Source organism: Simochromis diagramma, unplaced genomic scaffold (assembly GCF_900408965.1).
Source record: "Simochromis diagramma unplaced genomic scaffold, fSimDia1.1 OVJJ01000293.1, whole genome shotgun sequence".
In the NCBI taxonomy this organism is placed as follows: domain Eukaryota; kingdom Metazoa; phylum Chordata; class Actinopteri; order Cichliformes; family Cichlidae; genus Simochromis; species Simochromis diagramma.
In genome coordinates, this window is record NW_024386801.1 from 13,395,516 (window position 1) to 13,507,328 (window position 111,813).

General features: G+C 40.0%; 11 protein-coding genes and 1 long non-coding RNA gene across 15 annotated transcripts; 8 read left to right on the forward strand and 4 right to left on the reverse strand.

The window, feature by feature from the left end:
• The first annotated feature begins 421 nt into the window (after positions 1-421).
• On the forward strand, positions 422-8,504 carry LOC120729956 (protein mono-ADP-ribosyltransferase PARP6-like). Its single transcript, XM_040025987.1, has 22 exons — positions 422-531; positions 1,221-1,292; positions 1,798-1,904; positions 2,009-2,069; positions 2,746-2,836; positions 2,923-2,989; positions 3,100-3,249; positions 3,333-3,474; positions 5,305-5,436; positions 5,884-5,979; positions 6,080-6,172; positions 6,254-6,379; positions 6,473-6,538; positions 6,688-6,755; positions 7,012-7,060; positions 7,215-7,327; positions 7,438-7,510; positions 7,638-7,707; positions 7,786-7,865; positions 7,969-8,032; positions 8,110-8,194; positions 8,324-8,504. The coding sequence occupies exons 1-22, from the start codon at positions 490-492 to the stop codon at positions 8,418-8,420; spliced, it is 1,944 nt and encodes a 647-aa protein (XP_039881921.1). The 5' UTR covers positions 422-489; the 3' UTR covers positions 8,421-8,504.
• Positions 8,505-10,898: 2,394 nt separating this feature from the next.
• LOC120729958 (ribonuclease P protein subunit p25-like protein) lies at positions 10,899-14,894 on the forward strand. The gene is made up of 2 exons (XM_040025989.1): positions 10,899-13,692; positions 14,784-14,894. Exon 1 carries the CDS (start codon positions 11,247-11,249, stop codon positions 11,865-11,867), a length of 621 nt encoding a protein of 206 aa, XP_039881923.1. The 5' UTR covers positions 10,899-11,246; the 3' UTR covers positions 11,868-13,692; positions 14,784-14,894.
• On the forward strand, positions 13,581-16,963 carry LOC120729959 (cytochrome c oxidase subunit 5A, mitochondrial-like). The gene is made up of 5 exons (XM_040025991.1): positions 13,581-13,692; positions 14,784-14,900; positions 16,121-16,242; positions 16,335-16,456; positions 16,552-16,963. Exons 1-4 carry the CDS (start codon positions 13,620-13,622, stop codon positions 16,446-16,448), a joined length of 426 nt encoding a protein of 141 aa, XP_039881925.1. The 5' UTR covers positions 13,581-13,619; the 3' UTR covers positions 16,449-16,456; positions 16,552-16,963.
• A 3,239-nt stretch (positions 16,964-20,202) lies between these two features.
• Positions 20,203-30,953, forward strand: LOC120729957 (AT-rich interactive domain-containing protein 3B-like). The gene is made up of 9 exons (XM_040025988.1): positions 20,203-20,536; positions 21,195-21,827; positions 25,649-25,723; positions 25,839-25,911; positions 26,759-26,942; positions 27,754-28,004; positions 28,221-28,478; positions 28,579-28,668; positions 29,738-30,953. The coding sequence occupies exons 1-9, from the start codon at positions 20,510-20,512 to the stop codon at positions 29,875-29,877; spliced, it is 1,731 nt and encodes a 576-aa protein (XP_039881922.1). The 5' UTR covers positions 20,203-20,509; the 3' UTR covers positions 29,878-30,953.
• Positions 30,954-38,202: 7,249 nt separating this feature from the next.
• On the reverse strand, positions 38,203-45,108 carry LOC120729960 (cingulin-like). Its single transcript, XM_040025992.1, has 20 exons — positions 44,902-45,108; positions 44,727-44,835; positions 44,468-44,593; positions 43,617-43,742; positions 43,232-43,336; positions 43,031-43,138; positions 42,720-42,937; positions 42,380-42,629; positions 41,696-41,795; positions 41,533-41,572; positions 41,362-41,419; positions 41,182-41,255; positions 41,005-41,089; positions 40,841-40,916; positions 40,697-40,764; positions 40,521-40,619; positions 39,944-40,048; positions 39,707-39,871; positions 39,056-39,116; positions 38,203-38,761 (listed from the first exon to the last, which is right to left on the reverse strand). Exons 1-20 carry the CDS (start codon positions 44,985-44,987, stop codon positions 38,574-38,576), a joined length of 2,247 nt encoding a protein of 748 aa, XP_039881926.1. The 5' UTR covers positions 44,988-45,108; the 3' UTR covers positions 38,203-38,573.
• Positions 45,109-45,651: 543 nt separating this feature from the next.
• Positions 45,652-48,767, reverse strand: LOC120729965. Its single transcript, XR_005695027.1, has 5 exons — positions 48,664-48,767; positions 46,325-46,419; positions 46,115-46,236; positions 45,892-46,003; positions 45,652-45,794 (listed from the first exon to the last, which is right to left on the reverse strand). It is a non-coding gene; the product is annotated as an uncharacterized LOC120729965 (long non-coding RNA).
• Positions 48,768-48,840: 73 nt separating this feature from the next.
• Positions 48,841-54,268, forward strand: edc3 (enhancer of mRNA decapping 3 homolog (S. cerevisiae)). Its single transcript, XM_040025996.1, has 7 exons — positions 48,841-48,978; positions 49,207-49,372; positions 49,467-49,693; positions 49,767-50,105; positions 50,191-50,344; positions 50,746-50,963; positions 51,081-54,268. Exons 2-7 carry the CDS (start codon positions 49,209-49,211, stop codon positions 51,413-51,415), a joined length of 1,437 nt encoding a protein of 478 aa, XP_039881930.1. The 5' UTR covers positions 48,841-48,978; positions 49,207-49,208; the 3' UTR covers positions 51,416-54,268.
• Positions 54,269-54,771: 503 nt separating this feature from the next.
• LOC120729963 (tyrosine-protein kinase CSK-like) lies at positions 54,772-68,414 on the forward strand. The gene is made up of 13 exons (XM_040025997.1): positions 54,772-55,223; positions 61,591-61,690; positions 61,783-61,896; positions 61,991-62,103; positions 64,168-64,387; positions 65,178-65,271; positions 65,421-65,486; positions 65,900-65,999; positions 66,084-66,174; positions 66,259-66,332; positions 66,795-66,990; positions 67,102-67,188; positions 67,390-68,414. Exons 2-13 carry the CDS (start codon positions 61,676-61,678, stop codon positions 67,573-67,575), a joined length of 1,356 nt encoding a protein of 451 aa, XP_039881931.1. The 5' UTR covers positions 54,772-55,223; positions 61,591-61,675; the 3' UTR covers positions 67,576-68,414.
• A 147-nt stretch (positions 68,415-68,561) lies between these two features.
• adal (adenosine deaminase-like) lies at positions 68,562-75,107 on the forward strand. Its single transcript, XM_040025999.1, has 10 exons — positions 68,562-69,185; positions 69,332-69,462; positions 69,667-69,727; positions 69,821-69,908; positions 71,912-71,993; positions 72,098-72,224; positions 72,949-73,029; positions 73,122-73,260; positions 73,912-74,012; positions 74,638-75,107. The coding sequence occupies exons 1-10, from the start codon at positions 69,147-69,149 to the stop codon at positions 74,827-74,829; spliced, it is 1,041 nt and encodes a 346-aa protein (XP_039881933.1). The 5' UTR covers positions 68,562-69,146; the 3' UTR covers positions 74,830-75,107.
• nat10 (N-acetyltransferase 10) lies at positions 74,856-86,744 on the reverse strand. 3 transcript variants are annotated; one of them, XM_040025994.1, is made up of 29 exons: positions 86,607-86,744; positions 86,264-86,390; positions 86,035-86,126; positions 85,748-85,919; positions 84,973-85,095; positions 84,809-84,870; positions 84,588-84,702; positions 84,000-84,107; positions 83,734-83,867; positions 83,537-83,630; positions 83,356-83,454; positions 83,124-83,260; positions 82,041-82,165; positions 81,805-81,955; positions 81,401-81,497; positions 81,160-81,276; positions 79,496-79,597; positions 79,326-79,400; positions 78,099-78,215; positions 77,872-78,005; positions 77,744-77,792; positions 77,550-77,646; positions 77,356-77,463; positions 77,098-77,270; positions 76,881-77,000; positions 76,659-76,757; positions 75,620-75,693; positions 75,453-75,533; positions 74,856-75,365 (listed from the first exon to the last, which is right to left on the reverse strand). In XM_040025994.1, the coding sequence occupies exons 2-29, from the start codon at positions 86,375-86,377 to the stop codon at positions 75,227-75,229; spliced, it is 3,108 nt and encodes a 1,035-aa protein (XP_039881928.1). In that variant the 5' UTR covers positions 86,378-86,390; positions 86,607-86,744; the 3' UTR covers positions 74,856-75,226. The 3 variants fall into 3 exon arrangements, with proteins under 3 accessions (XP_039881928.1, XP_039881927.1, XP_039881929.1); XM_040025993.1 differs by having other exon boundaries at positions 86,264-86,406; positions 86,607-86,741; XM_040025995.1 differs by lacking the exon at positions 86,607-86,744 and having other exon boundaries at positions 86,264-86,599.
• Positions 86,745-88,920: 2,176 nt separating this feature from the next.
• On the reverse strand, positions 88,921-98,895 carry caprin1b (cell cycle associated protein 1b). Of its 2 annotated transcripts, none has more exons than XM_040026001.1 (18): positions 98,752-98,895; positions 97,156-97,320; positions 96,970-97,032; positions 96,807-96,893; positions 96,468-96,706; positions 96,279-96,361; positions 93,605-93,781; positions 93,449-93,501; positions 93,278-93,361; positions 91,881-92,072; positions 91,698-91,806; positions 91,553-91,614; positions 91,380-91,472; positions 91,078-91,221; positions 90,243-90,396; positions 89,868-90,044; positions 89,584-89,690; positions 88,921-89,488 (listed from the first exon to the last, which is right to left on the reverse strand). In XM_040026001.1, the coding sequence occupies exons 2-18, from the start codon at positions 97,318-97,320 to the stop codon at positions 89,402-89,404; spliced, it is 2,076 nt and encodes a 691-aa protein (XP_039881935.1). In that variant the 5' UTR covers positions 98,752-98,895; the 3' UTR covers positions 88,921-89,401. The 2 variants fall into 2 exon arrangements, with proteins under 2 accessions (XP_039881935.1, XP_039881934.1); XM_040026000.1 differs by having other exon boundaries at positions 89,868-90,047; positions 98,752-98,894.
• A 7,156-nt stretch (positions 98,896-106,051) lies between these two features.
• lmo2 (LIM domain only 2 (rhombotin-like 1)) lies at positions 106,052-109,957 on the forward strand. Its single transcript, XM_040026002.1, has 3 exons — positions 106,052-106,596; positions 107,321-107,536; positions 108,541-109,957. The coding sequence occupies exons 1-3, from the start codon at positions 106,556-106,558 to the stop codon at positions 108,764-108,766; spliced, it is 483 nt and encodes a 160-aa protein (XP_039881936.1). The 5' UTR covers positions 106,052-106,555; the 3' UTR covers positions 108,767-109,957.
• The last annotated feature ends 1,856 nt before the right edge of the window (positions 109,958-111,813 follow it).

Consider the following 111,813-nt stretch of genomic DNA (forward strand, 5'->3'; position numbering starts at 1 on the left):
GTAAATATACAGGGGACACTTAGACATTCATGTCTAAGTGGATTACCCCAAGAAAAGCACTTGTTTATTGAAGGTGTGCACAGATGTATGCAGTCCTATAAGTGTCTAATCTGACCAGATTGTGGAGCAGCGGGTGACTGCTAACAAGGGTAACTGCAGATTAAGGTCAGTTTGCGACACAGCAGACAGAAAACAAGGCTAATAAATGCCAAACATCACCTGTTTACCCATCTTCCATCTGAGGGAGCTTTGTTCTCATCACTCCAGGCACTGATTAATGCGCCTGGCTTTTAGGTTACTACCTGTGCCACATAAGATACTTAAAGAGATATAGGAACAGATCCACATCTACAGTCTTTCATCTCACTGCACTAAGTGATCAGGCTGCCAGTGTCTGGAGTCAGTCATGTGACCAAGAAGTCAGGCTGGGCATGTGGGACTTCCTGCTATTGAAAAGAGAAGGCACCGCCAGCAGAGTCTTCAACAGAAATGGAGTATCCTTTTTTCTTGCTACATTCTCCTGAAGGAAAGGTAAGATTGTAACCTCGTAACCAGCTGTATCATTAACATTAGCAAACACATGCTCTACTCTTATGAGCAAAATATGTTGATGTGTTGTTTTATTTACTTTTCCACTTAATGTCCGTGCACGGACTAAAACCAGGGAAACAGCAATTATCTCGACATAGTTCAAGATACTCAGAGCAACCTGCTCATTCATACATCACAGAAGTAACTGAACTAATTAAGCCACAAATGTTTTTCCCAATAGTGTTTCAGTCACACAGGAATGGACACTTTGTTGATTGTTGCTAAAAAAGATATAAGGACACGATGAGTCTACAAGCTCCAGATATCCACCCCCACCACCACCACACTTTTATATACATGTAGAGGGAGTTATCCTTTTGTAGGGCAGAAGATTGCACCAGCCTTTGCAGTGGGTAACCGACAAGAAAATCAATTAAAAACATAGTTAGCAGATCAACTGACAAAAAAGAAGTAAATAGCTGAAGCCCTCTCTTGCTGGTCTCTTGCTGAAATTGCATCACATTGTGGTATATATTCTGTTTTTGCATTTTCATCAAGCAAATGGCTTAAATGAGGCGCAAGTCTTAGCAGCAGGGCCAGCTGATTTTGTTTGGGTTAATAGAAGGTTTAAATGAACTCTGTAAATTAGAGGATCTTTTGATTGCCAGCTTTTCCCGTCAACCCAACAGGAGTGCCAGGAGTGGGAGGAGCGCCACAGTGACGACGACGCTGATGCAGACGAGATCCTGTGTGGAATCCAAGTAAACATCAGTTTCAGTGTCTTCCTATTACAACCTTGTAGCATTTTTAAAACCATTCAAGGATAAAATATTGTTGCATATAAAAGATAATTAAAAACAAACAAAGCATTGCATGGTCATTCAAGAGCTTGATAAAAGTATTTGTCAGGAACAATGATTTCTCCTTTTAATGATTTCACACTAATGCAAACAAAATTGTCTACATTGTAAACACACTTCTTGAAATCCACTTTTGTTCACATACTTGACTCATTTAAATTTTTTTCTTAATCTTTCTGTTGCAGTGAGTTTGTGTGTATTTAAGCAAAGCCAACAAATGATATGTTACTCTGAGGAACATGTTTAGTTTATTTTTTAAAAAATCTCAAACAAATCTTTAGAGAGTAAAAATACACAATAACTGGCTTGTTCAGATCACACATAATCAGCGTTAAACTGTATCAATACATGTCATCTCATACACTGGAGTTATAACGGTGTAACTTCCTTTCATCATGCTTCATAGGGGGAGTTGTGGAGTCAGTATCCCGCTGACTTCTGTCGCCACCCCTGGCTGGACAGGGACATCGAGGCAGTCAGGACTCTGTATTCAGTCTCTGCAGTCTCTGTCAGGTGAACTTCTGAACATCCCTCCTTGTTCATGGCTTTTAATAGAAGTGACCCATGGTCCTTTTTAAACTACATTTTCACAATTTCCCTTCTTTTTTTTCTCCTAGGGAGTACGGGTCAATTGATGATGTGGATGTGGACTTAAAAATTAATGCTAACTTTTTAGATGTGAGTTGATTTACATCAATTTACAAGTGAATTACATTTTTATCTTCTATTCACCAATTTATCTAAGTAATTAATTATTATTTTTAAATAGACAGAGACTTGAAGGTACTATCTCTATGTGAAGTGCAGCTAATATGTGAGCCCATGTTCTCGATTTGATCAGCTCTCTTTGGATCTATAAGTTAACCTAATTTTATCTTGAATTAACCGTCTCAAAACCACTTCCGATCTATGTTTAGGATCATTATCCTGCTGGATCATATAGTCACCACAGAAATGTGACTTTCTGACTTATAGTTTGATGTCCTAAAAAATGTCTTCACTGTCATATCAGCACTATCATTACTGTTGGTGTGCCCAGAATAACTCATATTTTCAAGCACAGAGAGGCAAATCCTAATCAAATGAAAAGAAGTTAAAGAGTCTTGTGAATTTAAAACATGAACCATGTTCCAATTATGCATTCTGGGAACAGTATGCATTAAGCTTTTCCATTAGTTAGATGTTTTATGTTATCACATTTATATCTATAGAAGAGACCACGTTTTTCTTTTGTGACTGTGCCTCTGTGACAAATGGATGTCTGGAACCTTCTGACTACAACTGCACATGCATTGGTTAAAGTGACATATTCGCATGACACCTGAAAGCGTTGAAATCTTTTTGGTGTCCACAGGAGGTGGCAGCCCAAGCCTGGAGGATTAATCTATCGGAGCCTGTCGTTATCCGTCTGCAGTTTTCTATGTCTCAGTATCTGGATGGACCTGGTGAGCAGCAACAATACATCCACATGCAGAATTCACTTCAGTCTAAATCAATGTGACACTTGATCAAGTGATGTTTCTCACTGCAGCACCTTCAGTTGAGGTCTTCCAGCTGTCTAATAATAATAACTTCAGTCTTGAGAAACAGTTGCAGAAGTGAGTGTTCATAGATTAACTGCTCCAACGGGACACATCCACCCTTTTTATCTCAGTCATAACTCATCTGAAGATTGTGTAAAAGCCAACCTTTCATTTTTGTTCTCCAGTATTCTCACAGTTTTCATATCTCGGGTGTGGAAACACCTTGCAAACGACAACATTGTAACTGGGCAGAAGAGGAGTCACAGCTGGTTCAGGCCAAGTGGAACCATCAAGAAATTTTGTGCAAGACTTAGCACCAGGCTGCCACTATCAAAGTATGAAAGAGTTAAATGACACAGCTGTTTTACTGGCTGAATCCATTAGTGCATGGATCTATTCACTCCTGTCTAACAATCAGCAGGCTAAAGGAGCTCCAGGAGCCGGCTGCAAGACGCCGGATCATTTTACCAGCAATGAAGCTGAACCGTCTCACAAATCATACAACTTCCTACACCATCAAGAATCCCGGAGAGCTCTTCACCTCCACGCCCAGCGGAAAGGTGAAGGAAAATATACTTCAAAATACATCGATGTGGAAAATTGGTGTGTGTGTACATATTTTCTATCTGCAACTGTGTTTCAGGTTCAGGTTCAGATTCTTTTATTGATAGCCTTAGGTAGATTTGTTTTGACGCTAATTGACCTGACATCAAAAACTATATTCACATATACATGGTAAAAAAGGAGAAAAGACAGAGTGCTCCAGGCTTCACTAAAACAACAACTTCAATCCCTGAGGCTATAAATAGCACAAAAAGGCTACAAAACTAAAAAATCTAAATTAATCGATTCCAATTAAAATGAATTAATAGGTGGAATAGATGTGTGCACAATTTGATGTTCTGTCATCTTCCAAAATACAAAGACTAAAAGTAAAAAAAATTAAAACTAACTCAATAACAGATCCATCAAACAGCATCTTAATGATGTGAAAGGTGAACAGTTTCCACAAGCAAAACAAACTATCAAAATTCAGTCTTGCATCAGTAATAATCCCTGTGCACACATTACACAGTATGACCCTTAATGTTTGTGGCATCAAGTGTGCTGGACTTTTTTCATTTGGTCTTTAATGTGTTGAGCTGGAGATCAGACTCTTCAAACCACCTGTTCAATAACCGATCTGTGGCTGGTGTGCAAAAGACTAATAATGGCATTTAATCTGCATATGTTAAAGTGTTTGTCCTTTCAAACATCCTCTGACACATGTTCGTGCATCGTATAAACAGCAAGGAGGACAGGACACACCCTTGTGAACCAGCAGATGACCTGACTTGGCCAAACAGAAGCCCATTCACTGTCTGCGTTCTGTTAGAAAGTCCAGATTATGACTTAACTCAAATGGACTTAAAAGCCTACAAATTAAAACATGACTGAATGGTGTTAAATGCAGAAGATAAATCAGTAAACAGTAAAGAGTCTGACATGATATCCGTCTCCTTCCAAGGGTTTAAGGAGCAAATTAAGAAGAGTTAGTGTGGAGTCTTAGACTCCTCTGTGAAGGTTATACGCAAACAGTCTTTCAAAGATATTACTAAGACTGAGGTCAAAGCCTCTGGTTGAAAATCACTGCGGGCTTTGGGGTGATTGGAATTTGGTAACAGGGACAATTTCAGCATTCTTCCACACACTGAGGACATGTATAACTTTAGGAACTGAATAAAAGATGTAGTGAAAAACCAGGCCCAGCTTGTTTGCAGTGTTTAAGCAGCCTTCCACATTTACTTGCCTGATCCCTGACTCTTGTTTACCGTAATATGAAGAAATTCCTTTACAACTTCACTAATATTAAAATGCTGTCCCTTAATGTGTGGCTCAGTTCCTGAAAGTCTTTGCTGAAATCATATATGTCAAACGGATAATCAAAGCATAAGAGCATTGGCAAATTCTCTGTCTGAATGGTAAAACCCTCTAAAATGCCATGCGTACTGGTCTTTGCTTTTCAGCTCTTTGGTGGCTGCCTGCAGCTCTGATGCTTCTCCCTATTGAAAAGCATATCTCTTTCTTTGAATTGTGGACTTAACTACTTTCGTAACCCATGGCTTATTATTTGAGTACTTTAAACCCTCTTACATGGAATAATCATATCTCTGCAAAAAGAAATATATGAGCATTATATGTCCACAAAATTGTCCAGATCACCTCCACAGGATTGCTCGAAAACATCCCAATTAGTGCATTCAAAGCATTCCTGCAGGCAGAGCACTCCTTCCTCAAATCTGTCTTTGATGTCACCAATCTGGACTTTATTTCGGTCTTTCCAGAGTTGTTACCATTTTTTTTAAAGTTCTGAATATAGAGTGATATTGTTTGTGACCCTTCTTCCACAGAGGGTGATGGTCTCAGCAGTGAAATCATCAGCACAGCTTAACACTAAACAGCTGATGGAGCTACTCTTCACATCCCAGGCAATCGGGCACTGTAAGACCACACCAACTCTGCAGCACGGCTTCTTGGTGCAGGTGAAAGCTTACTCTAATCTGATGGTTTGTGTTCTGCTGGAGTTCTCTTGCTCATAGGGGATTGTCTGAGTTCTCTTAAATAAATAATTTAGGGTCTTAACTTTGCAATATAAAAGGCTTTGAGTCATTTATTGTGAATTGGTGCTACTTAAAAAAAATTGAATTGCTTGTTAAAACTTGCGTTTGCTAGGGGACAACCAATCACAAGATAGTTGGCTTGAAGAGAGGGAAGCTACTGAAGGGCTGGTGCAAGGCCTGGGATAAGATAAATAATGATTAGTTTGAACTGTGAATCATGGAAAGCGACACTATTAAGAGTCCAGTTACAAAATATGGAGCTGGAAAGCAGGAAAATTGACTTTAAGCATGACATTTGAGCAGGTTTGTGTTGATTTTGAATTATTTTCTTAGAAAGCTACTTTGCCTCTGTTTTCATTGTGTGCACAGATAATGAGGTATGCTGAGCAGAGGATCCCAACACTGAATGAATATTGTGTTGTTTGCGATGAGCGGCACGTGTTTCAAAATGGGCCCATGCTTAAGGTGCGAGCTCTCGATAAATAATTAACTGTTGGTTGAGCAGCTATTCAGTAAAACTGAGCCTTAATTCTTCGACAGTATTCTCTACGTTGTGTGTTTGTAGCCAGCGGTTTGCACCAGGGAGCTGTGTGTGTTTTCCTTTCACATGCTGGGGGTTATGTCTGGAGCGACAGAAGAGGTTGCCACCGGTGCAGAGGTCGGTAAGCTTTTAAATATTTTATAGCAGGAGTTATTACAGTATGGGACATGAGTGAGGCAATAATCTTTGCTGTTGCAGGTGATCGACTTGTTGGTAGCCATGTGCAGAGCTGCCCTTCAGTCTTCACGCAAGAGCCTTATTTTTGAACCGTACCCTTCTATTGTCGATCCACACAACCCCAAAACTCTCGCCTTTAGTCCAAAGGTATCAGCTGAATCAAAGTTGCCACTGGCGTGATCTGTCGTGCACTATTCAGTGTGTCATTTTACTGATTTGTTTTCGCTTTTGTTGTAACAGAGCAGAAGCTATGACAGGCTGCAGAAAGCTCTGGACAATGTCTTGTTGGTCAGGAGGATGGCACAGGTGAGGTCTTTTAAAGTAAAATCTACACTCTCATTTTCAACAATTACACATCGGTCTGCTGACTGAGCACAAACTCAAAGCAGGTAAATGATTTCCTGAACTGGATTTATTAGATTATAATGATTAAATTGTCTTTAAATCATACTCAGGGTCCATATTCTGAGATTAAGAAGCAGCTGGACAAGATAGACCCTCTCGCACACCCATTACTGCAGTGGTGAGAGACTAAATCTGGATGTGTTTTTAGTTATTATTTAGTAGATCGCTGCATATCTGTCCTTTTGTTACTCACTCGCCTCAGTAGCCATTCATCGAGTCTAGTTCAAACTTGGCAAGCGCATTGTTTTGGGCTAAGTAATTGCAGCGTTGCGTCTGAAGTCGTTTAAATGAAAGTGTTAGAAAAGAGTAACTTGAGTGAAATCCAGTTATATTTAGGTTAACATCTGGATTTGCTTTTGTGTGTTTTACAACAGGATTTTAGCAAGCAACAGATCGCACATTGTGAAGCTTCCGCTGAGCAGGGTATGCCCAAGCAGTCAGATTTATTAGCAGTCTAGCCGCAAGCTTTAAAGCAGTTGTAGACTAGTTAATAATTAGCAGCCACATATCAAATTTCATACTGTGCTTTCTATAATTTAATGTTTTTTGTTGTTTTCAATCAATTGTTATTTAACAGCAACTGACGTTTATGCACACACCCCATCAGTTCCTGTTGATCAGCAGCCCTCCATGTAAGGAGGCTCAATTTCAAACTGCCAAAAAGCTTTATGGCAGCACCTTTGCTTTCCAGTAAGTGAAGTCAAAGATTTTTTTTTCATGAAATTTTCACATCATCACTTACTGTATACAGTATATAGAGCACGATCCATGCTTAGTAGATCATATTTCTCTTCTTTCAGTGGTTCCCACATTGAAAACTGGCACTCTATTTTGAGAAACGGGCTGGTTAACGCATCTTACACAAAGTTACAGGTAGAATATATAAATTCTAAATTCAAATTGTCTTTGATCACCGTCTGAAGTTACAGACAATTTCAACATAGGAAATTTTTATGTGGATGTTCAGACCACTGAAACCTCTCCCTTCTTTCTATTTTAGCTCCATGGTGCTGCGTATGGGAAAGGCATCTATTTGAGTCCCATTTCAAGCATATCATTTGGATATTCTGGTAAGAACTCTGTTTCTTGTCTGTCGATTACGAGTTCTTTTTGCATGTTTTTAAGAGTATTCTTCCATTTTTCTTTAGAGATGGGGAAAGGTCAGTACAAAATTCCTACCAGAGAAGAACTCTTGCAGAAATACAACCGAATAAACCAAATCAAGCAGGTCGGGTTGTTCACATTTATCTAAATGCTGCAAACATTCACTCTGGAGTACAATATCATTTTTTTGCTTTCAGTATCTCATCTTGTATTTCTATATGTTTTAGGAACAAGTGGGGGAAGGCAGGTTTTTGCAAAGCACGAACCTAAACTGCGTTGCACTCTGTGAAGGTAAATACGGAAGACCCCACAAAGCAACAAAGATGTATTTAATTGCATGTGATGTGATTTTGTCTATCTGTTAACAGTGATAACTTCTAAAAACCTGCAAAAACATGGCAACATTTGGGTGTGTCCGGTTTCTGACCACGTGTGCACGCGGTTCCTCTTTATGTGAGTAAGACAAAAAGCAGAAAGCAAAAGCAAACAATGAGAAACAGTTCCAACATTTTTTTTCTTCAGAAAGTTAGAACTCTGGACTTTATTTGAGCTTCCTAAAAAGGCTGCTTTCTTCTTCCACAGCTATGAAAACGGGCAGGTGGGAGATATCGACATAAACACCCAAGAGGACAAAATCCAGCAGGAAATTTCACGAGTAATTGCTTCAAAGCCATGCTGAGAAAACCAGGATACATACACACATATGTCATTTCTGTTCTTTATAATAAAAACAAAAACTGTGAGAATGAATATTGATTGTCTGTGGCTTTTTCTGGTTTAAGACATTAACATGAAACACGGAGCGCCTTGAGGTAAAAATTTACGTCTAGCATAAGTGAAAAACATTCACATGATTTAAACAAAAACCTCAAAACTGAATATGAGAAAAGCATACACACCCAGTGTATGCTGATGTTTATTGTGGCTAGCACAGTGGTTAGCACTGTTGCCTCATGCAAGAAGCCCCTGAGTTTGAATCCACTGGCCAGGGTTTTTCTGTGTGGAGTTTGCATGTTTTCTCTGGGTACCTGCAGTTAGTAGGATTAGGTTAATTATTCTAATTTAGCTATAGGTGAATGTGAGTGTGAACAGTTGTCGAGTGGTAACCTGTCCAGGGTTAGCCCTACCTCTCGACCTATGACAGGAATAGACCCGGATGAGGACAAGTGGAAAAGGATTTATGGAGTGACAGCTATGTCCTAAATCCATTAAATTGGAGGAAAAAACAATGTGCATGACAAGTTTTATGCTAACCAGACTCTGACTTAGTTGAACACTCCAAAAAATAACTCTTTAAATTAACTTAAAATAATCATGAATAGGATTTCCACCTTACTAAATGTCTTTCAGTACTTTTGTTGGACTGATGTAATTTGCCTGGATTGGATCAACTCAATTAAATTAAGTTGGGCTCAACTGCAGTAAATAAGCTGAGTCATCATTATTTAATTAAGCTGGTCCAACTAAAGTACATGAAGTTGAAAGAATTGAATAATGCTAAAATAAACCAATTTAATCAGGTGGAAATCCTTTCCATGGTTTTTTATGACCATTCAAATTGTTTTTTGTTTGAGTGCACAAACACATATTCACGTGTATATGTACATATACATACATGCACACATGTGCACAATCAAAGTCAACAAAATCTATGTGATATGAAATAAACAGTCAATCATCAAGTCCTAAATGGAGTATAAAAAAGTATGTACATACATGTTGATCCCTATTACATGCTCAACACTTTCAGATTTATCACATTCATCACCCCCACTTCCCCTCAGCATTTGTATATAATCACCCTACAAAAACAGAGAGAACAGAACAGGTATGATCCATCCATATTGTATGTATCTAGCAGTTCATCTATAGATGCATTCATCAGACATTAATTTCATATTCTTCCAAAAGCATGTTTTTAGAACAAACTAATGCTTGAACATTCCTGTAATGCAGGTTCACTTTAACCCACGGTGATATTAGTTTTGCAATATGTACTTTCTTCCACAAGATGGGGGTGTGACCATTAACTCTAAGGACCTTTTCGATATAAATACAGCGAATCAAACCCCATAACTGTTATGTTATGAAAAACATAAACTGGAGACTGAAGGATGTTTAAACTGGGTACGCAGCTGGGCGCTGGAGCTTCTGTTCATTTTCCAGCAACACTAAACATGTCAGATAAAAATAAACACTTGGGGAGATTCTGGAGCGTGCGCAAGGCCTCCACTGAACCACCTTCAAATATTTAATGAGTATTCTCGGGATGGGAATGCTGCTGTTAACTGGTGTTTATGAAAAGCAGATAATTCTTCTGTAAAGTAACTTAATTTGAACAATGCATTTCATGCTTCTGCTGATTGTTTAACATGGGGTGCATACCATCCTGCGAGGCAGAAATGCACCATTATAACAGCATGCTGATTCCATATGAGCCCTCCAGCTGCCTCCTCACCTCCTCCCTTGGATCAGCTTCTCTAAAGAGAGCTGCAACCAATGCACCTCTGTTCCCATCTGGATACTGATTTTCTGTCTTTCTATTTAATGTACTTATGGTCTGACAATAAAAAGTAGCAGCTCCAAGATGTGATTGTCCTTGTACATGTCATTTCTTAAAAAGAAGCACAACTTTTGTAGCAAGGATTATTTTGGGGTCAGCCCAGCAGGCGATGCACTGAAAGGAGGAGAGCTGTGAAGCTGCTGTAATAGCCCAAAGGAAGACATTTCTCTTGGACCATATGGCTCTCTGATGATAGCGCACTGGGAAAATAATCTTGAAAAACCACACTCCATTATATACTACAATGACTAGCATTGCTCCACATCTTGAGTGAGATTGGTTGTTTGGTGTCATATCTGCAAAACCGCACATTAAGAATGTCAGCAAAGTGGCACAATTGAGTCGAGTTCAGTTAAAACAAAGATTTATTTCAGCTGCGTGCCTTGATCTCATTAACTCGTGTTCATTCGTCTGTATAATTCAAGCAACCACACAGACAAAACCATTCCCAGATCCCTTAAGCCTTTTAACAAGAAACCCAACTAGCTGAAATATACAGACATTATTAAATGAGGCAAAATGTTGCATGTGCCTTTAAGAGCACTATGTCCCACTCTACATGTCTCTCTCTGAGCCTCATATGTGTCTGTTGGCATCAGCTGTCCTCAGTGCTGAAAAGAGCAAGGACATCTTTTCCTTCACTTCAGTGGGATTAGTGGAAGAAGTGCCCTCTTTATTCTGCTGGCTGCCATCTCAGCGCTCATAAAGGCAAAATGAAAAAGAAGCTTGGACGGAGAAGAGAGAGGATCAAGATAAGTGACAAGTTTAGATTACAGAGCCATTCAGCTTTTACTTTCTTAGAGTAAAGGAACAAGAACAATGTTTTAGATCCCAAAGGAGACATACAAATAGTCTGTTACTGCAGCTTCCCGCACTGTTATTTTGCTGCTTTCTAAGTAATGACTTAACCCAGGGGTCAGATGAACAGTGCTATATGTGGCAATGGAACAGCAGCCTACTTCATTCAGTCCCTCTGTCCAGATCTCGTTGCCACTTCCAAAAACTGCTGGTGAGAACAACTTCAGGAGAATCAGCCGCACAGAGGACAGCATTCCCTATCCGATCCCAGGCTTGGCCGCAGACATCCTGCACATGCGAGTAAAAGGAGGAAGCAAGATTCGCAGCTTACTGCAGTTTGCAGCAGCTCGCATGCAAGGGGAAGTAAGAAACCCAAATGGGATGTCACTAAGACAGGTGGTCTTCACTGGCTCAGGCAGAGGAGTCACAAAAACTATCACCTGTGTGGAGATCCTGAAACGTAAAGTTGAAGGTCTGCACCAGGTGTCCAAACTCTACTATAACACAGTGAAGGAGGTTTGGAAGAGTCCACAGCCTGGAGCACCAGGTATAACCATGGAGCGGAGAGTTCCTGCCATCTGCATCTATCTATCTAAAGATCCTCTGGACCCCCAGGAGCCTGGATATCAGCCACCACAAATCATCAGTGTTCCCACAGAGGATGCTGAGAGACGGAAGGGTCTGCTCAGGACGGTTCATGCTCACTCATCCCCACACACAGCCAAGAGACTCTGTCTGGATGATTCGAGTGCATGTCCTCCCTAAACCTCTGATTACTTCATGAGAAATAAGAAATTTTGCATTTGCATAGATTTAATAGATTGTTGTGTGCTCCGTTTTACAGCATGAAGCTTTCTTGAAGAAAATAATACCTCTGCATTTCTGGGGGTTTATCATGATGCTTATGTAAGGCATTTTGCTACAAAAGTAAACAGTTGTGTCTATAATGCTTCTTTGCAATACTTTGTCACTTTGTTGTGAAATGTAACAGGTTAACATATGACTATAACTATTATTAGCAACAATATCAGTAATAGAATTGTAGTCATAGAGGGGGAAATATTTTAATCCTGCTGAATTTCTATGTTGCCTCACTTACAAAGAAATGAACAGTCTCGGATTTTTATGAGAATTTAAAGAGCTAGTGGCTAAAATGCCTCCTGAGATGTCTTACTGCTGTGCTTACCGACAGTGATTTCTCCACCAAGTACTAAGTCATGTTTTGCTTGGGGATTAAATACTGATTTCAGTCAATGTCAGGCATTCAACTTTGATTTTTGATTTTGATTTTTGGTTAGTATTCTGTCTCTCTCCATTAACATGAAACTACCTTAAAAATCAAGAACTGATCATTTCTTTGTAAACTTCTGCAGGGGATCAAATGATTATTTGCCCCACTTTATAAGCTGATGATGGTGTTTTAGTGTAGTTATATTAATATTTAGTTTACTTGCAAATGAACAAGCAAACTCCACTGTGCCCAGCTGGGAAAACAGCTGGGGAAAGAAGCATACACAACAACCCATGCTAGACACTAATGACCACTGTCCGGGGTCATTCTGATGCAAAAAATCAACCAGTAGTCATGGATTTGGTCATAGTCATTTTAAATATAAAGAACATGTTTTGCATCAGTTGTCTATATTCTGTTTTCTGCCTGTGGAAATAATTCATGTGCACAATAATGGCTCACAAGAGCATACGTTTTTGGTTTGTTTGACTGACTTTGATAATGATGGTACTCTTTTGTAGTAGAGTCACATCAATGAAAATGAATCATAAAGTGACACAGTGGTCAAGTGGTCACCTCACTAACCTCCAGGTTAGTTGGGACTTCTTTGTGTAAAAGCTGCATGTTCCACCTGTGTGTGCTTTCTCCCTCACAAGAGATTGTTATTTTTAGGTTAACTTTGAACTGGCAATCGGTGTAGTTGTTTATATCTGTGGTAGACCGGTGACCTGCATAGGTTATGTGTAATGCTCTAGTTCGCCTTTGACCCAGGCTGAATAAATAGTAAAGAACATGAATTTAATTGTATGCATCTTATTTTTGAGGTTTTAGTGTCTGATGACATGAAATAAAAGCAGTTTAAATGTCCAACATTGAAGTTTTGCACACACACCTTTTTCATGCACATCACCACTTATATCTAACTAAAATGATCATAAATCTAAAATGTTCTGCTTTAAGAAAGCTCTGTGTCTTACAGTTTCAACTTGTGTGCAATTCTATCATCAAGAACCTTTGAAACATCTATGTTGTATCGTTCGCATTAAAAAGAAAGAAAGAAAAGATATCCCATAAAAAAATACTTCTCTGTGAGAATGACATTGCAAATATTAACATGTTTTCCCAGTTCTCAATCCTGCAATTTCTTTCTAGGGAAGTCAAGGGTAAATATGAACTGCAGTTTGCGCGTGCGCAACAGGAGATTGCGTACGTGCCAGGCTAACACAGTTAGCACTAGCTTCCTTCGGACAGACCGCACCGGTCCGTGTAGCTTGCAGTCTCGCATCATGTTCAGAGCCGCCGTCCGACTGTCAGTCTCCGGTGTCCGAAGTTTAACTCGGACGCAACCAGGGAGCCGAGGTAATTCCTAATTCAGTCACCCATTGTAAATATATTAATCTGTAATTGATATAGTTGCTTAGAAACTGTCAGGGAGACAATGTAACGGAAATCAAGTGTGACTGTCGGCATTTGCGGTTCCTTTACGGCTAAGCTAGCTAGCTTTTATTCAAGAAAAATCGTACTGGCGCTATTTAATAAACATTACGAAACTGCATTATAATGATTCAGCCATGATATCCACATTTTCATTCAGTCCAGCTTCTTCCCACGTAAACTGTGGGTGTTGTTCTTCTTGGCGGAGTTTATGTCCTTGTCATGACCCGGCTAGAAGGCTTCGTCTCGGGCCCTGTGATTGTGACTGCTGACGCTAGTTGCTAAGTAGGTTAGGTGACTGCAGGAGAGTTCAGCCAACTAGAATTCAACATCAAAACGGAGTTTGGCATAGATTTTTATGAAAAACAAACAGAATACTTTTCTGCATAGTTTTGTATTGTCTTGGTGTTTCTTTAGGGGCCAAGAAGTCTAAATGAGAAATGTTCTTTGGGTTGCAGGTTAATTAGTATTAACATGATACCTGAGCACATGCCTAAGTCATATTGTTTCATTTAAATTGCTATTAAATATAACCTGAGGACCATGTGACAGAAATTTCCGGTATGTCACGTCCTAGTGTGTCAGTCTGCTACGTGCAGACTGATACACAAGGTAGGTCATATCAGGACGGTGGCAGCGATCCAACTGCATCACATTACAAGGAAGAATTTGTCCTTTTTACATCGCAGATACAATTCCCGGCCTCTTTATTAGATACACCTATGAAATTTAATACTGGCGAGTGCAACAACACTGATGCCATCAAATCTACTTTAGGAATGATTGCATTTTCAGTTTTAGTTGGTTTGAAGAAAAAGTTGCTTTTATTATTATCATTATTATTATTGAAGTTAGAGTTGGGGTGGTAGTGTAAGTGTCCCTAATATTTCGCCCTTCATGTATGAAAATTTTAAAATAAGATGTAGCCCAGTCCTTCCGCATTTATTTAATAGGCACTGTAGGTTTATTTTATTAGACACAAATCACTGAAAAAAAAATTCTGTCTTATCATGCAGCTCTTCTGGCCTCAAGGTGTTATTCACATGGGAAGCAGGAGACAGACGAGGAGTTCGATGCCCGCTGGGTCACCTACTTTAACAAGCCAGATATTGACGCATGGGAACTGAGAAAAGGTACGTTTCTGGAATATAATAATGTTGAATCAATGTCATCACTGGAATTGAGAAACTGGAATTGTTATTCATTGCTGAGGTATGATTGTCTTGAGTCAACAGAGGTTATTATTAAAAAAAATTGGTCTTGTACAATTTTGCATTAAGAGGCTTAGTGAGATTAAGATTTAAGTAAACAGTCATAGTTTGCAATATAATGATTAAAATTGCATGTTTGCGTTGCATAGTTAACAAAAATGGTTGAATCTGTTGGTCAGAATCTGTTTACATTTGTTTCGATTCATTTCCTATTGTAAAACCCATATCATAACAATGTAAAAACTGAGCTTATTATAAGAAAATCAGTTTTCCTGATGAGACATTCACCCCTGATATTGTTTTAGTTATATAGACTGATAAAACTCATCTATATTGTTAACAGCTGCTAAACACTGATAGAGGCTGTGTGTAGCTTATAAATAAGCACTAGACAACAGTGGTTTGTCTAAATCAGTGGTCCCCAACCTTTTTTGCGCCACGGACCGGTTTATGCCTGACAATATTTTCACGGACCGGCCTTTAAGGTGTCGCGGATAAATACAACAAAATAAAACTAGTACCGGTACCGAAAAAAAGAAGATTTATTCACAACACACGTGAAAAGACCCAGGAAAACAGAGTTAACGATAAAAACGATAACAAAATAACGCTGAAAACCGATAAAAACCCTGAAAACCATACATTTCACACCTGAGCCTCAACTCTCGCGGCCCGGTACCAAACGACTCATGGACCGGTCCGAGGCCCGGGGGTTGGGGACCGCTGGTCTACAGTATGCAGGTTTATGTCACAGCTGATTTATCGAATATAACAGCCTACCTATGTCCATTAAATCTGTCAAACGTGACAAAAGCAAATAAAACCTTTTTGTTTTTGAGTCTTGGATTAATACAAATTTGATCCATTAGTAAGTAATTTTGGCAGCAGGGTGGTGTGTATGGAACCAGCTCAAAATAGACTCCTCTGATGATAATTGAAACGGGGGCATGTGCCCATTAAGTGTTCGCTTCATTTATAGAGTGCTTTGGTAAAGAGGGATTTAAAATACTGTTTCAAGCTACACCGAAAATAATTTGATGAGAATGGTTAGTCGTTTTATTTATTTGTTGTTTGCGTTCAGATCCTTTAGAAGTCTTTTTCTCTGATCTCCGGTTTAAATGTGTTGTGACTGTTTGTTTCAGGGATGAACACATTGATTGGGTACGATTTGGTACCTGAGCCAAAGATTCTCGAGGCTGCACTGAGAGCCTGTCGGAGGTTAAACGACTTGGCCAGCGCTATCCGAATTTTGGAAGCTGTGAAGGTGAGAGAAAAGGCACATGAGAGAAAATTGCCAGCCAGAGCCTTTGTAGTCAGATAATGGTGATTAATGGGTTTTATTGTTTATTTCCTCAGGACAAAGCCGGACCCCATAAAGATATCTACCCGTACGTGATCCAGGAGCTGCGGCCTACTTTAAATGAGCTTGGCATCTCTACACCTGAAGAGCTCGGCATTGACAAAATTTAGCAGAGCAGGTAGTAAAACCATCTATTCAGTCATGTTTATTCTCTTCCATGTTTGTTATAAGATGGCTGTTTAACAGATGTCTATATATGTTTGTTTGTTTCAGATCAAAAAACATACCCTGGACTCAAAACCCTTTTACTTCAATGTTTGCCTCATAAAACGCGTGCGATATTTAATTTGGCCTTTATTAAGTTCTGTTGCTTGTAAAATATTGTTGAACATAATAAAGGAAACTGTATCTTTGAGTGTCACAAGGATATGGAATATTTTTCAATAGTCTGAGTAATTGTTGGAGCAATATTTCATTACACGTTGCTTTAATAGAGAACAAAGTGTCACCAAATGGTACATGTTGTCCGAGTGTGTGTCTTGTAAGATTCACATTTTACCACCAGGGAGCAGCATTTCCATATGAATGTAAAATCATTCTACTGTACTCAATCTACATCTGTTTTCTTTTTTTTATTTCAGGGAAAATTTATGTGCGGGTAAAATAAACTTGTTCAAAGGAAAAATTGTGTGATGTTATTATGAGCAGATGTCTGAAGTAAAATGTATTTTTCCTGATAAATATCTTTTTATGGTTGTTTGTCCCTGTGTGTTGGCCCTGCGACAGACAGACAGACCTGTCCAGGGTGAACCCCGCCTCTCGCCCTATGACAGCTGGGATAGGCTCCAGCGCCCCCCGCGACCCTGAAAAGGATAAGCGGAAGCGAATGGATGGATGGAAATATCTTTTTAAGAATTTATATTTTTCTAAGTTACATTTTGTATTGCGAGTATAATTGTCATTTTAAAATTACTCAGTTTGTGTAGTCTGCCCCCCCCCCCCCCCCCCCCCCCTCAAAAAAAAAAACAAACAAACATGACTTTGAGTATTAAGCGGTTCCTCCATAGATTTTAAAAATCTGATTCATCATTTGGAAATGTGTCTTTAGATGTAGGAACTAAAAGTCAAAGTTGGCAAAACTATTTCAGTACAAAAATGTAGCTTTTGATTTCCAAATATGCCTCAAAAATTTAGTGCAGTAGAATCACATTAACAAATGACTTGTTCTTTAGGCTTCTAGACTATGTTGTTTTTTTTAGGTATATTTTAAGGAAGCTTGGTTTGAAGTGATACTTTTGTGTAATGGAATGGGACATTTTTAAAATGAGTACAGGATCATTTCTGTGCTTTCTACACCGGTAAAACTAAAACCTTAAAAGTATCTAGTATAAAATTAAAACCCCTTTAATAGATCTTCAGCTGCTTATTATTTTTATCTGTATGAACTTATTTCTGAGAAGCTAAGACACTTGATAGTATTATCTTATTGGTAGCCTACTAGAATATTTTTAGAGGTGCAGGAAATGGCGGTTATCTACTCTGTGCCACAATGGGCTAGTTATTATTGTCCGTGATCTAAATACCACAAAACATCCTGCAGAGCATTTTAATTTCGATTTCTCTTGCTGGGTTTAAAATTAAAAAAATAAATAAATATATATATTTAGATATAGTTGGTCTGGCTTGTGATTACCTACAGGTCTACAAAAGCTTTATTCGATGGCTGAATCTAAGAGTTCTGCTCACATCAACAGCGTCAGCCAATAGCTTTATTTAGACTGGTGGGAGAAACTATAGACACTGATTCCCCCGAGCAAGCAGAGTAATCACATGTAGTATTTTGCTGCTCAGAATAGCAGAGCATCAAATGTTCACCAAGGCGCCGAGATTACAGTTATAGTTAGGTTTTCTTAGCAGGCAACTATAGAAAGGAGACATTTCTCCTGCTGGCACTGCTTGAAGAGTTTAGTTACTTCAGAGTTCCTTCATAAATAAATGTGTTGAATGGTTATTGGAAAACAGCAGGGGTGTGGCACCAGCTGGGGACAGGGGTGGCACTGCTATCTCAAATTTGAATGGCCCTTTTTAATGCCCCGCCAACGGGAGAAAAAGGATATGATTCACTGGGAATAATAGCTCTTAATGTTTCAGTGCTTTTATGCACATCTTACTGCTCCCTAGCTCCTGTACTTTCTAAATGTGAACATAAAACAAAGGACGTGTAAGACGTTATTTTTGCCCTACCAAACACCACTGGTTAAAAACAATGGAATTATTCCCCAAAACCACACCATAAAAAGACACATTGTTTCCATGTACAACAGAGTCAGAGCGTCTCTTACAGACCAGGAAATATCACAGAAGAAAGCAAATGCACACATCTTTGTTTTTGCAATACTGCCACACTGGACTGACAGCTTATCTGGTTAAGAAATGTTTGTGAACAGACTGACAAACAACAAGCACAAACTAGCCATTAAACACCTTTAAGCTGTGTATTATTTGTTGCATGGTGAGCCTGATGTATGTAAGCTGTGCAAAATTGCCCCACTGCCTCACTTGCCACTAAAACATTGGATTAGTGACTGGATGGGTTACCTCAGTAACATAAAGCATCTCCCGAGGGAGAGGTCAGGAGGTCATCCTCGTTTACTTTGAAAGGTATTTCTTTCTTTTACTCTTGTCTTGATCAAGAAAGTAGTGGGTTTTTTTCTCATGCTTCTTTTGTTCCAATTGAACAATATATATATATATATATACACACACATATATATATGCTCATCTCTTTTCACTCTCTGTGTTTATACACCACTCTGTATTTAATCATTAGTATTCTTAATCTCTGGCTCCCTCTCCCACAGTGTGTCTTCTGTCCTGTCTCCCTCCCCTCACCCACAGCCAGTTGTGGCAGATGGCTGACCCTCCTTAAACCTAATTCTGCTGAGGTTTCTTCCTGTTAAGAGGGAGATTTTCCTTCCCACTTTTGCCAAGTGCTTGCTCATAGTGGGCTGTCTGATTGTCGGTGTTTTCTCTGTACTGTTGTAGAGACAACTTGAGTTTACTGTTACTGTGATTTGTGTCATATAAATAAAATGTAATTGAATATTAAATACGAACTTTCACTTTGCTAGAAAGTCCAACAAGGACATCCGACAGGAGAAAGGCTGTTCCAACATTTAGGAGCGACAACCTCAACAGACCCTGATCAGAAAATCAGAGAGGTCGGTGGCAGATATAAGGTCTCAGTAGCTCTAATATATATGCAGCAGGCTGTCCATGTAGCTGTTTATATGTAATTAATACCATTTTAAGATGATTTGTTAATTTGACTGGAAGCCAATAAAGAGAAGGAAGAATAGGGGTGATGTGCTTGTTAGTAATCTATCTGCTGCTTTCTCGACCAATTACAGATGGGCTTATGGGCTCACGGGTTGTGGAGGCAGGAGCTCTGTACACAATTATATTTTTCAACCAGTTTCCAAGTGGTTGGTTTTGCATTTACTTCTGATAGAACTGGACCCACAGACTGGTTCTTGATCTGTTCATGTGCCAGCCTACTGAAACAACCCTGTTATTGGCCCTGGAAACAGAAGTGAGTGTTTACATGATAGTGGTGCACTGAGTACAGGAAGAATTCACTGGAGATATCTGATCAGAATAAAAACACACACTTTGCGTTTCACGCTTTGTCATGAGGTTCTCCCAAAATGATTTAATTCGGCCCTAATGCAAACACTATTAATAAAGGAAAGACGGCTTCACTAGTTTGACGTGTTGTTTTATCTTATTGATTTATTTCTACGGTAAAGGTCACATCACCTTTGTAAGAATCAGCAATGGATTCTGCTTTGGGTGGGATTTCCTTGAGAAGTGGGTGGGAAGATACACATAGCTGGAAGCGATAAAGCACTTTACGATCTTTGCGCACGGGGCGGGCTTTCCATTCATCCAAGTTGGGGGTGTGCGCCACTCACTCGCAGACAATCGAAGATATTTTAGTTTGTGTGCTCCGCGAGTGACCGCAGGGAGGTGAAGCACAGCAGTATTTACCCCTCCTCCAGCTCCCATTACTCCAGCCTTCACACAGCGAGGGGCTTTAAACCACATTTGATCGACAGGAGGGGTTTTTGTTTTGTGTTTCTCTACTTTAAAAAAAAGGAGAAAGTGGTCATGAGATGCGATTAACTTCTGGCGAAGGAAAAAAGCAAGAACTTCACGAGACCTGTTGGCGATGATGAATTATTCAAAGGCGCAAATGGTGAGTAAGCCTATCGACGACTCTTTCGTAGCTCACCCACTCGTGTTCGTTACAGTAACAAAGCAAAATGGGACAAAAGTGGACTTTACTATGATAATTTACGCTTTTTAAAGCTCCCCCTGTCATTCCCCTCAAGGGCAACAAGTTTGAAGCACTAAAGTGAGCTTTATGTGAAGTTAAATTTCATCCATGTGTCCAATAAAAACGACGAAACCCGTTGTGAAATAACCTACTCCGAGGACCCTTAAGCAAATTGCGACTATTGAACTTATAAATGAGAGATATTTGGCCCCATGTAAAAATGTGTTTTAATAGAAATTTACGCTTTTTGTGTTTGTTTATTCAACTGTTTATTCAACTTTATCGCCCTTTTAATGAGCTCTCTGATGTCCACTCTTCGCGATTACCAAAGGTAGTCTACCTTAACTTGAAGAAGAAAAAAAAAACATGATTAATATCTGGTATTTAATTATGTTTAATTTGCCTCTGCAAGCATTTTTCACCATGTTTATTGTGGAGTAGGCCACCTAATTGCTGCTGGGTATTAAAACATGTTAATCACATCATACACAGTTTTTTTTATCTTGTTTTTTTTTTTAAGATATTAAAATTTCTCATTAAAGTTCTGCCATTAGTGATTTGTGTTTTTTCTCCTCAGTCCAACCTATCAGAGGTTGGAAGTTCAGCTGGGTGTTCACAGTCCTGTCCAGCTGGCGTGAAGCTGGAGGTGGTGATGGAGCATCTGCAGAAACAACAAGAAGCAAAGCTGGAGATGAGCCTGCAGGAGAAGCAGCTTCTTCACGCTCAGCTCCTGTTTGCTCAACAAGCTGCCGCAGCAAGAGCCTCGTTTTCAAGACCAGACTCTACATTGTTTGAAAGAGTAGATGGACAGAGCAATCCAGCACTCCAGCAGGCCTTGAATAATCATCTGAGCGGAGTGGATCCAGAGGCAGAGGAGGATGGAAACTCAGAAGATGAGGAACAGGAGATGTTGACTTCTCAGGAGAACAACGAGGAGGAAGACATGGGCGAGGAAGAGGAGGAGGAGGAGGAGGAGAACAACAATTCTCATCAACAGGCAAAGAAGCCCCGACTCCAGCATGTATCGCATTTTCCCTTCCAGCCTTATTCTACATCTCCATCAGCGGCTGGGAAGCAAACGTCTGAATCTCCACCTTCAGGAAAAAAACAAGAGCACATGGAAAAGAATCTGATGTCACCGGCGGGTCATCATGCCTTCGCGTCAGCGAATGGCTTTGCTGACTGGGGCTTTGATGAGTCAGTGAAACGGGTAAGAGAGAAAATGCACATCTGTAATTGTTATTTTGTGTGTATACGTATGTTCTGCCTTAATTGTTGACCTTCCTCACTGCTGCCTGGTTTCCCTCCTGATGTACGGGAAGGAAGGTGCGCTTTTTTTGGCCAGATGCACATCTTAATTACTTTCCAGGCCAGAGATTTTTCTCTGCCATACATCAGATCGTGGCTCAGATGTTTGAAAACACTTTCTGGCCACTGGCTGGGCTAAATGATCATGGCTGTGCACCAGTTCTACCTTCAAAGTCCACTTCAGGGCTAAGAAGGTGGACTTGAAATGAGAGCAGATCAGTCAGATTTTCTTTAAATGCAGCCAAGGATTGAATTTAAATTGCAACTGTATGAGTTCAGTGTCCAGCTGTTGTCTTTTCCCCTTCTTTTGGGGAGCAAGCTGATTGGTTCGTCTCTACGTGAAAAAGGGCTGCCACGTCAATATAATGCACTGATTAATGAGGGCTGTAGGTGCAGGGACAGCTGGGTTGTGGCTCACCATGCAAACTGCTAACCATAAAATTTACTTGCAGTTGTTTCACAGGAGAAGAATGGTCCTTTTGATACCATTACCCAGAGTTTTACACATTATTCAGTTGTTTTTTTTTTGTTTTTTTTTTATCCTCTTTGTCTGATTTTTGGTTTAAGTCAAATGTGGAAGTACAAACATCCAGGCCCAGATGTTACTGTAGTCTTGCAGATGGCTTTGCATAACTGAGGCGTCGCTGGGCAACACTAAATGGCAGCTTAATTTCACTGAAAATAATCAATACATTATATGGCCACTGCAGTGACAATGTGTTTCCTTTTCACAGGCCAGCAAGCCAAGCCTGCAGCAATAAAGAACATTTTGTTTTAGTTTAAGCGCAGTAATGAGAGCTGTGAGAGACTGTGGTGGAAAGGCTTAAGTGTGTGTCTGTTTAATGGTTTGCTTTCTGTTTTTGTTTTTGCTGAAAAGTCAGAAACATCTCACAGCCCGAAACTAAAATTAGAACAAATTTGTGCAAGGCCTTTGCTGTGACTCAGATCTGTGAGGATCTTTGTAAGTTGTCAAATTAACTGCAGAAAGTATTCTTTGTCATATTTAATTATATTGGGATTTACTTGATGAAAAGTCTTTTAGTCTGGTTTCCATTTTTGTTGGCAGTATTATTGATTCTTAGCAGGGTTGTAAATATGAGTAACCAACTGAGCTAGAATTCTTCTTTTCTTTGTGTAAGAAATAAGTGTTTTTTGTGGGTTTTTTGTTTTGTTTTGGGGGTGTTTGCAGCTGAAACTCAAAGTGGAGCTCATGTTTACTGGTTGCCTATTAAGCTTTCTTATCCAACAACCATGTTAACAAGTCCGCAAGCTTGAAGTGGCTCTTTTGCAAGTTAATCGGTGGCTGGTTGAAATAGCTGCTCTTTTCACCTTACGATTGTGCCGTGCTCTACGGCGTCTTTATCTTCTTTTTCTTTAGTTCAATTCATTACCGAAATATCTTTGAAAATCTTGACATGCGTTTCAAGCCTCATCACGCCGGACAGCCATTGTTCCCTCCTTATGTGCAGTCTCACTGTAAGCCTTTAAATGTAGCTTGGGTGGGGATAAAGAGCCCCTGTTCATTCAAGCTTGCAGCACAGCGAGGAGCCAGATAAATGATCTTGACTTCCTGGGGGGATTAAAGGGCCAATAATTTGATTCGGCTAAAAAAAATGTGGGACCCCCTGTCGCTGCATTGAGATTTGGAGAGGGGTGAGTTTTCACTTTTGCCCTGTTGGAGAAACTGAATGATTTTAATGAAGCTCATTATAGGGGGCAGTCGGTTAGTATTAACATTTCACTATTTTAATGTCAGCCTTGATTTCGGTCACGACTGGTTGACAAGACAGACTTTTACTTTGAAGTAATCCGCATTTAAATTTAATTGAATTTAAATATATTGAAAAAAAATCACATAAATAAAACTTGCCTCTTTAACAAAACAAAAGAAACCCTTTTTTCCTGACCTACATACTGAATACTATCAGGACTCCCAGGCCGGGATGTGTGAAAGCTCTGTGAGCAATTAACTGAAAGCTCTTTGTTAACAGATCCACAGTAGGTCTCACTTGCTCATCAATAAGGAAGGGGGGAGGGTTTTATTTCGATTTGATGCTGAAAAGACCTTCAATAGTGTTTCTGCTGAAAGCGTAAAAGTCCTTGATTAGAAATTCTAAGGCCAATCTGTTGGATGTGTCAACAGCTTGGTAACCTCTGGGACGAGTTTGACCAGTTTACCCGCAACAAACTGGAAATAGTTACCAGAGCACAAGCTGGTTTTTATAAGAGTTTGTTACAGTGATTTCCTACCAAGATGAGGGTCATCAGAGTGGAAATTCGAGGTGCATGCTTTGTGAAAGCGCTGCTAATACTTAGAATAGCTCAATATTTAAAATGTATATTGTTGTATGTAATAGGTTTACTGTCAAGGAGGTTGGTATAATATTTAAAGGATTGTTCTGTGATTAGCTAAAAGTAATGGATAGGTGGTTGAAAGAGCTGGCTGCAATGTTTTGATGACTAGTTAATGGATAAAAGTTGGAAAAGCTGATGCCTTGTGTGCATATAAAAGCTGGTAAGCTCAATAGAAGTGATGGGTTTGTGGTTAAATCAAAGTTTCAATAGAATACAAACAACTGAAGCTATTAAACTGTGTACACGACTAATGTGACAGTGTTTAGTCTTACACAGTTATTAGTAGTGAAATGAAAGTCCAGTTTTAAGTTGGTTGTAGTAAACGTTAGTGATGCTGTGGAGCTGACGTCAAAGAGAACCACTGGGGTTCACTTTCAGCCTGCTGTTGATATGCGTTGGTATCTGCAGTTTGCCTTTCTGTTTTTACTGTAAACACAAGGACGGTTACAGCTGGAGCGAAAGCCAAATGATAATCGCTTCTCAACTGGCTAATCAGAGAAACAAAGGCTTCTATGTTATGGCTTTTAGACTCCGGGCTGACATTATTACCACACCAAACATTCAGTGAATAGGTATGTGTTTATGAAGGCAAAATGATACAGTTAAACACAAAATATCAAGTAAAAGGCTAAATGCGAAAAAGACAAAACAAGCCTGTTATTTTGATTAAAACATAAGAATGGAAGGTTTTTGATGCGGTTAAATACAAAAACATGTTTTGATGTTTTGTTGTCTAAACGACTCCTCCTTGTTTTAATATAAAACATGTTAATATAAAACACAAGCGCGAACCAAAAGGCACACACCCGCAAGAACTGACAGAAGGCAAGGCTGCGATGGCTTTTCATAAGCTGCATATAGAAATGAATTTGTAATTTCTTCAGGGAGGAAAAACATAATTAATGTCACATTAAAGGGTTTTACTTACTTGCACTACAATGCTACACTCAGTGCATATTAGTGGGATAACCAGCTCAGCAGGCCTTTTCACTCAGCTGCACTCAGGCTGCCCTCCACTCACATTTGCAACCTTTGCTACGTTGATGAGGTGGTGGAAGAATAACATGTCACATTAATCTTCCAGTACAGCACGGCTCGTTTAATTGATCTCCATTGTATTTGTCATGGCCCAGTCAGATATTTACAGTAATCATGTGTTTACCAGAGGACAGTCTGATGGTGTACTTGGGAGTACTCCAAGTATCTCACTTAGAAAAACAGCAACACCAGTGTTTGAATTAATGACCTGTTTTTATTATTATGTCACTATAGAATTTGGTACTCTTTAAGCAGAATAACGACTTTTACCCTGCAGCAGCTAGTTGGAAATGATTTTCTTAATGTGTCTTTCTGTTATTGTGTGAACAGAGAGGAAGTGCCATGTGGGCCGAGGAGACTGACGGCATTAAAATAAGAGGAGAACCATCTCGGGACTTTGCCAAGGTTCGTATATGTGGTAGAAGTAAACATGTCAAATAACTGAAGAAACTACAGACTAACAGTTTATTGCCCTGTTTCCTGTCTGTGTGTGTGTGTGTGTGTGTGTGTTATCCTCTAGCTTTATGAACTGGATAATGACCCACAACGGAAGGAGTTTCTCGACGAGCTCTTTGTCTTTATGCAGAAACGAGGTGAGGTTCAAAACCTTTCATTTTTTACATTGTCGATATTTGGACAAGGCAGTTTTGGGTGCAAAGTTGTGTCACCTAGTATCAGCTAACTAAGGTAAGTACCATTAATATAGAGATTAACTCTTACAATTAAACTCACCAAAAACAGGAGCACATCATACATGGGGAAGCTAACTGTGGAAACCCAGACTGAGGTTGTAATCCTGCCTATTTCTGCTTTTTACCACAAGAGTCTAGATGGGTTGAGTCTCTTTTTCAGCACTTCTGCATCTTCATCCCTGGATTTAGCCACTTGGTTAAAGACTTTCATACAGATTGGGATTTGTTTCCACAAATCCCAAGATTAGGATTTGTTGTTTGTGGAAACAAATCCAAGAAGAAGTGCAACATGTTCACTAATCTTCACTTATGTGGGGCAAGGTCATTGCCATGCAAAATGTGCATGTGTGTCTGTGTTCATCTTAAGCACAAAGTAATCTGATTTCTACAACTGCTTTTTAGCTGGCTTCATTAATTGGCTTTTCTCCAAATCGGGACCGGAAGGGTCAGTTTGGCCTGCTGGCGCTGTTGACTCTAACATAGCCCCTCTCCTTGTACTTAGATCAATGCATCAACAAAGCTGTTGTTGTGGATTATCCCCACCCCCACCGCCTCACATCTGAAACTAGCTTCATTTGACAACTCTATCCGCGCAGATTAAACATGCTAAGCCACATTATCTAACTCTGACCTAAGGCCCTCAGGTGTGCCGCTCAGAAGATGCTCGTGTCCTCCGCTTCTGCCTCACGTTGTTCACAAGACCCGTTCTTGTTTAGCGACATTTCAATGCATTCTGTTATTTATCCAGGAACTCCTGTGAATCGCATCCCCATCATGGCAAAACAGGTGCTGGACTTGTACAAGCTTTACAAGCTTGTGACAGAGAAAGGAGGCCTGGTGGAGGTTATTAACAAGAAGATATGGAGGGAGATTACCAAAGGCCTCAGTCTCCCCACATCAATCACCAGTGCGGCCTTCACCTTACGCACCCAGTAGGTTTCTCTCAGGTGTTTTGGCAGATTTTTTTGATCAACAATCGGCTTGCTAAATGATTGTATTGGTTAGACTATAAATTACTCCAAAAATGCTGAATATATTTTCAAGAGCTAGCACATATTTGTGACTCTGTTATTTTAAAAATGATGAAATGTAATCATTCTCTGAACACCATAATGCTGCAAGAACATAACTATAATTTGCGTAAATGAAACCTTTGCTCACTTTGTTTCTGACTAGCCGATCAGATATGTATTTTTATGGTTTGCAAAGTCTGTAATTTTAAAAGATAACAGTCTGCAGAGTCTTATGCTTGTGGCTTTGTAGGTCTTCACAGGAGGCTTTTGCAGGCAGTCAGCTAGAAAGAAAAGTAGTGGGGGGGGAGGCTGAAAATTGCATTCATGGCAATAAATCATGTAGCTGTTGAAGCATTTCACAGAAAAACAGGAGCTTTGTTGTTAAGGTGGTATTTAAGCAAACAGAGGGATTTATCCCGTGGATATCTCCACAGAATATAATACCAGTTCACCCAGCATTCATTAAGATGTGGACTGGGTGGCTAACCAACATTACTACCACAGGAACAACCACACTTTTGCTAGAATCTCCATGTTTTAGCTCATTTGTTGGCAAAAATGTGGACTTCCAGTAACTGCTCCCTAAAGAACCATACAATTAATAGATCTTAGCATTTTGTAGATAAAGACTTGAAAAGGGAACCATCTGCTTTATCCTTCATATTTGCAAATAATTAAAAATGTTTTTGTGGAAAATGGATGGAAAACCCATGAAACGTTCCCCCTGCAGGTATATGAAGTATCTGTATCCTTTTGAGTGCGAGAAGAAAGGCCTGAGCTCTCCGGGTGAGCTACAGGCGGCCATCGATAGCAACCGCAGAGAAGGCCGGCGTCCCAGCTACACCAGTAGTCTGTACCGCTACTCCCCCTCCCCAGGCTCTGCTCCACATGCACGCCTGTCTTCACCCAATATGCAGAGCGCTCTGACCACGCACAATGGCCGCAATACCTCCGCTAGTCCGCATTTAAAGAGAAGCATAGGTACGCCGCATTGTTTTCTTTTCTAAAATGATCATATTTTACAACAGATACAATCTAAGCCTCTTTATAGTGTTTGGGTCATAGGCAAGCCCTGCAATGCAAATTTAGCACACTGATAATCATTTTGTTTTCCAGTAATCATGAATCGTGAATAATAAATATATAATTTTTCAAACTTCTTATGAACATAATAATTTTTCTTTCGTTTCCAATCAGATGAGTCCCCCACCCCTGTTGTACCCCAGCTGCCCATGGCTCTGGCACTGGGGCAGCAGCAGCTGGCACAAGCTGCCACATTTGAGCATCTTAGAGAGAGGTTGGAGCAAGGAGCAGGTGGAGCTGTAGCTGACAGCCCAGAGAAGAAAATGATGCGCCTCGCTGAGGAGCAGCAGCGCCTCATGCAGCAGGCACTCCAACAAAACCTCCTGGCTATGGCCTCTCACTTTACCCCCATGAACCTCAAACTTGGCAATGGTGAGTTTGCTTCTACTTTGACCTCTGTCATGGCTGAACATCATAGCATGCTTATTCTGGAACCGACCCTTCACTGGAATTTTTGTTTTTCCTCTGTCAGAAAGCAAACACGATCTGTCGCTGAATCTCTCCACTAATGGAGCGGCCAGTATCAGCGTGTCTGTGGAGGTCAACGGCACAGTTTACTCAGGTGAGTTATGAAACCTGTAAAGGAAGCGTGTTTTCTTTGGTGCGTGACACTAATGTAGAGGAACAAGCGCACGTGGTGATGAACTAAGTTAATTGATATCTACAGTGAAAGAAATAAGCAGTATGTGTGCTGCACTTGTAGTACCAGTTCCACTGACCAATAACATTTCATGTCTTTGGTTGCATGAGGGTAAATGGCCTTTGTCAAGAGCAAAAGAGGGATTGTGTTTGCTGAACTGCAACACAAACTGCTATTGTTTGACTACAATTTAGCGTTTTATTTTTCTTTTAAAAATGGATCTACTTTAATAAATGAGTCACATGCAGAACAGGAAGTCTTGATCCTAGATATCAACGAACAGATTCAGATACCAACGGTAGACATTTACCAGTTAAGGCATTTTATTAAAATCATGTCAGAATTCCTAAAAACTAACTGTGTACTAGTTAACAACCCTGACTTCTATAGTCATGATATCAACATATTCCACGTCGGAAGAAATTACAAAAATAGACAAGGCAGAGACCAATTCTTTGTGAATAAAACACGTAGTTGATACAAAAACGACAGTCTTTTCATGCAGTTCAGGCTGTTTAATACTCAAAGAAAAGGCAAGAAATCCACATGCCACATCTCAGACTCTACAGGCCTCAGTTACATCATCACAGAACAATTAGAAGTCTCAACAAATATGAAGCCGTTTGTCTGTGAGCTAAAGCTTGGCTGAAAGTAGGTCATGTAACAGGACAATGACCTCAAGCACAGCAGCAAACGGCAAACAGCGTGGCTGAAAAACAAAAGAATCAAGGTGTCGCAATGGTCCAGTCAAAGTCCAGACCTCCACCCACTGTGGCGGGACCTTAAGAGAGCTGTGCATAAATGAATGCCTGCAATAAATAATGATGTGAGACACTTGAACTTATTACTGCTAGAGCTTGTTCTACAAGCTACTGAATCACGAGGCGGACTCTGTTTTTTAGACTCCTGTAAAAACTTTCTTTTTCAGTTGCCCTTTGCACAGTGAGTTCTTTGTAACTGACACAGTCATTAATGCCGTTGTCTTCTTTAGGAAAACTGTTTGCCCAGAAGTCGGCTGCTTCTGTGTCGTCACAGAATGTAACTCCAGCAGGAACAAGTGGTTTCAGCGCTTTTTCCTCCGCACAAAGTTCCACCTCCTCATCTCCCACCTCCTCAAAGGGACCAAATTAAAATCACTGGCTTTTTAATCTGTCCGGAGCATAATGATTACACAGTGCACCACACCATTTACTTCTCTTGTCAGACAAGAACTGGATGAACTCCACGGATTCTCTGCCACAACACAGGAAACCTTCTATTACTTTAATAGTGTAATGTCAACATTTTTGACCTCTATCCTCAAGCTTATTTTAATATAGTTTCAGTTTACCTTAGTGCCTGTTAGAAGACTTTTCAAACATGGTAATGTTTGCAGAAATAATAATTTGCAAAATAATTGCTACGGCTCTTTGAACGTCAGCTGCGTTTGTAGGTGTAAAAGCCGTTCCGTAGCTGCCTTTTCCATCAGTACAACAATGTGGTTGCCAAAGAGCAGCTAGTGAAGACCAAAAAGCCTTAGTTCAGTGTCATAGCTACTTGAAGCCATTTTGTATTCCTCTTGGTAAGCTTTCAGTTTACCTTGAGCAAAAGTTTTTACTTTGTGTAACTGCTTTCATGGAAAATGTAGGGCATCAGTTTCCACAGAAATATCGCAACTCCTAAAGAATCAAAGGGAATTTCAGGGGAGATGTTTATTCATTTTTGCTTTATTGTTATTTATGCATTTGGCGAGGCCTCAAAATGACAGAACATTTATTTCAAGTAACTCAGAGGCGATGTTTCTGCTGGGAGTTGTATGCAGAAAGTGACACATTTACCTCAGTTGACTTCCCATGGTGGCAAGTTTCTCAGGCTACTTTCTTCTGGACTCAGGAATATCCTCTGGACTCACTGTTATCTTATATGTATGTCTTGTCATATTGCTGTTTTATATTAGTGTAAATGCAGAGAATGTATCATTAATGACCTCAACTTGAACACTGAAACGGTGCTACCTCAGTCCTCAGAGAAATATGCAGTGCTCAATGCCGCATGTGTTCATTTGTTGAAATAAACTGTAAATGGACAATCATGTACACACATGATCGCAAACAAATGCCACTGGGAATTTTTTTTTAAAAAAAGGTTGGCTTTCAGCTCTGTTGGATTAACATGTTTCCTGTAAATGTAGGGATGAGGAATAAAATAAATCTTGTGTGCTGTAAAAATACCGTTTTCTTTCTTTGCACTTAAAATATGTCTTCAGACTTTTGACACAGAGGCTAGTCTCTGATTGCAGATAGCATGTAGTTTTGTAAATGTTTGAAAAGAAATGTTGATCACAATGCATTTCAAGTTTTAAAAGAGAAAACAGACTTTTCGCTGAGTTTCAGCTCATCTTGTAGCTTTCAGACCCCACTTATTTTAGTTCTCATCACTCTCATATAGTTTGTTTTTTGTTTGGGTTTTTTTGCACAACAGACAGCTAATCCGTCTCTCTAAAAGCTCTTAAAATCTGCAGCACACTACCTGCTCACCAGCACACAGCAGGCAGATGCGATTGTGAGTAGCCGATGAGAACAGTGGAGCAATTACCAGCTTAAGAGTGCGACGTATCCTCGATGGAAGCTAAAAACAGAAACACAAACTAAAAATAATGTTGCTTTGTAATTGTTGGACATGCAAACAATCTGTCTGCTAACAGCTTCACTATATCAACTTAAGTTTTATTTATATTATTAATATTAATATTGCTCATTGTACACACCTAAACGGTAGGGGTGCAACGATACACAAAATTCACGGTTCGGTTCGATACTTTGGTGTCACGGTTAGATATTTTTTCGATACAAAAAAAATGTTCATGCCTTTTTAATTTGTCATTTATTAAAATTCTAAATATATATTTTAACTCAAAAGTACGGTTTTAATCTGTAACGTTAATGCCACAACACGGCAAATCTCTGTTAACTAGCTACCGCGGATCGCCCGTGCATGGGGTTAACGAGCTAACTGTGCTAACGCAGTAGTTCCCACCCATGTAATTGAGCATTGCGTGGCACATCCAACATACTGTTTTACTTTTGTCCATGACGCGTTTACCTTCAGGGTCATACTTCACATAAAAACCAAAATAGTTCCAAACGCCAGATCTGAATGAGGGTGGGGGAGGTTCAATTTGCCATGTTGCAAGGAGAGCTTAACTTCTGTCTCTCTAGCTTGCCCTGCGCTCAGTGAATCTGCGTTCGACTACTCAGCCTAGGCTGCACTGTCGAGTGCAGATCCACTGAGCGCTCAACACAGACAGCATCGTCAGAAGGAAAGTTGATAAAATAAATTAAAATTTTGTATTGTTCGATACATATGCGTACCGAACCGAAAGTACTGTATCAAACGGTTCAATATCGATACGAGTATTGTTGCACCCCTACTAAACGGTGAGTTGTTATTGTTTAGTGGGAACACATTTGTAGACTTATTGTTATTGTTATTATTCTATAGCTTTACATGATTCAAAATTCAAAATACAGTAATCCTTATTTTTCTTATCCAGGTTGTCATAGCTCCCCTCCCCTTGAAGGCCAATGTTCCTCTTAAGTTAGGTTGGGACCCTTATATGGGAGCTCTATGACCCTCTGTTATAGGGTCTTTACTGTAAAATCAAAAGCGCCTTGAGACAGCTGTTGTTGTAATTTTGCACGATATAAATAGAATTGAATTGAATGAACAAGCACTTTGTGGTGGTTGTGAAAAATTCTTTTACTAAGAAGAAACCTCAAGTAGAACCAGGCTCAGGGAAGGGCAGCCTGCAGATGGCTGGCATATAATCAGTTTACAAATTATGTTGGAAAGATATATAATGTAACCGCTGCACACTGTCCCACTTGCCATAATTTGTTATTCAGTTTCAGTCTGTGTGACCTTTGTCAGCTACAAAGGAGCAGTGTTCATGCACATTTGCACAGATATACACACTGAATAAGATTCAGCCAATTAGGGATTCCTCCTCTCACATGTGCATACTATCGATCAGGTAATGAGTCCACTGGAAACATCCATGCCATCATCAGAAAGCCAAACAACATTTAACATCACCAGCTGATCTGAAAAAAGACCCTTGTATGTTAAAATCGGTGATGGCGTGCCGTGCACAGGGGCCAGTTTTGTACTTTTACTCTGGATATCTCAACTAGCTCATTATTATTGTGCGATACAGCTGCCCTTATTTAATTAAAATATCTGAACAGCAGCTCCTTTCCATCACTGGAAAGTTGGATCCAAAAATTCAAGAATAAGTTCTTGATTGGCCAGATGGGGGTAGTATTTCCTCGCCTACACATGACACACATACACTAATCCATGTTCAGGGGTGTTGTGAACAAGCAAAGATGCACATCTGTCAGTATGCCAAGCTGTTTCTGATGTCTTTAACTTGGAACCCGAACTGTGTAGCAAGAGGGGGAAAAAACAAATGTAAGTGTAAATTTAATTACTTTTTTCAGACCCTGCAGTTTGGCTTCTGTCATAGAGACATAAAGAAAAAAAACTTCTAAGCTTACTGTGATGTGTAAAAATCTACACATCACGTTGTGAATATGGAAAAGAACCTACAGAGTGAGCTTTACTTGCTTAACTCTGTAGCAGACCTATCATGACAGTAATAAATAAAAAATAATTTAAAAAAACAAATTCATGGGTCAAAGGAGCGTGGTGGTGGTGTGTGTGTGTGTTGGGGGGAGGGTTACAGGATTTACTGTTAGGATAGTTATGCTATAGTGAAAATGCTGGATTTACATCTGGAACACTGAAGAGGAAAGATGCTGCGGAGGTATTATGACGGCTCTCTCCGCCCACGGTCCCCGCCCACCAGGCAGAAATAATAGTGTGTAAGTCACTTTGCAAATGAGGTTATCACTATCCAGGGATGCAGGCTGGAATATACGGTATGCAGAGAGTTTGGACAGAAGGATGATTTTCTGACTCCCAACCGAGAAATAGATCTACAGGTGGAGAGAAGAAACTTTAAATTAAACCAGTTATTAATTTTTTTAAATTTACAGTAATGTTTTTATGAAGGCATGTGCAAATGTTTTTTTGTGCCTTTTTTTCCTTTACTCGATAGTCTAAAATAACGTTGTTTGGCTTTGTTTTGGACTAAAAATCTAAATGTGTTTTCATCAATCGAGCAAAAGATCTTCTTTACTTGGACATTTGGGCTTCTGCTTGTGGATTTCTTAGTAGGCTCTACTGCTGGCACCATGCCTTATCATGATGAGGAGTACCCCGGTCAGCCTCTGTGGCAGTCTGTGCTGCTTTTCTGCTGCAAGGGCATGATCGAGGGTATCATGGTCATTCTGTTCTTCTGGCTTCTGGTTCAGGTCCTGTTCACCAAACAGTTAGAAGGTACGGTATCAGAGTCCAAAACAATAACCACATCGCCACATGCTATTACCATATACATGCTGATGAAAGAGCTCCCTGGTCCATAACGGATGTGATTCTGTTGTTTTCATAGATAAAGCAAAGCTAGAATAACATCAAATGTTTCTTTCCAGTGTTTGTGTTTTTGATACTTTCTTTTCTTTTCTTTAACCTTTATTTTACCAGGAAAAGTCCCATTGAGATTAAAAACCTCTTTTTCAAGGGAGTCCTGGCCAAGAGGCGACAACATGTTAAAATTACAAAGTTACATACATGTTATAAATAACAATTACATTTTATAAAACATTTTTCTCTGGCTCTCTCAATTTGGACTTAAAAGCATTTAATGAAATAAGATCTGCTATCTTCCAGTCTTTTTGCATCATGTTCCATGTAAAAGGGGCAGCATAGGTAAAAGCCCTCTTTCCCAGTTCAGTTCTGGCAAATGGAACATTGAGCAGAAGAAGATCGCTTGAACGCAGGCTATAAGAAACAGTACTCCTCCATGTGAGCAGATCGCAAATATAGGTACATTTTGTGTTGCTAAATCTCTTTGATAATTACATCATTTTTACTCATTTAGAAACCTAATTTAGTGATGCATATCTCCACAAATTAAGGGCTGTAAACTTGGCTACCCATTTGTTCCAATCATATTAGGAATGGCATATTTATTAATATATTGTTCAGTTTTTTATGTGTATATTTTAAGAAAGCTCTGACAAAATTTGAACCAGTCATTTAGTAATATGCTAATATTTTCCAGCACATGGCCCAAAATACTACATTAACTGCATTATGTAATCCCAGAGTTGACTGAGATGAATTACTTCTGCCACCTGACCTTATTATCCCTCGTTGCTTCTACAGTTCATCTCCAGATTCTTCTTCTGGTTGGGCTGATCACCTTTTGTCTGTGTTTGGTCCTGGGATGCCTTCTGTGCTTGTGGAAAAGTAAAGTTTCTCGAGTAAAAGACAAAGCTCCTGCGACATCAGCACCAGCTCCTCCTGAACCTGTGTCCTTTGCTCAGACCTCACCTTCTCCCTCAGCAGCAGCAACAGCATCAGCATCCAAGCAGCAGTTTGATGAGCTGGATGAAGAAGTGCTGGAGTACCCGTCCACTTTTAGCAGCGCTGCTACTTCAGAGGGTGAATTTGGCTCTCTGGCATTTTCAAAACAAACTTCCTGTGAACAAAAGGAGCCTCCAAAGTCTTATTTTTCCCTGCGCCGCCTCAGCACGCCTCTGCTTTCATCACCCCTTTATAAACCATTAGACCAGAGTCATAACTCGCTGCCTTCCTTTCCCAAACTGGGACTACTGGCCAAAACACGTAAGGCCCTGCAGCGACGCTGCACTGTAACTGGGGAACACATATCTTATAATGAGCACACTAGACTCACCAGACCCAGTGCTGGCTCTCCTTCTACAAAAGAAAAACCTATCCCATTGGCCCCACTAAGCTATGGCTCCAGTGCAAGCTGCCAACATCCAATATCACCAAAACCCTGCCTCCACTTCACTATGGCCTTCTCTCCAGAGCAGCAAACCCTGACAGTCACTGTCCTCAGCCTCAGTGGGACGCCTCACAGGCTGGAAGATGTGTCTGTGCAGGGCAGCCTACCACCTCTCTGCCCCTTTCCTATGCAAGCCGCTGTGCAGAGCAGCTCCAGCTCTGAAGCCCACAACCTGGTGCTAATTTTTAAGGTGAGCTCTGTGGAGGAGCTCCAAAGGTGTGTACTGAAGGTAGCTGTGAATGCACGAGAACCAGCGAGCCCCAGACGCAGTTCTCTGGGTGAACTGGAAGCCGAGTGTGCAGGAAGAGACTGGACACCACAGACGCCACGTCACTTAACAAAAGAACTCAATCGAAGCAAGTAGAAAATAAAAAAGGTAGCGAAGGTTATACACCTGTGAGTGGTTTAAATGTCCGTACTTGGAGGTAAAAGCAACTTGAATGATTGATTAGGAACCTTTCGGGTACAAATTTATACCCCCTTTGGCCACAATTTTAGACCTCTGAACTTAAATCCTGGAACAATAACAAGATGGAAGAAAATGTAACAATTTCCAGATTTTTTCTGTAGTTTTATTTATTCATTGCTGACAGAGCTAAATGTTCAAGTTGCAATTCCTGCCAATTAGGAATGCCCTCTTTGCTCTTTGAACTTTTGCCCTTTGACTGCAGAGTCTGACCTCTCAGGATGCACTGATGTGTAAGGGGCTTAGCTGTCCTCCACAGATCTTCATTTTGCTTCATTATCAGACTCTGTCGCACTCTGTTAAAGTCACGGTCCTCAGAGCTGATAATCTAGACAGCCTTGTTTCTACATCAGTGGCAGCAGGTAAAACCAGAGTTTGGTGTCACTTAAACTCGACAAAATGCGTATGTGATTTCAGAATGCTATAAGGGCATAATAGACAGATGTATTATATATATATATGGGTATATATATATGGGTAGAACTAACTTTTTTCTTTCAGGGGCAGAGGTAAAGTAATTCCCTATGTTTGCTTTTAATGTTTAAGGGATTAAATGATGTCTTACAGGACCAGAATGCATCAGGAGATCATCCCTTTTTTAATGACATTGTGGTTTAATCCTTCGCTATTCACAATCCTCAGGAAACATTCCAATCTCCACTGGTACTCTTATCTGTCAGGTCTAATCTTTGTATGCATTAGTCTGTCAAGGCATTATTTTTTTATTTTTCTATTGCATGCAAACTCATCCTGTATATAGATCCAAGTGATTTCATGATATCAGTTTCCTGCACAATATGTCGCATAAGCATGACTCAGATAATCTATTTATTTTATCTCAGAACCTGAAAGTACTTGTTCGTGAATAATAAGAGGCAGTATAGTGAATAACCCTTTTATACTGTATATGCAAAGTTAAATGTGGTGCAAGTGCAGTGTAAATTCCAGCTAAAAATCTCAATTAAAAAATATATTTCACTCTTTTTGAACACTTTCACTCTATGCTTTATTTAAGATCTAAATCGTCTAAAAATCTGCTAGTACTTAATGAAAGTTAGACACATTGTGTTTGTGTATATGCATATAGACTACCAGGTGATCAATCTGCACCACGAGGGAGTTTTGATGAGTAGCAGAGAGACTAAAGCAGGGTCCTGTACTGTGTGGAACACTTCTTTCCTGTTTGACCTGCCTCCAGGAGACATCAGTCAGCTGCCCCTCATGCTTGAATTTGTAATAAACCAGGTCATTAATCATCATATACCACGGCAATAGTTTTATTTTTCCGTTATAATAAATGCAACACAATTCAGCATCCCCTCTCTTGTCTAATGTGGCAGAATGCAGTCCTTTCAGAAGCCCGAGTTGTTGGCCGAGTCTTCGTTGGAGCAGAGGCTGCAGATGCAGGACGTGTTCATTGGAGAGACATGTGCAGCCAGCATGTGGAGCAGGCACGATGGCACACTATTCAACCTGAAACTGCAATAGAATAAGGCTGTTTGATGACCAATGGAGCGGATTTACTGTTGAGCTCTTTGGGCAACAAAAATGGTCAGACATGAAGCGCGTATGGATAGAGTCAACCTGTGATCTAGTTCACCTCAAGGTGCTGTCTACACTCAAGATGATACACACCCTCCCAATCTGGCAGCTTACTTGGACTTCAAAAATTTCCATCTATGGCATCCCAGTGGAGCTGCCCCCCAGCACTGCTGCTGTTTCAGGTCCTCCACCACCTCACTGTCAAAATGGAGACTTAAAGAGGTGTTATTAACTCATCAGCTCTGACAGATGTTTGAAAGGAGTGATGAGCTTGCAGCCAAACTCTGTATCCTGGAGTTGTCTGACTGAATTGTTGTTTAGGTATATGAAATGCCTGTGTTCAGTGAAACTCTGAGAAATCAGTTCTTTCAACATGGCCTTATTTCAGCATATCAGTCACTACATTCTTCTATGCAAAATGTAGAAAGCTGCTTTTAGTGTACGTTTCTGTAAAGCAAAGCCCAGAATAAACCTTTTAATTGTGCAGTCTTGTATCCATTTGGTTTCTATACCCAAAACATTTTAACTGAACACTATAGTCTTTACAATACAGATGTATTTGGTCCTTGTCACTAAAAATCTTTCTGCCGTCTGGCATGATGTGTGAGTACATATTCACCGTCATTTCACAGTTCTTTAAATATTTCTTTAAAGTATCTTTCTGGATGTAAAAATAATAATAATGATGGTGATGAGTCATCTCATGTCATATAAATAAAAAGACACACAGATTTGACTAAAGAATACTGGAGGGATTTTATCAGCTAAAAATGCTAAAAATTATTGTTGTTATGGTTCCGCTTAATGATTTTCTGTAACAACGATACAACAAAATATTTGAATGGAACAATCATTTTCTGTGAAGCAACAGGAATAAAGCTGGTTGGAGTCTTCACAAATACGTCATTTAACGTCTCCCTCCTCTTCATCAGGGCTACAGATGTGTACAAGCTCAGCCAGGAATACTCCATCAGGATAAAGGGGAAGTGTCCTCTTCCACTCTGGGCCATATTCATCTGAACACTGAGAAGACTTATCTGAGAGCTTTTTGGGGGGGCTACGGTCCCAGATTGACCTCTTTGACCTTAAGGCTTGACAAAAAGAAAAGACGGAGAAAATTTAAATTTCCAAACTTCAAATCCAACAAACAGACTAGAAATACAGAATAAAAACTCAAACAGAGAATCAGAAGGTGAATTAATTTAAACTAGAGACTTCTCCACCAATGACCATTTTTGTGCCTGTTTAAAAAAAACAAAAAACTTCATGGACATTTGTGGACATGTCCCTGTTTGGGATGAGTACATCCTAAGACTTGAAACACAACACAGCCATGCAGACACATTTCTACACTACTCATTACACTGATCCTAGCACAGCTTCACCTTGCAGCAGACTGTCATTTTTTGCCTTCAGATTGTTGATTTCTGCAGTCATAGCTGAGATCTGATGAGGAGAGGAACAGTTTAAACCTCTGACTTCATGTTTCCTCTTGCAGGTGTGCATTGGCCATATTAATGCGCTATTTTATGATTTTAATCCTTTTTCTAAAAAATGTTCAGAAAAGTTGGTCAAAGATCTTCACATGGAAACACACTGTAACTCATTCCTATCCTTTCATGGTTGACTTCACTGTGTTTCTACTGAATGGTTAACTCCTTTGCTTTATATCCGATTATTTACCAAGTACAAGGAGTCATATTTGAGATTATGGCGGAAATGTTTTTTTCCACGTACCATTTAAGCAGCTATGCAGTCAGAACGACAGCCCTGCTCTTTGATTAAAGTAGAAGCTGGGATTAGTGCTCTCTGCACATATGCGTGTATATATGTAATGAAAGCGAGGGCGGTTGAGAATTTTACAGTATAATCTGCGTGTCACGATAATGCCACTAAAGATATTAAGTCGAATCAGTTGCCGATGATATATATCCCTACAATATATACACTGTATATTCTTTTTATTCTTTTAGTTGGATTTTATAAATTTTTGAACTTGGTAATGCTTTCTGCAGTTGAACATTAAGTTTAATAACCTGCTGTTTCTGATCAAGGAGGTTTTCATCATGGGTCTCCTCTCCTGCCTCTCCCTCCTCCTCCTCCTCCTCCTCTGCTGGAGAGCTGTTAATCTCCTCTTCATCCTCCTCAAACACTGGCATCAAACCCGAGGCTTGTTGCCAGTTTCTCCTGTCCACTGCAGCCTGAGAGAAAGTCACAAACACTTTTTGGCCAGGATCATTGTTTTTCAGCTTTAAATGGCTGAGGCTTCTTACCCTAACAAGTTTAACTGTGGGTGTCCAGTCTTGAGGTGAAGAGGCTCCATTGCTGTCACCCTGCTGGGCCTCCTTTCCCTCTCGTTCTTTAAATAAACTCTTTAACTACAGTAATAGAAAATAGCAGTTACTCAGGCTTGTTGTAACCTACTGCAGGTGTAAAACAAAACTGGCCACACTAGCAACTCCCTGAATGCTGGGACTCACAACAGACTAGCGCTATCAACATGCTAACATGCTAACACTAGTTAGAATGTACAAACTTTGTATAACTTTGTTTAATGTTTTAACCTGCCGGCCATCATTATGTAGCTGAAGCTGCAGGTAATACTGTTGTACTTGATATATTAATCATATTAGCATCTGATTCAAAATTTATTGGGATGTTTCACCGACAACCACAAGTCCAAACTTGTTGCAGGCTTTATCCTGAAATTCTGTGCAAAATCCTACGGCTCCCCTACCAATTCATATAAATAAGATTGTATTTCAGTGAAAAGTTAATAAGTAGACTGATTAACATTGCCACTCTGGAGCCATAGTGCTAACTTGGATCAGGACCAGAATCATACACTACCTGCTCAGTGACCAGTCTCCTTTGCTGCTCTGTGTCTACATTAAGCGGACAGACCGTTTTGGCCCTTTGGCCTTGGACCGAAGGTTTCCCATCTTCAACCTGTGGGCAAGATTTGCCTCATTTGTTACATTTACAAAGACAGGTGGTTTTTAATACATTCCATTTATGGACTTGACCTCATAAAACTGCCTCTGGGTTTGAAGCTTCGAGCTTGGGAGGATTTGGTTCACCTTCCCTGGAATCTCTGAAAACATCAGGAAGTCGTTTCAGAACTCAGCAAGGTAAATCAGTGCATTGAATCCTGGCAGGCTGGCTCATACCCTCTGAGTCACGAATGAAGATGTCTGTTAGAAGGCTTCCCTGATCTTGGCCATCTTCGGGAAGCTTTTTCATGAGCTAAGGGGAGGAGATAAGAACATAGCCTTCGGGTTATGAGTGGTTAAATGTGTTGATTTATAGTATGATCAGGTTGTAGTGACACTACCTTGAGCTCCAGGGCAGAAATCTTGATTTTAGCCTCATTTTTTTCCATCTCTCTCAGCCTTTCTAGAGTCTTTAAAGCATGTTCTCTAAGACAGTGCACATAGTCATCTGTTACACAGTCATTTTCAGAGTCTACAACAATATGTCACACATAAGTTTAAGAAGGAAAAAAGCCTACTTTTCACTCAGTTCATTCTCTTTGTCTGCAAGTTTTTGCTTCAGTCTTTGAACCTCACTGCTTTGGATGCTGACCTGTACGTAAATTACGAAAGGCAACATCATCTTCTCGTCACAGATCCCCTCACCTTCCATTAAGGTGTCGAAAATGCACATAAGTGAGGCAGGAATATTTTGTTACCTGAAGGGATTTGTTTGGGTGGCTCTCAGAGTCCCATAACAAAGAGGATTCTGATAAGCTGGGGGGAAAAAGAAAAAAAAAAACAGTTATAATGAAGCTCACAAAATTTCATTTCAAGCACTTTCCTAACATTGTGTTTTGAAAATGGAAATCTCATCAAAATCTACTTACCATGTCTCTGTCCCTTTGTCTGGAATCTGGCCCCCTTCACCTGCAAATACAACGCCCCCTTGTGTCAGAGAATTCTCTAATACTGGATAACTGCAAAATACCTGATCTGTATTCTTGTCTGGAATATTTTCGCTTGACACAGATTACTCAGAAGTGAGCTCACCTTTACCTTTGTCCTTATCTCTGTGAAGACGTGCCTGGCTCCTGCTCCTTTCCAGCTCCAGCTTTTCAAGCTCATCCCTGAGCAGCGAGTCACATCCTCCCTGAATGTTACAGGTGTTCAGTTATATCATCTACAGCTACAGGTTTCTATATAGAGGCACACAGCCCTCTTTGTGCTGCTTCGGATTTAGATCTTTTTTCTCTGGAAAAATATTATCAAACTGTTTGATGTTTGTTATACATGGCAATTCCTTTTTTAGCCTCAGCAGTATTTTATTTTAAACACTTGGATAAATGCACTTATTAAAAATGATCTCCCTTCACAAAAATAGTGTGAAGTATAAGTAAACAAAATCATTTTGTTTACTTATACTTCACTTGGATCTTCCACTGCACAGAATTAAGTGTGTTCTGACATCAGAAGGCGGTGTTTACATTCATCTGCCCAAGAGGAAAACTTTCTTCGCACTTATTCCAGACATGTGTGACTGTGAGACATGACATATTAGCCTGGAAGTTAGTCATGGTCCAGGAACTTATCCAAGTGCCTATGGAAAATATCAAGGTCTCATACACTGGGAAAAGACTTTAGTACAGTAGTAGTGTCTGAAAATGATTATTTGGGAGAAGCAGTATATGAGATATACTTGATGTCTTTAAGAGCATGGTAAAAGGATGTTCTTACTTTATTTCTTGAGTTCTTCTTTAACTCCTCTAACTCCTCTTGTGTAGACTGCAGGGTCAAAGCCACCTTTTGCCATTTCTCTGTCCAATGTGAGGCCACAGCCTTCAGTTCCTCGATGGTCTGGACCTTTACCACATCTTGTTTGCGATACTCTTCCTCCCGCTTCTCCTTCTCAAACACCTCACCCTCCAAACGCAGACACTGATTCCTCAGTTTCTGGTTTTCTAATTCCAAGACTTCCACAGATTCCCTGAAGAAATAGTTTGACGTTTATGTAAAGACAATTGTACTGCACTGCATAGTCAATAACGAATAAAGAAGCATCTTCTCAGCATCTCACCTGTGCTCACAGCACTTTTCCTGCATTTCTTCGAGTCTGCCTTTAATTTCACTCTGCAGTTCCTCTTTTTCTCTGATCAGCTGAGAGCACCGCACCTCCAGATCAGTGACCTGTTTGGTGTTTATGATTTTCTCATCTGTCAGCTCCTGTAGCTCATGGTGTGATATCTCCAGCCTCTTCTTGATCATTTCAAGCTCTCCTCTTATTTTTTCGTTTTCCTGGTGCAATTACAGAAAGGCAATACTTCAATTAAGGACCCCCCTCCCAACTAAAACTTATTAAAAGAATAGCTCCTCAAAAGCTTTTACAACCTCTCTGAGAGCCTTTGAGTCTTCCTTCACCACAACATCTTTCTGCTGCTGTTTGTTGTGAGTCTGCATCTCCAGGACTTGAACCCTGTGGAGAAGATTTGTCTTCTCCTGTAACGCACCCGAAAACCAAGTTGTAGTTATAAATCACAGTGCTTTGATCTATGCTGTGGATTACACTCACATCACAGTTAAAAACAATACCTGTATCAGGTGATCTTTGTCACACAGAGCCTCAGTCAGTTTGGACTTTATTTCTTTTATATTGTCCTCCAACTTCAACACTTGAGTTGATAAGATGGCCTTTTCCTGAACAAAATTAGGAAGATAATGTTTTAAATTAATTTTGATCATGTGCGTTGTAAAAACTGGACTTATGGGACTTTGATTGCACATTGAAGGAAGTTTTAAAAAAACAACAATTTGGTAACATCATGAAACATTTGTCATTTAAAATGGATCACATCTCTTTTCTCCGGAGCACAAACTATACAATGTTAACTGGTCAAAAAAAATTTTGTTTATTGTCAGTTTTATCAGGCTTATCGGTGTGAATGTGCAATGAAATACTGAATCCTGGCAAACTGACCAGACATGCTTGGCTGATCTTGTTGTTGGCTTCGCTCAGCTCTTTCTGCAGTTCAGAATGATCCTGTGCAGTGTGGCTGAGCTTCTTGTCCGTCTCCTCTATTTGACTCAACAGCGTCCTCTGCATCTGGGTGTGCACAGACACAGAGCGCACACTGAAGAGATGAAAATAGCAACACCGCTGATGCATGACACACGACACACTTTGATGTCACTTATACAAAACTATCTGCGATAACACGAAACCATCAACCGCTGATGATTCTTAGGGAAGGTATTTTCACACAAAACACTCATCTAAATATGACGGTGCACACAAAGAACCTCCTTTACAGAACTCCCCATCAGCAGCGAACTCCTCCGACAGGACAGTGTGAGTGCCACACCACAAAAACAAGTCAGAACAAGTTCATGTTCACTTGGTGTAACAGAAAAGGGCCCAATGCACACAGTGTGGCCAGACAAGCGAACTTTTTCTGATTGTGCAGCTTTCCAGATACCTTGTTGCAGTGCAGCACAGCTCACTCTGTTCCAGCATCCTGCTCAATTAGGGGAGGCAGAATTTTGGTCAGCCTCCCCTGATACCACACCCTGAACCCATTGCTCCAACCATCCCCTGCCTGGCTTCCAATCTTCCCCAGTACCCACTGAAACAAGCCCATCCAACAGAGGATGAACCCCACAATCCACAAGACCCAAAGGATCCCTTGCCAATTTCTTGGAATCAAACCCCAAGAAAACCCCCCAAAAGTTCCACACAGTCAGATATCATTTGGTGAAAGAAAACGGAGCAATACAATATATGACATTTGATTGTAGCATTGTGTTAAATTGTAATATTTTTAAATTCACCTCAATAGACGCTTGAAGCTGTTGGAGTGCCTTGTTACGCTCTTCTTCTAGTGTCTTTGCCTTAGTCTCAGCCTCTTTCAGAGCCTCTCTCAACTCCAGCATCTCTGTGTCAACTTTCTGCTTCTCCTGGATTAAAACCATTTTTTAGAAAAAGTGTCATTTAGCAAAGGGGAACAAGGAGTCACACCTTGTTTAGCGTGAATCTTTTATAATAATCCAATGACTTCAACATCTGTCTGTTAAGACCTTCTTGACTCACTGGTAATGTTCTGTTGAGCGAGCCCGGAGCTCTCTCGGTTGATTGATCGATGCTTCCTCTGTCCAGAGCAGACCTCATATGTAACAAATCCTTCTCCAGATTTAAGACCCTTGTAAGCAAATATCATGTCAGAATTTTTTTCTTAAATTCTTAAATATTTTTTTCCTGAACTTACTTTTCACAGAGTTCTCTGCACTGTCTGCTTTTTTCATTTTCAGCTGATACAGCAGCCTTCTTCTCATCCTCGAGGCCCTTCATCATTTGTGGTAGCTGCTATGGGACACATTATTACATGGTGAGAGGATGCTGTGTGCAAGACAGACCAAATACTTATCCAGAGTAGCAATCAATCCAAAACAGCTAAAGAGAATGAAAAAATCAACACACTCAAAACAAATAAGGCATATTATGTATTTGGTCTTAGACATTTCAATCAACTTGCCCTGCCAGGCAGCTGTGCAATAGCTGCATTGTAGCTCAGCATGTCTCTGGTCTTCAGCCAGTCCAGTTGAGACTCAAGTCGCTCGTGAGCCTCCTGCAGCCAGTGCACCACTTCTGTTTGTCTGAAGCTACTTCCATCCCGGGCAGCCCTTAACTCAGCCCCTAATGATCGTGTGGGACTCTCAGGCCCCAGATGGGACAATGATTGCCACCTCCTTAGACCTGGGTCATTTTGCCTGGAGCCACCAGCACTGCTCGATGTTCAGAAACACATAAATTAGCCATATACCAACCTCACTGAAAACTCATGTCTCTATATAATATTCCCCCAACCTTGTGTTGACTTTGGACAGAAAGCCTGCTCCTGATACAGATGCCATACCACACCATGCTGATGTCTAAAAAGAGGGGCGGGAAGCATTTTCTTTTAAATAATTACCTTCTGATTATTCAAGTTCAGAAATATAAAATGATATCTTGATCTTGCCTGGCCTGTAAAGCGAGATTTGGTGTCCCACATATCCAGGTCTGCGGGAGAAAATGGACTTGAACCCTTAAACATCCTGTAGCGTCTTCCAATCCAAGTTAATGCTCCTCTCTGTTTGGGAGATATTACACTCCACACGTCTGCCCACGTGTCAAAGACAGATTTTCACACAAAGATGACAACTCAACGTGTTGTGGCTATTCATAGATCATGTGTCTTGATATTTGAATTGCTTACTTCATGATCGTCATCTGGTTTTAACACTTTGGGGTTGTTACGGCGTGTTTATGAAATTTAGATAATTCAGTGGTCGTTGTTCTTCATGTGTTTTTCACACCAGTCTCCATATCTAAATGCATGTATACCATGTCATCAACTGTATCATGAGAGATAAGAACAGATGTGCATGGTGAAATTTAAACTGACTTTTGCAGATGCACTAAATGACACTTTCTCTTACCTCGATGCAGAAACCCTCTCCTGTGCACTGAGGATGCTCATCTCATCTCATGGAGTATCACGCAGCTTTGATAACACCTTTTTCAGCATACAGCCCTTTAGCGCGTGTATCCATGACAGCCTCTGCACACAGGACTCTGTTGGGTGAGTGTATCACGGATAACACTCCTGGGATAGCCTCTGCATGAGCTCACTTTGCCTGCTGACTTACTTGTTTGTTGACACGAGTTGTCAGGAGCATCTCCCAAACGACCAGCTTTTCCTTGATTAATTATGCGTAACAGTAAATGATTGACTGTGATCGCTCTAAGCACAAAAAGAGAAAACAATGCTTGATATGATTTTTTTTTTCTTTCTTTCTGTATTTAAACTTCAGGGAGCAACATGATGGATAATCTTTGGGCAGTTCTATAAATCAGTGTGAAATATTGCACACAAGTGGCAAAATCCAAATTTGTTTCTCTGCGTTAGCAAGTCAGACCATTATTCAGAAGCACTGCTCTGTTAATGAAAATTTTTCCACCAGCAACAAATATTTAATGACTCAATGTTCTACTAACCAAATCTATTTGAATTAGCGGTTTGCCATTTGCAAGTAGGTACTAGAACCCATGCTGAGATGGGATCACACCAGCTGAGACACTAATCACACCATTTCTGACTCATGAGAAGTCAGACGTCATGACATCTGTATTTTGTACAAAGAAGTAGGGGAGACCGGGGATAGTTGTAACGTGGGTCAGTTGTAACACTTCCAATTTCTCCAATCAGGGCTAAGTTTCAAATGATGTGACTCATCCTGTGCATGCCCAATTCAGTTCTGCTATCACATGTGAAAAATCAGCACATTTTGTCAAACACAGACAATTTAACACGAAAAAAAGTAATTTGTATGCCAAAAAGTAAGTTTTTCTACTTTATTTCAATTTCTAATAGCATTATCTGCTTTGCAGTTAAACTCATCAAACTTGAATTATGTTATTTGTATGTCTATGGAGATGTATTCTGTGTAGGTCTTTAGTGCTAATGTTTTAGCCGTTGGCTGTAATGTTGGCTAGTTCATGGCTATAGGAGTCTGGGTCAGTTGTAACAGCAACAGTCTGGGTTAGTTGTAACAATAATGCAGATGTTACAACTTACCACACTATTACTTTAACTTATATTAAACAAGTTGGGGCAACGACATCAGCAGAGAGAGGTTCACTGGTCGCTTTTGTATATGCGGTTAATGCCATTGGCAACACAATTCCTCCACTGTTTGTGTTCCCACACATACATTATGCAGACCACTGTGTCAGAGATGGACCAGTAGGAAGTACTGGTAGTGGAAATAAATCAGGATGGGTGCAAGAAACAGATTTCCTCATCTTTCTGAAGCACTTTGCAAACCACACCAAGGTAAGCCATGATAAAAAGTAATGGAATTGTGATGCTGGTGAACAACTACATTTTTTCAGCTTCATTGTTATGTTCAAAATTGGTGCAAGAGTTGTAGGTTATAATGCCCACTGAGCCAATGAGGCCAAACTCAAGGAAGACCAACCAAAATTAATGAAATATTCAGTTGCAGAAAATTCCATAATTTGTCTTTTTTGGGGGGTTGGCATATGTTCAAAAGCTAGATTTCTGCATTCTGTCACACACACACAGAGCTACATAAATGGATGTAAGTGCATTCATGTGTTGAATAAACAAAGATTACATGTTAATGTTTTGTTAGTACCCTTGTTTCATTGTGTTACATTTTACCCCAGGATATGTTACAACTAACCCAGACTATGGGGTTAATTGTAACATTTCACTCTTTGTGTTTGAGACCATACCATGCAATGGGTAATTGTGCTGCAGGGAAAATAGCTGCACTATTTAATAGCAGAGACATGTAAATACTTTGCATTACATTTTGAATCCACTACCTTAAAAGAGCTCCAATTTACAGACAGAAATGTCAAAAATGTTACAACTATCCCCGGTTTCCCCTACTCGGTACATGTTTGTTTAAAATTATGACCTTCATTTTCTCAGCTACACATTTTTAAAATTGCAGTTCTTCTATCAATACCACAACAATTATGGGAACAAAATACACAAATGGATAAAAATGTATATACGTCTTTGTTTGCTTGTTTTAAAATATTTGTTTCAACTGAAAATCTAGAAGTGAGGTTATACTGAGGTTTATGTGGAAGCTTTGTTTCTGCCACTAAGGGAAAAAAAGTCAAATGTCGACTTATTTATTACAATTGTGTATCTCAAATTTTTGACTTCTGTTGAAGTCATTTCTGAGAAAGTCTGAATTTTTAGATACCATAGTCGAAATTTCAAGTTTAGTTAATGAGACTAAACTGAAATTTGGACGTATAGAAGACATTTTTCTATTTTTTTCAGTGCCTGAAACAAGTTTCCATAATATCCATAAGATGTAGACACTAAAGTAAATTTGTTTTTGCTATCTGTAAGTCAAAACTACGCTGTTACGTATCGCTATAGTTATATGAAATAACTGGAAATTTCGAGATACTAAGTATGTCAACATTTTGTGATACTAACCAGAGATTTTGAGATAATGAGTTGAAATTTCTACTTAGCTCTGCCTGACTTTTGTGTGTGTGTGTGGGGGGGAGCAAAACAAGCTTCACCACAGATTTCCAGCTGTCTGGTAAAAATTTGTTAAGCTTCGGCTCTTATCTCGAAAAGGTACTTCTTCCGGAAACAGGAAGTGGTATAAACCGTGAAAGCTTGCTCCATTCAAAAAGCTAAGACGCTAATAGTTGAAGAAGAAACAGTTTTCTTATGAGCACTTAATATCGCAGTTTATTGAGTTGTATTGTTCAGGGGGCTCTTCATCACCGTAACTCCAAAAAGGTAAACAATTATTTTTTTCAAGGCGATATTACCTTCATATAAACTTAGCTAAGGTTGATAGCAGGCCGTGGCTAAGCTAGTCACGACTCTCTAGTAAAACCGAACGACTAGTATTTCTGATGTCCTGGTCACAAAGTTAGCTAACAGGATGATTCCTGTCTCTAGAAATCTTCTCTGACAATAATGCTACATAATTAATATTTTCTTACTTAATAACACGTGCTGCAGAAATGGCCGCGGATTGGTTGGGTAGTTTGGTGTCAATTAACTGTGGACCAACGCTGGGAGTCTACCAGGGAGAAGTATCATCTGTGGACCAGTCCAGCCAAACCATCTCCTTAAGACAGCCTTTCCACAATGGAGTCAAGTGTCCCGTGCCAGAGGTCACATTCAGGTAAGTCTATGCTACTAAATGTTAGCTCATTGTCAACTTTTTAGCTCATCGGTTTTGTTATTTAACGTCATTCTGACTCTTATTTTTTCCCCAGTGCCATTGACATAAAAGACCTAAAGATTTTAGATTTTAGAAATGACAATAGTCGGACTACCTCTGCTGCACCTGCAAAGGTAACCAGCGCACCGGTTGCAGTCCCAAAGGGTGACCCTAGATCTGTGGAGAAACTGAACTCTCCACAGCACTGCTCTAAAAGTTATGGAGAGCGTCATCTGGACATACCTGGCCAGCCTAAAGGATTCCGTCGAAGACATAACTCCTGTAAGTGCAATGCTGTTAAATTCACTAAAAATCTGTGGCAAAGTGGTTAACTATATATTTATCATCCCCTCAGGGTCAGCCAGTAATCGAGGGGTAAATCAAGTGACGCCGAAGAAGAATGGGGTGAAGAATGGCCAGATGAAGCAGAGAGATGATGAGTGTTTTGGCGACGGCGTGGATGATTTCCTGGACACAGACTTTGATTTTGAAGGAAACCTGGCTCTTTTTGACAAAGCAGCAGTTTTCTCAGAGATTGACATATCGGAGCGTCGTAATGGTGCGAGGTCACGCGGCACACCTCAGGAGCAGACTCCTACTCGGTACCGGCATGATGAGAACATCCTGGAGGCCAAACCTGTTGTGTACAGACAGATTACTGTACCGCAGCCTGGGGCCAAAGAATACTGCACCGGCAAGTGTTTTATATTGGAATGAATGAAGTGGAGATGCAAGTAAATCAATTTAAGCCTTATTGATGTTTGCTTTACTTTCCACAGACTCTGGACTTGTTGTACCGAGTATAACCTACGAACTGCACAAGCGTCTGTTGTCTGTTGCTGAGCGCCATGGTCTGTCACTGGAGAGGAGACTGGAAATGACTGGAGTGTGTGCCAGTCAGATGGCACTTACATTACTAGGGGGGCCAAACAGGTAAGCAATTATCTAAAATGTGCCTTTGTTGAACTGGCAACATTTAGGAAATGATACTAATATATGGGGATTCTAAATATCACATTATAGTTAAAATGGTTTTCAGTTTCATTTTTTTCTTTTTAAATATACTTTAAGAAGTTTTTAGTGCAGTGAAAACAGCTGTAAAAACCCCAAAAATGAATATATACAAAATGCAATACTATTCCCTGGAAAGTAAATACTCCCCAGAGAGTGAGCTGCTTTGGTGGAGGTTTGTGCTCTCAGAGTACTTATTTTTTTTCTAAGTTTCTCTCTTGTTTCTATTTATTTCATATTTGTCGCATCAACACTAAATTAACCTAGTCATTTTGTTCTTCTAAAGTACTAAATAAAACCTTTGCTATTCCTGCTTCTTCCAGATTCACCCCGAAGAATTTGCACCAGCATCCCACGGTGGCACTGCTGTGTGGCCCTCATGTTCAGGGAGCTCAGGGCATCAGCTGCGGTCGCCACCTGGCCAATCACGAAGTGGAGGTCGTCCTGTTTCTGCCAAACTTTGTCAAAATGCATGACGCCGTGACCAGCGAGGTCACCCTCTTCAACAAAACTGGTGGCAAACAGGTGTCCAGTATCAAAGGTAGGTTTGTTTTGTGGCTTTATTGATCTCTCCCCCTCCAAATACTGTTGGCTTCGTTAAAAACAAAAGCGTTGCTAAATACCTTGACATTCTTCTTTTTTCTCTGTGGCTCCACAGACCTCCCTGACACCCCTGTGGATCTAATCATTAACTGTCTGGACTGTCATGAGAACACATTCCTGATGGATCAGCCTTGGTACTGGGCGGCTGCAGACTGGGCAAATCAGAACAGAGCACCAGTGCTAAGCTTAGATCCCCCTGCTAGCGGCCAGGGGCAGGCAGTTGAAGCCAAATGGTCCCTCTCACTTTGCCTTCCACTCCCCTTAGCTGAAGGGGCTGGCAGGGTCTACCTGTGTGACATAGGAATTCCTCGCCAGGTGTTCCAGGAAGTGGGAATCAAATACCATTCTCCCTTTGGCTGCAAATTTGTCATCCCCTTGCACTCGGCATAACGGGTCAGATGGTCGACATCTCACGTCATGTTGACAGATTAAATCTTTTACCTTCCATGACCGTTTGGGTTTTGGCGCCTTATATTCCAGAGTTAGATCTGTTTTTCCAGTTTATCTGTGAAATTTCTAACTCGGCGTGTGCAAACAGATCTTTTTCCTCATACTGAAGGACCAGTGGTGATGCATCTTACAGTAGCGTAGTAGGATTAAGTGCATATAGATAGAGATAGGGGGGAAAAATGTAATTGCATTTCTGAAAATACAGACTTTTGGAGGGTATAGCAGGCAGTTTAATAAGATTGCTAATAAGTCTTGTTAATTCATAATGATAACCAAAGTGTCAAAGAATGCAACATTAGAGCCGTTTCAAAGAGGGAATACACGAGAACAGTGCTAGTTTCTACAACTTTTTATGTTAAAGTTTCTCTTGCTGTCAGTTCAAACATAAATATGGTGTCATGCACGCCATATCTGCAATATGTGCACAGCACTTGTGGCAAAGATCATTATCAACGTTGTGTCAAACAAAGTCTAACCACATTTAGTTCTCCGTGCTGTAGTCACGAAGAACACAGCATCTGGTTGTCTTTGTGTATGTGCTGCAGAGAAGAGCGTCTGCTTTAGCCCTCACACATACTCAGAGCTCCTGGTTCTGGATTGTGAAAATCTAAAAGTGTACTATAGGCTTCATCTTATTGTACAATACATGCAGTGTCAGTGGCATAAAATGTTACGTCATGTTTTTGCTGTTTAGGGCTATCTTTTGTGAGCTCTCAAAAGGCAGGAGACGTGCAGTCATAATCCTCTTCACACTTGTCTGTTATAATGACTGCATACATTCAGACTTGCGCCATGTTGAAAGTATGATATGTAAATGTTAGTCTGTTTTAGATTGCTGCAGGGACTTTTATGAGTGTGTGACTGTGTGCTTGTTCAGACATGAAGTTGACACATTAAGATGCTGACAGCTTAATGGCTGTAAGGGGCTTTAATGTTCAGATTTAAAGTGAGTAGGACAATCACTGATTTAAAACAGGAAAGTTCTGAAAGTCATGGCAATCTAACTTTCTTTCAAAGCACTCCAGTGATTAGACGCAGATCCATCTCGGTTTACACGCATGAACAGTTTTCACACGTATTGGGATCTGACGGCTTACAGTTAAGCTTACGCTGGTCTTTCCATTGCTGCCTGCAGTACTTTGCCACATTCTGTCACTGTTATGTAATGCTTTGTTGGGAATTAAGCTTGTAATATTTGTCCTAAATAACAAGGTGTTCAAAAACAAGAGCAGCAGATTACAACAGCTTTTTTGTCTCTTCTGCTAATTATATTGTGATGATAAGGGCTCTGGAAACAAGACATGGCATGTAAATTAGATGCAGTCGTACCTTTTCATGGTAATTTAAGGGGAAATAAGTTTATTAAACTTTGGTACAGTTATGGGATGAAGGGCTTTACTGTTGTTTGAAAGGCCCAAAGTTCTATTTGTACAACTCATGCAAAATCTTTATTGCTTCATCGAATGCCAACTAGAGTTTAGATTTGTTAAATATATTTTTCATACAGCGTCTGTTGTCTTTCAGCCATTACTGTATTATGGAGAAAATATTCAGTAGACTGCAGACTAAGTACTGATACCATATTCTCTCACAGTGAACTATCAAGTCTGCTAATTCTTGGCGATGTTGGGTTGCTGTTGCCTGTTTAGCTTGGTAGTACAGATTGGATTCAAAAGCCAACTTTGCTTTACACAATCAAAACTGGTGCAGACTTGATGAGGTCAAAGCGATTGCACAACTTCGGCAAGTTTTTGCAGTATTGCATGTTTCATATGCAGAAGTTAATAGAAGTCTGTCAAAGCGGAGCCCGAAGTGGCACAATTATAAGTGACACTTTGGCTAAAAATAAGTCCGACCAAACAGGTTGGAGTGATCTTTTTTTTTTTTTTTTGTTAACACCAAATGTTACTTTCTGTGTGGTGGGATTCAAATGTATTTCAATTCATTTGTGCTGATGCAGCGTCCCACACTTGAATACTTTCTAGGAACCAATAAAATTGGCTTAAAAAAAAAAAAAGAAAAAAGAACTGCAGGATTGGGCACTCGTGGAAATCACAAAATATTCTTGATTCTTGTGTTCATGCTTTTATTTCAGGACATTAAGCTGATATTTAACAATACACTAAATCACAAACTGTGAAGTTCACGTGCAGCTGCTTTTTTTTTTTTTCTTTCTTCCCTTTGATGCCTTGATTGGAGGCATGTCTACTCAGATCTTTCAAGCAATGAATGTAACCATTTGCTGCTTGTAAAACACCACATTGATTTGAAATGTGTCCAGAAGTGTATTACGTTGAGGTTACCAATCTGTGTCGGATCTGCATAGCTGTTCTCTAACATGCCCTTATTTGGAGTTGGATTGTGTATTCTTTGAAATTGGTGTAAGAAAGGCTAAATTTAAGCAGTCCACACCATCTGAGGATTTTTTTTTTTTTCAAAGTCATTGCAATTGTTTCTTTTGTGTAAATTAATCTGCACAGACTTCATGTACCGATTTGCCCAAAGTTACTTTCATACTTAAGGATTTTGTCCTTTCGCTAACATTCCTCTGACTGCATGTGTTATGTCACATCTGTTGAGACAAGTCTGGCTTGGAAACGTCATCAGCCAGCGTTGCTGAATGTGAATAAAATGAGTTTAGTTCGTCTTTGGCCACTAGGGGGCAGTGAATAAAACTTTTTATGGTGGTTCCCTTTTGTTCTGCTGTAATGACAACTTTGTGTACTTAACACTATTTTCTCATCAACGGCAACAAAGAAAGGATTGTATATCAATAAAATGTGAACAGTCGAAGAACTTGGATCAGTCTGACTTTTTACAGGAAATATGTTTGTGCAAGTCTTTTTTTTTTTCTTTTCTTTTTTGCAGCAGATGGGGATTCCCTCCTCCCCCTGCACCCCCATTTTTTCTTTTCTTTTTAATCATTTATATGTCTTAAATGTTAAGAGCAGACATGCATATTAACTCGAGAAATATATAGACACGTAACTTTGCAACACAGGATTTGTTTTTTTTTTTTGGTGAGTTCCCTTTGAAGCCTCATGTGCAAAGTGCTGCTCAGTCTTAATATGTCACATCTGCAGGTTGAACCAATTAAATGAAAACAGCTGCACCCACGCTGTCCCTGCATCTTTGTTTCTTGTTATTATTGCCTCATCGATGATCAAATTCCTTCACCGAATTGACTGAGACATATCCTGTGGGGACTTATTTTTAGTTGTCAGCAACGCGCATGCGCAAAATCAAGGTGGGGCCAAAAAAAAAAAAACTTGAATGTGACGGGGAAAAGGAGTAGCGCAGAGCGAACTTGACTCAAATTAAGTTTAATCCTTTTTAATTACTCACCGCGATTTTACTGAGTAATACTTATCGCCGTGGCGGGAGTTTTTATTTCTCCCTCTAAACGGAAGGACGACACAAAAAAGGCGATACATCTGTGGAAGTTTACTTTGTTTTGCTGTCTTTTTTCATTTATAGGTCTGTTTTGTAAATAGTCTTGACTGGAGACGCATCAACGCCGCTGTCTATTGTTTTTTAGTCGAGTTTCGTTTGGTGCCGTTCAAGTTTTCTGATCACCTGAGACAGTTTTCACTTCTTCCTCATCAGGACTGGATGTGTTTTGCGCTTCAGCATCGACTGTCGGTTATTTATTGCGTGAATGGCAAACTGTGCTCTCCTGTAGAAGGAAAAACAAACGTGCGGAATCACCTGTAAGCGCTTCAAATCGGCTGCTTTTACCTGCAAACAGGTAAGATTTCAAGTTTGAGACAGAGCTGCCTTTAAATTTTAAAATGTGCTGTTTATTTTAAAGTAGATGCAATGACTGACAGCTCTGGCGGAGATAAATGTTAGGATGTCGAACGGGCATGGATAGTTTATTCAAACATCACAGTGAAAAAGTCTTTTTTAAGTAAGTTGATTATAGACGTGGCCCTACTAACATCCTCCTCCTTCAAACTTCTACCACTTCCTCTGACTTCCTGGGGTGAAGAAGAAGCTGCAGCGCACAGCTGTCCACATTGCTGTGTTATAACATGTTGGGTGACTAGTAATAATCTGCTTTCTCGAGCTGGAGAGCAGCATTCATTCCCACTGTCACGGACTTTGGGATCTTTGACAGCTTTTTGAAGTTTTGTTAACGCTGGGCGCACTCTCACGTGCACGTGCATGCTACAAGTTGCAGAGCGGCGCTGTTAAATGTTCGTCGGGTAGGCTGCACCCGTCAGAAAATGGCAAAAAGCGATTAATGCACGTCAGAAAACAACATTTCCGCTATCAGAGATCTAGCTGAGCGGAGCATCTCTCGGGTGTGTTTTCTGGGTGATGCCCTTTTCGCTGAAACGGGACTTCCCTCCTTTTCGGACAAAGTGTGAAGTGTGCGCTGGTGCAGCAACGTATCTCCTGACCAGCAAAGATTCTTCTTTTAGAGTACGATAAACTGTAAAGAAAGATTAAGCTGTTGAGACAGGATGGAGAGAAGTTCGTAAAACCGCAGCAAAGCTTTGCTGCTGCACTATAATGTGTCACGCCTGGCTGCATGAGCAGCAGCAGCCTTGCACTGCACTTCACTCTGCGCTGTGCACACAGCACCCATAAGACAGCCTGCATGTGATCGCGCCACAGCGAGGAAAGGTCCATTCGCTGTTCAGGCACGGCAGTTTCGACTTATATGGTGTTTTTGATGCCGTGTTTCCTTGGTGAAGTCAACATGACCAAACGTTCTCCAGCGTGAAGAGGTTTGGTACGTCATGCGAACTTTGGATGGCAATAAAATGCAAAGTTCACTAGAATGGCTGGCGGGCCAAAATGTAGGGGATTGCCCCTGATTAACAATCGCTTATCCTTCTTCCTGCTACGCTGAAAACAACCTTGTTTCTCAGTTTAGCTTTTGTGTTTGTTTATGATAAATTGGATACTATTTCAAGTACACACCTAGTTTTTAAACCCCCCCTCAAGCGTCACAGGAAAAACTCTGAGCTATTAAAAGTGATACAGTGATGGTCTGTGTTTCGGGTCCAACCACTGGACTCGCACTTCCTCTCTCAGATCCTACAGACGTTTGTTTCAGTCAGCTGTGCAAAAGCACCACAGTCCAGCTGCTGCCCCTAAAGGCAGAGGTGACTTCCTTCTCAGGAACATCTGCTGGCTGTTGTTATAGACCCCCACCAGCCTTCTCTTTGCGCTCATTACTGTTCACTGGATGTGTCTGTCTGTGTGCCAGCCAGGTGGCAGCTCAGTGGATGTTGACAAAAGTCAAGTGTTTATTTCTCTCTCTGCTGCCTGCTGCTGTTACAGTGTTGCTAACAGGACAGTAGTATCAAAGCAACTGAAGAGCATCATGAGGCTGGAGTGCTGGCCCTCTGCTGCACTTAGAGAAACGATAGGAGCCTTTAGTAAAAGAATCAATCAGATGATTTACTGAGATGAACCACTAGGTTAATGTTAACAACACATTTTTACGATCCTGCAAAATCTTAAGAATTAAACGCTGTATGATGTATCATTATGGCATCAACAGGCTTTAATGCTTTAAATAATTTGAATTTGAGCGGTGCTTTTCTACACTTTACATACAAGCCACGTTCATGTGTTTTTAATACTTTTTCCTGCATCGCATTTTCTATTATTACAGGGGGTTCAGGATCCATCCCATTTATACACAAAGACCCACTCTACCTGAGCCACAGTCTCATTTTATGATCTCATGGTCTTCGATGTGTGACTAAAAGAAGAGGGAGTCATTTCTGATAGCTCTGGGGAATAAACAATTAGCTAATCCAGCCTCCCACCGTGCACAATCGACATTTTCACCTCGGTTATTGTCTGTGAGTAAATGAGGGCGTGGCAGATTTTAGGTCAAAGAAGATGTTTTTACATTCTTGTCCTGTCTTGCTCTGTGCAGTCAGGCTGCCGCTGATTAGTTCAGTAAAGACTGCAACTGACTTGCACAAGAAGGCACAAGAGACAAGTGTTGATCAGTGGTTTGATTTGGACAACAGGATTGTTTTAAACTGCAAGAACATGCGATATTATACCATGTAAGAGCTGTATGAGCTTATTTTGCAGTTATACAGTCCAACACTATTTATTAGTCACTCTTTATGATTAAACTAATCGACTGTGGCTTCCTTTTACTTTTAGGAATGAATGTTGTCCATCGCCTCCCTTCATTCAACTCATATCTGTGTATGTGCACAATTATGAGATTTATGTCTACAATTAATGTAGAGCAGTAAACACAAAACGGAACAGTGAGCAAAATTTAAAGATCAAGTCACATCGCTGCCCTTAAAACTGCTCAGTGGATGCATTGATGATGATGTTGGATCTAATGAGACTGGGGTCAGCAGAAATTTGACTCACTCACAATGAGATCCTTTGCTGCTTCCTGAAAAAAAGCAAGCTGTGGCTCCATGCAGAGCTTGGTGGAAATGGCAGTGGGAGTCTGTGGCAGAATGAGCTCTGTCCCGTTCACTCAGCTGCTGGTGGCCTGCTGCTGGGAAGCATTCAGCGTCCCAGAAGAGATTAATATGAAAAAAGGGGGAAAAAGCTGCTGACCCCGTTGATACATTCTTCTTTTGACGAGACTCTTTACAAAGGGTTTCCCTCACACATATTCTGTTGCAGTCCACAACTTCTGGTGGCTTTCAGAGCATCGTCAGCATAATGTCCTGCTTCGAGGTAAAACTCAGATGATTGTACTTTTGATGTGTTTCAGTCACAAAATAACCTTGTGGATCTGGAAATGCTGATTTGGAAACCACCATTTAAATCTGTAGTGAAAAAAAAAAACTACTTTTAACAGCGCCCAAATATTCAGTGTTTAGGAATAACTGATACATATGAAGACGATGCATTTCAATTTTGGGGGGAAAATACTTTGAGGCTTAGCGATAACCTTCCAGCTACTTTCATCTCTTGTATGGTGTCTATCTGCCTTTAATCTTGTCTTCAACACCTAAAATGCAGTACAGTCAGCCTGGGATCAGGTGATCATCCTGGCCAGTCAATCCTTTAGATAATCTGGTTTTATATTTAGGATTGTTACCTTGCTTGATGATGAAAAGTGGAAAAAAATTGAATTAGCAGGTCCAATATTGGATTTAAAATCAAATGTGCTGAAGCACAGAGCCAAAATATGAAAATCCTGTAACTGTCCACATACTCTTGGTTTGGACTGTGTGACATCAAGTATTTGATACATTGTCATAAAAGTTTATTCCAACAGTCGCAGCCTACAGTACACCAACATTGTCGACTTTGGCGAACACCCGACGTTCCCTGTATTACATCAGCGGCTTTTCATTTTGGGGTCGTAGTGAAATAGATCCTAAATTGAATGGGGTACAGCTGTATGGACAGATGGTCTACCACCAGACTTTTCTGAAAAAATAGTCAACTTTATTAATCTAGGTAAGCTTATCCTTTAGTTAGAGAGGTCATGATAGTTATGATATGCACAATATTAATGTATTATTCCCTTCTGCAGGTAGGGATTGGCTTTGAATGTATTCACAAAAAAACCTATTTAATATTAAACAACAGCTCTGACTTTTACTAACATAAGTAAAAATGTCCCAGTGGCCACAATAGGAGTTAAGTGGCCTCAATGTGCAGACAGTCACTTTATAAAAAACCATGTGACTATAAAATTGTGATTTTTTTACAGCTTAACTGAAAATAAAATGCAGAGAAAGTACATTTCATAATAACTGAATCATAGTGAACAGAGTGCTTGCAACTCCCTCACTTTTGGGATCTCCATACTGAACATCCTGACACAACAAACACACAACTTTACATTCTCTCTCTCTTTTTCTTTGTTAAAATTGGACTAGGTTACATTGTTTCATTTATAATCGGCAGCTAACACACGCTGTCTTTTGGACTCTCTGTGATGTCTCTTGGCCAGTGTTGGTGGTCTAAATTTGGGAAATGCCCGATGTTCACACTTTGTCCTAAGATGAGATAACGTTTCCTTTATTTATCCTACAGATGGGGATTTCCTTTGTTATCACAGTTAAAATGTAATAATAGTAATGTAAAATAGGTATATATTTAGATTAAAAGATACTGAAAACTTATTATAGAATAAGACAAAATATTTTCAAAATAAACGATGCAGAAACAATAGCTTACTAAATGTAGTTTTAGGTGGTAAAAAGCTTGTTTTCTTTTAATAATAAAGCAGGGACTTTGAGGTTTGTTCTTATTTGGCATGAGATTTGTTTGGGGAGCATAGGATCATGCAACATAAGGTAAAAGCATGGGTCATTACCAGATTGCTCGAGTTGGGTTAAAATTGTGTCGTTGCTACAGTTTTGATTTTATTTAATAATTAATAATTTAATAATGATGAATAAACCACATGAAGCTGTGGGTGATGGTACTGTCGTTGGTTTATGTGGCGCTTTTGTCATTAACAGGTTGATGAATTTGCTTACCAGAAGGTTGCGCTCATGGGAAATTGATGAAATGCCCAAAGAGTATAGAAGTCATCTCGAAGCCCCTGTGAATGCACACACAAATTTTCACAGCAACACTTGTAATAGTTAGTTCAAGCATTCAAGTCAAGATCTGTGATGTGCTGACCCACAGACCTAAAGTGAGATCTTTATAGCCACACCAACAGCACGGCTAAAAATATCACATGTTTTTCTGACTTCTCTCTTATTTTTCCATATGAACAGACAGAATTTTTTTCTCACCACAGTTTTGCATTTTGGTGTGTGTCAATAATTTGTTTGTCTTTAAAGTCTTTGTAAAGATAAAAAAGAAACACACACACACACACACCACAGCTGCACACAAACACATCTACACAAGAATAACTGGCCCACAGCAGCTCGGTTATCTTTGCCTTTCTTTGACTGTCTGCACATAGTAGAGCTGGGTTGGGGTGAGCAGAGTGGGGCTGTTCTTAAGGGTGTGGGAAATGTGTCCAGATAGTTTTGTCCCTTGATACAGGAGACAGCTGCACCACTCCATAAGGGACCACATCCATCACATCCCCATGGTGCGGTGTGATGACAGTCTCGTGATAGTTTTTAGACACACGCTTGTGTGAGAAATGGCGGGCTATTTATTTAAACAGAAAAACACACCAGATGGAAGAAGCGTTATAAGAGAAGAGGATCTTTTTCATTTATCGCGTTTCTAAGCAACCCACCCTAAAGTTGGTGTGTACAGAATTTGGGATGTCGTACAGGAAGTTGACTGCACTGCAGTGGACATGTCAAAGGATGTGACCTCATGTAAAGTGACAGTTTATCAGAGCCAGGATTTTCCCTGAGCTCTGACCATTTGAGCCCTGCCACCTCTTCCTGGGAACTGATAGAGCAAGAGAGGAAGTAGGGTTTGGGGGGAAAGAGAGAGGGAGGATGTGGAGCATGACTTAATCTGTAGGTCATCATTTAACTATGATGTCTTTGCTCTGATTGGTTGTGTGTTTATGTGTGTGTGTATCATGGAAACACAGGCCCCGGGGTTACTCAGGCCTAAGGTTAGTGTCACAGTGGCTGTTTTATTGACATAAAGTAATGCTGGGCTGGATGAGTCCCTGGGGCCTGGTCAGATCTCACCACAAGTTTGCATTCCAGGGTTGGAAGAGAGCTATCTTGATTCCTACAAGGCCCAGTCATTGAGTTTAAGATGGAGAACCAGTGTGTGCCTTATTGTAGGTCAGACCGAGCTAGGTTTTCACATGAAATACAAAGTAGGGAGTAGGTTGCATTTTGGTCTCTTTATCTCTTACTTTAGCATGTCAGAGTGCATTTCTTACTTTGTATGAAATATTCTACAGTGAAAGAGCTTCTTTATGTTGGCACTGTTTTCCTCCGTCATGGAAACATTATGCACTAGTTGTGAAAGTGTGTTTAAAAAAAGAAAACCTGTTAGTTCTGCTTTCTGTCTGAGCGAGTTATTTTTACCGACACTGTGTGATCTGACGTTACTCCAGTGTGCTGTGATAATGGCTCATCTGCTTGCTTCGAATTACCATGTGCCCCCGTACAGCGAAACCACAAATTCATTATCTTCCTGAGAATTTGCTTGCGGTCGGGTCAGTATCAGTAAACAGGGGGACATCCTAGTTACTCTTCTGCTCGCTTTCACAGGTACTGCGTGCGCGTGTGTGTGTTTACCAGCTCTAATGGTAGGAGCTAGCAAACCTCACCTGTGAGAGGATCGAACCGCCTCACCATGACAGAGGTCCAGGTAAGGTCCAGGTGGTGTGTGACAAAAATTGCAAGCACAAATGAAAAAATACGGATTTTTACTGAAACAGTGACCGTCCCTCGCTTTTATAGAACCCATGGCCGCAGGGCACAGAGTGTGTGGCCAGGTATAACTTCAAAGGCACAACAGAGCAGGACCTGCCCTTTAACAAAGGAGACGTGTTGACTATCATTGTTGTCACAAAGGTAACATTTCTTTTTTGTTGTCTGCGTTTCTATGAAGACACAGCTCTGTGTTTGATGCCATGCGGCGCCGCTCAGTAAACTTTTTGCATTTCAGGATCCAAACTGGTACAAGGCTAAAAATTCTGCAGGCCGCGAGGGAACGATCCCAGCCAACTATGTCCAGAAAAGAGAAGGTGTGAAAAGTGGGGGAAAGCTGAGTCTAATGCCGTAAGTATATAGATTCTCATGAGCATCGGTTGTCTGTATCTCTTGCCGCAGCACCATCTTTGTGCGGCGTTTTTAGCAGTGTTTAAAATAGCTTGACTTTGCCCTCTTCCATGGCTGTGTGGTTGCAGAAGGCTGATGGCCTATTTGTCGTGGCAATTGCACAGTAGTTGTGTGAATGGAGACCACAGTTTGGTCGGGCTGTGTTGTAATTGCAGTGCACGTCTGTCTGCTTCCACCTCAGGTTTGCATGAACTCTGCACAGTTTCCTGTTGTTTCTTTTCTATTTCAGACTGAAGTAATCTAAAAAATCTCCCCACTTGTCCCCGTCATGGGTTTGCTGCTGCAGGCATGTGCATATGAATGAATGCCAGCTTTATTTAGAGCGCACTTGCTGATAAACTTTAATGCAAATCGAACTGTACCAGAAACCAAATAAGATAATAATTTTCCTTTAGCATAAGGTGCCTAGGATTGAGCTTAACTCATCAGTTGCTATCTATAAATGTATGCTTTCAGACATGTGATATCTCATTCATAGTTGCTTTAAAAAAATGCCTTCTCTTGGAAATGGAAATGAGTAAAAGAAAACCAACTCTCACATAATGTGCAGTTCTCAGTAAATATTACCAGTAATGAATATGAGCTTACACTGATAAAAGGGGATCTTGACCTCAAAAAGTTCTGTATTACGAGCTAAGATGAGAACCCGTAATACAGAACTGAAAGGAAAACTTTATAACGATACTTTCCTTTCAGCTCGGAGGGAAACTGCTTCTGTGTCTGTAAAGAAAAGCTTTCCAACAAGCTTTATTGTGTGATATTTAAATGTAACTTTCGTATGGAGCCAAGTGCAAATGCATACGCTGTACATTCCAAAAACCACATTTAAATATGTGACAGCCTCTGTTGTATAACTGGTTGCAGTGGATATGCAAATCACCCTAATCTATATATCTGGATGATGAAGGCAGTAGTTGTTTAATTTGCATTAAAGCCCCATTTAAGGTTTGTGATAACACTGTGAGGTTGATTAAACGCGGAAAGATGAAAATTTTTCAAAGACTAAAGCAATAATCAGCCACAAATATCCCTTTATTTTGTGTTAGGAAGGCCGATTTAGCTTTTCCTGTCTTTGCACGTGTTGTCTGATTAACAGCTCTAAGCATTATTTCTAATAGTGAGGAACGTGGGAAAATGGACAAATAGGTACAGTAGCTATAAAAAAAATTACTTTCAGCTTGAGTTGTTGAAAAAAAAATCCGCTTCAGCACTCTTAGAATGAATATTTTTGTTTTGACCTTCATCTAGCAAATGCATACATGCGTACACAGACCACAGAACACTCAGCCAGTACCAGGAAGCTACAAACCTATAAGCAAAACACACCTGTCAGCATGAGAGAAAGAAACTTTGATATTAAGGCCCTGCTAGTGTAACTTCCCTTTGATGAACCAGCCAAATTTTAAGGCAGTTTTTAGCGTGTAAGAACGTGCTGCGAGAACCAGTTAGTTTACTGAATGTGGTTATTTATAATCCCGACTCTTAATATAGCGGCTACACTGAAAACCACAATACCCAAATACATTTTTTTTTAAAAAATAATAAATGTAATCTGTTCAGCAGACACTGGTGCCGTGGCTTTAAATGGAAAATAGAGCGTATGAACAGTAACAGAAAGTGAAACATCAAGGTTACAGTTGTTTTCTCCCAAATGCACAAAATATATATATTTACTTACAATATATATGTTTGTAAAAAGAAGGAACGTGACAGTGTAACAACTAAAAAAAAGTCAAGCGTAAAATGAAATGCACAATCAAACCATCTAAGGCTTTAAAAGACCCAGTTTAAGAATGACTGGATCCAAGTGGGTAAAATAGGAGGAAGACATTTAACTAATAATGTTTGTTAATGATTGATGCAGACAGTAGAATGGATGCAGGCACAGTCTATATGTTGTTATTGGATATGTCACGTGTACATACAGCTGATGTGAATTTGGAGTTGCTGGGCTGATCTGTTGGTTTTGTCGGTGTACTGATTTCTGGCTACCTCTTCCACCAGATGGTTTCATGGCAAGATAACTCGGGATCAGGCGGAGCGGTTGCTTAACCCCCCTGAGACAGGCCTGTTCTTGGTGCGGGAAAGCACTAACTTCCCTGGCGACTACACTCTGTGTGTGAGCTGCGACGGTAAGGTGGAGCACTATCGCATCATCTACCTCAACGGCAAGCTCACCATCGATGAAGAGGCCTATTTTGAAAACCTCATGCAGCTTGTAGAGGTAAGGCGCAAATTGGGCTTTGATTTCTAAATAAAACAAAGTGTTTCTGATATTTTCTAGGAGGCTATATTGAGCATCAGTCTACTGTAAGCATGTTTTAGCCTCCCCATGTTACTGTGCTAGTTCAGAGAGTCTGTGCAGTTCCTGGAACATATAATGAACAGGAAGTATCAAAGAGGAAGTGAACAGTATGCTGAGGTTCAGAGTTCTAACCTCAAACAGATACTAGGTCTTTACTCTCAAAATGACTGCTTTTCCTGTGTGAAATGCTTATTTTGAACAGCAACATACTATTTATTCTGCACAGTAAAGTAGATTTGTGTGTGTAAGTTCTGGCCAACTGAAGCTTTTCAGTCAACCATTGCATGTGGTTTTGACCGTATTTGACCAGGCAGCCCTCTGTTGGTCACAGGTATAGACTATTCAATGAGTTTTACTCGTGTTTTTTTACAGAAGTTCACGAAGGTTTGAACTTCAAGCTTCAGTTTCTTTTAAAATACAGCTACAGCACCCACAAGCAATATAAGAAGGACAAAGATAAGTAGCGAAACCCACAGCTGTACTCATTAGGTGCTCTAAACCAATCCTCTAAAAGATGATGCAGAGTGAAAGTTGCTATTCAAATTGGTTTGAGCTTTTTTCTGCAAATAAATGAAGGGGGAATTTTCTTTCCAAAATACTAAAACTGCTTTGAAGCTCTGAATGTGGTTCTGATAGTTTCTGTCATGGTAAAAGTTCCTTTGCTCTTATGAGGCCATGTGCACTGTATTTTATCTCTTATTCTATGTAGCACTACACCAAAGATGCTGATGGCCTCTGCACCAAACTAATCAAGCCAAAGCTGGAGGAAGGGACGGTGGCTGCGCAGGATGAATTTTCCAGGAGTAAGCTTGCCGGTTCTTTGTAACTTGTACAGCAGGGACATTGTGGATTTTTATTATTATTTTCATTTTTCTTTTATTTATTGTTCTTGATGATCAAAAGCTTGTTTGCGTCTCAGCTGAATTCTGTTTCTACTTTCAATGATGAACAGGTGGCTGGTCGTTGAGCAGAAAAGACCTCAAGCTGCAGCAGGTTATTGGAAAAGGAGAATTTGGAGGTAAGTAGATTAGGGTTCATGTTTACTTAAGATGAGCTTAAACTCCATGGTGAGTTTAAGCCCAGTCTTAATTTCTTGCATGAAACAGAAATCAGAGCAACATAAAGATGTGACGCATCATATGCTGCATTTGGGTGTAAAGGATTTTGCCTAAAAAGACATTTAAGCCCCAAATATTAAATATTCCTCATCGCAGAACCACCAAATTTCATTTCATTACTGTGAAAACCATAAGATTGTGCCATGAGGTTCATATATGGACTGTTCTTCTCCTTGTAATCGACATAAAAGTTAGAAAACTGTTCAAATTTAATTGCTGTGAACATGTCATTTGCCGCATTGCCGTCTTACTGTTGGTTTGGGGTCGTATAAAGGCGGCTTCACTGATCAGTTCATTGCTTGTGATTATTCAGATGTGATGGTGGGAGACTACAGAGGGACCAAAGTAGCTGTGAAGTGCATCAAAAACGACGCCACAGCGCAGGCCTTTATTGCAGAGGCTTCTGTCATGACGTAAGGAAATTAAACATTTGTTCTGGCGCGTTTTAGAAACATAAATGGACACGTACTGACGGCTCTGCTTGTCCCCTTCATCAGGCAACTACGGCACGATAACCTGGTACAGCTGCTTGGAGTGATTGTGGAAGAGAACGGAAGTCTTTTTATAGTTACTGAGTATATGGCAAAGGTAAGTGGCTGAGTGGCTGATAATCTCCCGACGTGGTGAATACTCTGTATAAAACATATAACATGCTTTTGTTGTTGTTGTTAGGGCTGTTTGGTTGACTATTTACGTTCCAGAGGCCGGACAGTACTTGGTGGAGAAGCTCTCCTACATTTTGCATTGTGAGTATTTCTGCAGCGAACCACAATTTCGGCAGTTATTCTGTTGTATTTTATGCTATATTAGTATTAGCAGAGCGGTGTTGCAATAGCTAGTGATCAGAGAGGGAGGAAATTCAGCTCTAAAGAGGGGTATATTTTGCAGCACAAAGAGCAGATTATATCTCATGAGTCTATAGATAAGAGGTTAAAGTTGTGGTTGATGTTTATTCGAATTTAAATCTTTATCAGGTATTCTTTAAAGGACCACTTAGCCCATATATTTAAAGACAACACGATTAGCAGATAAAAGGGTTATTTTATTATCTTAAAAGGCCCTTTTATCTTCCCACTGAATGGTAGAAATCAGTTATAGTAGTTTCATTTATTTAATTTTTTAAATTTTTTTTATTTTCGTGCCATGACAAAAAGTTGATTCAACACGCCTGAGCCCGGCGTTTGTTACTTTTTCTTTTACTTTCACAGAGACGTCTGTGAAGCCATGGCGTATCTGGAGACCAATAACTTTGTTCACCGAGACTTAGCCGCACGAAACGTTCTCGTGTCAGAGGACAACATGGCTAAAGTCAGTGATTTTGGCTTGACCAAGGAGGCCTCTTCCACTCAGGATACCGCTAAGCTCCCCGTGAAGTGGACGGCACCTGAAGCACTGAGAGAAAAGGTGCGCTGCTTTAGAGCTGTTCTGAGCCGTGTGCTTTGCCGTGCATAGTTTGTGTATCCAAAGCACAGTGAAATAAACTCTTAATATCCTTTTTTTTCTATTTGTCATTAGAAATTTTCCACCAAATCAGATGTTTGGAGCTACGGTATTTTGCTGTGGGAGATTTACTCTTTTGGCCGAGTTCCTTATCCGAGAATTGTAAGTATCAGTTTGTTTTTGTGCATAAAAAATATGCTGGAATAACAGCTTTGGATTAAGAAAACAATGAATTTTTAAAATTCAAAATCAATAATGATAGTACTTTATGATCGCTCTTGAACATCCATATATGTGTTGTGAGTATAGCCTTAGGTTTAAAGGACCAAAATGTTCAACAAACAAATCTGTTTTTTCCCGTAGCCATTAAAGGATGTAGTGCCTCGAGTGGAGAAAGGCTACAAAATGGACTGTCCTGACGGCTGTCCTGAAGTCGTGTATAACATCATGAAACAGTGCTGGAACCTGGATCCCGCCGCCCGACCAAGTTTTCAGATGTTGAAAGAGTGGCTTCAGCATATCACCCAAGGGATGGGAAAAAGACAATGAGGGATCTGACAAAACAGACACAACATAGATCCTCTTTTTTCATTTTGACCACTGAGACCATAACTGTGGAATTTAAAAAAGAAAAAAGCTCACAAGGACTGTACAATTTGGCAAAATTCACAACAAATACTGTTTTCATTGTGCTTTTTTAGCAAACATCAGGTTGTTCAGACTGCAGTGACTTTCTTAGTTGAGTGGCGCCATCAGGTTTGTCTCGTCTCGTCTTCTTGCATTTTGTTATCCAGAGTGAATGATTAACTGTCATCAACAAGTCTGTCCTTAGAACACAGTGCTGCCTCAGAACCAGTGCCTTGACGTGCTTCCACGTCTTTTTTTGTCCTTTACATCAATATCCTTAACGTAATGGTAGTGTCCTTTTAATTTCACGAACCTGTAAAAAGTAACTTAATTTGACTCAGCCGACTGAATCTGTTTAAAACTGAAAGATGCTTCAATAGTAGAATTGCAATTTTGATACGTCGTTGTCTTTTTGGGGGGATTTTTCTCCTAATGATATCAGGTACACCATTTTTGCATGAATGTTGGATTTTTTTTGCTTAAAGGACAAAATTTCAAAGAAAGAATAATAATTATCCAACTTTATCTTTTTTCTCTTGTATGATATTAAATGTTTTATGACTACGTTTTCATCCTCCCGTGAGTCGAAAAGGAAAAGGTTTTTCATCTGACATCCTAAAATGTTGTATCAGACAATTTTTTGGGATTTGAGCAAACTATCAGGATTTTGTGAGAAAGAGAAACAGAGAATGTTAATACTTGTACTGTACTGTCGTTTTCAACAATAAAAAAACAAACAAACCAAAAAAACTTTTTGAAAATATTTTCTGAATAATTTTTTTTTAACATTCTTTTGAAATTATATTAAAAGTTTAACAGTTTTTAAATTGTAAATTGCTATTTTCTATTTCACTGGATGTATTTGAAGACTTTTTGAAGATACTCATTATCTATGCAGCAATAATAAACTACTATCCATTACTTTTGAAAAAAAAAATTGACATCCCATACAAAAAAGAAATTTGCTCCACAGAAGCTACATGTTTTAAATGCATATATACAGCACCGGTTATGTCTTTAATTTCCCATTCAGAAATGGGCACGTGATCCTCTGAGTATATTTTAATGACCATAAATTTGTTTGATATTGCTACTTTCTTGAATAATGAAACATTGCCATCAGGTGATGAATGAGAATACAATTAGCTATAACAATGTACCGACAACTGACACACTTAAGGAGGGCAAAATAATGATTAAAATCATTTGAATGTCCTCTTAAATTAGAAAACAATGTTTTGCTGTCACATTGACTTTGCGATTCTAAATTTTTACCATAAAAGGAAATAAAGAAAGGAGGAAATACAAGTCATTTATCTGATGTAGAAAGGAAGTCTTTAGCGGAACCCTGACCGCTGCAGTAGCAGCCGGGGAATTATTTCTTGGTTGCACTGATGGTGTTCCGGGTAAATGTAGACTGAAAACAAAGGTTTGTAAAAGCAGCAAACAGCTCGGAGCACAGAGACTTGCTCGCGGATTGTCTTTACTTTGTGATGGACAATGATGTCTTTTATCGGGAGCTGCCAAAAGTGGTAAGTCAACCGCCTAACGTGAATAACAGAGGCTTATAAAGTGAGTAATTTGAAGGTGTTTATAGAGAGTAAGGGCGGTTAATGTATAGAGGAGCTTAACGTATAAGCTAACTAAATGCTAACGTCAGCGTTTTGATTGTTACCAGGAGCTTCACGCTCACCTCAATGGTTCTGTCAGCGCGCAAACCATCGAGAAGCTCATCAGCCGAAAGCCACATCTCAACATTGAACACAGCATGACGGCCATCGGCAAAGGACAGCGGAGGACTCTGGATGAGTGCGTCTCTAATTCATTGACAATTTCATATGAAACCCAGCAGGGTTTAAACCCTACTTTATATTTGATTAAAAAAAAAAAAAAAGAAAAGAAACGACAAGAAAAAGCATGTGTTGAGCTAAATTTAAGTGGACAGAATGAGCTGTCTGGGAGACGTTGATAAACGGGTTAAGATTAAAACACTATGTCTTTGGGTCTTTGCAGGTGCTTTGAAGTCTTCAGGGTCATCCACAAGTTGGTGGACACTGAGGAGGATATCCTGATGGTAAGGCCTGACTCAAAACAGTGTCGAGCTTCTTTTAGTCAAAGTGTTTCTAAGGAATTTTATAAGTAATTGATGTTTTTGTTTTCCTGCCAGGTGGCTACAGATGTTATCAAAGAGTTTGCAGCTGATGGTGTCAAATATTTAGAGTTAAGAAGCACACCACGTGAAGAGAGAGATACAGGTGAATGACAGGCGAAGGTGAATGACACAGTACAGGGAGCACTGAGTTCTCCTGTCCTTTTCAGCCTTGTATACCTATGATTGTAGAGGCAAGAAGACTAATGATTTGGTTATTAAATTCAATAATTAATTCATTTTAATTATTCAAAGTGTAGTATAACAGTCATTGTCTTATTTTCAGTACTGATAAAACTAAAGAAATTATATTCAATCCTAGGGGTATATGTGCATAGGAACCAGTTGTAATTGATGGCTGCACAATACAACAGGCTAATACATATAAGTATTTGGGCATCTGTATGGAGAAATTCTTTAAATGGGAAGAACATTTTGACTTCTTGAAAAATTAGCTAGACTGTTTGGGAGTGACTTCCAGGGTTCGTATGGGTAATGGATATTACCTGTCCACAGATTCATGGTGACGTAACTGCTCTTTTAACTGTTTGGTGTCTTTGCTTTGTTATAGGTTTGTAGAAATGGTTTATATGAGATTTTAGCTGAGATTCAGAGGTTTCTGTGGACACTCCTCATTTCAGCACTTGTATTTCTGACCTTGTGTTATAACCGATTAAACGTGATCTCCTCCCTTTTGCCCCCATTTTTGTGGGAGTGGGTGCTTAACTAGTTAAAAAAAACCCATCTGTCTCCTATTTTTTTGTGTCACATAGTAAAGAAGCATTAATATCTGATGAGAATACTTAGTAATTTGACCTTGCTGTGTATTAATGTGGTGTTTGGTGCAGTTTCTTGTTTTGTGGGGTTGTTGTTTTTTTCCAAGTGGAGATGAATATCTTTAACAAGTTGATTTGTTCACATTTGCAAATCTAAATTTTTAAGAGAAATGTGTTTTTTGAGTTTGTACACTATATGCATATTGCACCATTTCCTTTTTCAGTATTTGTCTGTGGTGCATGTTTCCATGTTCTAACAAAAGGGGAACAAAGGACATTTAAGTCAACCTAAAATGATTTGTTTTAATTTTTACATGGCCTTACTGAGGTGAAACATGCATTCTTTTTTTTGGTAATGGGCTGGAAAAGCTTGAAAATGGACCTTGAAAGTGCTTAAAAAGTGCTTGATTTTGACCCTGAAAAATGTGTATGAGCCCTGGACTTCTACAATCATGTGCACTTTTTATAATATAGTGCTTGAAAATTCCAGGTGAATAGGAAAAACAGATAATCTATTTACTGTTATTAATTTGCTAATGATATTACTTTTTGTGATGAAGTTGAGCGCATTTTCAACCTTCTCTGAGAAGCGTTTCTCTCTGGGACATTTTCAGATAGCTACATGTAGAGAATCGCTTAAGAATTGCTCCATTTGTGTTTTTTTGTAATACCACTGTGAGTTTGGGAATGTAGAATTTCTAAAAGTTCAACAACAAATTCTGAGAAGTTCACTGAAACTGAAACAAATCAGATGAATAGTTTAGGAAAACAAAAAACAATACAAAAACTGGAACCCCCCCCCCAAAAAAAAAAAAACAAACAAACAAAAAAACAAAAAACAAAGCAGTGCTGTCAGCACAAAGGTACAATAGGCAGAAAACTAATCTAAAGTGCTGAGTTCAGACAGTTCTGATTGGGACCATCCCAGAAACACTAACCTGGGTTTGCTGTTAAGGCATGACTGAGCTGAATCCAGCAATCTCGGAAGAAATATAGTGAGTGTTCTGAATTAAAAAGTGTTACTTAAATATATTTTACTCAACTAATATATAACTGAAAAAATAGTAATAATGAAAAAAAAAATGCAATTAAGTCCATAGGTTTTTGGAAATTAACACAAATTGTGTAAATGTGCTTCTGTACACCACCGCCTTCTCATATTGAGCGATTCAGTGAACTGAATGAGTGTGAGTTCAGCACTTCACCTCCAGATCTTTTGTTTGCTTTTTTGTATTGGGATTTTTTGCAGTGGAAGAGCGAGGGAACAAACTGAACATGAAATTACTTGGGATTTTTTTCACCATGCACTGATTTGGTATGTTTGTGTTCGTAGGACTGACAAAGAAGACTTACATTGAAACGGTCATCAAAGCCATCCAGAAGTGTAAGGAGGAGGGAGCGGACATTGATGTCAGGTAGGTTTACCCAGCTGTGTGCAAGTCCACACATTTGTCTTATGAGTTGTGGCTGTGTCACTGACCACAGCGGTGCATGATTCTCAATATTATTTATCTTGAAGGTTTCTGGTAGCCATTGACCGCAGAAATGGGACTGAAGTTGCTTTGGAGACGGTGAATTTGGCTGAGGAGTTCATGCTGTCATCTGATGGTTTAGTGGTGGGAGTTGACCTCAGTGGAGATCCAACGGTTTGTCAGACAGTTTGGTACTATGGTGGCTTTGTACTAATAGCTACAGATCCAGTTACTCTGTGTTTTACTGGCATTGTTTGGGTCTGTTTGACCCATAATAGGAATGGTCACCATCTAGTTTTGTGATGAAATATGTCTATTCTGGTGGGAGTGGACTTTTCCAGGGTGACAAAGAAAAGTTGTTAAACTGGTCATCTCAAATAACTTCTGCAGAGCACAAGAGTTTAATTTTTGAAAATGATGTAAACTGTATGTCCTTAAATCTCATCCTTAATTCCCCATTTTTATTCTTGGACCCTACTAGAGCAGCTTTGCATGATTCACAGTTTTAAAGTAATCCTTATTTATCTTAAACTGGGCCTTGATGAAGCTCCTCAATTCATCCTTTATCTGAAACAAACCATTTTAAATAATCTTGCTTCAAGGCCAGTATTGCTTTTACCAGACTTTCTTCCAATTGTCAGCTTCTTGCAAACTGAAGGTGTTAATACTGAGCTTTTGGCTCACAGGGATTAATTGCACATATGCTGATCTCATTATTAAAAACTTTTAAAACATGTTAGACACCAGAAACCACGCTGTAGCAGTATTTATATGAAAGAAAATAAGAGGTAGCTTGTTAAATTGACTTTAAATTATGTTGGGAAACTGTATTGTAATGCTATTTATTAGTAGGACCACGTCTCATTATTTCACATGATAATGTAGCTTTCATTTTAAGGTGGGCCATGGCAAAGATCTGCTTCCTGCCCTACAGAAGGCCAAAAACTCTGGACTGAAGTTGTCACTGCACCTCTCAGAAGTATGAATAGCACACTTTAAAAAAAATAGAGAGAGATAATTTGACTGTAGTAATATTTTACATAAGAGTGATTTCATCAAATATTGTTGCAGATTCCATCACAGCTGGATGAATCAGATTTGCTGTTGAGTCTTCCTCCTGACAGAATCGGTCACGGCACCTTCTTACATCCTGAAGTCGGTGGATCTCAAAGCCTCGTTAACAAAGTGGTTCAGAAAAAGATACCAATAGGTGACGCAGCATCCACGCTAAGATGTTTTCATTTTAAAATGTGTGAACTTTTAATCAAATTTATGCCTCACATGCACACTGTTCCTGTGCTGCAGGATCACAGTGACTGAGGCATTTCGCTACCGATGCAGTTTCACTCTGAAAAGCCAAAATTTAAAGTTTGAGGGGTGAAAATAAGCGATGCAGACACATCCACATCTGTCGGTCCTTATCTTATCAGTGATACTGACAAAATAAAAATATAGCAAGTATGTTGTATTGACAACATATAGGGAATACTACGAGGATTCTAAATATCACATTATAGTCTGAATCCAAATATCATGTCACATTTGACCTCTGACCTCATGTTTATGTTTCACCCTTTCAAGTTATTCATGTTCAGTTATTTACAAATCAATACATATCATTCATTATCTGCTCCTGTGTGTGTGTAATCAAAGTGAACATCTGTCATGCTTTGCTTATCTGATCTTTACTGCACTACCAACTTAAAGAAAACAAAGTGAATATTAACAACACAATACTCAGTAGTTAAAAGTAAATTGTCCCGATAGTGAGCTGCGTTATGGTGGAGGTTTGAGCTCGCAGTGCGTCTTTTTTGACGTACGAGCAGAACTTTTCATGTTGATTTTTTTTTTTTCTCTGTAGAGCTGTGCCTGACATCAAATGTGAAAGGCAACACTGTGCCGTGTTACTCCAAACATCATTTCAAGTACTGGTACGAGCTGGGACACCCAACTGTAATTTGCGTAAGTTTACTTCTTTTTAATGTTTTTTTTTTTTTTTTTAACCTCATTAGGCTAAATTCTTGCATAGTCTTTATCTTACACCGAGCCTTCAGCAACAGCTGAATTGGTTTTAGCTCGTCTCCTTTTTAAGCCATCTTTTATTCTGATTGGCTGCTCCTCTCAAAGACAGGGTTTAGACAGCAGGTGGGTGGAGCTTCTGTGGGAGCCATCTAGGGGGAAAAAACTGAACCGTTCTTTTCAGAGCAGTCTGAAGTCTGAGCTTAGAGGCGTTGCCTGCACATATTATTTTTGCCATGTTTAATATAACCAGCCACCTTTATCACAGTGTATACACATAACAGGAAAGAAGGAAACACACAGGTCCTATTTGAATTAGGGCTGTGGAGGCTTTAAAATATTGGCATACAAGTAACATACTGATGCTGAAGTTATTACCATTTCTTTTTTACTGTCTTTAGACACAACCACAAAATGGTGTGGGTTGATGTAGTTTTTCTTTTAGATTAACACAGTAGAAAGAACTTTCTACTTGAACAAAAAAAAGATCAGACCTGTGAGAGGAAAGGGGGGCGAAAAAAATCACAACTGAACGATGAATGGGTGGTGTTCCTTTTTTACATTACAGACCGACGATAAAGGAGTCTTCTGTACGGACTTGTCTCAGGAATATCAGCTGGCAGCTTCCACATTCGGTCTCAGTCACGAAGCCGTGTGGAAGCTCTCTCAGCAGGCCATAGACTGCATCTTCGGACCAGAGACTGTGAAGCAGCAGCTTAAAGAGAAGTGGAATGACTTACATCCTCAGCTTTTCAAGTGATCGGTTCATCGGAGCCAAAAGCCAACTACATACCTCAAGTTTTAATTTTTTTCAAAGCGACAATTTAACAAGGATTTACAGAAGCCCTTACATTAAATCTAAAAATACTGTAAAATGGTTTATGTAAGTGGAAAGTAAATCATAACTTTTTATTTAATCGGGCTGAAGTGTGATGCTTTGTTCTGTTGACAGTATCTGTGCAGTGTTACACAGTCGAGAGGAGCAAAATTGTTCTTACAGCAAGTGACAGCATACAAAGAGCAGAATTTAACACAAAACAATAAAAATAGACTATCCAGTCTTACAGTTACACTCATAGGTTTACAATTCAGTCCAAGATATCCCAAATTCTCTAGATCACACATGTAGTCTTGTCAATACTGTGTCCACGTCACTGTCACGCCTTCTTTCCAAATTTTCCATGCTTGTTCTTCTTGAATTTTCCGTGTTGCGTTTCCTTCTTTTTTAATTTTCCGTGTTGGGGAGCTCCATTGCTCGCTATGGGGGTTCCTCCTTCCCATTTCCTCTTCTTGTCACTGTTGGAAGCAGGTCTTCATTACAAACAAGCTTTTCCAACAACTGAACACTAGATTTCTCACCAAACATTGTAAGTAACACTCTACCTTTTTATGCTGACGATAGCTGTGCTCCCTGCTTTCTTCAGCACCTGGTCCCACTCCTCATCGTCTCCACGAATTTTGTACCTAAAAAAAACAAAAAGACAGCTAGAGTAAATACTGGTCTAAAAAAAATGTAATGGCCAAGGCTGCCCTTCAAACCCGATACTCACTGTTCCAGGTCCATTTCCTTTACTTTTTCCACATCTTGTTTGTGTCTCTCCTCAAACTCCTTTGCTGCTTCATTCTATGAACAGAGAGGGGAAAATTCCTTCTTTACTTGTATCTATAAAATGTAGGGGTGTGACACTTCTGAAACCGAGACCAAAGTTGACATATAAACACTGTGGGGGTTTTGTGGTTCCATCTTTGTGTTTTGTAATACAGAGAAACAGCTTTACAGGCACAGCAACCCCATCCACCTGCTCTTCAAACTTTCAGCCAATCAGAAGTGAGCTGCCATACGGAGGAGGAAGGGCGCTAAAGCTGCAGAGCATGCAAAGCTGCTTCTAGAAGAGTCCATGAATAAAAACGTGAAGCCATAAATGAGCATAAAAGGCCAACGAGAACTGAAAGCTAATTAAGAAATGCATCAGAATAACGAGTTCACTCTCAGTTCATGATCAGGTCGTGTTTATGGCTGTGGTTTAGGGGAAAAAACAAAACAAAAAAAAATCAGAATTTAACTTTTTTCTTTTTCGTTTCTCTTCGAGTAAATGAAAAAATAAAAGATTGTGGCAAAAACTGTTGCCCGAAATTTGAATCATGACATGAACCGTGGATGTGGCGAGTCATTAAACCCTTAAACAAAAGCATAAAATGAAGGAGGAACTTTCTGCTGCTCCCTTATGATGGATTAGCACCAATTTATGACCCCTGAAGCTGGATTAGTCTCTCCTGCTGAGATTTTTGCTCTACAAGGGCCTGATATCCACTTACGAGGACATTATACTGCTACTGTTCTATCAGAATTTTAAACAAATATCCTCATATGTGGCTCTTATTTTTCATAAAAACAAAAATAAGGTAAAAAAAAAAAAAAATCTGGTAATTCTTTTTTTTTTACATTCATCGGGCCCCAATATGCCCAAATATCAAAGAGAAATTAAAAATGCATGCTGTGGAAGAGTTCGGGTCTTAGGAGGTTAATGGTAATAACCTGTAAATTATTCCAGCATTAGCTAATCATCAGAAATAATTTAGCACACCTACCAGATCTTCACTGAGGCTTCTGACAGTTGGCTCCATTGCAACGTCTTTAGTGGCTGTCATCTGTGCTTCAACTGCTTTTTCTTGGATGCCGGTGAAGCTCTAATGCAGTAATAATGAAAAGATATGATGTTACAGCCTTACTGCAGCTGCTTTAATTAACAGTGAGTTGTACATCATCCACAAGTGAGGTTTTTCTGTATGACTTAATTATTGGCAACTCACTTGCACAAATTTACGGATGACGCGGTTGAAGAGGCCCATGAGCTGGGAGCTTGGAAGCTCAATTTCCTTTTCCAGCTGATCCACAGACTTATGCTGCAGTCCGATTCCCAGCAGCAAAGCCTAGAGCACAGCGGACATCAGCCAGTTAACGTCTTAAACAGAGGAATCAGCTGCATTGGAAGGATACCTGTCATATAAAATGTTGATGGAAACGTACACACTGCGCTGCTGAGAGAGACATATCGCCGAGCTGCTTGAGGAAGAAGACGCGTGCCACCGTTGGCACCAGGTCCATAATGAGGTGGTAATCCACCATGCTCCTCGAATACAGCTCCAGACGTTTGAGGTCATAAGGGCTGAAGTGAGCCGCCAGCTCTGAGCTGCTGAGAACTGTTATGATGAGAGACAAGTCAGACTGGGGTGAGGTCTACGCTGGAGAAATCAGATCAGGGTGTTTTAAACAGAGGACTCTTACTGCAGGTATTCTCCTTGGACTTCTTATTCTGCAAAACGCTCAGTGCTAGACTCGGATGAAAGTTGCTGAACTGGTAGGAGAGCAGAGACAGGAAGCGCCGACGAAAATCTGAGGAAGGGGAAGAAGAATTGTTCTAAAGGAGCCTGACAAGCTTGAGCACACCGGTTCTCCTCAGGCAGTGTAAGCATGTTCACCTTTCGAGAAGGCAGAAAGCCACTGGCTCTGCTCCGGGGTTTCATCTGTATTTAGCTCCTTCAGCATCACGCAGGAGTGCTCCCCTGTAAGGTCATTCTACATACAACCGCACATGAAAAAATAATTACAGCAGTGCAAAAAAACAAAAACAACAACAAAAAGAAACATGAAAAAGTGACTGAATGGTACTTACTGGGGTTTGTCTCAAGTAAACTGGAATATATCCTGCCTTCTTCCAGAACCTGTTGTGGTTGAAAACAGATTCATTTTTATACACTTCCAAAAGATTCATCCCCTTCACTTCATGTTAAGCCAACTCACTTAAGCAGTTGTGCAGTAAGGCCATAGGAAACTCCTAAGTAGTCCAGTTTCTCTGCCCTCCTCTCGCTCAGCTTCAGCAGAAGAGGAGGGAGCTCCTTGCGTGGAGTGATCACCTCTTCCAGCAGACTCACAGCCTGCACAACAAACCGTAGCAAGGTTCACTCCGGTTACGCTTCAAGTGCGCAAATAATGTCTAGCAGATGTTGCTGAAAACACCGGTGTCTTACCTCACTGCTGACGGAGGTGATTTCATTGTGGTTTGATTGTGTGCTCTCATCCATCGTGGGAAACTTGCCCTCGTAGTACATCTGCAGCAGCTGGAGAGCTCTGGAGCCGTAGCCCATCTGGTGCACAGGTCGATTATTCAAATTAACTGTGTTACTACGCCAACAAAAGCTCCGGGAACTTTCATTTCCCAAATTTCACTAACTTCCTGAGGGCAAGCATTCCTCTGTCATGTGGAGATTTCTTTTGTTTACACAGTAAGGCCATAGCCTTAAAAAAAAAGAAAGAAAGAAAGAAAACAAACGGCTTTTCCCTCTGAATCACGTCATTCATGCGCTGACAGGTTAAAAAAAAACAATGCTGCAACCAAGCACTGAAGTCTGTACTCACCTAAGGGGTGTAATATTATCTCCCCTAAACTTAATTTAGATGCATGGTCTAGTGGACAGCTGTTTCTTTATTTTTGTTTGTTTTTAACTACTAAAACCTTTTCAGGGAGCTAAAAGATTCTTTCAGGACATTGTTTGTCTGAGTTTCCTGTGCAGAGAAGACCCTCTGAGATTAAGCTAATAGGTCAGCTGCATCTACACATGAGACAAAAACAAAAAAAACCCCCAAAACATAGGGACCAGGTTACATCTTTCTCAGTCTCTTCTATCATAGTCCCCAGGCACTCCTGCATCACCTCATCTGTCAACCTGTCCGAGCAGTTCCAGGTCTGTTTTGCCTAAATTAATGTCGCTGCCATTCGTTATTTTATAGTGTGGCACTCCTCTCGCAGAAATCTCTCTGGACACGTAAGTGATGTAACAGGCACCACCCCACAGATCAATTTCTAACATGTATTCTTCATCTCGTCATCTCTTTTTATTTATTCTGCTGTTCTTCACATAACTGCTGATGGGTTTCAGGGTTTTTAAAAATTGTATTTTTGGCTGTTATTATCTTCTCTGTGTTTAACCTAGGAGTAAGTCAGGGCCGCTCAGAAGTACCCCAGAATAGGCGCTTCTTTCTTTCCAAAAACAGAGTTTGCTTCATGCTTTAGTGGACTGCACATGAAGCTTTGGGCCACCCAAAACAAAACAAAACAAAAAAAAAATGCATAATAGTTCCTGCAGACAAAAGTGCCCTTTAGGAAATTCCTCACCACTCTTACTCCCTGAGGAAAGCAACTGCAGCGGAAATATTTCAGTACAGTGTATATCAAGAAAAACATGACAGATTCTTACTCCTTGGTAGTCTGGATTAACAGCAATGCGCACCACTCTACCTCCTGAGAGGGTGCCAAACTCCGGGTCTTGAAACTGTGACAAGAGTATAGGATTCAGTATTAGTTTAAAAATGTCTTCACTGGACTGTAAAAGAATGAGCTGTAGTGGTTTTGTTGAAGGTTTTGTACCTGCTCTGAGACAGTCCAGGGAATGAGGTCGCCTGAGGCCTTCTTCCCTCTGGACAGGCCGTTGAGGATGGACTGTCTTGATATTTCCCCCTCCAGACATACCTGGGGGACACGAGGGTGCAAATGCATCTTTGAGTGGAATCAAAAAGGTCGCCTATCAGTGATGTTCATAGAGCTCATGCATGCTAGTGACAATAAATCACTATTTAAAAAAAAAAAAAAAACCCTAAGCCAGGGATGTCAAAATCATTTTACATCACGGGCCACACAGAGCTCACTGCTGACCTTATTTGGGCCAGAAATGTAAATAACTGTAAGAAGCAAACGTGTAAAATAAATATTAAATTCTCTCTCTCTCTCTCTCTCTCTCAGTAGGAAAAGCTGTAAAAATGTATGAAAATACAATTAAAAGTCCAGATTTCTGTTCTTCACATTTTCCAAAGCCATCCAGTAAGGCCGGACTGGAATCTTTGCCAGGCCGATTCCGGACCCCCAGCCCTCATTGTCTGACACCCCTGCCCTATGGCTGTAGTAGTCCTCCGAGGCCATGTGCAGCGGCAATAATGGAGGCAGTCTCAGTCCCAACTCAAAATAGCTTAACCTAAACCACAATCTATTTCCTAACCTACACAAGAAGTTTTGGTTCATAAAAACCAAACCACAAGAGAAAGTGACAACAAAAAAGTGAGTTACATAGAAAACTAAACAGAGTGAAGCAGGAGCCAAAATATGGACTAAAGGTTCACAGTCTTACTTTATACCAGTGCCACCTGACCTGCCCAGGCTCTAGGGCTGTGCGATATGACCAAAATCTCATATCCCGATATAAGAATTCTATCATCCGGTAACGATATAAATCACAAAAATGTAACATTTTCTGTAAATTCTATGAATCTCGGGCAGCTCGACTTGCGTGAAGTGTTTCCAGCTGCGCGTCATGTAGCCGTTTTAACAGATGCATGAAACATACATTTGTAGACATAAGTTGTAACGGCCGCCGTTTTCTTTTCTTTGTGAGTATTTATTACACAGGGTGCTGCAGGGAAAAGCCCGTTCTAACGTTTGACTCTAAGGTTTATTTTTTAGCACCTGACGGCTCTTTTTTACTTCTCATCCGTAAATAATCTGCTCTTTCACGTGATTCAGTTTATTTTGAAAAGTCTCAACAGGATCTTGAGCTTTATTGTGAAAGGTTTATGTGGAACATAAAAAAGCCGTAGTGTGGTTATATAAAATATAAGAGAAAGAAAGAACTTTAAGAAATTAATATAACCACTACAGTGACCATCAAAACGATGAAAAAAAAATTGCCTTGTTTTGCGACACCACGAAACAAACGATAGCGTAAAATGAAACGATAGACGTTTTTATATCGTCATCCGATATATATCGATATATCGAACAGCCCTATGCCCAGCTATACACTTTTTTAAAATAGAGTCTACACAAATCAATTACAACACCTACATAATGTTTATAGAGATGTTACACACTCTTTACCATTTACAAAGATTTGAGATGCCCATATAAGCAGTTATGAATCTTTTTGCAAATATCGTAATTTTTGTTGGTTTGTAATAAATAACTAATAAGTAGAATTTCATTAACTACTCATTTCCCACCCTATGATTTAAAACAGTGGGTCTGTGAGTGTATTACAGTACCTGCACCACAGCGAGGACCTCAGGTAGTGAGTTTTGTGTGGGAGGAACAGGTGGCAGGAGGCAGAAGAGGTGATGAGCCGGAGCGTCAGACAACATCTGCAGGTCATTTGGGGAATTCTGGAGACAAAAATATGAGTCACAAAAATGACAACACTGTGCAGGGCACTGCGCTGCCGTTAGATTTAAGGGGGAAAAAATGAAAGAAATAAATTAAAGTCAAAGGACTGCAATCGACAATCACCTTGTAGTGCGATGCCACATAGAGAGCCATCAACCTCTGCAGGAAAGCTTCAGACGCTTTGTGGTAACAGAACAGTGTGTCTCGGTTCACATAGTATCTGCACAGCATTAGATAAGGACAAATGCAAACTTGCATAGTGAATGTAGGTGATGTGATGTGCACCATAGATTAGAAATCTGGCAATTTTTTTTTTTAGTTTCTATTGCACAGAGTTCAATACTGAGATCAAATTCAGTATTTTAAATAATAACTGTCCACGGCATTTTCTGCAGCCTGAATTTAAATGTTTGATCTATGCACAAAATACCACACTGTGCCTACTTAATCCTCACCCAGCAAGAAAAAAGAAATAATTACACATGTAAATTTGCCTCAGGCGGGATTATTAGGGAAACAAAGGATACAGTTCACATGTTTGTGGAAGCGGGCAGCCGGAAATGAGCCTGGGAATGTTGAGGCAGTCTAGACAGAGCAGCTCATTCAGCCACTTCTCTACAGGGTCTCCCGGAGAGTACCGAATGGACTCGTGCAGAGAAACCTCGTGGAGAGAACGAGCTGCGAACGGAAACGGGTACACAGCAGTGAGTCACACGATACAGATGCACTGAACATAAACACGGTGAGCGACGGAGATCCTCACCTGCTGATAGTCTGGCTGTGTTGGTGGTTCTGTTCTCTGCAGACATGCTCTGCTGACTGTCTGCGCTCTGCTGCCTCAGCTGCTGAATCAGCTTGAGGGAAAGAGAGCGCCCGGTGCCTTCATAGCTGCAGAAATACAAATAATTAGCACGGAAACAGAAATTTGAGAATTCACTGGTTGCAGCTTCTTGCGCCCGAGTAGCTCAGGTGTGTGCACTTCTCAACTGGTCTTCAACTAATTCAGCAAAATTTTTGTTTTGATTTAAAAAAAAAAAAAAAAAAAACTGAAAATAGTGCCTTGTCTGCTTATTTTAGCCCTTCATTCAATATTCCTACAGCTTAAAGCTGAAATGTACGATTGCATAAACTTATTTACAGCAATAACAACAAGTACTGAAGATAAAGACAGAAGGACATTAAGTCCCAGGATCTCATGCCTGTGCTGCTGGAACTGTGAACATTATGATGGATTTCGCTCCCTTAATTCCAAATATGATCAGTTTTAAACACCGACTGCACAAAAACACACTGTGTGCTGTATAAGTTGCTTGGTTTTGGATTCAGTCATGTTGAAAAGGCTTAGCTCAACAGCCAATTTGCATTTTCTTGTGCCAGTGCAACTGCTCTGAGCATCCCAGCCACAAAACTTGATCTGTGTGATGATTTGAAAGGCAGTGCCTTAAGACTTAAGGTGCCGTGTGCAACATCACATCACTAGATGTCAGTAGACTGCACATAGCTATGGTGGCACACTTAAACCTAATGTTAGCTGGCCTGATGTTAGCTTATAACCAGCTGTTATTGTTGTTTAGTTAGGTCATTGTCAGCTGTCAGGAGACGGGAAAGTCGCTTGTCTAATGTGCTGACAGTGGGTAAGTGTGACTAAATTGGAACTAAATAAGCATGTTTATGCACATTTTTGTGTGTTAGAGCCCTGACTTCTGTTCAGGAGTTCCATATTTAAGTGCCTCATTTCTCTCATTGATCATTTTACTCAAAAAAGTCTTCACAGTAATATATTCAATATATTCAAAACTAACCAGCATCTTGTGGTGTATAAATATGACTCAGGTTTTAAACTGACCCGTTGATGGTGGAGGCCATGAAAACCAGATAAGGCCCGAGCAGCTTCTTAACAAGAGGAAGAGGGATTGCTGCGGCCTCGTCGATGACAAGCAGTTCAGCCTGGCCCAGCTTCACTGCATCACCTGGGTGGATATACTGTTGGGCCACAGTAATGGTGCGATCAGATCAGGTGTAAATTTCACTTTTTATTGTAAAAGAAGACACCTTTTTTTATTATTAGTCTTGTTTACCTGAATTGTCTGCCGATGCTCTTTGAATATGTTCACCCGCACCACTGCTTTATTGAACTCTGGATTCAAAGACTGAATGATTTCATAGTCGAGATGCTCCTGCGAATTAAAATGGGAGTAAGAAGCAGTACGTGCTCACCATGTGCGCATGACATCAGTGCAGAGAAGAGTCAGAACCTACCTGATACTGCAGGGCATCAAAGCCTTTGAAGATGAATTCAAACATAGTGTGAAGGTTGTCCGGGCTCGGCGAAGTTACAAAGATATTAGAGTAGCTTTAAAAAAAAAAAAAAAGTTACAATAACAGGTGACGAGCGAGAAGAATAAAAACAGACAAAACTGATATTTTAAAATGGCATTGATAAAAGTCATATATACCCAAAAGCCACAGCTCCAGCAACAGCCAGCCCCAAAGCTGCAGACTTGCCTCGACCACGGGCAGCAGTCAGAGCCACAGTGCTCCTCAGCGTCTTCTCTGATATTGCTTCAATAAACTTCAACACCGCCTTTGCCTATAGAAAATATTCAAAGTAACAACTGGGACACCTGCACATCTGCTACTTACTGTTTAACTAAAACATTGCAGTCAACTTGAATTCAGTTATAGGAGGTGAATGTGTCTGTAGCATTTAAAAGGCCCTGACCTGGTCCATAGTCCTGCATGCATCCACCAATACACCGACTGGCTGAGTGTCCTGAAGGGACTCCTTCAGATCTTTCAGCTCCTGTTCTCGAGGAGGCAACCTGTCCTCCTGAAGGGGAACGAGAGAGCCAGTCAGAAGGGAGCATACTGTATGGAGTCTTTTTTTTCTCCCTAAATGTGCGCTTATTGGTTTTTCAGAGACTTTCAGCACAGTATCCTAAGCAACAGCAGGAAAAACATTATCATTGCTTCTTCTCAGAGCAGCCAGAAATGCCTGTCCTTAAAACCCTCCAACTCTTTCTCAAAGAGGCCCGACTGGTCTTTATAATGTATGAAACATTTTTAAACTTATTTAAAAAGGGACAAAACGCAGTGCAACCTACATATTGTACAGACAATAAATCCTGGGTGCCTGTTTTATGCAAGTTAATAGTCTGAAATCATAAACACACAAAAGCAGAACAACGTCTAAACCATTAATCCTCCCATGTGCAGGATAACCACTATGAAGCTTGCTGTCAGCAAACTACCTGCTGAATAACTAACCGATTAAAAAAAACCTTTTATACTATATAATTAAAAAAGGTACCTGAGTCTTTGGCGGAACTGGTTTAATGTTCGCCATGTGGGTGGAAATTGGCAGGATGTTAAGTTGGTCATCAATGACGACACAGTTTTTGCAGGACGCCAAAGATAGAATGAACCTTAAAAAAAACAAAAATAAAACCACATTTTTAATATGACGGTTCAATTTTCATTCCTCTGAGCAAATACACTTCAAACTCAATGAACTCTTGGCAAAGCGCCTACCTCTCATTAAACCTTCCAACCACATCCTGATGAGCCTCGGTCCTGTATCGAGAGTGCACGTCCTGGAGAAAGAAGAAGGGGTAGAGGGGGGGAAAAAGTCGGTCACAGTGGGTTCCACGTCATCAGAAGAGCAAACCGAATCTAATAATAAATTAAATCCTTACCATAGTCATTGTATACAGCTGTTTCAGAGACTTCATGGTCCTGAGCAGTAGGACCACTATACCGCCACCTTCTACAGTCTCGATAGTTCTTGCTAAGAGGTTAGGAGTGAGAGCTTCAAAGTCCTGTGTGACAAGAGAAACAATAGAAATCAAACACCTGATGCACCTCCCCACCCCACCCGTCCTCAAATGTGATCTGATCAAATGCACTTATGTTCTTGTTTGTAAGGAACAGGAACATAAGTTCATCAACAGGAAAAAAACAAAACAAAAACAAGGTCAAATTTAAAGAGCATTTAGAAAAATGAAGAGGGATGTTTAGAAGATGCTCAAAATGATGCTTAATGTCATGCTGGGCCTCTGTTAACCTCTCAGTTCATCCAGTGTGACAAAGAAGGCACCTAGAAGCCCTTCTGTTTAAACCAACCTTTTTCTGATTGGCTGTACTTTCCAAACAGAAGGTTCGAACAGCAGGTGGGTGGAGCTTCATTGTCAGAAACGACCATATTAAGCATATCTAGTCTCACTACTGATCCATGAGCACACGAAACTGTGTTTAGAGCAATGTGCAGCTTTTGGCTCAGCTAACTTCATTATTTGAAGCTTTGGCCAAGCTTAGTATGACAAGTAATAGGTAAGGGCAAATAAAGATTGACTTAAAGTTCATTTCAAACCCTGTAACTATTCATTTGCAGGCAGATGTCACACTATTGTACCAGAAGCCTAGTGGTTTAATTTAATCTAAAATCTTTTTTAAACCAGAGCAGAGACTCACCTGTAAGACGCACATGCCGTACGTGTTTCCCAGGATCTTGTGCGTCTCGTTGTAGTAACAGTAGCGGATGTTGGTTGCGGCAACAAAGAGTTCAAATGGGTCGTCCTGATTCAGGTTCAACGTGCCAGTTTTAATCTTCTTCTGCAGCTGTTTCATGCGCTTCTTTCTATTGCTGTTTCGCAAATGAGATGATGATGAGAAACACTTTTTTTTTTTTTATCCCAGATTTGGGAAACTCTTTAAATATTTGACAGATTACACCCTCTCTCCTGTGAGCTCACACACACCTGCTGAATCCCAGGTCTTTTTTATAGCACCAGAGCACCGAGGGTCGAGCTCTCACAGCAGCTTTAGACAGCATGTGATGTAGGATGACAACCTGGACAACAGAGAGGGGCAACTGTGTTTTAATGCTCAGTTACACACATGTAAATTCACAACCCTGCAGGTAAAATAAGCCCACTGCTCCTAATGCAAGTTAATGTGTCTTGAATGCGCGGGGAGTGATGGGATTACCTGATCTCTGCCACGATCCCCCACCACAACAAACAAGGTCCTGTGCTGCAAAGCGACCCCATTCTCTATCTGGACCCGGATCCGGTTGTCTACCTTCTTACGGACGGTTGCCATCGTCTATTTGCTCCTGAGAGAGAGAATAACTGTCCGATAGCAAAATCACACAGAAGCAGATACTAGTTAAACAGTGTGACAAAAGCGGTGGAGCCAGAGCCGCAAAGAGCTGACAACAGAAACAGGAGGAAGAACTCAGTGGAGCTAACTTACAGCTAAAACAAAAATATTTAAGGATCAAACTAGCAAAACACACGAAACACTGTAGGATGGACCCGTTTCCGGTTACCTGATATTACAGATGAACTGTCAGGCCTTTAGCTTTTGTAAAAAACACAGCAAGTTGCACGCTAAGCTTACACGCCAGCCATCACGCTGTTGATAAATTCACGTGGAGACTGCGCTTCATGGAGGACCCCTGCGTGACGTCAGAATTGTGCGACTTTGTTTGAAAAGTTTCCTGTGTTGAGCGTACAACATTTACAACTGGAGCAAGTTCAACGAAGTGTGTGTGTGTGGGGTAAATCAGTATTCATTGCCCCCACACATTTTAGTCTATTCTGAAAACAATGGTAAAGACAAGGATATTGGATATTTTCTATTTATTTGTTAATTTTTCTTTAATTTTAGCTCTTTTTTTTTACCTAGAATAATTTCCGTTACCTTTAAATCCCTGTCATTTATTTATTTATTTTTTTAGCGAAATGCTTTGTGTTATACTTAAAAGACAAATACATGTAAATTAAATAAAAACGAAACGATGGCCTCTTATATTTTCTATTGAATAGCCTCGGCTTCTAGTAATAATTTTGGTTAAATCTCTACATGTACTTGCAAGTGAGGCTTTGTTTTTGTTTTTGACATATTTATTGAATACGCAAACAAAAGCATATCATACGGGGAGAGAATCAGTTGAATTAAAAATAAATTAAAAAATTAAAATGAAAGACGTATCTACAACTACTGTTATAACACGTTAAAGTAAAGTGTTTAGTTTGGGGAGTTTTTCCTTTCAATAGTTTGAGAAAATATTTGACTGACGGCTATCACACAGCGCCTTTTTTCCAAGTCTATTACAAAGTCACTAATTGAATTGTGGACAAAACGGGTTTTAAAATAGCTTGGAGAGACATTACAGCAGCAATTTTTTCAAAATTAGTTTTGCTTTGTCCCGTGTCAGGACGGCACTACAGTGTGTCTACTCTCTGGCCACAGGGTGATGCTGCATCCCACACTGAGCAACCAGCTAGATGTTTTCAGTTTTTCCTTTTTAGGAGAGACGCTTAGACTGATAACATTACAGAGAAGATATTTTGGTAGCAATTAAAAGTAAAGTTAAGAGTCACGTGAGCCAACGAAACTGAATTTTCACTACAGTCATCTTTAAAATAAGACGTCTGTACTGAGAAAAAGATGTCTTAACGCATGCTCAATCATCCAGGTAAGTAAATCCCAAAAGGTAGATTCTGTTCATCTCGACGTAGCGTTTTCAATGGGAGAAACGTTTCATCACTCATCCAAGTGACTTATTCAGTTTCAGCTGACTGCAGGTTTCCCCAACCTTATAAACAGTACATGTTTGCACAATAACTGAAATCAGCCCACCAAATGAACAATGGGCTGTGAGGTCATTTCTTTGATCATTAATATGCAAATTGTCATGACCATTGATCAACAACCACTGATCAAGGCCCATTGGTCAAAGATCATGAGTACCATTCACAGAGAGTTGGGGAGTGGCTGCAATCACAGCATTGTAAGATGGCAAAAGATATAATCTTAGGCCCCCTCCTTGATTCAGAGATGGTCGTTCCCTTTTCACCTAAATGGCCTCTTTGACTCCCCATCCAGGATGTGCACATCCTCATCATTGAAAGAGTGTCCATTGGCCCGTAGGTGTAAATAGACTGCGGAGTCCTGGCCCTGACAAGTTAGCTCTTCTGTGTTGTGCCATCCCATTCGACAGAGGTTTTTTGGTTTCCCCGATGTATATATCATTGCAATCCTACACCACAGTTTAAGACCAAAAATGTAATCTGAACTTTCAAGCATTGCAATTACTTCACTGACTCGACAACTTCTTTCTTGTCAGGCAGACCGAGTCATGGGATAGCCTCAGTTAAAAACAAAAACCCTGTGTGTTGCACACTTGTCACAAGCATTCATACCATCTCAGGCTGGTGCTTAAACATTGATGAGACAACCTGTAAGTGAGTGAGTGAGTGTGTGGAGAAGTAGCCCAGATGTGAAAAAGATTTACTGCTCCCTGAGGGATTTCGCCCCCCCCCCCCTCACTAATCTGTTATCGTTTCATTTTCAGATGAGTACAGAGAAACTGTCCCAGTTCAGAACCAGTTGTTAGAAAGTTTAGTTAGCAGGTGCCAATGAATGCCAATACACTGAACGGGACTTGCACTTAACAGCGTACACTATATTACTCTGTGTTGGGGGACATGCGCAGTGTGTTTTTTGGGTTAAAACAATTTCTACTGAGAAAGATGTCTGCCACTACATTAGTGTTATCTTTGGAGACCTCTTTGGAGCAATAACATAAGTAAAATTAGATTTACCCTACAGCAAGAAACTCAAGGCTGAAGCACAGGTATGCAACACAACTTTATTGAAACTCTTGAAGCAACATCCATTTACAAACAAGGAAATGGGAGCTTGTTGAACGTAAATGCCTTTTTTTGGAGCCAAAATTACAGAAAAGAACAGGGAAAGAAAACAAAAGAAAAAAAAACAACAACTCCCAGGGATTGGACCAGTGGCAGGTGTATTTTTAAATACAAAAAAAATTAAAATAATTAAAAAAACATAACTTATGAAATCGTTCAAGTTTACAGGAAGATTGAGACACAGGGCATATGTAAATCATTGATTTACAGTTTAGCTTGCGTTTGAAACTTTAAATGACTTCCAAATATCAAAGCAGGCATTACTTTGATTTAAGAGATGGACGAGAGGGGAAGAAGAAAAAACAAAAACAATGGGCGTGAGTGAGATGGGGCAAATGCATTCTCGAATTCTGGATTTTCAGTGTGGTGCAAGTTAATCAGTCACAGTCATTATGAAAAGGCCTTTTCAGGATCGCATTGCTTGAGTGCTGCCTCTTGACACTCCTCTGGGTCCCTGACCAGCTCCACGTTTGTAGTTCTGCTGGTAACCGTCCTAACAAAGAAAAAACAAAAAAAAGGGATGTTTTAGAAATTGTAACAACAAAACAGAAACAAAGATCACGTACAGTTCGAACACTTCTTTCATACCCTCTGATAATTCCCATTTGAGTAATCCCGAGGTGTGCTGTACTGAGTTTGTCCATATCCCGAGTTTGGAGTGTTGGCGAAAGGAGCACGATAACCATCGTAGCCACCTGGAAACACAAAGACACAAATTAGAATTAATGCATGAGAAACTCATGCTACCAAATACAAATGTGTAATAAAAGAGAACAAAAATAAAATATAATAAAGAAATTAGCAAATAAATTACATATTCAGTCTTGTTTCAAAGTGAAACCACTAACTTACAGCTGAGGGTGTTATCATACCTCGGAAACCATTTGATGAGCCTCTGTATCCATTGATCATGCCCCGGGCGTTGCGAGGTCCACCACGAGACATGCCTCTGCTGTTATAGAAGGACTGAGCCTGCCTGCCAAAGCCTGGACCCTGCTGGGAAGGCTGTTGATGGCCTCCAGGTTGGTCTTGGGAATGGAAGGCACCAACTACTAAAAAACAAACCAAGATAGCAAGGGGTCCAAAACACAATAACTCAGTCTGTAGTTGAACAAGAACATGCATTTAAATAAAGTTTAACTGCAGTGAAGCCTCTAGGAAGAGGAAAAAAAAAAAAAAAAAAAAAAAAAAAAAAAAAAAGGACAGGAAAGCTTAAGTTGCAAAAATAAAATTTAAAGTCTGCCCACCAGATTGCAGTTGTTCTGGCTGCATCTCCGTCTGCTCCACTGGATGCTGTGGCTGGCTGCTAAAGGCCTGGTTATTGTAGCTCTGATACTGGCTGGCCTGGTTCAAAGCCTCAGCCTCATTAGCTGGTGGGACTGGAGCATTAAGGTTGAACACCTGAGGGATGAACAAAACCCACATTGTTATGAAGCCAAAAATCAGAGGAAAGGTCACATGGTTATTAGGAGTAAAGTCCACTGCCACCCATTTCCTGATTCCAACTGTTCTGCTATAAACGTATTTTAAACGCAATGTGATAAGGTCACTTCAGGACTCAAAAACAAACAAACAAAAAAAAACAAAACAAAAAAGTCATTAATGAACTTCTGTTGTGACTCCAGTGGTGAAGAGCACTCTGGAGCATCAAGCGCATCATGTCGATAAACCAGCTGTTTGGAGCACAGATTTCAGTAAAATTTTGCTTTAATCACACTCCAAGCATGGAAGGGGAACAGCTGCACGATGCACGAGAACTGTGAATGCTACAACACCACAACTGAGGGTATCCAACCACGTTCCACACATGCATGCTAAAAAGCAGCTTGTTTGTTGTATTTGGCTGAACAGCGTGAAAAGTTGACAAGTGTGTGAATGTTTAACAAAATTAGAGGACCAAAGATATGGAAAACAGTGCATGTGTGGAATACATGAAACAAAGCAGAACCCCACATGGAGTAAACCCTGAAATTGCCATAAAGAACAACATGGTTTTAACACAGGCTATTTTATGACATGAGAAGCAGTTCATATTTATACCTCCAAAAACAAACAAAAAATCAAAAGGAAGCAAAGCCTTACTGTCTGCATGGACTGGAATGGTGCTGCGTTGACATTGATGCCACCGCTGTGAGGAGCTTTGGAAACAGGCTGGAACACCGGCGTCTGTGAGGCTGGAGGGAGAACTGTAGAGGGTGGAGGCTGCTCCGACAAAGACATGGAGGGCTGTTGAGGAGGGAAGGCATAATACACATCACATTAAAAACGGTCAGAAAAATTTCACATGACTGCAATGAGCACTTCCCCACCTTTTAATGGAAAAACTACTCCATATATAAAGAGTTTAAAAATTAAAGCTTTACTGAAGTCCCACCACAGTTTACCTGGATGGGGTCAATGGATTCTGCTGAGGGTCGAGGATCTGGTGTGTGTGAGGTCTGATACATAGGTGGTGGTGTTGGAGATATGATTGGAACCTGTAAACAGTAGGAGTACAAATTACACCCATTCTCCATACAATTTCTAACAGATTGTTTGCTTATATTTAAGTACTTACTTGTGTGGGCTCAGGTTGAACAGGAACAGAGTTGGGTTGTGATAACCGGGTCTCAGGATGAACTAAGACAATTTAAACATTGTCAGACCTGTCATAACTTAAAACAAATAAAATAAAGACTATGTTTCTCTTTGGTACAACATACCTGGAGGACACCCCATCTGTGGCACCTCCAAGTTTTGGGCAGGTTTCATGGGCTGCGCCGATACAATGGCTGGGTCAATAGGCTGTCCATCGAACTCCAACATGGAGTCCTGAGAATAGAGGTAATTAGTACCAAGTTACAACATCCAAACACAAACAGCAGTGCTTTCAACTAAATCCACACCTGCATGAAGTTGTACGTCCCCTGCATCTGCGCCATTAAGTCTTGCACCACCTGCTTCCTGGCCATGGGGTCAGTAGGAGGTGCAGGAGACGTCAAGTTCATTGGGTGGGTATCCAGGGCAACAGGGGGCGCTGCAGGCTGCACAGGCTGCTGCTGCGGTTGCTGCTGCTGCTGTTGTAAGGCAGCAACTGCCTGATAGTGGAAGGGGGACAGGACAAGTGAGTGAGAAATGCACTGAACGAGAACAACTGAAAAGTGGTTTAATGTTCATGAAAAGTTGTATGCATTCGTATTCACATCAGGATTAGTAAACCAAGACATCACAGATTAAGACCAAAAATGTAATCTGAGCTTTCCAGCATTGCAATTACTTCATTGACTCGACAACTTCTTTCTTGTCAGGCAGACCGAGTCATGGGATAGCCTCAGTTAAAAACAAAACCCTGTGTGTTGCACACTTGTCACAAGCATTCATATCATCTCAGGGTGGCGCTCAAACATGGATGTGACAACCTGTAAGTAGACAAAGCCAGAGTATATATATAGAAATGCCCCGGATGTGAAAAAGATTTACTGCTCCCTGAGGGATTCCCCCCCCCCCCCTCACTAATCGTTTCATTTTCAGATGAGTACAGAAACTGTCCCAGTTGAGAACCAGTTCTTAGAAAGTTCTGTTAGCAGGTGCCAATGAATGCCAATACACTGAGCAGGACTCGCAGGGGAAAAAAAGCCTGGAAATGATAACGACTTCTATCCTGAATCATAGTTGGTTAATCAAGTCTTTAATGAAAAATAACTGGCTTCAGGATTAGCAGACAAACTCAAATAAGTAAAAAGGAGTTAAACTGTTAGCCATGTACTGCCTAGATCAGAATCAAAAGCTCCACAGAGCTCTATAGGTAACTGCATACTGAACCATTTAGCAAACAGGTTACACCACATTTCTTCAGCTGCACTTAAAGAAAAGTGTGGCTGCTGTCATCACAACCACCACTCCTTGAGTTTAGCAAAACATGTGAGACTGGATTTTAAAAGAAATAAAATAAAACTTCAAGTGTTGCCTAAATCTTCAATATTTATCCCCAAATTTTCAAGTTTTTGAAATAAATAAAAGTACAGAAAGATTACCCTCATATGAGAGAATGAAAATGTTAGTTTCTGCGATAGCAGCAGCAGCTAGTTGTTTTTTTCTTCTCTACAAAATTCTGTTTCATGGTCATGTTGCTGATGTTTTGAAACAGCTTCAGAAGCCAGAATTTACAAAAACACTGAATTAATAAAGACTGTACAAAAAAATCTAACTCTTGGAGATTTAAGTACAAGCAGAAGATGTATTTTCTTTCGAAACATTTAACAACTACTACTACTACTAGCTTTGAGTCATAATTACATCATACCTCTGTTTCTCGGGTCCACTCGTCTCCCTGTTCCTTCTCACTGCCGCTGTATGTGCCATCTGGAATGAACTGTCTGTTTACAAACTGGAAGTAATAAAGCAAACATCAGCACAAAGATGAAAATATAATAAGCTCCCCAGATTTTGATGGAAGAGAAAAACTTGCTCTCACCTCTGTTGTTTCCACTGCAATGGGCTCTGTGAATTCCTCAATTATTTCAGTGTCTGTAAAGAGGAAAAATTATTCAGTGAATGCTGTGATGACTTCTTTATTGCTGGATTATGTTAGGACTTTTTAAGTGGCAAGACATCAGAAGGTGGTCAAGACCTGGATCGGCAGTCTGCTCTTCTGCTTCTGATGATTCAGCTACTGCTGCAGGTGCTGCAGCAGCAGCTGGCTCTTCCTCCTCTTCTTCCTCCTCACACACTCCATTTTGGTGAGATGGAATCCGGTCAAAGTACCCACTCAGCAGAACCTGGTCCAAAGTCTCCTTCAGTGCCTTGTCTAGCAGAGGGGGCGACAAAAAAATAAAATAAAATAAAATTCAGCATTTCAACAGAAACTCAAACCATCAAAGCATGCATTGAGCTGTCACGGGAATAACAAAGTGTCAGTATTAGGACCTTTGGATCAATAGATGACTTAACGGGAAGTGTTTCTGATACACTAAGGAGAGCTTAACAAGCTAAACTCCAAACGAGATGTAACAATACTGAGTTTCAATTAAATAAAAACTGAGCAGTGATGCAAGCTTTACATCCCACACTAAACCTGAACTTCCACTTTAAAAAAAAAAAAAAAAAAAAAAATGATAAATGTGCAAATTTGAGGAATTTCATCAGTAAAAAGACCACACATTTAGTGACTGCAGCCTCAAAATGTTTTCCCCCTGCATCTTCCACAGGAATCAAAGCCAAAGATCAGTGTTTTTATTATTACTTTCAGAACTGCCCCTGAATGAGACATTGTTGTCTAGCTAAAGGTTAAAATGGCTTTACAAAATAAACAATGTTTTTAATCACGATGTAGATGGTGGTGGATGCATAGTAGGCAAATGCACACATTAACTGAACTGTTCTACAAAGAAAAGAACACAAGCTAATCATTTCTAAATGCGAATCCCTTTAAAAGGTTGATTCATGTAGTAGAAAATGGCATTAGTACTCCAGCTTTCCTCAGTTGGACACAGTAGGGCTCTGGTAATTTTCCAAGTCCAACTTTCAAAACTGTTGAATTCAGTGCTACTCCACCTTTAGTCTCTACAACACCACATACAGACTAAGCCTACAAACATTTGCAATAAAAAAAATAAAATAAAAAAAAAATAATGATGATTCCCTGCAGCTCAGTTTTTAGTACCAAAGCCACATTAATTAACACCACCACGAACCACACTTTGCTGAGCCATATTGTAAACAGATTTTTATGAAAGTAGTAGGTTTTAGCCTCCCCCTACCCTACTTCAATATGAAATAATAATAATAATAATACACAACCGCATTGGCTTTATACATATACAGTCATATTCTTCAGGTACAACAGCAACAAAAATAGCACAATATTTCCTATAAATATGTATCTATTAATATACATGTTTAACCAATTATCCAATTCTGCGTCATGTGGTGGGCTGGAGCCTCTCCCAGATGTCAGATGAGAAGCAGGGTACACTGTGGCATGGTCACCAGCCCACTGCAGGGCTAACACAGAAAGACAACCATTCATGTTCACAATCACACCTCTGGCCAATTTATAATATACTAATTTATTTAACAGACATGTCTTTGGACTCTGGGAGAATGCCAGAGGACTGAGAACCTAGATAAGCTCACAGAGAACAAACAAATACTGCACAGAAAGGCCAATACAAGTATCCCTAGTATTGTTGTAAAACAGCCTCCAAATGGGATTTTTGGCACACATAAATATGAGGGAACTTACAGTCTTAAATTGCTTTAAATCTATGAACTAAAAAGTATGGCAATGTGAAGACTGATGTAAGTTTTTAAAATAAATTTAAAAAAATCTAAGCCCATACATTGGAAACAATTTTGGTAAGAGCTTACTGATTGGATTATAAATCCAAACATGATTTATAATTTTCTTGAAAATGGTAGAAAACCTTCAAGATGATTCATGCATTTATGCTTTTGGATCTTCAGCCAAAGCAGCCCAGTATCTTTTCTTTCTCTGCCTTATGCTTTAGGTGAAAAAGTCTGCTGTCACTTTGATCAATCTCACCCTGACTCTCTGAATGAGACCTCTGACTGACAGGAAAGGGTTGAAAGGTGTCACAGTGAACTGGGTCACCAGTATCCTAATGTGGCTCTAAAAATCTGACTAGTGGAACCACAGGCGACAGGGCTGCTGGCACCCTGCCCTACTGCTGAGTCAGGATAAGCCCACAGCTCTCAGCCCCCGAGCTGAATGCAGTAGTGCGAGGCTTCAGGTCAGATCGCTGAGAATGCAGTAATGCTAATAGCCCCAAGCCTTGATTATTCACATTGCTGCATTAACAAAAACGCTACATGCACATGTCATTAATGTATTAAGACTGATTTACAACCGGAGTAACTTTTGACCAGGCGGCATTGATTTGGGATCTCCAGATTCGGACAACTACTCCCAAAGTATGCGACAGATTACTTATGACCAGCTTCAGTGTGATAAAAAGCTTACAGATGACTGTTGTGTCACCATCCATCTGATAAAATGTCCTGCCAACAATTTTCAGTGCCAGCTGGGCATCTAAATAAAGCCAATTTGTCTTGAATAATGACGCCCCTTAATTCTGCAATAAATTTTAGCAAGGTGCAATTACATTATTTCAAGTATTATTTTACTTGATATTATCTTTGATAAGCTGAACTGCTTGTCTATAAAAAAAACTCAAAGGAGAAATAAAAAGCTTTAGCTAATTGGCCAACGCAATAGAGAAACTAAGAAACTGAATAATACACCAGAGTTGATTACTACAGAAATGAGTTAAAATTTGGCTTACATGTTGTTCCAACCACAGCCTTGTCCTTCCCTTCCAGCAAGTCCCAGAGGTGAACAGATGCATCTTCATACTGATCAGCGAGCCTGCACAGATAAAAATAAGTGCTTAAAATCAGCTTTTTATGGGGAAAAAGAAAACACAAAACCCACAACTAGGCACAAGTTTTCTGTATCATTGCCTTAGACAAACCTGATGTTTTGGTCACGTTCTGGCCCCACTAGCTTGTAGAACTCATCAAAAGCTGCAAGGTCTGCATCTGTCAGCAGTGGTGAGCCACCAACTCCCTGCTTCAGGTCCTGCCGCACAGTTTCATCACCCAGCCGATCAAGGATGAACTGCAGCTCCAGAACCGTCTTCAGCCTCCTTTGCTCAGCTTCCTCCCGCTGCAGCTGCTCCCTCCTTGCAGACTTCTTCACTACTTTCTGGATCTGAGGATAATGAGTATGAGCCACAAAAGATCAAGTTATTACAATCCAGGCTGTACACATCTTTGATGAACATTTCTAGAAAATTAAAACTCAACCTTACATCTTGTCCCAATGTGACAAATGTCTTTTGCAACTCTCGGGCAAATTCCAAGTTATTCATGACTTCCTGGTACTTGGAGAGGGCTTCCTAAAAAGATGAAGGAACAGATGTTTCACAAGTTTTACATTCCTTTTAAAAATGATTTTGGTTTCCAAGTACCCACCAGCTGGTCCTGATTAAGACCCTCCCCTTTATTCTTCCTGACTTCATAATCATCCAGTTTGCTCTGTAACAAGATGCAAAAATGCAACAAACAGTTTAAAAATTAACCACAATGTAAACAACTGGTTATTGTCAGAAATTCAGTTTAGTCAAGCAGACCTGGAACAAACCGGTCAATAGTCCTCACCTTTTTCTTCTCCATGTTGCGCACCTTCTTTTCAATAACAACAAGAACTTGCTTCAAAACTTCAGACTGTCCACCAAGTGCAAGATTGCCCATTGACCCTGGAGCGGATCCCACATCTGGGCTGGCAGACTGCACCATCCTGTTTGCATTCATTGCTGAGGGCATCTAGGAATTGAAAGTATAACAGTTCAGCTTTTGGTGACAAAAATATTTTCATGTACTCAAAAAACAGAAAGAAAGAAAAAAAAAAAAAAAAAAAAGTATAGTGGAAAATACTCAAAACTATCTGTGGACCACGGGGAACCGTGTCATTGTTTTGCTTCAGCTAAAGATAACTTTTATTAATGATTAACCTGACAATCATCTTAGGTTAAATTATTAATTTCGCTCAAAACCTTCAAAAAGGACACACCAAATAGATCCTCTTAGGCAGGATCACTGCAGATAATTTTCTACATCAATAAGAATTACATAGATTCAGCCACAGCAGGCCCCTGACTCAGCATTTAGTGCCACAGCAGATTTAGGCTTCATGTTACCTTAAAAACAACAACATATAAATGATTCGAATTAATTTCAAGCAGCAAAATACACAGATTTTAAGTGGTAGATAGTTTTTTACAATATAAACATGATGACTTGACTGGAAGTTGTAATAAGCTGATATCCAGAGTTAATATATTAATAACTGATAAAAAAAACAAAAACAAAACAACAACAACACAAACAACAACAAAAAAACAAAAACAAAACAGGGAACAAAGTATCAGAATATGACGAGTAGAGAAGCTGCAGATTTGGATTTATTTTTGCACTGTGCTTCACAATTTCGACTGAATTCTTTGAGAAAACTGTTGCTGTCAGTCCCTATACTACATGAGATACCGTCATGTGCATGCTAAGGTGGGTCTGGATGTACTAATTGCTGGATGGGTATATTTGAGAGGTTAACTGAAAGCTTTATTAAGTTTTCCTTGTGCGTACTCTGGAGAGACAGCGAACTATTCTGCTTAGAATGTAAAGCTCCTGATGTATATTCTTGACACTTAAGTTACATAAATAAAACAGTCAACTATACTATACACGAAAATAAATATGGTCACTGGTGAATAACATAACTAGAGCAACTGGCCCAAATAACACAGCAGACCTAATATATATTTTTTTTAAACATGATGTATTATAGCTGTAATTTAAGTGACAGTGAAGTTAGCTATAGTTTCGTAACACAGTAAGTGTTCAAGACAAAAACCCTAGGCCTTAAAACTATTCTCTAATAGCACCTGGCTAACTTTAATCCAAACTGCGCAGCCTTGAGAGATATCATTTTTCTAACCCCGCACTTTCTCCCCGTCAATATAGCTTCCTCAGACCTCGGGCTGTAAATCTATACCACTCGCTAGCAAGTCTGAGCCTCCTCGGCAGTACGGCCAGCTTGCAGATCTCATCTCTTCGATTTGGTAAAATGGCCTTGGCCGCACTACCGTTAGCACACACCACTGACTTAGCATCTGATAGCTACAGCAGCGCGTGCTAGCCACCAGCCGGCCGCCGGGAGACCCGTTGCCTCGATACAGCGGCTCCCGAATGACCCACCTTGCTGTTTTATATCCACAGGGGAGCTCGGCAGCGAAAAGTACGAAAAGGCCAAGTTGTTATTATTGTTGTGTTGCTTTATTTTCTCTTGCACTCTTGTGTGGGATCCGCCCCGCCGGCCTCACCGACAACTGAGACGGTTCGAAAGAAGAAGAAACTCTTTATAAAGGCGAAGGTCCGTTTTTAGCTATCTTAGATATGCCTGAATATATATACGCGGAAAAATCACGAAATTTTTTTTATTTATTTAACGCAAACAATTAAAAAAGTCAGACTTTACGATTAAGAAATCAATAATTTATCACTTAAATAAATGGAAAGTTATAAGCCAATTAAACGTTTGAAGTTTCTATTTGTGATCAGGCATAATTGTCTCCAGCCTCCAGACAGAAAATCTGCACAATCATTAGCTTTGATTAGGCTATCATATCTTTCCCTGTGCCTCGTACAGTTTATCCACTGCTACTCTGAGCAGCACCTCACACCTGCTCTACAGTCCTTTATAGCAGCAGTTTAAAGTTATATAGATCATGTAAGTGTACATTTAAATATGTAAGATGGCCTGTAAGACCCCTAAGAGTTCAGAAGTTTCACTTGAGTTTATATATATATATATATATATATATATATATATATATATATATGTGTGTGTGTGTGTGTGTGTGTGTGTGTGTGTGTTTATACTTTCTCTCTGTACTCAAGCTTTGCATGTAATTAATTTTGCCAAAAAACAAACAAAACAAACAAAAAAGGACACAATATGAAAATTTAGAAGTAACATACTACTTTCCTTAATTGCATGTTTTAAGGTCAGTAGTATACAAAAGTCTTGGACCATCCCTAGGAAAGCTTCAACAACCCTGAGAATCAACATTTGTATATAATGACTTTAAACTGACTGGCTGACTTTATACTGACTGGTCCCTTGGAGGCCAATCCATAACTGATACTCTTTACTTGTGTGTTTTTTCTGTCCAGGTATGCTTTTACTGTATTGGCACGTGTTTGGGATTATTGCCATGCTAAAAACTGAAGCCATTATCAATCAGACACTTACCAGATGGTATTGCATGGTGTCTTAAAATTTGTCTGTACTTTTCTGCTTTGCAAATTTCATCAATTTTGACAGTATCTTCAACTCCACTGGCTGAAGAGCCATGTCATCTACACTGTGTTTTGCAGATGACTGTAGACACTCACTGTTGTACCTCTATCCTGACTTCCTTTATACAAACTGATAACGATTTGAGATTCATGACTCCATACGACCTGTTACCACTGATTTTCAGTCCAATTCTTGTGTAATTTGGGATACCTTTTCTTCTTGTTCCCCTTCCTTGGGAATAGCTTCTTGACAGCTACCATTCCAGTGAAATTATTTCTAAGCACATAAGTTTTAAATAATGTTCATATGCTGTGGACAGTTCTTTTGGCCTGCCACTTATTTATCCTCCACTTGTTCAGTTTCCTCAGATTTTTTTAAGGGCACACCATACCAAGATATACCAGGTCTCTTTGGGAATCACCTTGATAGTGCAAAAATTCTACGTTACGCCTGTGTGTTATTTTTGGTATTTTTCATAGATTCAACTAAACGGGAAAAAATAATGTGCTAGGTGTCTGTTATATGTATACACAACAATGGTCCTTGAGTTAGGTGCCTTTTTATGCTTGAATGATTCATGGTTAAGTAACAAATGGCTTAACAAAAAACTCACAAAAAAAAGCCCAAATCAAAACATTACAAAAAAATCCTCTGAAAATGGTGAGGTACAAGGACTGGACTGAACATAAGTGAAAAAGTAGCCAATGTCCAACTAAAAACGTGGCCCAGCAGCATGCTTTGGAGACTTAAACTTAATACTGGCAGCTAGCTAGAGAGCTATGATGGATATAACAGCAGGCATGATATGTTTGTGTTATATTTTCAAGAATTAAAAATTAGAAATCATCTTAAAAAACAATCCTGAGGAATTGTTTGAGAACATTTACAGCCTCATTGTGATGGACTGGTGACCTGTCCAGGGTGTACCCTGCCAAAGCTGGGATAGGCTTCTGTCCTCTGTGACCCTAGATTGAATAAGTGGATGAAAATAGACAGATGGAATCTCCTGCACCTCTTTTGTCATGATTCCAAGGTCTAAAACCTGCAATGCAGTTTTTTATATGAAAAAAAGAATTTAAGTTAATATCTCTATTTTACTTTTATCCATTTTAGAATAATAAGTGTCTAGTTCTACAAGCACCTAAACAAATAGATTTTAACAACGGCAACAACGATCTTACAGGGTTGACATGTTCAACCAAAGATAGTTTTTAGTTACTTATCACCAGGTGGCAGTAAAGGTCAATATATGATCAACAAATATTGATGCTGGACTGAAGTGAAAGTTTCACTCTTCCCTTACATGGAAATATGTTGACCAGTTTTTAATAAATGTAATTACTCAGACTTCAAATCTTTAAAAATGTAGTTTTTATTTTATAAATGAGGATAAAAGACTCACGCTAACAAACAAATGGACTTGATTAACAGAATTAAAAAAAAAAAAAAACCAACTGCTTCTGGATTTTATTTTTTTTTATTTTACTTTACACAATTTCCATGTAAGTAACTTACCAGCTTGCCAGTCAAGCTTACCAGGAGACCATTGAAAAGAATGTGTAGCCAGCTTTCTGTTGTTTTGCCAAATACAGGAAGCAGTTAACATGTCTGCACAGCTTTTTGATTGCAATGTTCCACTAAAAGTGTTTTCTTTTAGGATAATAGTGATTATGGGAGGATCCCAAGGGTAAATGAAGCTCCCTTTCAGTGACTCATTTCCGCAGCCTGCTATATTTCAATCGAACAACGACTGACCAGCCGTTTTCTAGTAGAATTCTAGGGTGGGTCCTCATCTGACCTCTGACCTTTACAACAAAACTTTTTAGGTTAAAAGCACAACTCAGTTTGGACCTTTGTGGTGCCAGTAAACAATAAAACATTTCTAGACCTTTTGCTGTTTAGGAGGGGCGTGCTAAACCAGAGCTAGCTATCATTTCACTTTAGATTGGACAGGAAGTAGTCGTTTTTACTGATGCTGTTCCAGAGTTTGCACAATCGTAGAGTCAACACCATGTCCATAGTCTTTTACTTCAGGAAATTTGCCTGCAAGCACTTTCAATATTTTGTTTCTTGGGAAATAAATTCCCATTCTTTGCTGAATGACTAGCTTCTGTATGATTTTACTGTTTGCTTAGCAGCAATGTTTTTTTCCCCCCGACATTCCACACTGCTTTCAACTCCATAATGCTCTCAGTACAAAACAGGCAAAACAGGAAGTTGGACATGCACTTCCCTAAAGGTTGTCTACACTCTTAACTGTTTGCTCCCCAACTTGTACCCCAGAGAGGAATAAAAGCTGAAAATAGCAAACCACATTTCGCATAAAAGGTCACTATTGCCCTTATTTTAAATGCTATAAAGTTCAAAGCATGAAGTGTGAAAATCCCCCGCCTTTCAGTTTTATTACAGAAGTAGGGTGACACATGGATGTCAGATCTACAGTAAAGTGCACCTCCTTTCTGGTGGCGTTTAAGAAGCATTAAAACAGAGATATGGGTTTTACCACCCAGTCACAACAGCCTCGAGTTGTGTATGAGAATACTTTCTCCTATCACCCCGAGCCATCTGGAGTCTAGCAGTCTATCTGGGAAACCATGAGAAGGGTGCCATCGTGCATGTAGAGGAGTAGGAAGTGAATGCAATGTGCACCAACCCTTCAGGAAAGCTTCGTCTCTGCATGCCAGTTTGAACATCCTCTGGGCTCTCTCAGTCGACTCCACAGGAAGTAGTGGATGACTTGTGTCATGTCAGTACTGATTTTGTCTTCTCTCTTGTGTTTCTCATCTGTCATGAATTTGTTCATGTGCTTTGTGTTAATGCAACGTGGCATTCTGGAAGGATTCAAATATTATCACTACACATGTATTCATGGGTAGTACTGATTGTGAGCTTCAAAACCTCCTTTGTTTAATTGTCTCAGAGAGGAGAAAGTTAAAATACCAAAAACTAAAAAGACTATTACAAACCTCCCCTCCTAAATGACACAATGTAAGCACTGACTGAAACTGTTGATCTTTGGCACCGTAAATTGGGACTCAGTCAATAAAACTTTAGCTGTTTAATTCATTATTTGATTATTTTACATCATTGAAAGCTCAAGAATAGTTTCTTGGCTGACTGCATGTAAAGACTGTTTATGACAAGAAAGAATGAACTTTAAATTTTAATATTAAACTATATGGATGGGAACTATTCAAAGTACCAAAGAAATATTAATTAAACCATATGTGCAAATCATTGCATTACAATACCAAGGGAAAATTGCATTGTGCTGTTGTTGTTCATATGGATTCAGCAGGGGATACTTACTTGATCCCCTGCTGAATTTGTATGTTTGCTCACTTCCAAAGAAATGATCAGTCTCTAATTTTTATGGTAGCTTTATTTTAATGGAGAGAGACAGAATATCGACCAAACATCCAGAAAGAAAGAAAAACATGACTTAATACTTGGTGGAGAAATTCTTGTTGCAAACATCACTAAGATATTTCTTGTAGTTAGTCAGGTTTGCACACATTGCAAGAGGATTTTTGGCCCACTAGTCTTTACATAAACTCTCTAAATACTTTAGGTTTCTTTGCTGCTGCTTAGAAACGTTAAACTTCAGGTCTTTCCACAGAAGTCTTATAGGATTGAGGCCTGGAGACTAGCTAGAGCACTCGAAGATGTTAACATGCTTCTTCTTTAGCCACTCCTTCGTTACCTTGGCGATATCTTTGGGTCATTGTCATGCTGGAAGACCCATCCACAGCATATCTTCAGCATTCTGGCTGAAGAAAGGAAGTTCTTGTCCAAGATTTTATAGTACATGCTCCCATACATTTGCTCCTCAATACAGTGAAGTTGTCTTGTACCCTTAGCATAAAAATAAACCCAATGCATAATGTTTCTACCTCCATGCCTGACTGTAACGATGGTGTTCTTTGGGTCATACTCACTTCTCTTCCTACAAACATGGCTGGTTGACTTGATGCCAAAGAGCTTGATTTTGGTTTCATTTGACCACAGCTCTTTCTCCCAAGACTTCTCTTGCGGGTGAAAGTTTTCAATCCATTATAGTGTAGTGTGTTGACAATGGTGTTCTGACTGTGGTCCCGACTTGCTTCAGATCATTAACAAGCTCCTCACATGTAGTTTTTGGCTGATCCACAACCTTTATCATGATCATCCTTACCCCTTGAGGCAAGATCTTGCATGGAGCTCCCGATCGATGCTCATTTTATATTTCTTCCATTTCCGAATAATCACATCAACAGTTGTTATCTACTCACCAAGCTTCTTGCTGATGGTCTTGTGGCTCATTTCAGCCTAATGCAGGTCTAAATTTTTGGCCCTGACATCCTTTGCCAGATCTTTGGTCTTGGAATGGAAAAAAATGATTCAGTGGATAGTTGTGCTTTGTATACATAATAAGTTGAGATCAGGAGTATCTGTAATTGATTGACTGATTGTAGTTTATGTGCCACATGGCACATGTGGATTTTTGTTCTATATTCTGTCTCTCTATCAAAATGAAACTACCACAAACATTAGAGACTGTTCATTTCTTTGTAAGTGAGCAAACTTACAAACTCTACAGGGGATAAAATAATGATTTCCTGCACTGCATATAAGCAAGAGGGTTTAACCGCATGACATTTTTATTTAGTGAAGATTAAAGTCACTATACTCAAAATGGTCCCTTCATTGTGTTATTGTGTTGTACAAAATCTGAACGTGTTTCTCATCTGAAGGATTTGTAGTTTGAGTTTTATCTCTGTCAAACTGCTCTGCTTTCTGCGTAGCTGGCACACAACAGCCATGCTCACCTTGCTCCTGGGCTTTCTCAGCTTGGTATCAATCCAGTGAGTCTACTCAGCTCTAAAACTGTGTGGCCCAAGGATGCTTTCAGCCTTCATCTTAGAGTTCGCCTGTGATCTTTTTCTGTTACATTTGGCTGCGGAGCTGATTCTGGGTGCTGGAGTTTAGGTGCTTTATCTTCCCTGTCCAGTCAGACTGCTGTCGGTGTCCCTCCCTCTTACAGGCAGCCCTGAGGCACTGGCAGGAGATAAGAGAAGGGCCCACAGCAGCTCTGGTTTGAAAAGGAAAAGCCATGAGGACACCAACTATGTAGAAATATCAATGCATTCATTCCCCAAAGAGGCAGCTTTCACAAGCTCTTTCTTTTGGATTATTTCTAAGCATAGCTTAATCACATCTTCCTCCAGCTTCACGATTTCTCTGAGCTTTGTGTGAAGAATCAGCAAGTACACATATGAGGGTTTTACCCTCGACATAATCGTTAAAACGTCAGATGGAAATATTAACATTAAAGTAATTACTAGTGAGTTAACTGTTGGATGGACTGCTACTTATATAGTACTTCATACAAGCACTTTTTTGTGCTTTTTCCACACTTTTCAAAAGCAACTTCGGGTTCAGGATCTTGCCCAAGGATAATCTGGCACGCAAACCGGAGCAGCCAGGGCTCAAACCAATTAGTAGGTGACCTGCTGTACCTCCTAAACTACAGCCACGCCAATTAACCTTAAAATTATTAGTTTAGAAGATATGTGATGCAAAGTTATTGCTCAAAGTGTCTGAAAATACTCTCGTGCATAATCAGTGATCTAAGATTACATTACAGAGAAGTTATGCAACAAAAATAATAAATAAAAAATAAAAAGTAAGGGACTTCCCTGATTGTCTGAAAAGGTCCTGGCAACTATGTTTACAGCTGTGTGTTTATGTAGGACCTCTAAAATGTAAAATCACAATTTAGGAAGTAAAATGAAGTCCTTGGAATTTGCTTCTAAGTATAATATAATAAATCCACTGAATTCAAGTTCACATTACTTAACGCAGTGATAACCATCATCGTCTGAACCCTGACAGAAAGTGACCGTCAAAACCTTTTAGAACTGGCAACACCTGGGGCATAATTATGAGAGAAAACACAAATACTCCTCCCCAAAGAATTAGAGCGTGCCACTCTTTATCTTTCGTCTTATCTGCACTCTGGCGAAGCAAAGCATAATAATCATTAGCCTCAGTCACGACCCACCCCACGCCTGACAGAGCAAGGCCGTGTTAAGCTGTCGCTTTAAGACCGATTTCCCCCCATTGTCAAACAGTCGTGAGCAGGAAGAGGAAAACGAAAGCACAGCCTGACAAGCGAGAGAGAGGGGGTGTGAGGAGGGGAAGGGGGTGTGGGAGGGGGGTGTATTTAAAACACGATGCTGCTGCTACTGCACAATAACGGTGCCCGCTGCTTCATGTGGAGTCGCGCGCCTGTGAAAAGGCACGCACGGACACGGAGAGCCACGCAAGTGACCTTCTGATCGCATCAGACGGCGTGTGCATTTTAATAAAAGAGCGGAGAGGCAGCAAAGTCCGTGCGGGGTGAGGAGTCACACTTGGAAAAAAAGACGCGAAGTCTCTCCGCGGGTCACTGCCTCAGGAAATGATGACAGTGTCCTCCATCACGGCTTAGCCGCTTAAAGCGAACACTTCGCGTCTTGCGGCCATTTCGTATGGACTCAGCTGCCTTCGATTGAACACGTTTGAAAGCCTGACGCGGGCTGCTGGTGGTGCTGGTGGTGCCGGGGGAGCAGGTGCAGCGCCCGCACGCAGCTTCGCTTCGCGGGTCCCCACTGAGCTTGCTGGCCGGTGACTTCAAAATCGAATCTGGTGGACCAGGCTGGACATCATCTTTGAAGAATGACATCCACTATAGAGAGGAAGACGCTGGAGGCCAGCGAGTAAGTAGCAATGAATGATGTTTAAATAATGTCATTTCTGATTCAAGTAAAAGTATCCGTGACGCATCAGCACTCACGGGACAGCCACAACTCTCCGGTGAGACAGCTCCAGAGAGCTGGTAGCATAAGGTCTGAAGTATCCTGCTGTTAAATTAAAAATGGCAAAGTTTAAGAACAGAGTGATGTGTTAATGTTAATGTGAATAATAACACAATGAAGGTCTTGCGAGGAAAAAGTGGAGCGTTAAGGCACTCCCTAGCGTAAATCGACATTTAAAAAAAACCAAACTATGTTGTGTGTGACATACTTTTTATTAGTTAGCGGTTTAATATCCAATGGCTCCCTCAGGTGGATGGGAATAAAACACATCTGTGCACACAGCTCCAGCTCAGATATACATGTGGTTGTGTAGCACTTATTAGATACAACACAGTGTGAATATTGATGCAGAACACTAACTGTGCCTTTGGATCAGGAAATGTTTGGTTTATTTGCATAATAATAGCAAAATATCAACAGGTTACCAATAAGTATGTGTCAGAGCTAGAACAGTTCTTTTCCAGTATTTGATTCATCAGTTAGCAGAACGTTTGAGAGACCTGCATGTTACATTGACTAACTAACCAATCACACAACTGAGGGAAACCTTTGCAGATTAACTGATGAAGGAAACAAAAATTGGATGCAGCCCTAAATCCTTATTGCTTTTTTTTTTTTTTTCCAGGGAACCGGTGGATGAGGTCCTCCAGATGCCTCCATCTCTGCTGACATGCGGTGGATGTCAGCAGAGCATTGGTGACAGATTCTTCCTGAAGGCCATCGAGCAGTACTGGCACGAGGACTGCCTGAGCTGCGATCTGTGTGGCTGTCGGTTGGGGGAGGTGGGTCGTCGGCTCTACTACAAGCTGGGAAGGAAACTGTGTCGGAGAGATTACCTCAGGTTGGTTCAGTTGGTAGTGATATTATGAATTAATCAATTAGGTCGTCTAAATGAGGTCTGGTCAACATGTTAAAATGTCCTAGCATGGAGCTTAAAGCCATAAGCATCAATATTAAACCAAAGTAGACTGAGGATATTGAAGTCTACATGTAGTAGAATATATTGCTGTTCACCCTTTTAGTTAAGAAAAAGATGCACTTTTTGAGATGCACTAGTATGTATATCTTTTATCACACCTTAAAGGCTCATGGAGAAACACTTTGGGCAAGTATAGAAATTTCTAACCTCTTTCCTGCTGTAACTTTTTTATTGAGGAAAGTGCGGACAAGTTGAAATAGATTCAGGAGAAGAAGGCAGGTCTCTGTTAAAGAACTGATAAAATTTGATATGATATGTAGCTGTGTGCACAGCCACATCAGGTAAACACATTTACCTAAGATAAGATCAGGAGGAGATACAAAATCAGGCAGACCCACTGGTGTACTCTTAATACGTAATGTGCTTTCAAATATGTAGTATCAATCAGTGGCAGAACCTGTATGATTGGACCTGGCTTGTGAATGCTCTGTATCACCACTATAAAGGTATGTGTTGCTTTGATGACGATGCATTTCCACTTTATGGTGAAAAATATGGACCAAAAGTAAAGCAGATCAGTACAACCTATCTGTAAAATAAACAAACAAGAAGCAGGTAATGCAATGCTTCGATACTTCCGCACCATTTCCCAGAAATTCAGCTCTGATCCATTTATTATTGCTAATAATTGCTAAAAATCGTGGGTGTTTGTGTGACATTTTCAGCTTCTGAAGATGAGCAGGATAGAAAAAGTCTGTGAAGCACTGGTGGTTTCTAACAGCTCAATCCCTCAGGCTCAGGGGAAAGATCCAGAGTACCTTAATGGAGATACTGTCAGTCTCTCTTACAGCTTCACATCATTAAGAGCGAGTAAATGTTTTCCATCTTCCTCCCAGTAACATGTTGATGTCCTCTCATCCACTCAGGCTTTTTGGCCAGGACGGTCTCTGCGCCTCCTGTGAAAAGAGGATCCGAGCGTTTGAGATGACGATGCGTGTGCGGGACAAGGTTTACCATCTGGAGTGCTTCAAGTGCGCTGCCTGCCAGAAGCACTTCTGCGTGGGTGATCGTTACCTTCTCATCAACTCAGACATTGTGTGCGAGCAGGACATCTTTGAGTGGACCAAGCTCAACAACAATAATATGGTTTAGGAGGATGTCTTCTTCCCCCTTGATTCAAAGGGAATGGACTACTGATAGACATTTTATATTTAAAATGCAGGCTTTATAATGCATTTGAAATCAATATGGAATCATTAAAAAAAGCAAACGAGGGGCTCTGCATGTCTCCCTGATGGGGACTAATGAAGACTGCACCAGCAATAACCGAGAGCTTTTTTATTGAAGGCAAAAAATAAATGCTCCAATACTGACAATGTTTAAAAATGCAATATTGGTCATTTGTTGTACGCTGGAACAAAAACAAGATAAAAAAAATATTTGTCCAGTTTCTTGCAGTCTTTACACTGAGCAGATCAGCAGCTTGTCTTTTATGGATTTGTAATTTCTTAATACTTTCCCAGCGCTAATTATTTTTGAACTTTGTTAAAAGAATGCGTCTCTCTCTAAATCTAAACATACATTAACTGAATGCTTATTCATTGTAACTGTAATATGTTAAAGCAGTGGTTGTCGGGCTTTATTTTGCATGCCTCCAGTAAGAAGCTGAGAAGAGATCAACCACCTTATCACTTCCACCAACATATATTTCTTCGTATTTTTATGAAAAATTAACGAAACAAGCATTGAAGCTGAATTTAAATCAAATTCAAGTCATCATTATAGCGCTCCACTTCATTCATTCAACTTAAGTTGATATTTTTCCACATACAACCAAGGTCCACTTCACAGTTTGTGAAACACTCTCTTAAAGTCATTGTTTGCCTGTGGACAAATTTAAAATGCTCGAACGGCCTGCTGCACTGGCTGATTCACTAGAAATTAGGTGGAATGAATGAAGTGGATGTGTGCCAGGTGAATGCTGTGTCTGTACATCTATGATCGTTTCTGAAAGTTTTCAAGAAAATTTGTGAGAATTTATTAGGAAATTACAGACCTGTAATTAAAGCATTACCTGATTTTCATATTATAAATGAAAAACAACATCCACTTATTTAAAAAAAAAGAAAAAAAGAAGAAGTTCTGATCAGAACGATTATGTATTACCGGGTTGAACTGGTGGCGCCCTCTAGTGGTCAAGGAACCCATGCAATTCTTGTTTTACTGACTTTTCAGAGGTTTTGCATGCGTCTTTTGTAATTTTACCTATTCTCTGGACATCCATTCAAGACTTTTTGTATATTAACCTTGAATTTATTTAATAAATGACAATTCAGAGCAATACTGACCATCTTTGGGTGTCTTCCTGGCAGTCACAAAGAAAAAGTCAAACAGCTTGTGAGATCGTGATGCAGATACAATTTGTAACACGTTATTTACCAGAATAACAGCAAATAATATGTTAATTATGGTCAAGATAATCTCTTTATGCTCTGAACAGGAATGGCAAATCAGAGTTGGAATATATACTGCACATTGGTCACAGCAACAGTAAAACAAACATGCTAGGAAGTTATCTAGAATGTAAACACAAGAAGCAGAGAATTGAAGTACCACTTAGTACCACTTTGACCAACAGACAACATGAAAACCAGCTTCATCTGTGTCGTTTGCATCCTGATAGGTTAAGCGGAGTCATGACTATAACTGCTTAAAAATAAAACGCAAACATTAAACTATAATCACCTTGAGTAATAGATGTTAAGTTAATGTATTTCTTATTATGATCAATATTTTGTACACAACATCTCAGAAGCTGAAAGCAGAGCGAAGCTGCAATAAATCTGATTAAAAGCTTGTTTTATCAAGCTTGTTAGAAGGTGTAAATAGAAGGATTTGGCAACTAAGTAAATAGATACCAATTCTTCAACCCAGTTTTTAGCCACAAGAGGTCACTAAATGATTTATAAATTCAAGCTTAAAATAATGACATTTCAGTTTGTTTTAGGGGTTTGTTTGTTTTTTGCCAAGGAGAAGGAGAGCTCCCCAATAAGATCAAACTCTTCTGACATGATCGAGGAATCCAAGAGACAGAAATAGAAGAATCTTCTAATGAAGTCATGATGTCTAGGGCTGTAATGCTCAATCCTTTCCTTACTCTCACTGTCTGTCTTCAAAGCTGGGACACAGTGTTTTTTCTCTCTCCTCACGACTGCCAGCTGACAACTCACTCTGAACTGGCCGCAAAGCATGCTCCTCCAGTGCCATCCAACAACGTCCTGCCATCCCCAGTTATCTTTACTGGCACCCGCCAGTAATTGAATCCATGAGCCGCTCTGGAATAAAGGCGCCTGACCACATGATATTAGCTGGTGAGGGAGACCGCTTTAGCTGGCATTAAGAAGTGGTTGAAAGATGTGATTGGGAAACAGTCTGCAACAAAGGAGACATAGGAGAGACTAAAAAGGAGAGAACTGGGTGAAAAACCCATGTCAGAGCACAGAAGCTCCAGGATGATTAGCTGGGTCTGATAGTTTCCTCACAGAGAAGAAAGGAATGAAGAAACAGACCAAACCCACCCCAGACTGAGATTACATTCTTGCTGAAGGAGACACTTGTGGGGAAAACTAACGAGTTTTACCACAATAGAGATGGGAATACACTAGATGGGCACACAGAGGGATATAGGCCCTGTGCTCGTTTGGGGGTCTCCAGAATCATCAGTGTGGCATTAGGCAATGCTTCAGGAATGGTGCCATAGTAAAAAAAAACGAGAAAAGAATAACAAAGAAAACCTAAAAATCTATGTGGTGGTCTCACCAATAAATCAATTCCATACTGAACACCCGGCTTGATATGAGTAGCACACAGCAGAGAATACCATCTACCATCATCATTTTTAAGAATAATAAAAACAATGGGGTTGTTTCATTCATTTATTCCTGTCTCGACATCTGACCACAAACGCTTTGGAAGTATAAAACCTTACCACAAACTGTGCGCAGGTGGCAGGTTACTACAAACTAGCCTTAGCATTTAGCTTATCATAACAGCACCCGGGTCAGTAATTTTTTTGAGCCTCTGCTGTTTGTTGGGCCAAGAAATAATATATCATAACACCTGCAGAGCAATAAATTGTCATTTTAACTCTCTGGCTTCTGTATGATTTTAACAAATGACACGTAACCAGTTAATACATA

Bases quoted from the DNA above. Each gene is read 5' to 3' on its own strand.
- LOC120729956 (XM_040025987.1), top strand. From the start codon at position 490: ATGGAGTATCCTTTTTTCTTGCTACATTCTCCTGAAGGAAAG. The intron at 6,756-7,011 runs GTGAGAGACTAA...GTTTTACAACAG, and splicing joins GCACACCCATTACTGCAGTG to GATTTTAGCAAGCAACAGAT. The intron at 7,866-7,968 runs GTCGGGTTGTTC...TATATGTTTTAG, and splicing joins GAATAAACCAAATCAAGCAG to GAACAAGTGGGGGAAGGCAG.
- LOC120729958 (XM_040025989.1), top strand. From the start codon at position 11,247: ATGGAACAGCAGCCTACTTCATTCAGTCCCTCTGTCCAGATCTCGTTG.
- LOC120729959 (XM_040025991.1), top strand. From the start codon at position 13,620: ATGTTCAGAGCCGCCGTCCGACTGTCAGTCTCCGGTGTCCGAAGTTTA. The intron at 13,693-14,783 runs GTAATTCCTAAT...CTTATCATGCAG, and splicing joins GACGCAACCAGGGAGCCGAG to CTCTTCTGGCCTCAAGGTGT. The intron at 14,901-16,120 runs GTACGTTTCTGG...TGTTTGTTTCAG, and splicing joins CGCATGGGAACTGAGAAAAG to GGATGAACACATTGATTGGG.
- LOC120729957 (XM_040025988.1), top strand. From the start codon at position 20,510: ATGATGAATTATTCAAAGGCGCAAATG. The intron at 21,828-25,648 runs GTAAGAGAGAAA...TTGTGTGAACAG, and splicing joins TTGATGAGTCAGTGAAACGG to AGAGGAAGTGCCATGTGGGC. The intron at 28,669-29,737 runs GTGAGTTATGAA...TGTCTTCTTTAG, and splicing joins CAACGGCACAGTTTACTCAG to GAAAACTGTTTGCCCAGAAG.
- LOC120729960 (XM_040025992.1), bottom strand. From the start codon at position 44,987: ATGATGAAGGGCCTCGAGGATGAGAAGAAGGCTGCTGTATCAGCTGAA. The intron at 42,938-43,030 runs GTTGTAAAAGCT...TAATTGCACCAG, and splicing joins ACTCAAAGGCTCTCAGAGAG to GAAAACGAAAAAATAAGAGG. The intron at 38,762-39,055 runs GTGAAGCTGTGC...CTTTTTGTCAAG, and splicing joins AAATGACAGTCTGCTGCAAG to CCTTAAGGTCAAAGAGGTCA.
- edc3 (XM_040025996.1), top strand. From the start codon at position 49,209: ATGGCCGCGGATTGGTTGGGTAGTTTGGTGTCAATTAACTGTGGACCA. The intron at 49,694-49,766 runs GTAAGTGCAATG...TCATCCCCTCAG, and splicing joins CCGTCGAAGACATAACTCCT to GGTCAGCCAGTAATCGAGGG. The intron at 50,106-50,190 runs GCAAGTGTTTTA...TACTTTCCACAG, and splicing joins GGCCAAAGAATACTGCACCG to ACTCTGGACTTGTTGTACCG.
- LOC120729963 (XM_040025997.1), top strand. The intron at 62,104-64,167 runs GTAAGTATATAG...CTCTTCCACCAG, and splicing joins GGAAAGCTGAGTCTAATGCC to ATGGTTTCATGGCAAGATAA. The intron at 65,272-65,420 runs GTAAGCTTGCCG...AATGATGAACAG, and splicing joins GCAGGATGAATTTTCCAGGA to GTGGCTGGTCGTTGAGCAGA.
- adal (XM_040025999.1), top strand. From the start codon at position 69,147: ATGGACAATGATGTCTTTTATCGGGAGCTGCCAAAAGTG. The intron at 69,909-71,911 runs GTGAATGACAGG...TTGTGTTCGTAG, and splicing joins ACGTGAAGAGAGAGATACAG to GACTGACAAAGAAGACTTAC. The intron at 73,261-73,911 runs GTGACGCAGCAT...TTTTCTCTGTAG, and splicing joins TCAGAAAAAGATACCAATAG to AGCTGTGCCTGACATCAAAT.
- nat10 (XM_040025994.1), bottom strand. From the start codon at position 86,377: ATGGCAACCGTCCGTAAGAAGGTAGACAACCGGATCCGGGTCCAGATA. The intron at 79,598-81,159 runs GTACTGTAATAC...CGTGTCCCCCAG, and splicing joins AGGTCCTCGCTGTGGTGCAG to GTATGTCTGGAGGGGGAAAT. The intron at 78,006-78,098 runs GTAAGACACCGG...TTTGTTGTGCAG, and splicing joins TCACCTCCGTCAGCAGTGAG to GCTGTGAGTCTGCTGGAAGA.
- caprin1b (XM_040026000.1), bottom strand. From the start codon at position 97,320: ATGCCCTCAGCAATGAATGCAAACAGGATGGTGCAGTCTGCCAGCCCA. The intron at 93,502-93,604 runs GTCTTGACCACC...TCCTCTTTACAG, and splicing joins AGAGCAGACTGCCGATCCAG to ACACTGAAATAATTGAGGAA. The intron at 91,615-91,697 runs GTATGTTGTACC...AAATTGTCTTAG, and splicing joins ACAGATGGGGTGTCCTCCAG to TTCATCCTGAGACCCGGTTA.
- lmo2 (XM_040026002.1), top strand. From the start codon at position 106,556: ATGACATCCACTATAGAGAGGAAGACGCTGGAGGCCAGCGA. The intron at 106,597-107,320 runs GTAAGTAGCAAT...TTTTTTTTCCAG, and splicing joins AAGACGCTGGAGGCCAGCGA to GGAACCGGTGGATGAGGTCC. The intron at 107,537-108,540 runs GTTGGTTCAGTT...TCATCCACTCAG, and splicing joins TGTCGGAGAGATTACCTCAG to GCTTTTTGGCCAGGACGGTC.